The sequence below is a fragment of the Rhinopithecus roxellana genome, chromosome 7 (genome assembly GCF_007565055.1).
Source record: "Rhinopithecus roxellana isolate Shanxi Qingling chromosome 7, ASM756505v1, whole genome shotgun sequence".
Classification (NCBI taxonomy): Eukaryota; Metazoa; Chordata; class Mammalia; order Primates; family Cercopithecidae; genus Rhinopithecus; species Rhinopithecus roxellana.
The window spans coordinates 139,031,078-139,175,256 of record NC_044555.1 but is presented as its reverse complement, the minus strand read 5'-3'; positions in this window follow the sequence as shown (position 1 = coordinate 139,175,256).

Genomic DNA, 144,179 nt, shown 5'->3' with positions numbered 1-144,179 from the left:
TTTTACTATACCTACTGGTCTATGAAATGCAGATTCAGGTCATTTTAAAGATAAATTCAGGAATTTTGGTCCTTAAGGTACTGTAGAAGACTCAGCAAAAATAGCTTCTCAGTACTCACATTGGTATGTAATCTCATAAAATCAGTTCTAAAAATTGCTTGCTTGATGCCATCTGCAACTGGTTTAAGTGTGAAGAATGCAATTTTAAAACAAAAAATCCTCTTCATGTTTTTCTAGTGCAAATAGCTGCTTCTGTGTGTTAATGATTGATCACAATGCTTTTAATTCAGGAACTCTTTTCATGTTTCATGAATGTATGTATTCATACATTCACCTTGCATTTTGCAGTTATATCACGTTAGGATAAATAGATCTATATTTTTATGACAAATACAAATTTAGAATGTTTCAGGTTTTGATAAATGAATTAATGTTTATATGTGATCAAAATGGGACCACCAAAGCAACATCAAAATGGGACAAATAGCAAAATTCAGAAATTACTTTTATTAGATGAACAATTTTAGTCATCATGCTGCATAAAGAGGGATCATTTTTATTTTTTCCAACAATAAGCCAAAACTTTACTTATGATACAAATGGTACAAACTTCAAACCAAGCTGAAGTTACACCTTTGAAACACCAAGAAAGTCCTTTTCAGATGGTTACATTGTTAATTCTATAATAGCATTTACAATATCATTGCTATTGTTCAGGGTTCAGAAGGCCTTTGTTATCTAGACATACTTGCTTGTGACGTGACCAATTCCAGTGACAATCCTATATCAATTTATTTTTCTAGAATATAATTTTAAAAATTATTGACTCCAAATGCCAGCAAATCTCATTTTATATAATGTGTCTGATGAATAAGAAAAGTGGAGAAGGGGAAAATTCAGTTAATTATTATAAGTTAATTCATTCCTTAACTTCCACACCTGTTTCATCAAACAAGAGGGCTCATTTATTACTCATTGCATGTCTGTATCAAAACATCTCATGTACCCCACAAATACACACATCTACCATGTACTCACAACAATTAAAAATCAAAAATTTAAAATGATAAAAAAGTACATGACCTTCAAATCAAATAGACCAATATATTATTTGAATTGAAAATTATGTTATTCATGAAACACAAAGTACCCATTCATCCTGCACCTATGAATGCAAAGTGTTTTGAAATTTTAAAATTATCTGCCATATGAAAAATAGAGCTTTACGTTTTACTAAAGGACATGTTTTCTTCAGTAAAATTTATTTTTAAGAACTTTTTCTACTAAAATATGTACTACTTTGCCTCATCTTTGCTGCTTTTGAAGCTTGTTTATTCTTGATTACGGCAATTGTCTCCTGCATGACATTCTATTTGGTACTAGTTCCTTCTCTGATTTACCCCAGGATATATGTTATCAGAGAATCTTCCTAAAGAAAAGTCTTGGTTTATGCCTTTCCCCGTCCAAAGCCTTCAACTATTGCATAGTAGAGTTTAATTCTCCTTAGCCTGGTTAATAAGAATCACCCTATTAATTACCCATGCTACATTTCCTGTTTCTTTTCCTACTATTCTCTTTCGAACATATCTCACATTCCCAAGCAAACTGGATTATTAGCTATTTCTCAACTGGCAATTTATTATTTCTGAGCTTTTCTGGTTACCCTTCTTTCTACATAGGTTGTTTCCTATCTTAATTGGCATCAAGCTTCCCTGTCCTTCAATACTCAGCTGAAATATCACCCCTTTCACACAGTCTTCTCTTAATCTGAGGCCAGAGTTCATCACTTCCAGTTCACCTTGTGTACATCTCACTTATGTCATACTACTTTCTTACTTATTATTGCTTTATGTGAAGGTTTTGCAATTTCTATGAGATTGAAAACTCATTAAGGATAGCAACTATATTGTATGTATATAATTGTACTCCCCATAGTTTTATGCATATATGAGATTCATAATTTTTTGCTTGTTTGGTTGATTGAATGAATACAAGAAAGAAAATGCATGCATCTTATTGAGACATCAGCCCTCAGAAGACTCACAGCAGATGTTCCAGTATTTGTTCATTTGATAAATATTTATTAAATACCTACTACGTTCCAGACAGTGTATTGTGTTCATGGAGTTTGTCAAGGAACAAGACTGAAGTTCCTATGCTCAAGGAAAGAAATGATTATTACATATATATTCGAAAACTTGCTGCTTAACTCCCCAAGAGATTTTTCCAATGACTTCTGTTTGGAGGACCAGAGCTTTGTATCACAATCTCTCAGGCTTTTGAAGGGAGCCTAAGAACAAAGTTCTTGTCCTGTGACTTGTCATGAGCAGCTGCACATTGCCCTCATTCCTGTACTGGGTGTACCGTGCCAGTTTCTGGTTCTTGTGATTGCCTCTACTCATACTTGATCTCTCCTACCATGCTGACTCAGCATTTCACCCTGACCTGCCCCTAAATTCACTGACTCTACTTTCTCTTCACAGACTAGCTCTTGGCATATTGTCCAGGCACTCCCAGAAATTTACAGTCAGCTTCACTCCTCCTTTGTGTGCACTGACAATTTGCTGTGACTTTGCCCTGCTGTGGGTAGCTCACATAGGACAGATGTTGACTGATTGGTCATTGAATACAAAAATGTATAAACAAATGTGCCTTGTGCTAGTAGCAGATGGGCAGAAAATCAACCAAGTCTTCAATGAAGACCTAGTGAGTGATAACCTGCATGCTAGGCAGGCAATGTGTGGGGAAACAATGGAGTAGCTACATTCCCTCACATACAATTATAAAATTGGAAACGCTAATTGGGGCAAAGTGAAAAAACATACAAAGGAAATTGGTGAATGTATTGTGACTTCCTTCCCCATTTATATTATTTAAACACTCATGAGTATTTCTCTAAATTATAACAAGTACTACTTTTAAAATATATACTGCACACATATAATTTATTTTTCTAGAATACAATTTTAAAATTATTTGACTCCAAAACACAGCAAATTTCATTTTATATGATAGTCTGATAAATAAGTAAAGTAGAGAAGGGGAAAATTTAGTTAATTACCATAAGTTAATTCATATTACCTAAAGATGTTTTACTCTTCCTTTCCTGCTTTCTATTATTCCCTAGTTCTATAGTCTAAGCTAGATTTTCAGCTATCTGTAGCCAGAAGCCAAAAACTAATAGATAACAGTACATTTGAAGTTCCATTGTATCTATATTTAACATGTCTGAATTCAACTTTACGTTATCATTTTTATTTCATTAAAATGTTGAATGTACCCAGTAGTCATTCAGGAGCAGGTTGTTCAGTTTCCATGTAGTTGAGTGGTTTTGATTGAGTTTCTTAGTCCTGAGTTCTAGTTTGATTGCACTGTGGTCTGAGAGACAGTTTGTTATAATTTCTGTTCTTTTACATTTGCTGAGGAGTGCTTTACTTCCAATTATGTGGTCAATTTTGGAATAAGTGCGATGTGGTGCTGAGAAGAATGTATATTGTGTTGATTTGCGGTGGAGAGTTCTATAGATGTCTATTAGGTCCGCTTGGTGCAGAGATGAGTTCAATTCCTGGATATCCTTGTTAACTTTCTGTCTCGTTGATCTGTCTAATGTTGACAGTGGAGTGTTGAAGTCTCCCATTATTATTGTATGGGAGTCTAAGTCTCTTTGTAAGTCTCTAAGGACTTGCTTTATGAATCTGGGTGCTCCTGTATTGGGTGCATATATATTTAGGAGAGTTAGCTCTTCCTGTTGAATTGATTCCTTTACCATTATGTAATGGCCTTCTTTGTCTTTTTTGATCTTTGATGGTTTAAAGTCTGTTTTATCAGAGACAAGGATTGCGGAAACTGAACAACCTGCTCCTGAATGACTACTGGGTACATAACGAAATGAAAGCGGAAATAAAGATGTTCTTTGAAACCAATGAGAACAAAGATACAACATACCAGAATCTCTGGGACACATTTAAAGCAGTGTGTAGAGGGAAATTTATAGCACTAAATGCCCACAAGAGAAAGCAGGAAAGATCTAAAATTGACACTCTAACATCACAATTAAAAGAACTAGAGAGGCAAGAGCAAACACATTCAAAAGCTAGCAGAAGGCAAGAAATAACTAAGATCAGAGCCGAACTGAAGGAGATAGAGACAGAAAAAACCCTCCAAAAAATCAATGAATCCAGGAGTTTGTTTTTTGAAAAGATCAACAAAATTGACAGACCGCTAGCAAGGCTAATAAAGAAGAAAAGAGAGAGGAATCAAATAGATGCAATAAAAAATGATAAAGGGGATATCACCACTGACCCCACAGAAATACAAACTACCATCAGAGAATACTATAAACGCCTCTACGCAAATCAACTAGAAAATCTAGAAGAAATGGATAATGTCCTGGACACTTACACTCTCCTAAGGCTAAACCAGGAAGAAGTTGAATCCCTGAATAGACCAATAGCAGGCTCTGAAATTGAGGCAACAATTAATAGCCTACCCACCAAAAAAAGTCCAGGACCAGATGGATTCACAGCTGAATTCTACCAGAGGTACAAGGAGGAGCTGGTACCATTCCTTCTGAAACTATTCCAATCAATAGAAAAAGAGGGAATCCTCCCTAACTCATTTTATGAGACCAACATCATCCTGATACCAAAGCCTGGCAGAGACACAACAAAAAAAGAGAATTTTAGACCAATATCACTGATGAACATTGATGCAAAAATTCTCAATAAAATACTGGCAAACCGGATTCAGCAGCACATCAAAAAGCTTATCCACCATGATCAAGTGGGCTTCATCCCTGGGATACAAGGCTGGTTCAACATTCGCAAATCAATAAACGTAATCCAGCATATAAACAGAACCAAAGACAAGAACCACATGATTGTCTCAATAGATGCAGAAAAGGCTTTTGACAAAATTCAACAGCCCTTCATGCTAAAAACGCTCAAGAAATTCGGTATTGATGGAACGTACCTCAAAATAATAAGAGCTATTTATGACAAACCCACAGCTCTGGCACAAGACAGGGATGCCCTCTCTCACCACTCCTATTCAACATAGTTTTGGAATTCTGGCTAGGGCAATCAGGCAAGAGAAAGAAATCAAGGGTATCCAGTTAGGAAAAGAAGAAGTCAAATTGTCCCTGTTTGCAGATGACATGATTGTATATTTAGAAAACCCCATCGTCTCAGCCCAAAATCTCCTTAAGCTGATAAACAACTTCAGCAAAGTCTCAGGATACAAAATTAATGTGCAAAAATCACAAGCATTCTTATACACCAGTAACAGACAAGCAGAGAGCCAAATCAGGAATGAACTTCCATTCACAATTGCTTCAAAGAGAATAAAATACCTAGGAATCCAGCTTACAAGGGATGTAAAGGACCTCTTCAAGGAGAACTACAAACCACTGCTCAGTGAAATAAAAGAGGACACAAACAAATGGAAGAACATGCCATGCTCATGGATAGGAAGAATCAATATCGTGAAAATGGTCATACTGCCCAAGGTTATTTATAGATTCAATGCCATCCCCATCAAGCTACCAATGAGTTTCTTCACAGAATTGGAAAACACTGCTTTAAAGTTCATATGGAACCAAAAAAGAGCCCGCATTGCCAAGACAATCCTAAGTCAAAAGGACAAAGCTGGAGGCGTCACGCTACCTGACTTCAAACTATACTATAAGGCTACAGTAACCAAAACAGCATGGTACTGGTATCAAAACAGAGCTATAGACCAATGGAACAGAACAGAGTCCTCAGAAATAATACCGCACATCTCCAGCCATCTGATCTTTGACAAACCTGAGAGAAACAAGAAATGGGGAAAGGATTCCCTATTTAATAAATGGTGCTGGGAAAATTGGCTAGCCATAAGTAGAAAGCTGAAACTGGATCCTTTCCTTACCCCTTATTTGAAGATTAATTCAAGATGGATTAGAGATTTAAATGTTAGACCTAATACCATAAAAACCCTAGAAGAAAATCTAGGTAGTACCATTCAGGACATAGGCATGGGCAAGGACTTCATGTCTAAAACACCAAAAGCAATGGCAGCAAAAGCAAAAATTGACAAATGGGATCTAATTAAATTAAAGAGCTTTTGCACAGCAAAAGAAACTACCATCAGAGTGAACAGGCAACCTACAGAATGGGAGAAAATTTTTGCAACCTACTCATCTGACAAAGGGCTAATATCCAGAATCTACAAAGAACTCAAACAAATATACGAGAAAAAAACAAACAACCCCATCAAAAAGTGGGGAAAGGATATGAACAGACATTTCTCAAAAGAAGATATTCATACAGCCAACAGACACATGAAAAAATGCTCATCATCACTCGCCATCAGAGAAATGCAAATCAAAACCACAATGAGATACCATCTCACACCAGTTAGAATGGCAATCATTAAGAAGTCAGGAAACAACAGGTGTTGGAGAGGATGTGGAGAAATAGGAACACTTTTACACTGTTGGTGGGATTGTAAACTAGTTCAACCATTATGGAAAACAGTATGGCAATTCCTCAAGGATCTAGAACTAGATGTACCATATGACCCAGCCATCCCACTACTGGGTATATACCCAAAGGATTATAAACTATTCTACTACAAAGACACATGTACACGTATGTTTATTGCGGCACTATTCACAATAGCAAAGACTTGGAATCAACCCAAATGTCCATCTGTGACAGACTGGATTAAGAAAATGTGGCACATATACACCATGGAATACTATGCAGCCATAAAAAAGGATGAGTTTGCGTCCTTTGTAGGGACATGAATGCAGCTGGAAACCATCATTCTCAGCAAACTATCACAAGAACAGAAAACCAAACACCGCATGTTCTCACTCATATGTGGGAACTGAACAATGAGATCACTTGGACTCGGGAAGGGGAACATCACACACTGGGGCCTATCATGGGGAGGGGGGAGGGGGGAGGAGGGAGGGATTGCATTGGGAAGTTATACATGATATAAATGATGAATTGATGGGTGCTGACGAGTTGATGGGTGCAGCACACCAACATGGCATAAGTATACATATGTAACAAACCTGCACGTTATGCACATGTACCCTAGAACTTAAAGTATAATAAAAAAAAAAAAAAAAAGACTACGAAATAGCTATTACGAGAGGTTACACAAATATTTGTTTTATACTTAATAAAGAGTCACCTGAGACTTTAGGCTTCCTTGCCAGGGTGGAGACATGACTGAAGAATCTCTCTTCAACTCTGCAAGTAATTTTGCAATGCATATGTTTCCCACAATAACTCCTGTAGATTTCTGGTTATGTATAGTAAAGCTATAGGAATTAAAAAAAAAAAAAAACGTTGAATGTTTATTAAATGTTAAACTATATTTTATATAGGTATTCCTTATTGTGTATCATAATTACCAATCTTATAAATATATTTTCACATGTTATACCTGTTATTCTCTAGGGTTACATGCCAAAATCATATTAAATGCAATGTTTCTAAGGGTAATGTAAAAGAAATATAAAATAACTTCAAAAGTAATTTCGACTAAATGAAATCATTAACTTAGCAAATATCTTTAGAATTTTACCCTATGTAAAGATAGGGTAAATTCTATCTAAAGATATAATTTTGTCTATAGGATTAGAAAGCAGAGTAAGCCAAATCATGGCAGAGAAACCAAAGTGAAGAGGGTAGACATGCAGCCATTACATTATTTTTGCTTTTATGAAAACTTTATGTAAATCTAAAAGTGAAAGTGAATATTCATAGAGTTTCCACAGAAAATTACTTCATAAATAAGTTTCTGAAAATAAATAACTTGGTATTTAATCTGACTTGACTACATCCCCTTCAAAATCAGATGTTGAAACCTAATGGCCAAAGTGATGTTATTAAAGGTGGGACCTTTGTGGAGATAATTGGATTAAGAGTGCTCCTCAATGCATGGGATTAAGGCCGTTATAAAAGTATCTTCATGCAGAATTTAGCTAGTTTGCCTATCTGCCTTCTACTATGTGAGAAGGCAGTATTCCTCCCCTCTGGAGGATGCAACAACAAGACTTCACCTTGGAAGCAGATAGCAGCTTTTATCAGGCAGTGAACCTACCAGCATCTTGATCTTGTACTTGCCAGCCTCCAGAACTATAAAAGATAGATTTCTGTTCTTTATAAATTTTTAAGTCTCAGGTAATGTGTTATAGCATCACAAGCAAAACCAGTGCTTGCAGTAGTGTTGTTTAAATTCTGCAGGTAGTAAATGAAATGTTTTTCAGTATTTATAAAAGATCATAAATAAATGATAAGCAATCAAATACTATACAAAGTGGCAGATGTGCATTTTGTCTCTTATATTAACGTTAATGGTACTTTTCCCAACTATTTACATACAATATTATACTTTTTTGGGTTGGCTTAAAAACATAAATTTATTTATTGATGAATATGCATTTTATTTATTTTTTAACTTTTATTTAAGGTTCAGGGGTACATGTGCATGTTTGTTATATAGGAAAATTGCGTATTGTGGGAGTTTGGTATACAGATTATTTCATCAACCAGGTGATGAGAATAGTACCTGATAGGAAATTTTTCTATCCTCACCCACTTCCTACCCTTCACCCTCAAGTAGGCTCTGGTGTCTGTTGTCCCCTTCTTTGTATCCATATGTACTCAATGTTTAGTTCTCATTTATAAATGAGAAGATGCAGTATTTGGTTTTATGTTCCTGTATTAGTTCACTTAAGATAATGGCCTCTACCTTAATCCATATTTCTACAAAGGACATGATCTCATTACTTCATATGGCTGCATAGTATTTCATGGCATATATATACCACATTTTCCTTATCCAGTCTGCTGTTGATTGGCATTAGTTTGATTCCATGTGTTTGCTATTGCAAATAATGCTGCAATGAAAATATGCACGTGTCTTTATGGTTGAATGTTTTACATTCCTTTGGGTATATGCTCAATAATGGGATTGCTGGGTCAAATGCTAATTCTGTTTTTAGTTCTTTGGGAAATTGCCAAACTGCTTTCCACAATGACTGAACTAATTTACAATCCCACAAGCACTATACAAGTGTTATGTTTCCTCTGCAACCTCCCAGCATCTGTTATTTTTTGAACTTTGTAACAATAGCCATTCTGACCGGTGTTAGAGAGTGTCATTGTGGCTTTGATTTGCATTTCTCTAATAATTAGTGATGTTGAGCATTTTTTCTTATTCTTGTGGGCCACATGTATCTTTTGAAAAGTGTCTGTTGACGTCCTTTGCACACTTTTAATGAGTTTCTTTGTTTTTCACTAAAAATTTTAAAAATAGTTATAGATTCCAGATATTAGACCTTTGTCAGAAGCGTAGTTTGCAAATATTTTCGCCCATTGTGTATGTTGTCTATTTACTCTGTTGATAGTTTTCTGTCCCATGAAGAAGCTCTTTAGTTTAATTATATCCCATTTGTCAATTTTTTCTTGCAATTGCTTTTGACATCTTTGTCATGAAATATTTACTCAGTCCTAGGTCCAGATGATTTCTCCTAGGTTATATTCCATAGTTTTTATAGTTTTAGGTTTTTCCTTTAAGTCTTAATCCATACGGAGTTGATTTTTGTTTTGTGGTGTTAACAAAGTGGTCCAGTTTCAATCTTCTTCATACGGCTAGGCAGTTATCCCAGCACTATATTGAATAGGGAGTCTTTCCCCATTGCTTGTTTTTGTTGACTTAGATCAGATGGTTGTAGGTTTGCCACATTATTTATCGGCTGTGTATTCTGTTCCATTGGCTTACACATCTGTGTTTGTACCAGTACCATGGTGTTTTTGTTACTGTAGCCCTGTTGTGTCATTTGAAGTCGAGTAATGTGATGTCTCCAGCTTTGTTCTTTTTGATGGGAATTGCCTTGGCTATTTGGGCCATTTATTTGCTCCATATAAATTTAAAAATAGTTATTTCTAATTCTCTGAAGAACTTCATTGGTAGTTTCATAGGAATAGAATTTAATCTGTAAACTGCTTTGGGCAGTATGGCCATTTAACAATATTGATTCTTGCTATTTATGAGCAGGGAATGTTTTTCCATTTGTTTGTGTCATCTCTGAATTCTTTGAGCAGTGTATTGTAATTCTCCCTGTAGACATGTTTCACCTCTTTGATTAGCTGATTTCCTAGGTATGTTAATCATTTTTGTGGCTATCACGATCAGGCTTGTATTCTTGATTTGGCTCTTAGCTTGGATGTTATTGTTGTATAGGAATGCTAGAGATTTTTGTGCACTGATTTTGTATCCTGAAACTTTCATGAAGTTGTGTATCAAATCTAGGAGCTTTTCAACAGACAGTATGGGATTTCCTAGGTATCAAATTATATTGTCTGCAAACAGGGATAGTTTGACTTCCTCTCTTCCTTTTTGGATATATTCTACTTCTTTCTCTTGCCTTATTGCTCTGGCCAAGACTTCCATTACTATGTTGAATAAGAGTGGAAGGAGAGAGAGCATCCTTCTGTTGTTCCAGTTTTCAAAAGGAATGCTTCCAGCATTTGTCCAATCAGTATGATATTACCTGTGGATTAGTCATAGATGACTCATTATTTTGAAGGGTGTTTTTTTCAATGCCTAGTTTATTGAAAGCTTTTATCATACAGCAATGTTGAATTTTATCAAAAGCCTTTTCTGCATCTATTGAGATAACCATGTAGTTTTTGTTTTGAGTCCTGTTTATGCGACGAATCACATTTATTAATTTGCATATTTTGAACCATCCTTGCTGATATGGTTAGGCTTCGTGTACCCACCCAAATCTCATCTTGAATTGTAATCCACAGGTGTTGAGGGAGAGACCTGGTGGGAGGTGATTGGATCATTGGGACGGTTTCCCCCATGCTGTTCTCATGATATTGAGGGAGTTCTCACACGATCTGATGGTTTGATAAATGGCAGTTTCCCCTGGGCTTATCTCTCTCTCTGTCTGTCTTTCTCTCTCTCTCTCTCCCTCTCTCTCTCTCTCTCTGTCTCCCTCTCCTACTGCCATGTGAGACGTGCCTGCTTCCCCTTCTATCATGATAATAGATTCCTGAGGCCTCCCCAGCCATGTGGAACTGTAAGACAATTAAACCTTTTGTTCTTTATAAGTTACCCAGTCTCAGGTAGTATCTTTATAGCAGTATGAAAATGGACGAATACTCTTGCATACTAGCAATTTCAGTTATTTCTTTTCTTCTGCTAGCTTTGGGATAGGTTTGCTTTTTTTTTCTGTCTATTTCTTCTAGTTGTGATGTTAGATTTTTTTTATTTGAGATCTTTCTATCTTTTTGATGTGGGCATTTAGCACTATAAATTTCCATTTTAACATTGCCTTAGCTGTGTCACAGATTCTCATATATTGTATCTTTGTTCTCATTGCTTTCAAAGAATTTCTTTATTATTATTATTATTATTATTATTATTATTATTATTATTATACTTTAAGGTCTAGGGTATATGTGCACAACGTGCAGGTTTGTTACATAGGTATACATGTGCCATGTTGGTTTGCTGCACCCATCAACTGGTCATTTACGTTAGGTATTTCTCTTAACGCTATCCCTCCCCTAGCACCCCACCCCCCAACAGGCCCCAGTGTGTGATGTTACCCTCCCTGTGTCCATGTGTTCTCATTGTTCAACTCCTACTTATAAGTGAGAACATGCGGTGTTTGGTTTTCTGTCCTTGTGATATTTTGCTGAGAATGATGGTTTCCAACTTCATCCATGTCCCTGCAAATGACACGAACTCATCCTTTTTATGGCTGCATAGTACTCCATGGTGTATATGTGCCATATTTTCTTTATCCAGTCTATCATTGATGGACATTTGGGCTGGTTCCAAGTCTTTGCTATTGAGAACAGTGCCACAATAAACACACGTGTGCATGTGTCTTTATAGTAGCATGATTTATAATCCTTTGGGTATATATCCAGTAATGAGATTGCTGGGTCAAATGGTATTTCTGGTTCTAGATCCTTGAGGAATCGCCACACTGTCTTCCACAATGGTTGAACTAATTTACACTCCCACCAACAGTATAAAAGTGTTCCTATTTCTCCAAAACCTCTCCAGCATCTGTTTTTTCCTGACTTTTTAATGATCACCATTCTAACTGGCATGAGATGGTATCTCATTATGGTTTTGATTTGCATTTCTCTAATGACCAGTGATGATGAGCATTTTTTCATATTTCTGTTGGCTGCATAAATATCTTCTGTTGAGAAGTGACTGTTCATATCCTACTTTCAAATAATTTCTTGATTTCTGCTTTAATTTCATTGTTTACCCAGATGTCATTCAGAAGCAAATTGTTTAATTTTCATGTAATTATGTGGTTTTGAGCAATATTCTCAGTGTTGATTTGTAGTTTGATTGCACTGTGGTTGGACACCATGGTTGGTGCAATTTCATTCTTTTCTAATTTGCTGAGCATTGCTATATGTCTGATCATGTTGCTGATTTTAGAGCATGCATCACGTACAGATGAGAAGAATGTATTTTCTGTTGTTTTGTGGTGAAGTTTTCTGTACATATCTATTAGGTCCATTTGGTCAAATGTCTTGCTCAGGTCATTAATATCTTGGTTAATTTTCTGCCTCAATGATCTGTCTGATAAAGTCAGTGAGGTGTTGTTGCTATCCCTCACTATTATTGTGTGGTTGTCCAAGTCTCTTCATAGGTCTCTAAAGACTTGTATTATGCATCTGAATGTGACTGTGTTGGGTTCACACATATTTAGAATAGTTAGGTATTCTTGTTAAGCTGAGTCTTTCACCATTATATAATGACCTACTTTGTCTTCTTTATTTTTGTTGGTTTAAAGTCTGTTTTGTCTGAAATTAGAACAGCAACTCCTGCTTTTTTCTGCTTTCCATTTGCTTGGTAGATTTTTCTCTATTCTTTTACTTTGAACCTATGGCTGTCATTAAATATGAGAATATGAGATGGAGTTTTTTGAAGACAACATAGAGTTGGGTCTTACTTCTTTAATCCAACTTGCCACCCTGTGACTTTTACTTGGAACATTTAGCCCACTTACATTAATGGTTAGTATTGATATATGCCGATTTGTTCCTGTCATCATGTTGTTAGCTGGTTATTATGCAGACTTGTTTGTATGATTACTTTCTAGGGTCTCTGGTTTCTGTACTTAAGCATATTTTTGTAGTGGCCAATAATGGTCTTTCCTTTCCAGTTTTAGCACTTCCTTCATAATTTCTTGTAAGGCAAGTATGGTGGTAACAAATACCCTTAATATATGTATGTGTGTGTGTGTGTGTGTGTGTGTGTGTGTGTGTGTATGTGTGTGTGTATATATATATATATAGGTCTGAAAAGGATATTATTTCTCCTTCACTTAAAGCTTATTTTGGCTGGATATGAACTTCCTGGCTGGAAGCTGTTTTCTTTAATAATGTTGAATAGGCTGGGCGTGGTGGCTCACATTTGTAATCCCAGCACTTTGGGAGGCCTACTTAGGCGGATCACAAGGTCAGGAGATCAAAACCATCCTGGCTAACACGATGAAACCTCGTCTCTACTAAAAAAAAAAAAAAAATACAAAAAAGTAGACGGGTGTGGTGCAGGCACCTTTAGTCCCAGCTACTTGGGAGGCTGAGGCAGGAGAATGGCGTGAACCTGGGAGGCGGAGCTTGCAGTGAACAGAGATCATGCCACTGCACTCCAGCCTGGGCGACAGAGCGAGACTCCATTTCGAAAAAAAAAAATAAATAAATAAATAAAAAATGAATAGAGGTGCTCAGTTTATTTATTTATTTATTTATTTATTTATTTGCATTGCAGTGTTTCTGCTTAAAGGTCTGCTGTTGGCCTGATTAGGTTCCCTTTGTAGGTGACCTGCCACTTCTCTCTAGCTACTTTGAACATTTTATTTTTCTTTCATTTTGAACTTGGGTATTCTGACGACTATGTGACTTGGTCATTGTCTCCTTATGTAGTATTTTTCAGGAGTTCTCTCTGTTGCCTGAATTTGAATGTTGGCCTCTCTAGCGAGGTTGGGAAATTTTCATGGACTATATCCTGAAATGTGTTTTCCAAGTTGCTTTCTCTCTCTCCCTCTCTGTCAGAGACACCAATGAGTAGTTGACTTGGTCTCTTTACATAATCCCATATTTCTTGGAGGTTTTATTTATTCTTCTTTATTTTTTCCTTATTTTTGTCTGACTGAGTTATTTTGGAGAACTGTTCTTTGAGATCTGAGATTCTTTCCTCAGTTTGGTTGATTCTGCTGTTAATACTTGTAATTTTATTCTGAAATTCTTAAGGTGAGTTTTTCAGCTCTATCAGCTTAGTTTTATCCTTTCATAAAAATGACCATTTTGTCTTTAATCTCCTGTATCATTTAATCATATCTCTTAGAAACCTTGGATTGGGTTTTGACTTTCTCCTGAATGTCGATGATCTTCATTCCTATTCATATTCAAAAATCTATGTTTGCCATTTCAGCGATTTCAGCCTGGGTAAGAACCATTGTTGCGGAACTAGTGCCATTGTTTGGAGGTAAAAAGACACTCTGGCTTTTTGAGTTTCTGGAGGTCTTGAACTGGTTCTTTCTCATCTGTGTGGTCTAATACTCCTTCAGTCTTTGAAGTTGCTGTCCATTGGATTTTTGTTTTCTTTTCTTTTATCTTCTTTGATGTCCTTGGATGTTTGATTGTGGTATGAGATGGGTTTATTTGGCTGTCTTCATTTCTGGTAGACTTTTCGGGAGGGCAATGCCTGGGCTGAGTGCTGTAATTCTGGGAGGCTAGTATCAGGCTCCTGGCTTTGTCTTCTGGCCACTTGAGGTTGGGAACCTGCTGCATTGGTGGGGCTGAGGTCTTCCCGGATTACTGGCCACAACACTCTAAAGGGTTGTGCCAGCCAAAGCACTTCCACTGGTTGCAGCAGTGAGAACTGTGATCATTTGCACTCTAGCAGCAGCAGCAGTGCAGTGAATTGCATGCTCCTCAGTTTGTCAGGGTGCTGGTGATCTTAGGGTTGCTGGATTCTGTACCAGTGTTGGCAGTAATGGGAGAAACAGTGCTTGGGGAAAGGTGAAGAGAGGAATCGGGGCCTCTGAGGTCCATGTGTACCTTGTTACCTGTGGTAGTGTCAGCGCAGAGGAGGGGCACTGGCAGACATTGGGTGGGCAATCACTGTGTGTGCTTTAGTGCTAGCCCAGGTGGCTGTGCAGGGTGGGGGTCAGGGACAGTGGTGTCTGTGCATGTATTTTCACTGGCAATGGTGGCATGATGGCATGGCAGCAGGGGTTGTGGCAGTACTCATCTTGGCAACAATGCCTAGGAAGGGTGCACATAAACCCACATGCCAAGAGGGAAGGTGAGGCAAGGTTTGCCCATGCGTAAGCAAAGTGATGGGGGAGTGGTCGTGGGCAAGTATATGCTGGCAAAGTGGCACAGGGTGGGCTGTGTTGGGGGAAGGGTTCTGGTGAGCTGGTGCCTGTCAGTGGAGGCCACTCTGCTGGATGTCCCCAAAGGTCAGGTATGATCTGGTAGTGCAGAAACGATAATGTAGGTCCCCAGGAATCACCCTGGTTGGCTATACTAGGCTGAACGGTAAGCAGAAATGGCCAGGCTGGGGAACCAGGAGAGGCCAGTGGACTGAAGGGTGTTCATGTTGGACTGTCTCCATTACATGGGCAAGATTGCTCTGCCCTGTTTGGGTGCAACAGTTCCCCTAAAGGTAGAGTCTCCCAGGGGAGCAAGGGTAGCCTTGGGTGATGGACTTCCCTGGTGATGCTCCCTTGCAAATATTCTCACACCAAACACCCTGGGTTCCGCACATGCTGGAGTTTTGCCCCTGCCACCTCTCTAAGGGGCTCTCTTTGTCAGTTCAATAGTCCCAAGCAGTCATGGAGTCTCGTACTGGCAGGATCCCAGAGGCCTGTGGCAATAGCAGGTCACGCCTTGCCTGCTCAACTCACTGCTTCTCCAGGAGTCACTGGGGGTCAGGAATGATTGTCAGAGCATGATAGTCCTGTGCAGAGTTCCCAACTTCTTCTTCCTTCAGCCCATCATCTGTGTCCTTCTTCTGTTCACTATTAACTGCTTCCTTTCAGAGATCTGCTCAAAGTGCAGCAGTCTTCCCAGTTTCCCAGTATCTTGGTGGCAGATGTTCCTCCTAGCTGCCTCTAGTCAGCCATCTTGTCTCCATAGTTATTTAACTTCAAAAATATTCAAAATATTTTTATAAATGACATTTTGTGCTCTGAAAATATTCAGCTTTTTAAAAATTTTACTTTAAGTTCTGGGATACATGTGCAGAATGTGCAGGTTTGTTACATAGGTATACATGTGCTATGGTGGTTTGCTGCACCTATCAACCCATCATCTAGGTTTTAAGCCTCACAATGCATTAGGTATTTGTCCTAATGCTCTCTCTCCCCTTGCCCCCCATGCCCCAATGGGCTGTGGTGTGTTATGTTCCCCTCCCTGTGTCCACATGTTCTCATTGCTCAACTCCCACTTATGAGTGAGAACATGGTGTTTGCTTTTTTGTTTCTGTGTTAGTTTTCTGAAAATGATGCCTTCCAGCTTCATCCATATCCCTGCAAAGGACATTAAATCGTTCTTTTTCATGGCTGCAGAGTATTTCATGGTGTGTATGCGCCACATTTTCTTTATCCAGACTATCTTGGATGGACATTTGGATTGGTTCCAAGTCTTTGCTATTGTAAATAGTGTTGCAATGAACATATGTGTGCATGTGTCTTTATAGTAGAGTGATTTATAATCCTTTGGGTATATACCCAGTAATGGAATTGCTGGATCAAATGGTATTTCTGGTTCTAGATCCTTGATGAATCTCCACACTGTCTTCCACAATGGTTGAACTAATTTACACTCCCACTAATGGTGTAAAAGTGTTCCTATCTCTCCACATTCTCTCCAGCATCTGTTGTTTCCTGACTCTTTAATGATTTCCATTCTAAATGGTGTGAGGTGGTATCTCATTATGGTTTTGATTTGCATTTCTCTAATGACCAGTGCTGATGACCTTTTTTTTTTCATGTGTTTGTTGACCACATAAATTTCTTTGTTTGAGAAGTGTTTGTTCATATCCTTCACCTATTTTTGATGGTGTTGTTTGTTTTTTCTTGTAAATTTGTTTAAGTTCCTTGTGGATTCTGAATATTAGATCTGTGTCAGATGGGTAGCTTGCAAAAGTTGTCTCCCATTCTGTAGGTTTCTGGTTCACTCTGATGATTGCTTCTTTTGCTGTGCAGACGCTCTTTAGTTTGAATAGATACCATTTGACAATTTTGGCTTTTGTTGAAATTGCTTTTGGTGTTTTAGTCATGAAGTCTTTGCACATGGCTATGTACTGAATGGTGTTGCCTAGGTTTTCTTCTAGGGTTTTTGTGGTTTTGAGTTTTACATTTAAGTCTTTAATCCATCTTGAGTTAATTTCTGTATAAAGTATAATGAAGTGGTTCAGTTTCTGTTTTCTGCATATGGCAAGCCAGTTTTCCCAGCACCATAGGGAATCCTTTCTTATTGCTTGTTTTTGTCAGGTTTGTCAAATATCAGATGGTTGTAGATGTGTGGTGTTATTTCTGAATTCTCTGTTCTGTTCCATTGATCTATGTATCTGATTTGGTACCAGTACCATACTGTTTTGGTTACTGTAGCCTTTTATTGTAGTTTGAAGTCAGGTAGCATAATGCCTCCAGCTTTGTTCTTTTTGCTTAGGATTGTCTTGACTATATGGAATCTTTTTTTTCTTTTTTTTTTTTTTTTTTTTTTTTGCTTTCATATGAATTAAAGTAGTTTTTTTCTAATTCTGCAAAGAAAATCAATGGCAGCTTGATGGGGATAGCATTGAATCTATAAATTAATTTGGACAGTAGGGCCATTTTCACGATATTGATTATTCCTATTGATGATCATGGAATATTTTTTCCTTTTGTTTGTGTCATTTCTTATTACCTTGAGCAGTTGTTTGTAGTTCTCCTTGAAGAGGTGCTTCACATCCCTTGTAAGTTGTATTCTTAGGTATTTAATTCTCTTTGTAGCAATTGTCAATGGGAGTTCATTCTTGATTTGGCTCTCTGCTTCTCTATTGTTGGTGTATAGGAATGCTTGTAATTTTTGAACATTTATTTTGTATCCTGAGACTTTGCTGAAATTGCTTAATAGCTTAAAGAGTTTCTGGGCTGAGACAACAGGGTTTTCTAAATACACAATTATGTGGTCTGCAAATAGAGACAATTTGACTTCCTCTCTTCCTATTTTAATATGCTTTATTTCTTTCTCTTGCCTGATTGCCTTGGCCAATACTTCCTATACTATGTTGAATACGAGTGGTGAGAAAGGGCATCTTTGTCTTGTGCCACTTTTTAAAGGGAATGTTTCCAGCTTTTGCCCATTCATTATGATATTGGCTATGTGTTTGTCATAAATAGCTCTTACTATTTTGAGATATGTTCCATCAATACCTAGTTTATTGAGAGTTTTTAATATTAAAGGGTGTTGAATTTTATCGAAGGCCTTTTCTGCATATATTCAGATAATCATGTGGTTTTTGTCATTGGTTCTGTTTATGTAATGGATTACATGTATTGATTTGTGTATGTTGAACCAGCCTTGCATCCCAGGGATGAAGCTGCCTTGATTGTGATGGATAAGCTTTTTGATGTGCTACTGGACTTTGTTTGCCAGTCTTTTATTGAGGATTATCACATTGATTTTCACATCAATGTTCATCAGGGATATTGGCCTGAAATTTTATTTTTAGTTGTGTCTCTGTCAGGTTTTGATATCAGGATGATGGTAGCCTCATCAAATGAGTTAGGGAGGAATCTCTCTTTTTCTATCATTTATAATGAAGGAATGGCACCAGTTCCTTTTTTGTACCTCTGGTATAATTTGGCTGTGAATTTGTCTGATCCCAGGCTTTTTTTTTTTTTTTTTTTTTTTGGTTGGAGGGCTATTAGTTACTGCCTGAATTTGAGAGCTTGTTATTGGTCTATTCAGGGATTTTTATACGGATTTGATAGTGTAGCTAGTGGTTCTTCTATTTTGTTAATCTTTAAAAAAAAAAAAAAAAAAAAAAAAAAAAAAAAAAAAAAAAAAAAAAAAAGCTGCTGTATTCATTGATTATTTGAAGGGTTTTTCTTCTTGTCTCTATCTCCTTCAGTTTTACTCCGATCTTAGTTATTTCTTGTCTTATGCAAGCTTTTGAATTTGTTTGCTCTTGCTTTCCTAGTTATTTTAATTATGATGATAAAGTTTTAGATCTTTCCCACTTTCTGATGTGCACATTTAGTGCAATTAATTTCCCTCTTAACACAGCTTTAGCTACGTTCCAGAGATTCATTGTCTCTTTGTTCACATTGGTGTCAAATACCCTTTTTATTTCTGCCTTAATTTTGCTATTTACGCAGTAGTCATTCAGGAGCACGTTGTTCAATTTCCAAGTAGTTGTGCAGTTTTGAGTGAGTTTCTTAATCCTGATTTCTAACTTGATTGCACTGTGGTCTGATAGACTGTTTGTTATGATTTCCATTCTTTCGCATTTGCTGAGGATTTTTCTACTTCCAATTATGTGGTCGTTTTTAGAATAAGTGATATATGGCATTGAGAATAATGTATATTCTGTTGATTTGGTGTGGAGAGTTCTGTAGATTTCCATGAGGTCCACTTGGTAATGAGCTGAGTTTAACTCCTAAATATCCTTGTTAATTCTCTGTCTCGTTGATTTGTCTAATATTGACAGTGGGGTGTTAAAGTTTCCCACTATTATTGTGTGCGAGTCCAAGTCTCTCTGTAGATCTCTAAGAACTTGTTTTATAAATCTGGGTGCTCCCGTTTTGGGTGCATATATACTTAAGATAGTTAGTCCTTGTTGCATTGATCATTTTACCATTATGTAATGCCCTTATTTGTCTTTTTTAATCTTTGTTGTTTTAAAGTTTGTTTTATCAGAGACTACGATTGCAACCCCTGTTTTTTTTCCCTTTCTACTTGTTTGGTAAAAATTTTTCCATCCCTTTATTTTGAACCTATGTGTGTCTTTGCATGTGAGATGGGTCTCCTGAATACAGCACACTGACGAGTCTTGACTCTTTATCTGATTTGCCAGTCTGTGTCTTTTAATTGGGGCATTTAATCCATTTATTTCTAAGGTTAATATTGTTATGCGTGAATTGGATCGTCTTGTCATGATGCTACATTACTTGGTGTAGTTTCTTCATAGGGTAATTGGTCTTTATATTATGGTGTTTTTGCAGTGGCTAGTAATGGTTTTTCCTTTCCATATTTAGAGCTTGCTTCAGGAGCTCTTGTAAGGCAGGCCTGATGGTGACAAAATTCCTCAGCATTTGCTTGTCTAGACAGGATTATATTTCTTCTTTGCTCATGAAACTTATTTTGGCTGGATATGTAATTCTGGGTTGAAAATTCTTTTATTTAAGAATGTTTAATATTGGCCCCCATTCTCTTCTGGCTCGTAAGGTTTCTGCAGAGAGATCTGCTGTTAGTCTGATATGCTTCCCTTTGTAGGTAATATGACCTGTCTGTTTCGCTCACCTTAACATTTTTTCTTTCTTTTCAGCCTTGGAGAATCTGATGATTATGTATTTTGGGGTTGCTCTTCTCATCTTAGTGGTGTTCTCTGTATTTCCTGAATTTGAATGTTGGATTGTCTTGCTAGGTTGGGGAAATTTTCTTGGATAATACTGTGAAGTGTGTTTTCCAACTTGGTTCCTTTCTGCCTGTCACTTTCAGATACACCAATAAATCATAGGTTTGGTCTCTTCACATAGTCCCACATTTTCTGGAGGCTTTGTTCATTCCTTTTCATTCTTGTTTCTGTAAGTTTGTCTTCACACTTTATTTCAGTAAGTTGATCTTCATTCTCTCATGTCCTTTCTTCTACTTGATCAATTTGGCTATTGATAATTGTGTATGCATCACGAAGTTCTTGTTCTGTGTTTTTCAGCTCCACCAGGTCCTTTATGTTCCTTTATAAACTTGTTATTCAAGTTAGCAGTTTCCTATAACCTTTTATCACGGTTCTTAGCTTCCTTGCATTGGGTTAGAACATGTTCCTTTAGCTCAGAAGAGTTTGTTATTACCCACCTTCTGAAGCCTACTTTTGTCAATTCATCAAATTCATTCTGTCCAGTTTTGTGTCCTTGCTGGAGAAAAGTTGCAATCATCTGGAGGAAAAGAGGTATTCTGGTTTTTGAAATTTTCTGCGTTTTTGCTCGTTTCCCCCCCCCCCCCCATCTTTGTGGATTTATCTATTTTTGTTCTTTGAGGCTGATGACCTTTGGATGGGATTTTTGTGTGGGGGTCCTTTATGTTGATGTTGATCTTGTCACTTTATGTTTGTTAGCTTTTCTTCTAACAGTCAGGCGCCTCTTCTGCAGGTCTGCTGCAGTTTGCTGGAGTTCCAATACAGATGCTGTTCACCTGGGTATCACCAGTGGAGGCTGCAGAACAGCAAAAATTGCTGCCTGCTCCTTCCCCTGGAAGATTCGTCCCAGAGGCACACCAGCCTGATGCCAGTCAGACCTCTTCTGTATGAGATACCTGTTGACCCCTGTTGGGAGGTACCTCCCAGTCAGGAGGCATGGGGATCAGGAACCCACTTGAAGAGGCAGCTTGTCCTTTAGCAGAGCTGGTACACTGTGTTGGGAGAATCCTTCTTGTCAGAATCAGCTTCTCCCTTCAGAGCCAGCACGCAGGGATGATTTAATCTGCTGTAGCTGGGCTCACAGCCACCTTCTTCCTTGAGGTGCTCTGTCCCAAGGAAATGGGGGTTTTGTCTGTAAGCCCCTGCCTGGGGCTGTTACCTTTCCTTCAGAGATGCCCTGCCCAATGAAGAGGAATCTAGAGAAGCAGTCTAACCACAGCCACTTTGCTGTGCCCAGACCAGACCTCCCAGCCTCCTTAGCACTGTCAGGGGAAAACAGCCTACTAAAGCCTCAGTAATGGTACCCCTCCCCTAACCGAGCTTGATTATCCCAGGTCAACTTCAGACTGCTACACTGGCAGCAAGAATTTCAAGCCAGTGGTTCTTAAGTTGCTGGGCTCCTTGGGAGTGGGACCTGCTGGGCAAGATCACTTGACTCTCTGGCTTCAGCCCCCTTTCCAGAGGAATAAACAGTTCTGTCTTGCTGGGGTTCCAGGCACCACTGGGGTATGAAAAAAAATAAAAACAAAAAACAAACAAAAAAAACACCTCCTAGCTTGGTGTCTGCCCAAACAGCTGCCCAGTTTTGTACTTGAAACTGAGGGCCCTGGAGATGTAGGCACAAGAGGGAATCTCCTGATCTGCAGATTGCAAAAACTGTTGGAAAAATGTGGTAACCCAGCTGGGTAGCACAGTCCCGCACAGCTTTCCTTGGTTGGGGAAGTGTGGTCCCCCAGCTCCTTGCACTTGCTGGGTGACATGATGCCCCACCCTGCTTCTGCTCACTCTCTGTGACTTGGACCCACTGCCTAACCAGTCCCAATGAAACGAACTGGGTACATCAGTCAGAAATGTAGAAATCACCTGCCTTCTGCACTAGTCTCACTGGGAGCTGCAGACCAGAGCTGTTCCTATTTAGCCATCTTGGCCCCCATCATGATATGGAATGTTTAGCTTTAATAATACCAATCAAAACTGAATTTTATTTACTCATTTCACACAATTGTGTTTTATTAAGAGATAACTCATAGATTACCATGCCCTTCAGGAAAAAAAAAAAAAAAAAAAAAAAAACGAAAGGACCATGATTTACATTTTTAAAATATTAATTCATTTTATTCTAATTAATTCTGGAAAAAAAGATTACACTAAATACAGCCATAAGTGAGGTGAGAAGTATTTTCATCAATGATATTGCCATTAACTCTCAAAGGATTCAGGCTAGTTCATTTTCCTCTATCTCTAGACAATCCTTCCCCATTACGACCAGGACAACATCACATATGTCCTACAACAGCAACAGGAGTTATAGCTTAAGATTACTTTTGTGTTTTTCAGCACACAGTGTTCTCAGGTTTCCCAGTTTGTGCATTTTGTGAGGTTTCTTTATGATCTTTCATTTATTTGCATATTGACTATGAGTATTTTTAATTCAAGTCCAAACTTGTTCCTTGCGACAGACTAGGACTAGGAAAATTAATGAGGCTTACATGCATTTATGTATTTTTCACCTCTGCAAAGAAATAATTTTTGCTTTTAAATCTGGTATCACTCTATGAAGAATATCTATAAAAGATTCTGGATGAGAAATACAGAAAGAAAAAGACCTGAGTAAAATCTGAATATCAGCTAAATTGGTTTTCTGCCTTTTCACACCTCCATTTTGACCAATTCTTATTTCCAATTTCTTTCTGTGCTTCCCATTTTTCTCTGGACAACTCATACTTCGAGTTGAACTTCCCAGCCCAGACTTTTTAGCCTATTCTTCAGCTTCAAACAGAAGTTCCAATACATATTTAGCCTACTCCTTATATTCTATTTAGTATTAAGGTCCTGAAACTACGTCCCAGTGAAGTTAAAAGTTAGTTCATTGATACAAAGATTTGTGTTTCATGGATCAGTGAAATGAAACAACAATGAAATACCAAGAGGACCAAGATATGTTTGCTTACTTTTTAATATACAAAACTATGAAAAACATGCACACACACACACACACACACACAAGTATACTCAAACACATAAACCTATACCCCTATTATATAAGTAACAGCTAATATCTAACATGCCATTAACATGTGTAAAGCACTTCACATGCATTAACTCAGGTAATAATCATAGCAATCATATGAAAAAGATACCCTTATTAATCATACTATAGAGCTGAGAAAAGTTTTAGAAAGATTTAATCACTTGGACAAGTTGCAAAGTTAAAAGTAGGTATTGTGCAACCAAGGTAGCCTGAAACCAGGGCCTTGCTTTTTAATTATTATGACAAAATCTCTCTTCCAGGTTAAATGAAATATACTATCTTCCATATAGTTTGTTATTTCATAAAAGAATGATTCATTAACATCAAAATAGCAGAAATTATAATTTAAAATAATGGAGTATATTAAATAGACTATATCTAGCTTTATGAAAAATAACTAATTGATTTTGTCGCTGACAAATGAAATCTTTATTATTGACAAGCACTTACAAATTGCTGTGTTAGCTCATTTTTGTGACTTCTATTAAGAACCCCCTAGAAGCAGATTCTGGGTTGTTAGTACATGGGAATGAATCTAATGGTAGAATAGCAGATCAGCAGATTCCCTTAAAGTATACCTTAAATATGAAACTGCCTACTTAACTTGTGAATATTGTGGTGTGGAAATAATAGTCTTTAAATCAAGCAACTTTGTATAAATTCTGGTTCTACTACTACCAGACTACCTCCTCCTACTTCATATACTGTTTTAAGAATTGAGTTATATAATAAAAGTAAAGCACTTATCAAAGGGCTTTACACATAATAATGACCTATTTTAACCTTAACACTTAGATTCAAGTCAATTCATCTTTGCATACATCAGTTACCTGAAAGGTAAAAGGAGAAAAAGTCACTGCTTAAAGATTCTATTATTTTGAAACAAAAAACACAGGATTTTGCTGACAGATATCTCTCTCACAGTGAATATTATTTTAAAAAAGAAAGAAAATCACTGCTTTGAACAAGACAGTTTTCACTTAAGAAAATAAGTTTCTTAAGTTCCCAAAATAAGAGAGTTTGAACATGTATAATCAGATAACCTGGAACGTATAAATTGTAGCTTGAAAAGGACTTCAGAAAAGATTAAATCTTTTTCTCTTTACTGATGAGGAATCTGAGAACAACAGAAGTTAACTGACAACTAGTTAGTGACAGAGCTAGGACTTCCTGAATCTCTGTGACAATGTTTTTTCCCAGTATGCCAAATCTCTTAATTTACCTTACTAGTTATCTAAAATTTTGTCAGAAATTAAAGATAGTGAAAATTATTTAATCCATAGGATTTTAGACCCTTGGATGATTTTTAGTTATGTAAGATAGATAAAATTGGGTAAAGCAGTTTCTGTCCCTGAAGCTGTAATTGTACCTTTCCCAGTACTATGAGGATCATTACTGGATTTACATGGCCCTTATATTTTATCCCATAAAAATATGCTTGGTATATTTACTTAAATAGTTCACCTCTTGGTAGGTACTATAGTCAACTCAGAGTGCAATCACTCTGTAATATTGAAATTGGATTGGACTTTGTGGAGTTTAGCATCTTTTGAGTGTTTATTTGGAGCATTCTGAAGCAGCAATTAAAATAATTAAGGAGGGTGAAGAAATCTTTAGCATGCAACAAAGATTTCTGCAAAATGTTAATTTCTGTCAAATAAGTGAATCTAGGCACAGATGCCTCCTGACAGAGGCTGTGATTTCAAAATGCTTTGCATGCCAAATAACTTGTTTACCCCCTCAATGTTTGCCAAGTTTACTGTCAGTTTACAAATAATTTCCATTTTGCTGTTTATTCCACTGCCTTTTGATAGATACGTCTTCCAGACTTTTATCTTGCATGTAGACAAACTAATTAATATTTTCCCTTCAGGCAAATATTTTTTTCTTAGATCTAAATGTGGGTTAGATTTGTCTTCATTTCCATATGCTTTGTTCTGTCAATCATCTATGTTCTATGTTGCTAAAAATATACCTCAGTGGATGTAATTTTCCATATTGTACTACACACACACATGCACACAACTTATCTCTCAGTGTATACATGTAGACATATAACATAGATGTCATTGAAGAAAACACTTTTGTGATAATATGGAAATTTGAGAAATCGACTTTCAAAATAGGAAATGTTATAGTTAAAATCAGCTTGTGGGACATTTATAGCTTTATTATTCTTGGCCTTTTATGTATTAAAACTCAAGGTACCCCACTTCACTGAGGCTCCAAATCAAAATTCTATAATGTCTCTTAATACCTGTGTTTATTTATGAACATCCTTGAAAATGAAAACGGAATTATGTACAAACACAGGTAAGTCCTAAAGGTAGAGAACAGAGTTTATGCCACCTGAAAACATTTAGTCAAACACAAAATGGTGAAATTATGCTTTCTTTTTTATTTCCAACTTTTATTTTAAGTTTACAGGGTACATGCATAGGTTTATTATATGGGTAAATTAGTGTTGCAGGGGTTTTCTCTACAGATTATTTTGTCGCCCAGGTAGTGTGGATAGTAGACAATAGGCAGGATTTTTATTTATTTATTTATTTATTTATTTATTTTTGATATGGAGTCTCTCTGTCACCAGGCTGTTGTGCAGTGGTGCCATCTCGACTCACTGCAACCTCCAACTCCTGGGTTCAAGCGATTCTCCTGCTTCAGCCTCCCGAGCAGCTGGGATTACAAGCATGTGTCACCACGCCTGGCTAATTTATTGTATTTTAGTAGAGATGGGGTTTCACCATGTTAGCCAGGATGGTCTCGATCTTCTGACCTCATGATCCACTCGCCTTGGCCTCCTAAAGTGCTGGGTTTACAGGCATGAGCCACCGCACCCGGCCGACAATAGGCAGTTTTTTGATACTCGCTGTCCTCCCACCCTTCACCCTCAAGAAAGCTCTGCTGTCTATTGTTCCCTTCTTTGTGTCCACATGTACTCAATATGTAGCTCCCACTTATAAGTGGTAATATGTGATATTTGTTTTTCTGTTCCTGTGTGCTCATTTGCTTAGGATAATGGCCTCCAGCTCCATCCATGTTGCTGCAGAGGACACAATTTCATTTTTTTTGTGGCTGCATACTATTCCATGGTGTATATTTACCAAATTTTCTTTGTTAATTTAAAAAAAAATTTAATTGATACATAGTAGGTGTATATATTTATGGGGTATATGAGATACTTTGGTACAGGCATTAAATAAGCAATAATCACATCATGAAAATGGGTTATCCATCCCCTCTAGCATTTATCATTTGTGTTACAGATAATACAATTATGCTCTTTTAGTCATTTTAAAATTTACAATTAAGTTATTACTGACTATAATCACCCTGTTGTGCTATCAAATGGTATGTCTCATTCATTCTTTCTATTTATTTATGTACATTAACCATGCCTACCTCCCCTACAACTCCTCACTATCCTCAGCCTCTAGTTAACAATCCTTCTATTCTCAATCTTCATGAATTCAATTGTTTTGATTTTTAGCACTCACAAATAAGTGAGAACATAAGGAGTTTGTCTTTCTGTGACATGATGACCTCCAGTTCCATCCATGTTTTTGCAAACAACAGGATTTTATTGCTGCATAGTATTTCATTGTTTATATGTAACATCTTTTCTTTGTCTAGTACACCATTGATGAGCATCTAGGCTGATTTGATGTCTTTGCTATAATGAATAGTGCTGTGATGAACAGACTAATGCAAGTGTCTTTATGGCAGAGTAATTTATATTCCTTTGGGTATACACCCAGTAATGGAATTGCTCGGTCAAATGGCAGTTCTGTTTTAAGTTATAGTTGAACACATTTTCTATGAGTAAAAATCTACTATTTCTAAAACATTTGCTGCTTTATTTTACTTTTTTCTTTTAAATTTTATTTTACATTCAGGGAGTACATGTGCAGGATTGATACATTGGTAAATTGTGTGTCATGGGGGTTTGGTCACTCAGGTAATCAGCATATTACCTGATAGGTAGTTTTTCAATCCTCACCATCCACCCAGGGTTAACCCACAAGTAGGCTCCAGTGTCTATTGTTCCCTTCTTTCTGTCCATGTGTACTCAACGTTTAGCTCACACTTATATGTGACAGCATGTGATATTTGATTTTATGTTCCTGCATTAATGTGCTTAAGATAATGGTCCCCAGATTCATCAATGTTGTTGCAAAGAACATAATTTCATTCTTTATTATGGTGAGATAGTATTCCACGGTGAATATGTACCACATTTTCTTTATCCATTTCACTACTGATGGCCATCTAGGTTTATTCCATGACTTTGCTCTTGTGAATGGTGCTGCCATGAAGATAGGCATGCTTGTGTCTTCATGGTAGAACTATTTATATTTCTCTGGGTACACACCCAATAATTACATTGCTTAGTCCTTTTAAGTTCTGCATTTTAGGTTCTTTGAGAAATCTTCAGACTGCTTTCTACAGTGGCTGATCTAATTTACATTCCCACTAGCAGTGTATGACTGTTTTCTTTTCTCCACAACCTAGCCACATCTGTTGGTTTTTGACTCCTTAGTAATAGCCATTCTTACTGCTGTGAGATTATATCTCATTGTGGTTTTGTTTGCATTTTCCTATTACTGATATTGACATTTTTTTCAGACACTTCTTGGCTTCTTTTTAGAATGTTATCTTCATATTCTTCCCCCATTTATCAGTGAGCTTGTTTAGCTTTGCTTATTGATTTGTTTAAATTCCTTATAGAATATGGCTATTAGATCTTAGTCAAATGCATCATTTGCAAATATTTCTCCCAATATGTAGGTTGTCTGTTTATAGTCTGTCTGTTGATAGCTTCTTTTGCTGTGCAGATTCTCTTTAATTATATCTCACTTGTCAATGTTTGAGTTAGTTGCAATTGCTTTTGGCATCTTTGTCATGAAGTGTTTGCCAGAGCCAGTTACCAGAATGGTATTTCCTAAGTTTGCTTGTAGGGTTTTTACAGGTTTAGGTTTTACGTTTAAGTATTTGATCCATCTTGCATTTATTTTTGTATATGGTAAAAGGAGTGGGTCCAGTTTCAATCTTCTACATACAGGTAGCCAGTTATCCCAGTACAATTTATTAAATAGGGACTCTTTCCCCATGGCTTATTATTGTCAGCTTTCTTGAAGATCAGATGGTTTTAGGTGTGTGGCTTTATTTTTCAGTTCCCTAAACTCTTGCATTGGTCTGTATGTTTGGTTTTGTGCCAATACCACACTGTTTTGGTTGGTGTAGCCTTGTAGTATCATTTTAAGTCACATAGTGTGATGGCTCCAGCTTTATTCTTTTTGCTTGAGATTTATTTGGCTCTTTGGGCCCTTTATTGGCTTCATATGGATATTAAAATAGTTTTTTTTTTTTTTCTAATTTTGTGGAGAATCTCATAGTAGTTTGGCAGGAATAGCACTGAATCTCTAAATTGCTTTGGGCAGTGTGGCCATTTTAACAATATTAATTCTTCCCATTCATGAACATGAAATGTTTTTCCGTTTATGTGTGCCATCTCTGAATTTTTTGAGCAGTGTTTTAAAATTCTTGTTGTAGAGAGCTTTCGCTTCTTTAGTTAGGTATTTTATTGTTTTTGTGGCTATTGTGAGCAGGATTGCATTTTTGATTTGACTCTCAGCTTGGATGTTATTGGTGTATAGAAATGCCACTGATTTTTCAAAATTAATTTTGTATACTGAAACTATATTAAAACAGTTTATCCGATGTAAAAGCCTTTAGACAGAGATTATGGGGTTTTCTTCATGTCAAATTATATTGTCTATAAAGAGAGATATTTTGACTTCTTCTTTTTCTATTTGGGTGCCTTTTATTTCATTGTCTTGCCTGATTGCTCTGCTAGGATTTCCAGACTTGTGTTGAATAACAGTAGTGAGAGTGGGGTTCCTTGTTTTGTTCTGGTTATGAAGGGGAATGCTTCCAGCTTTTGCTCATTCTATATTATGTTTTCAGTGGGTTGTCATAGAAGGCTCTTAATATTTTAAGTCATGTTCCTTCAATGCTTAGTTTGATGAGGGTTTTTAACATTAAGGAATGTTGAATTTGATCACAAGTCTTTTCTGTATCTATTGACATGGTCATAGGATTTTGGGGTTTAGTTCTGTTTATATGGTGAATCTCATCTATTGATTTACGTATGTCCAATCAAACTTGCATCCCACAAACAATGCTTAATTGATCATAGTGGATTAACTTTTTGATGTGCGGATGGAATTCAGTTTGCTAGTATTGTGTTGAGAATATCTGCATTTATGTTTCTTAAGGATATTGGCCTAAAGATTTTTGTTTTTGTTTTTGTTGTGTCTCTGTCAGTGTTGGTATCACAGTGATGCTGGTCTCATAGAATGAGCAAGGAAGGAGTCCCTACTCCTCAGTCTTTCGGAACAGTTTCAGTAGAATTTGTTTCAACTCTTCTTTATAAATTTTGTTGAATTCAGCTGTGAATTCATTTGGTCAAGTCCTTATTCTGGTAGGTAGGATTTTTATTACTGATTCATTTTAAAAACTCATTATTGTTCAGTTCAGGATTTCAATTTCTTCCTGGTTCAAGCTTGGGAGACTTTATGTTTCTAGGAATTTATCATTTTTTTTTTATGTTTTCTAGTTTGTGTGCATAGAGGTATTCATAATAGTCTTTGAGTGACTTTTGTATTTTTGTGGGGTTGTTGGTAATGTCCCTTTTGTCATTTCTGATTGTCTTTATTTGAATTTCCTCTCTTTTATCTTTCATAGTCTAGCTAGTGGTCTACCAATCTTATTTATTCTTTTGAAGAACAAACTTTTGTGTAGTTGATCTTTTTTTTTTTTTTTTTTTTCTTTCTCATCCCTCATTTAGTTTTGTCTTGTTTTGGTAATTTATTTTCCTCTGCTAGCTTTGGAGCTGGATTGTTCCTGTTTTTCTAGCTCAACATAGGCTATTGGGTAGTTAATTTTCGATCTTACTGACTTTTTCATGTGTGCAATCACTATAAATGTGCCTCTTAATACTTTAGCTGTGTTACATACTTTCTGGTATGTTGTTTCTTTGTTTTCATTATTTTCAAATAATTTATTTATTTCTTCCTTAGTTTCATTGTTTCCCCAAAAGTCATTCAAAAGCAGATTATGTAATTTTATAATTTTGAGAAATCTTCTTAGTACTGATTTTTTGTTTTTGTTTTTGTTTTTTGAGACAGAGTTTCACTCTTGTCTCCCAGTGGGGAGCACAATGGCACAATCTCGACTCATTGCAACCTCCACATCCTGGGTTCAAGCTATTCTCCTGCCTCAGCCTCCTAAGCAGCTGGGATTAGAGGCATGTGCCACCACACCTGGCTAATTTTTTTTTTTTTTTTTTTTTTTTCAGTAGAGACAGGATTTCACCATGTTGCCCAGGCTGGTCTTGAACTTCTGATCTCAGGTGATCCACCCACCTCGGCCTCCCAAAATGCTGGGATTAGAGGCGTGAGCCACCATGCTCGAACTGATTTTTTTTTAAATTTTTTATTTTATTTTATTGAGATTCCAGTTGGTATTGTTTTGGTTTTCTTTTATATTTGTTCAGAATTGCTTTATTTCCAAGCATATGGTCAATTTCAGATTATGTGTCATGTGCAGAAGAAAAGAATGTATATTCTGTTCTTGTTGGGTAGAATGTTCTGTAGATGTCTTTTCCATCTATTTGATCAAGTGTCAGGTGTAGGTCCTGAATATGTTTTTTAGATTTTGTCTCCTTAGATCATGGAGGCAAAATGAGGGGTGATGTCTCTAGGGGTCAGACGGAAGTTGAAGTCTCCCACTATTATTGTGTAGCTATCCAATTTTCTTTGCAAGTCTCAAGGTTCTATAAACCTCAGTTGTCTAGTGCTGTTTGCATATATATTTAAAATAGTTAAATCTTATTGAATTGAATTCTCTATCATTATATAATGCTCTTCTTTCTCCTTTTTGATTGTTGTTGGTTTAAATGCTGTTTTGTCTGAAATAATATTAGCAAACCTGTTCTTTTTTGTTTTCTGTTTACTTAATAGATCTTTCTCTAGTTCTTTTTTTTTTTTTTTTTTTTTTTTTTTTAGATAAACCATATTTATTTATTTATTTATTTATTTTTTATTTTTTTTTTTATTATACTTTAAGTTCTAGGGTACATGTGCATAACGTGCAGGTTTGTTACATATGTATACTTATGCCATGTTGGTGTGCTGCACCCATCAACTCGTCAGCACCCATCAATTCATCATTTATATCATGTATAACTCCCCAATGCAATCCCTCCCTCCTCCCCGCTCCCCCCTCCCCATGATAGACCCCAGTGTGTGATGTTCCCCTTCCCGAGTCCAAGTGATCTCATTGTTCAGTTCCCACCTATGAGTGAGAACATGCGGTGTTTGGTTTTCTCTTCTTGTGATAGTTTGCTAAGAATGATGGTTTCCAGCTGCATCCATGTCCCTACAAAGGACGCAAACTCATCCTTTTTTATGGCTGCATAGTATTCCATGGTGTATATGTGCCACATTTTCTTAATCCAGTCTGTCACAGATCGACATTTGGGTTGATTCCAAGTCTTTGCTATTGTGAATAGTGCCGCAATAAACATACGTGTGCATGTGTCTTTGTAGTAGACTAATTTATAATCCTTTGGGTATATACCCAGTAGTGGGATGGCTGGGTCATATGGTACATCTAGTTCTAGATCCTTGAGGAATTGCCATACTGTTTTCCATAATGGTTGAACTAGTTTACAATCCCACCAACAGTGTAAAAGTGTTCCTATTTCTCCACATCCTCTCCAACACCTGTTGTTTCCTGACTTCTTAATGATTGCCATTCTAACTGGTGTGAGATGGTATCTCATTGTGGTTTTGATTTGCATTTCTCTGATGGCCAGTGATGATGAGCATTTTTTCATGTGTCTGTTGGCTGTATGAATATCTTCTTTTGAGAAATGTCTGTTCATATCCTTTCCCCACTTTTTGATGGGGTTGTTTGTTTTTTTCTCGTATATTTGTTTGAGTTCTTTGTAGATTCTGGATATTAGCCCTTTGTCAGATGAGTAGGTTGCAAAAATTTTCTCCCATTCTGTAGGTTGCCTGTTCACTCTGATGGTAGTTTCTTTTGCTGTGCAAAAGCTCTTTAGTTTAATTAGATCCCATTTGTCAATTTTGGCTTTTGCTGCCGTTGCTTTTGGTGTTTTAGACATGAAGTCCTTGCCCATGCCTATGTCCTGAATGGTACTACCTAGATTTTCTTCTAGGGTTTTTATGGTATTAGGTCTAACATTTAAGTCTCTAATCCATCTTGAATTAATCTTCGTATAAGGGGTAAGGAAAGGATCCAGTTTCAGCTTTCTACTTATGGCTAGCCAATTTTCCCAGCACCATTGATTAAATAGGGAATCCTTTCCCCATTTCTTGTTTCTCTCAGGTTTGTCAAAGATCAGATGGCTGTAGATGTGCGGTATTATTTCTGAGGACTCTGTTCTGTTCCATTGGTCTATAGCTCTGTTTTGGTACCAGTACCATGCTGTTTTGGTTACTGTAGCCTTGTAGTATAGTTTGAAGTCAGGTAGCGTGACGCCTCCAGCTTTGTCCTTTTGACTTAGGATTGTCTTGGCAATGCGGGCTCTTTTTTGGTTCCATATGAACTTTAAAGCAGTTTTTTCCAATTCTGTGAAGAAACTCATTGGTAGCTTGATGGGGATGGCATTGAATCTATAAATAACCTTGGGGAGTATGGCCATTTTCACGATATTGATTCTTCCTATCCATGAGCATGGTATGTTCTTCCATTTGTTTGTGTCCTCTTTTATTTCACTGAGCAGTGGTTTGTAGTTCTCCTTGAAGAGGTCCTTGACATCCCTTGTAAGCTGGATTCCTAGGTATTTTATTCTCTTTGAAGCAATTGTGAATGGAAGTTCATTCCTGATTTGGCTCTCTGCTTGTCTGTTGCTGGTGTATAAGAATGCTTGTGATTTTTGCACATTAATTTTGTATCCTGAGACTTTGCTGAAGTTGCTTATCAGCTTAAGGAGATTTTGGGGTGAGACGATGGGGTTTTCTAAATATACAATCATGTCATCTGCAATGGGTGTCCTGTCATGTGAGATGTGTCTTTTAAAGAAAGCATACAATTGGGTCTCGCTTCTTTATCAAACATACAACTTTGTGCCTTATAAAGAGGGCATTTAGCCTATTTACATTCAAGGTTAATACGAATATTTGCAAATTTGATTTTGTCATGTTTTTAGCTGGTTGTTATGTAGACTTGATTGTATAGTTGCTTTATGGTGTCAATGGTTTATGTACATATGTGAATTTCTGTATTGACCTGTAATGGGTTTTCCCTTAGCACTCCCTTAAGGACCTCCAGTAAGGCGTATCAGGTCGTAACAATTTCCATCAGCATTTGTTTCTGTTTTGCTTATGAATGATAGTTTGACTGAATGTAAAATTCTTGGTTGCAATTTATTTTTTTTTTTCTTAGAATGCTGACTATAGACTCCTGCTCTCTTCTGGCTTGCAGTTTCTGCTGAAAAGTCTGCTGTCAGCCTTATGGGGTTCCCTTTGTAGTTGACCTTCCACTTCCCTCCAGTTGCCTTTAATATTTTTTTCTCTCACATTGGCCTTGGCAAATCTAATTACTATGTGTCTTGGGGATAGTCATGTTGCATACTATCTTGCAAGGCTTCCCCAAATTTCCCAAATCTGAGTGCCATCCTGTCTAGCAAGGTTGGGGAAATTTTTGTGTACAAAATTATCAAATATATTCTCTGAGTTTCTTGCTCTCTTTCTTTCTCTTTCAGGGATAACAATAAGTCATATGTTTTGTCTCCTTACTTAATCCCATATTTCTCAGAGGTTTTCTTATCTTTTTATTTATTCTTTTCTCTTTATTTTTGTCTGACCGAGCTAATTTGAAGAATTGGGCTTGGAGCTCTGAAATTCTTTTCTCAGGTTGGTCTATTCTTCAATTAATACTTCTGATTGTACTATGAAATTCTGATAGTTTTTCAGCTCTATCAGATCAGTTCCATTTTTTCTTAAAATGGCTAGTCTTTCATCTCTTATATTGTTTTTATTGGATTCCTTAGATTCCTTGCATAGGATTTTAACTTTGTCCTCAGTCTTCATGATCGTCTTTGCCATTCAGATTCTGAAATCTACATTAGTCATTTAATCTATTTCAATCTGGTTCAGTACAATTGTTTGGAACTAGTGTAGAAATTTGCAGGTATAACGATGCTCAGGATTTTAGAGTTGTCACAGTTCTTGTGCTGTTTTTTGTTTTGTTTTGTTGTTGTTGTCTTGTTTTGTTTTCCCATCTCTGTGTGTTGTTGTTTCTTTACCTGCGGTGTAATTTGAGCATACTCAATTGACTTCTGTTTGTGACTGTTTTAAGAGAGCCAACGCTTTGGGGGAGGGTCTTTATTTGTGGCTGAATTGTTGTTCTTGGATTCACAGGGGTTTATATTAGCAAAGTTGTTTTTGCATGGAACTGCTCTGAGACTGTGGGTTCCTCTCTCACTTGAGTTCTGGTCACCAATCTTGGCTTGGCACTCCCAGGCTGTGCACCACAGACCTAGGGCAACCTCACACGTTTTGTTCCCTCCTCAGCTTTGGAGCAGTGGTGGTGGGACTCTTGACAGTGGTAATGTCAGAGGGTCTTTTCGCTTGTCTCTGGGGGCTCCACCCCTGAGAAATGCTGAGCTGCTGCCAATCAAAATGATTATACAGGGGCAGCCGTATTGTGGGACCAAGCCTTTCAACTCTGCCTAGTGAAGAATCGGGGTGGCAGTGGACTTATGAGAAAGACAGTCAGGTCTCTTCTCTGTAGGGTGTCTGTGGCATGGTGGAAGTACAAGTGATGCACTCAGGCTCTTTGTTGCCCTCCCAGCCTGGTGACAGTGGTAGAGGGGTTGCCAGTTGCTTCTGAGAATTCCTCCTTTGAGAGAAACAGAGACACTGCCAATGAGAATATTCGGCAAGGAGTGGAGATGCTGTGCTGCAGTCCCAAGATGGTCATCATGCCTGGTGAAAGGCAGGACATCAGGGGCACACAGAGAAGACAGACTGACCCCTTCTCCATATGGCAGCTGCAGTGGGCTGGCCATGCAAGCAAAGTGATCAAGGTCTTTGTTGCTCTACAACCCAAGAATAGCAAGGTCGTGGTAGTGGTGGAGGGATCAGTTCCCAGGGATGAAACTTCCAGGATCAGTTGCCTCTGAGAACTTTAGCCCAGAGTGATGCAGTGCTCCTGCCAGTGGGAATGTTCAACCAAGGGTAAGGCAGCTGCAGGGTGGTCCCAAGCTGGGCACACATGCAGCCTTGTTTCTTGTGTGGAAAACAGCCTGGCTACTTTTCCACATGGCAACTGTGGTGTGGTGAAGGTGGCCTACAATAATTATTGTTCTCTTCATTCCTTCCCTAGCCTGATGGCAGTAGGCTGGAGCAATGGCAATAGCTTAGGCCTGTCAGTTACCTCTGGGAGCTCTGTCTCAGAGAAATGTGGAGCTGCAACTGGTCCAAGTGCTCAGTTGTGGGTGGGGTGGCAATGCTGGGGTGCCAGGCCAGTGGGCTTTACTTGGTGCAGTGCAGCGGAGGCAAGACCTAGAATCTGTCTGCTCCTCAACACCATTGATATGGCCCCTCTTCTGGGGGCATGTGAGAGAGCTAGCATCCCTTGTTGGTGGGGCTATGGCAGCTGGTGCTGGGATGCTCAGGGATGCAAGATCTTTGGGTTTCCATGTGGACCTGAATGATATCTCTGCCCAGAATGCGCATTGCTCTCCATTTCAGTCTGGAGGCCCCAGGGGCAGGGGAAGGAGGATCTTATGCATCCAGGATTCAAAAGTCCATGGAAGAAAGTGTGTGGTTCCTAGGGGCTCTTGCTGAATCACCCTTTTTCATGGTGGGGATTCTTCCTTGAGTCTGTGCCAGTCCTGAGTGGGCAGCTGTCCTGCCTCACTCATCTCTGATCTCTGTGTGTCATGTTGCTTCCTTAATGAATCCCAACATGTCCTCCTGGATAATCCAGTTGAAGAGGTACTGTTTACCGACTGCATGTTTTCTCAGTGACAGCAGCACACACTAGTTGCTTCTAGTCAGCATCTTGACACTTCCCCAGAGTTATTACTTTAATGTGAAGAGCTTATGTATTTGTGTTTGTGCAAATGCCTGAAGTGGATTTTTATAAGTGATGTAAATATCTACATAAGAGTGTTGCACACAAAGCTATATATGAAGAACAAACATAATTATTCATATTTCTTAGATCTAGAAAAATAATGACATATCTGTCCCAGTAATATATTATGGGAGTACCTCTTCTTTTAACATGTTTTGCAAGCTTGTAAAATAAAAAAAGCCAACAAAGCATTGCTAATTTGGATTTTTGCTTAATTTAGAATATTATTTAGAGAGACCAGATTTTCAAAATAAATGTGGCCTCTACATAATATTCTAAATTAAGCAAAAATCCAGATTTATCTGCTTATGTAAAATATATGTAAATAGTAAATAAGAAACACCTAAAATTATTTCTTACAATCATTTTCCCCTTACCACCGACAGTTAAGTTTCAGGAAATAAAAATATGAGATCCTGAAAATTCAAATGTAGCAGCTGCACAAATTAATATAACTCTTCAGCAGGTGCCAAGAAATTTGCTCATTTATGCTACAAGGAGAAATACCAATAAGACATAAGCAGACAGCCTTCAGATAGACGACAGTGAAAAGAAATCACTAGGTAGTAATCTGCAGACAGCCATTCTCTTTTATCCTATCTTTGCATTTCCTCTTAGTTTCTGCACTAGTTATATCTAGATAAAAGGGGGAGAGACATCTCTAAGTGTAGTAATGTACATTCCTCGTGTAACTCAGAGTGGCAAAAGTTGTAGAGAGTATCAGGAAATGTCAGATTTTTGACATATTTTATCAGAATCTTGAAGTTTGAGAATCACTTCCTAGATTAAGAAGAGGCACTGATTTAAGATTACAGAATAACATACCTAGAAGACAGAAAAAAAAAAAAAAAAAAAAGAAAAAAACTTCTTAAATATTTCTTTTCTAGGGGATAGATTGCTTTAGCTCAGATTCAAACAAATAATCTTAACTCAGAATAAAAGAAAGGATTTCAGGTGAAGATACAAGAAATCAGTCAGCAAGCCTGATGACTAATAGGTACCCGGCCTAAAAAATAAGTTATCCTAAAAGAAATAAATTATTCTGTGTAATTTATGTTTGTCACATATTGATTATGTGAAGTGCTGAGGTGCTGCTTTTACAGACTCTCAGATATTCTGTACTTACTATCTCACAGTTATTTTCAACTGTTTTTCTCTTAGAACCAAATGACATAGTTCTCATAGCATAATTATTTCTATGGACCCACCCAGGATAACATGCAACTGCTAATAAGCTTTGTTAGACTCTTGCCTCTTTCATTGTTACTTGTAGAAAAAACCTGTATCGGCCGGGTGCGTTGTCTCACGCCTATAATCCCAGCACTTTGGGAGGCCGAGGCGGACGGATCAAAAGGTCAGGAGATCGAGACCGTCCTGGCTAACACAGTGAAACCCCGTCTCTACTAAAAATAGAAAAAAAAAAGAAAAAAGAAAAAAGAAAATAGACGGGCGTGGTGGCAGGCGCCTGTACCCAGCTACTCGGGAGACTGAGGCAAGAGAATGGCGTGAACCCGGGAGGAGGAGCTTGCAGTGAGCCGAGATTGCGCCACTGCACTCCAGCCTAGGCGACAGAGCGAGACTCCCAGACTCCGGGGAAAACAAACAAACAAACAAACAAACAAAAAACCTATATCATAATAAGAATAGCTAATGCTTATATAGCACTTACTCTGTGCCAGGACTGTTACAAGCACTTCACATTTATTAAGCATTTAATCCATACAGCACGTCTATGAAGTGGTACTTTTATTATCTCTTTATTACAGATAAGACAGTCAAAGCTCAGACAGAGTAGGTAAACTCCCCAAAGTCACATTTTTAGTAAGAATTAGAAACAGTATTCAGATCCTCGTTTCAACAAATTTTATTCTGCACTAAACAACCAGTCTAAATACTTTGGAATAAAAGAGTGGGAATATTACTATAAGCCTAAAGAGTTAAATATTATAAAAGGGAACTCTTTTATAAATATTGACAGTTTGTCAGTAACTGGTTACAATTTATTTGTGACAAACTACAAGTGTAACTATGCCTTCGTAGCGAAACATGTTGCTCCTTTGTAATACTTATCTGTAAAAAATCAATACTCTTCTTAATGATGGAATATCTTCTGTATGGCAGACACTATGCTATGCACTGGGGATACATTAGTGAACCAAACTTACCACGCTTTTTTAATACCTCTTGATGAATCTTGATATATACCTTATATGCTTCTTGATACTATTTTCTGTTTGCTTGACTGTCTCCTTTACTAGACTGTGATGTATTGAAGGGCACAGTAGTAGGACATTTATATTTTCATGTTTTTATCACTAGAATCTAGAAGTGATTGGTAATGGAAAAGATTTAAATGACTATCTTTTCAATATTGAATGAATTAATGAAATAAAATTAAGTCTTCAATTAAAGATCATAGTGGAATCCTGAACTTATACCTACATATACAAACATATAACCATTTTTTGAGCACCTATTAAATTCTTGTGCTAGATAGTAGACAAATTAAATGAAAATCTTCACATTTATAGGGAGAAATTTGAAATTAGGAAGAATATGGTTTAATTTATGGTTTGTTTCAGAAGATATAAATTAAACCATCATCCTTGGTGGAGGATAAAGCGACAAGTTAGAGGTGAAGTAAATCTGAATATTAATTTGACATAATATTTATGCATTTGCTTTTCTTTTTTCTTCATATAATTTTTTTACATTTATAATCCTTCATCCCACTCATCTTCAGGAAAGAGATATTAAAGGAGAAATGCAAACAGAACCGAAAAAATTTCCCCCCTTATTTTTTTGAGACGGAGTTTCACTCTTGTTGCTCAGGCTGGAGTGTAGTGGCACGATCTCAGCTCACTGCAACCTCCACTTCCCTGGTTCAAGTGATTCTCTTGCCTCAGCCTCCCAAGCAGCTGGGTTACAGGCATGTGCCATCAGGCCCGGTTAATTCTGTATTTTTAGTAGAGATGGGGTTTCACCATATTGGCCAGTCTGGTCTCGAACTCCTGACCTCAGGTCGTCCACCAGCCTTGGCCTCCCAAAGTGCTGGGGTTACAGGCATGAGCCACCACGCCCAGTCTCCATTGTTTTAAACAGAGAGTTTGAGAGAGTAAATTTTCAATTTCTAAGGATCTAAGATAGTGGTTTCCAACAGACAAAATACTACAGAGCTAATAACTTAAATTTTATTTCATAAATAGTGTATTTGGAAGAATATATAAGGAGCCATTCTATCTTATCGCTAAAAAACTTTTTGATCTAAAAGATAGAAAGAAGGGGGAAACTGACAAAGGAATTTGCTAGGTCTGGGTCAGATACTACCTCTTGCAGCGGGATTATAATACTGTCAGTCCCAGGGATTAAATACCACCATCGTGGACCAAAGTATAACTACTTGGAGACCATTAACACCATGATGACTGGAGAGATGGTAATGAATCAAGAACACCTGATGTTTGAAGAAGAATCTTGAAGAAGGAAGAAGAGTGATGCAATGGACAGATGCCAGGGGATTGTAATCAACTACAGCCATCAGTAAATCAGATACATGCCCTTTTCTTTTTAATGTGATGGCATGAGTATAATAAACATGCTAAATTAAGTTATCCCTGATATCAAGAAAAGTTTTTAATATCAAACACTAATTACAGATGTCTCAACAATCATCTTATATTTGAATAATCTTTATAATACTCAGAACATAGTAACATGCAATAATTTTTAAAACTTAACAAAAATTCAGCCTTTTTATGTATGGGTAAAATTAAACTGCACTCATTGTGTGCCCCGTTTACCTTTTATAACTAATTATCATGTTCCACAATAAGAACATCACATAAACAGAACTAAAAGCAAACCACATGATCATCTCAATGGAGACAGAAAATGCTTTTGATGAAATTCAACATTCTTTCATGTTAAAAACACTCAACAAACTAGAAATCAAAGATACCTTTAAATAATAAGAGTCACCTATGACAAACACACTGGCAGCATCATACTGAATGGACAAAAGCAGAAATCATTTCCGAGAGAACTGGAAAAAGACAAGAGTGCTCCCTCTTACCACTCCTATTCAATATAGTACGGGTAGTTTCTAGCCAGAGCAATCAGGCAAGAAAAAATTAAAAGGCATCCAACTATGAATAGAAGAAGGCAAACAATCTCTTTTCAGACAATATTATTAAACCCTAGAAAACTCCATAATCCGTGCCCAAAGACTCCTAGATCTGATAAACAATTTCCGCAAAGTTTCAGGATACAAAATAAATGTATAAAAATCAGTAGTATTTCTATATGAGTAAAGTCCAAGCTGAGAGCCAAATCAAGATTGCAATCCCCTTCCCAATAACCGTAAGAAGATTAAAATACCTAGGAATACAGGTAACCAGGAAGATAAAATAACTCTGCAATGAGAATTACAAAACACTGCTGAAATAAATCAAACATGACACAAACAAATGAAAAAACATTCCATGCTCATGAATAGAAAGAATCAATATTGTTAAAATGGCCATACTGCCCAAAGCAAGTTACAGATTCAATGCTGTTCCTATTAAACTACCAATGACATTCTGTACAGAATTATAAAGAAAAATATTGTAAAATTCATCTGGAATCAAAAAACAGCCCAAGTAGCCAAAGAAATCTGAAGCAAAAAGAACAAAGGTGAAGGTATCACACTACCTGACTTCTATAAACAATACCATAAGGCTACAGTAACTAAAGCAGCATGGTACTGATACAAAAACAGACACACAGACCAATGGAACAGGTTGGAGAACTCAGAAGTAGAGACATATGCCTAAAACCATCTGACTTTTAAGAAAGCTGATAATAATAAGCAATGGGGAAAGAGTTCCTGGTCAATAAATTGTGCTGGGATAACTGGCAAGCCATATGCAGAAGATTGAACCTGGATCCCTTCCATTTATCATCTTCAAAAATCAACTAAAGATGGATTAAAGATATAAATGTAAGGCCTAAAACTGTTAAAAAATCTGGAAGAAAACCTATGAAACAGCATTCTGGACATCGATCCTGAAAAGGACTTCATGATGAAGATGCCAAAAGCAATTGCAACTAAAAGAAAAATTGACAAGTGAAACTTAATTAAACTAAAGAGATTTTGCATAGGGGGAAAAAAAAAACACTATTAACAGAGTTAGCAGACAATTTACAGAAATGGAAGAAAATATTTGTAACCTGTGCATTTGACAAAGGTCTAACATCCAAACTGTATAAGAAACATAAATCAAAAAACCCAAACCAAACAACCCTATCAAAAGATAGCCAAGAGTCATGAACAGACATTTTTTAAAAGAAGGCATACACATGGCCCACAATCATATGAAAAAAATGCTCAATACTACTAATCCTTAGATAAATGCAAATGAAAACTACAATGAGATACCATCTCACACCAGTCAGAATGGCTAGAATGAATGGATATTACAAAAAAGTAAAACAAACAAACAACAACAAAAGATAAAAACAGATGATTGAGGTATTGTGGAGGAAAAGGAATGCTTTTACACTGTTGGTGGGAGTGTAAATTAATTCAACCACTGTGGAAGACAGTTTGGTGATTCCTCAAAGACCAGAGGCAGAAATACCATTTGACCCAGCAATCCCATTACTGAGTATATACCCAAAGAAATACATATCATTCCATTATAAAGATACATGCATGTAACTAAAGATTATAAAGATACATACAGTAACTAAAGCAGCATGGCACTGATACAAAAACAGACACACAGACCAATGGAACAGGTTGGAGAACTCAGAAGTAAAGACATACACCTAAAACCATCGGACCTTTAAGAAAGCTGACAATAGGCTAAAAACCCTAGAAGAAAATCTAGGTAGTACCATTCAGGACATAGGCATGGGCAAGGACTTCATGTCTAAAACACCAAAAGCAACGGCAGCAAAAGCCAAAATTGACAAATGGGATCTAATTAAACTAAAGAGCTTTTGCACAGCAAAAGAAACTACCATCAGAGTGAACAGGCAACCTACAGAATGGGAGAAAATTTTTGCAACCTACTCATCTGACAAAGGGCTAATATCCAGAATCTACAAAGAACTCAAACAAATATACGAGAAAAAAACAAACAACCCCATCAAAAAGTGGGGAAAGGATATGAACAGACATTTCTCAAAAGAAGATATTCATACAGCCAACAGACACATGAAAAAATGCTCATCATCACTGGCCATCAGAGAAATGCAAATCAAAACCACAATGAGATACCATCTCACACCAGTTAGAATGGCAATCATTAAGAAGTCAGGAAACAACAGGTGTTGGAGAGGATGTGGAGAAATAGGAACACTTTTACACTGTTGGTGGGATTGTAAACTAGTTCAACCATTATGGAAAACAGTATGGCAATTCCTCAAGGATCTAGAACTAGATGTACCATATGACCCAGCCATCCCACTACTGGGTATATACCCAAAGGATTATAAATTAGTCTACTACAAAGACACATGTACACGTATGTTTATTGCGGCACTATTCACAATAGCAAAGACTTGGAATCAACCCAAATGTCCATCTGTGACAGACTGGATTAAGAAAATGTGGCACATATACACCGTGGAATACTATGCAGCCATAAAAAAGGATGAGTTTGCGTCCTTTGTAGGGACATGGATGCAGCTGGAAACCATCATTCTTAGCAAACTATCACAAGAACAGAAAACCAAACACCGCATGTTCTCACTCATAGGTGGGAACTGAACAATGAGATCACTTGGACTCGGGAAGGGGAACATCACACACTGGGGTCTATCATGGGGAGGGGGGAGGGGGGGAGGAGGGAGGGATTGCATTGGGGAGTTATACATGATATAAATGATGAATTGATGGGTGCTGACGAGTTGATGGGTGCAGCACACCAACATGGCATAAGTATCCATATGTAACAAACCTGCACGTTATGCACATGTACCCTAGAACTTAAAGTATAATAAAAAAAAAAAAAAAAAAAAAAAAAAAAAAAAAAAAAAAAAAAAAGAAAGCTGACAATAATAAGCAATGGGGAAAGAGTTCCTATTCAATAAATTGTGCTGGGATAACTGGCAAGCCATATGCAGAAGATTGAACCTATCACAGCACTATTCACAATAACAAAGACATGGAATAAACCTAAATGCCCATCGATGGTTGACTGGATAAAAAAATGTGGCACATATATACACCATGGAATACTATCCAGCCAAAGAAAAGAATAAAATCATGTCCTTTGCAGCAACATGGATGCAGCCGAAGACCATCCTTAGTGAATTAACACAGGACCAAAAATCCAAATGCCGCATGTTTTCACTTATAAGTGTGAGGGAGACATTGAGTACACATGGACACAAAAAAAGGAACAATATACATTGGGGCCTACTTGAGGATGGAGGGAGGTAGGAGGGTAAGGATTAAAAATATATTGAATATTATATTGATTACCTGGATGACAAAATTTTCTGTACACCAAATCCCTGTGACTGGCAATTTATCTATGTATCAAACCTGCCCATATACCTCTTGAACCTACAATAAAATGTGGAAAGAAAAAAAAAGAATTTTATACATTTAATGTGTATCAAGTTAACTCTCCTAGGCATTTGACTTGGTTATATAGTAAAATATATGCAAGTGTGCATTTTCACAGTTTGTTGCTTATTTCAGCATGCAAAGTGATTTGCTTTTTGCTGACAATAACAACGAAGAGGAAGAATTATTGTTATTATCATTGTTATTAAGGATAAATTTTCTGACTGCTTAGTCAAATATTTTAAACAACTTGCGAGGTACATTCTCCAAACTGTCAGTTTGTTCTGAAAGCTGATTAAAGCTGCTATGTTTGGTTAAAAATATTTTTGACCAATATATTTGATCCACTGGCACTGTGTCAAATATCACTAAAAGTATATTTCAAATAAGTGAAAGGGTATTTTATGAAGACACATGAATAACCGTTACTCAGGCCACTAAAGAAAAAAAATTTGTGAGCTTATCATGGATCAGGAGAGTTACAGCTTATAAAGAAGGAAAACATTTTTCTTTTTTTCCAGGAGAATGAAATAGTTGACATGACTTGGAACCAATCATGTGCTGAGACAAGGGGTAGACTGAAAACTTACTTGACGACCCTCCTAGCATCATAATTTTACAATTGCCAAAGATTTTCAAACTGAGTTATATAATGCAATATAAAATATAAATGTTCACTTTGAAAGAATAGTGGGAATAATTCATTCTGAAGTGCAGATATGGACAAAGCTATAGTTTTAAACTAATTTACTTAAAATATGAATAATAATATATGCATCCCTGACTAAGGAAAATATAGAATGAGTAATCACACTGATTATAAATGCTACTGAATTTATGACAATGTTAAAAGCAGAAACTAGAAGAGGCAAGGGTTGAGACAAAGTATGACATGTTTCTATTTTTTTATATTTTAAACTTATTTTTATTGCATTATAACTTTTAAATGTTTCCTCTAATTAATTTTGATAAGGTTAAATTCATGAAGGTATATAAGTTGTATTTATGTGTATAGTGGCAATTTCTTCTCACAAGTTAAATAAAAAAGTAAACCATAGCATTTCCTCTAATAAATTTCAATGTCAATCTCATATTATTAAATATTAACATTGAGAAAATAGATTACACAATTTATCACTATAATGTTCTTTCATTTCATGCATGGTTACGTGAAATTACTGAAAATGTAATTATAGTGTGGGAATTGTCAATTGTTATTTAATATAGCAAATTTTAAAAGACTGATATTTTTCCTTCACAATGTCACTGCCAACTGCCTCTTTCTATGTATTTCTATTACTATTTTTGTTTCACAGGAGGATGACTAAAACAGCCTCCTAACTTATCTTCTTGCCTAGCCCCTTTTTTTTTTCTCCAACTACTCTATATTACTGTGACCATGACACTCCTCTGCCCAAGGAAATGGAGTGAATTCTGATTTGCTTTCATATCACATTAAAGTTTCTTAATATGTACACCAAGGTGCCCTCAACCAAGATGGAAACCCTTTTATCTAATTGCTTTTTATTTAATATCCTCAGCCAGAGCATTTTTGCCCTATCTCATTCCCTCTCATTGCTTCCTTTTGCAGAATAAATGCATAGCACTCTTGCTTCAAAATCCCTCAGCACCTCCATATGCATACATTCAATTTTTTATTTCATAACATTGTACATCCAGCCTCATCATTGAACTCCATATACTCACAGCTGCTCCAATGCCAATATTTTAAAATATAAAAGCCCATAATTGACCACAGTTTTCAGTCTTTCAACTTCATATATACCGTCACTCTCAATAAAGATGTTCTTCACTGTAATGGTAAGATTAAGTTCTTCTTGTATAAAAGTATGTGACCACTCTCACCTAGATCTCAAAATACCTCTATATTCACTATATCTCTTCAACTTTCCTGTCTCAGAAAATGAAGTGCCCAATGTTTGTGCCAGGCTCAGTCTCTCACTTTTTCATTTCCCATCCCTGTAAGTAATTAGTGTCATAGTGTTATAGATATCTGCATTTTGTTTTCCATTTGCACATTTTCTTAGCCTACAAAGCAGATCAGATATGTCTAAAATAACCAAGCAGGAAAATCATACTAAAGTAATCAACCATGTCTGAGTATGGATTCTCTTCAGGCTACAGCTCTTTCTCCTTATTTATTTTATATTTTACTTTACGGTTGTCAGAACACTTAACCTGAGATCTACACTCTTAACAAACTATTAAATGTACAAAACAGTGTGGTTGACCCTAGGTACACTGTTGTACAGCAGATCTCTAGAGCTTATTCATTTTGCTTGAGTAAAACTTAATGCCCTTGCTTACCGATTGGCAACTTCCCATTTTCTCCTTTCCTCAACTATTGAAAACTACCATTTGACTCTTTGATTCTATTAATTTAATTATTTTGGATATCATATAAAATTGGAATCATACAGTGCTTGTCTTTCTGTGACTGGCTGATTTCATTTAGCATAATGATCTCAATGTTCATCCATTGTTGTCACATATTGCAAAACTTCTTTTTTTTTAAGGCTGAATAGTATTCTGTTGTTCATGTGTGTGCCCAAGTGTGAGTACTCATATTATTGTACATTTGCACATTTTTAAAATTCATCTATGTTGGACAGTTAGGTTGTTTCCACACCTTGGCTATTGTAAATAGTGCTATAATAAACACAGGAGTAGTAACACCACTTCAAGATCCAGACTTCAATTCTTTTGGATAGATGTCAATTGAGATTGCTGATTACTTGGTAGGTCTTTTAACATTTTCTTTTTTCTTTTTCTTTTTCTTTTTCTTTTTCTTTCTTTCTTTTTTTTTTTTTCTTTTTTGAGGAACCTCTGGACAGTTTTCCTTAGTGGCTGTGTTTTATATTTCCACCAACAGTATACAAGGATTGCGATTTTCCCACTTCTCATAAACATTTTATTGCTTTTCAACTTTTATTTTAGTTAAGACAGTACATATGCAGGTTTGTTACATAGGTAAATCACATGTCGTGGGAGTTTGGTGAAAATTATTTGGTCACATAGGTCATGAGCATAGTATTTAATAGGTATTTTTTTGATCCTCACCACCCTTCCACTCTCCATTCTCAAGTAGGCCCTGGCAGCTACTGTTCCCTACTTTGTGTCCATGAGTACTCAATGTTTTCTTTACAGTTACAAGTAAGAACATGTTGTATCTGGTTTTCTGTTCCTGCATTAATCTGCTTAGGATAATGGCCTCCAGCTCCGTCCATGTTGCTGCAAAGGACATGATATCAAGTTTTTTATGGCTTCACAGTGTTCCATGGTGTATATGTGCCACGTTTTCTTTGTCTAGTCCACCACTGATGAGCATCTAAGTCGATTCCATGTCTTTGCTGTTGCAAATAGTGCTGTAATGAACATATGCGTGCGTGTGTCTTTATGAGAGAACAATTTGTATTACTTTGAGTATAAACCCAGTAATGGGATTTCTGAGTAGAATTGTAGTTATGCTTTAAGTTATTTGAGAAATCTCCAAACTAATTTCCATAGTGGCTGAACTAATTTATATTGCCCCAACAGTGTATAAGTGTTTCATTTTCTCTGCAAACTGACCAACATCTGTTATTTCTTCACTTTTTAGTAATAGTCATTCTGACTGATGTGAAATGGTATCTCATTGTGGTTTTGATTTGCATTTCTCTAATAATTAGTAGTATTGAGCATTCTAATACGGTTAACCAACATTTTGTATGTTTTGTTTTTTGATAACAACCATTCTGACTAATGTGAGATAATATCTCATCAAGGTTTCGATTTGCATTTCTCTGATGATTAGTGACAATGAATATCTTTCTATATACAAGGTGAACACTTCTATATTTTGTTTGAAGAAATGTTTTTTCAAATCTTTTGATCATTTTTAGTTATATGATTGGGTTTATTTTACTACTAAATTGTAGGAGTTCTTTACATATCTTAGACTTTAACCCCTTATCAGGTATATGGTTTGCAAATATGTTTTTCCATTCCATAGACTGCCTTTTAGCTCTGCTGATTATTCTCGTTTTTTTTTTTTTTTTTTTTTTTTTTGAGACAGAGTCTCGCTGTGTAGCCCAGGCTGGAGTGCAGTGGCCGGATCTCAGCTCACTGCAAGTTCCGTCTCCCGGGTTTACGCCATTCTCCTGTCTCAGCCTCCCGAGTAGCTGGGACTACAGGCGCCCGCCACCTCGCCCGGCTAGTTTTTTGTATTTTTTTTTTTAGTAGAGACGGGGTTTCACCGTGTTAGCCAGGATGGTCTCCATCTCCTGACCTTGTGATCCGCCCGTCTCGGCCTCCCAAAGTGCTGGAATTACAGGCTCGAGCCACCGCGCCCGGCCTATTCTCGTTTTTGTGCAGAAGCTTTTAAATTTAATGTAGTCCAACTTGTTTGTTGTTGTTTTTGCTGCTTATTTTTGAGGTCATATCTAACAAATCCTTAAACCAATGTCATAATTTTCTACTATTTCTTCTAGGATTTTTTTCAGTTTACAGTCTTATATTTAAGTATTTATTCTATTTTGAGTTGTTATCTGGGTAACGTGTAGATAAGTCCAGTTTTAATTTTTTTATATGTGGATACCTAGATTTTCCAATATAATTGTTGAGGAGACTATCTACACCTCCACTGTGTATTTTTCACATTCTTAACAAAAATTGGTTGACCATATACGCTTGAATTAATTTCTGGGCTCTTTATTTCTAATTCATTGGCCTATATGTCTTTCTTTATGCCAGTACAATACTGTTTTCATCACTGTATCTTGTTAATATATTTTGAATCAGGAAGTATAATTCTCTCAGCTTTGTTCTTTCTCAAGATTTATTTGACTATTTGTAGTCTTTTGTTGTTCCATATGAATCTTGGAATTGTTTTTATATTTCTGTAAAAAAATGCTATTGAGATTTCAATATCAATTGCATTGACTCTTTAGATCACTTTCAGTAGTATAGACATTTTAAATACATATTAAGCTTTTCAGTCAATGAACATGGGATATATTCCCATTTGTTTGTGTCTTGTTTAATTTCTCCTATCAATGTTTTGTAGTTTATCTTATGCAAGTTTTTCACCTGTTAGTTATGCTTATCCCTAGGCATTTTACTCTTTATTGTGCTATTGTAAATGGGATTGATTTCTCTAATTTCCTTTTCAGATAGTTTGATGTTAGCTATAGAATTAAAAGTATTTTTTGTCTGTTGATTTTGTATCCTGTAACTTTACTGGATTCTGTATTAATTGTAACAGTCTTTTTTAAGGGGACATGGATTTCTGATATATAAGATCATTTCATCTGCAAACAGGTAAGTTTTTACTTCTTCCTTTCTGATTTGTATTCCTTTTATTTTTATGCTTTTTCTTAGTTAATCAATCTGGCTTAGACTTCCAGTAAGTTATTGAACAGAATTGACCTTTTGAAGTTATTCAACATAGTATTGTAAGTTCTATCCAGATCAATTGTGCAAGGAAAAAAAATGAGTGGACAAATAATTCAGTGGGCATCCTTGTCTTGTTTCTGATACTAGAGGAAAAGCTTTCTGTTTTATATCATTGAGATAAAAGTTAGCTGTCGGTTTGCCATATATGACTTTTATTATGTTGAGATAATTTCCTTCTATTTCTAGTTTGTTGAGACTTTTTATTAGGAAAGATGTTGACTTTTGGTAAATATTGCTACATTTGTTGGGGTAATCATGATTTTTATCCTTCATTTTGTTAATGTGGTCTATCATCTTAATTGACTTTTTTTATGCTGGATCATTCTTGCATGCCAGGGATAAATCACATTTGATCATAGAGTATGATTCTTTTAATGGAATGTTGCATTCAGTTTGCTAATATTTTACTCAGAAGTTTTACTTCAATATTCATTAGGATATTGATGTATAGTTTTCTTACCTTGTGGTGTCTGGCTTTTGTATCAGGATAACGTTGGCCTCATAAAAAGAGTTTGGAAGTAATTAATACTGTACCATAAAATGAGTTTGAAAATATTTTCTCCTCTTTATTTATTTATTTTTTTTTTTTGGAGAATTTAGTGAATGATTGCCATTAATTCTCCTTTAAATGTTTCTTAAAAAGTACTAGGGAAGACATCTAGCCCTAGGTTTTTCTCTGTTTGGAAATTTTAATTCAATTTCTGATTCTATTACTGATTCTATTTCCATAAAAGTTATAGATTGGTTACACTTTATTTCTTCATGATTAACCATTGGTAGATTTTATGTTTCTAGTAATTTATTCATTTCTTATAGGTTATCAGGATTTTTGTTGGATAATTTTACATAGTAGTTCCTTATGATTTTTTTTTTTATTTCTATGACATCAGTTGTAATGTGTTTTCATTCATTTTTGGCTCTAATCATTTAATCTCTCTTCTTTTTCTTGTTTAAGAGTTTTTCAATTGTGTTTATCTTTTCAATGAAAACAACTCAATGCTTTTGATGTTTTCATTTTTTATTTTTTGTTTTCTTCATGTTTGCATTAACCTTTGTTATTGCATTCTCTCTAGTAAGTTTGTGCTTAGTTTGTTTTTCTTTCTCTAACTCCTTAAGGTATAAATTCAGGGTTTTTATTTGAAATATTTCCTCTTTTTAAATGTAGACACTTACCATTATGAACTCCCCTCTTAGAACTATATTTTTTCTTAATCCCATGTGTTTCGGCATGCTTTGTTTTCATTTTGTTTATCTTAAGATATTTTCTAATTTTCTTCTGAATTAATTTCTTTCACATAGCATAGTTCAAGAGTTTGTTAATTTCCAAATATTTGTAAATGTCCCAGTTTTCCTTCTTCTGTGGCTGTCTAGTTCCATTACACTGGGTTTAGAAAAAATTCTTGGTAAAATTTTAATCTTGTTGGCTATGTTAAGACTCGTTTTGTTAGTTAACATATGATCTATCCTAAAAAAAAGGCCATGTTTACTTGAGAAGAATGTGTATTCCACTGCTCTTGGATGGAATGTTCTGTAAATGTCTGTTATGTACATTTGGTTTGTACTGTTATTCGAATCCTCTGCTTCCCTTATTAATTTCTTGTTTGGATGTTCTGCCTATTATTGGAAATGGGTGTTGAAATCTTTTACTCTTACTGTATTGCTGGCTATTTTTTTCTTTCAGTCATGTGAATTACTGTTTTATATATTTAAGTGCTCTCATGTTGGGGTGCACATATTAATGTTTTTAATAATTGTTTATCTTCCTGGTGAATTGACAATTTTATCATTATGTAATGACCCTCTTTATATCTTGTAACAGTTTCTGACTTACAGTCTGTTTTCTATGATATAATTGTAGCTACCCATTGTCTCTTTTGTGTTACCATTTGCATGGAATATCTTTTTCCAGTCCTTCACTTTAAGCTTCTCAATGTCCTTAAAAGTGAGTTTCTAGTAGAAAACATATAGTTTGGTCTTTATATATGTGTGTGTCTGTGTGTGTATATATATAATAAAACCATTATAAATAAAATATATAAATCCATTTAGACACTCTGTAACTTTTGATTGGGAAGCTTAGTTCATTTACATTTAAAACAGTTACTAATAGGGAAGGATTTAGTATTGCCATTTTTTTAGAATTTTTGTTGTTTTATGGGTTTAAAACATTTTTGTATGGATATGCTTTGATTCCTTTCATTTTTGTGGGTGTAATTTATTTAGGTATGTTTTGCAGTTACTATGGGGCTTACATAAAATATGTTATAATTATAACAGTCTATTTTAAGCTGATAACAAAATTGCTTAACATATACAAAAATGACACAATATAACTTCTCTACCTCCCACAATTTGTGTTGTTGTCACAATTTACATTCATTTATAATGTGTAACTTTTAATATATATTTATTATAGTGGTTTTTAATACTTTTGTCTTTTAAGTTTTATAACAGAATTAAAAGTGATTTTGATTTACTCACCAGCATTACAGGGATACAATATTCTGCATTTGTATGTATGTGTGTGTGTGTGTGTGTGTGTGTGTGTCTGTGTGTGTGTGTGTGTGTGTGTATCTATCAATGAGCTTCATACTTTCTTATGGTATCATGTTGCTCTTTAATGTCTTTTGTTTCTATTAATACTTAAATTCCTTTAGTTTTTCTTGTAAGTCAGGTCTAGTGCTGTTGAATTCCCTGTGCTGCTGCATTTCTGGGAATGTATCTCTCCTTCAGTTTTGAAGCAGAGTTCTTCAAGGTACAGTATTCCTGTTTAGCAGGTATTTTTCCTTCAACACTGGATGAATCATCCACTCCTACTAACATTCAAAATTTATGGTAAAAGTTAGCTGATAATCTTATGGAGGCTACCTTGTATGTGATGAGTCACTTTTCTCTTGCTGCTTTTGAAATTCTGTCATTGTCTTTTGACATTTTCATTATAATGTGTCTTGTTATGGATTTCTTTGGGCTCACCCTGAAAGGGTTCTTTGGTATTCTTGAATATCGATGTCTATTTTCTTCCCCAAATTTGGGACGTTTTCAGACATTATTTCTTTGAAATAGTTTTCTGGGACATTTTCCATATTCTCCCTTTTAATTTACCATAATACATATATTGGTTTTCTTGATGGTGCCCCGCTAGTCCTTTTAGCTTTTTCACTTGTTTTAATTAGTTTTAAAAATTATTTTCCTTTTTTCATTTAATTATATTGAATGATCTGCTTTCAGGTTCACTGATTCTATATTTTGCTTGATCTAGTCTGCTGTTGAATTCTACTGAACTTTTCAGGTCAATTACTTCATTCAAATGTGAAGACCTGCTACCAATCAGCCCAGCCAGATACTTATGGCGAGTCTACCAACCTTTTTCCTCCACAAAGAAATGCAGGAAAACATGTGTGATGTCTATTGACTCTGTGATGAAGCAGGGGATTATGGCATCTCCCAGCCTAAGCTGCCATCTTTGTTCTCCCCCATGCAGCTAGACAGTACTAGAATGGTGAGAGCTAGAGAGGTGAAACATATGCAAGTATTTTGGGCATCCCTAGAGTAGTTGGAGTTCTGGACTTTTGGATCAACTCTTTAATTCCCTAGATGGAACCTGAGAGCTGGAATGTTTCATTCACATGCTCTGTGCTAAGCGTGGGAGAAGATCATTGTCATTTATTACCCCAAGGCTTTTTATTTTTACTTTCCCAGGAAACTAGGCTGTGCCACACACATCAGTATTTTAAGACTGGTAAGATGAAAGCCAGCCCTCTTGGGGTCCCCTTTAGAATAACTGGAGCACTGGAAGATAAAACAAGCTCTTCTCTTCGCTGGAGGAAGCTGAGAGGTAGAGGGTTTCTAGTCAAATATATGGTGCTGAGTTGGGCACAGGGTCTCCAGGAAGAAGGTGTCCCAAATCTCCCTAGTCACTTTGTAAGCCTCTTTTTGTGCACTCTCGGAGTCTTAATTAGTTTCAAATTTCATACAGGGAAACGTTTTCTGAAAATTGCTGCTGAATCATTTTTTTTTTTTTTTTGTGGGTGAAAGAGGGATGTCCAGGAATTTCTACTCTGCTGTCATGCTGACATCCCCTGTTTTCTCCGTATTTTTACCTTAAAGCTACATGAAAAAGTGGCTACATTCATTGTCTACTCCTCTAATTCACTTTCTGTTACTTTCTTTTAACTGGTTTTATATTTCTTGTGTATATCTTCCTTCATAATTCACTTTAAAAGATAATAGAAATAATAGTGATATTGATTATAATAGTTAAAATGTATGGAATACTTACTAGATTTCCAATGACAATATTACTATTATCACAATTAATTGGTAAGAAACATGAGGTGTCGATAAGTTAAATAATGTTGCCATTATATATAGCTTTTAACTCGTGGACCTACATTTTCATTAAGGTAGTCTGGACTTATGCTTGCTTGATTAAACGTTACCTACACACTTCTCAAGATTCTATCTTTTCTGTCCTTCTGATTTTATATTTGTTACCGGAGTTAATTTCTTTCAATCATGTTTCTTAAATTATATCCTCTATATATAATTGCATGATTGTTACATCTACCTTACCAGCATGACCCTGTCTTAAACTCAAATCCCAATATTTCAAATGTGAGTTACAGATCTCCTTATAGACTTTTTAACATACTCATCAAATTCAAGGCCTAAAACAGAACTCATTATATACTGCTAAGCTCCCAATAAAATATGTTCTTTTTTGGTGCTTCTTACTGCAGTTGATATTAAATGTAGTCATCCAGGATGAAAACACAGAAGTAGTTTCATCAACTCTTTCCTTAGTCACCTTCTGTATCCAAGCCTTGTCAGTTCAAATTTCACAACATTTTCCATTTTTGTTTTCCCCTATACATTTTGTCATTTTCCAAATTAATGAAGACATTATTTCTTGCCTAGACTATTATAATAACTTTTCTAAGTAATCTGTGTTTCATCAGGTATTTCTAAAGTATAATAAAAACTATAATATTATGTCTATTTCAGAATCTTTCAAAGTGAATATTGGAAGCAAGCTTTTCTCTACTTCTATTTTTTTTTCTATGCCAAAAGTTCCTGTACAAGTTAACATTTTCTTTGCCTTAGCACAAACTTCTAGTTTCTCAACTTGAAATTTTAATTTAAAAGATTGCTTTCTTCGACTTTCCTGTAACAGCAAAGTTGGTAATGACAAATTGCATTATCCATGGTAAAAGAAATATTAAGTTATATTTGTATAGTCTCTATGGAAAATGATGAATAATTATTTAGTACCAGGACAAATAATCAAATCAAAAGAGTCAATAAAGTAGAAAACAATGAACTATAGAAATCCATAAGAGAATAATTAATAAAAATATATAATTACTTTGTTGAATTTTGTGATGTTTGAGGTTGTAATGAGTTTAACCAATTTCAAAGTCGGAGAGAACAATCCCCAGAAGGTTGTTCTCACTTTTAACACCAGTTACAAGTTTAAGGGTTTTAAAATCTATGCTTGCATTTGATAGTAGGCTACAAGGACTCATAGAACTTACTGAAAGTTGTTTTATTCATGGTCCCAGTTTGTTACAAGAAAACGATATAGATTAAAATAAGCCAAAATAAAAGACACATAGGGAGAGTTCACGAAGAACTCAAGCACAAATCTTCTGATTGTCTCCTCCGCATGTAAACATGGATGGTGATAATTCCTCCTTGCCTTGCTTAATTGTATCACAGTATGCATGGAATATTGCCAAGCCAGGAAGCTGACTCTGTATTTCAGTATACAGAGTTTTTATTGGGGCTAGATAACATATTGTCTATATATGCTGACCTATAGTCTCCAGTCCTTCCCAATGGGCAAGTTAAGGCCTTTATTTTCTAGTCCTTCTAGAGGCATAACAGAGACTGCATGGCCAAAGCCTCCCTTATAAATCTTATTGATAAACTGCCTGATGGCCAAAGACTGTAAGCAAAGAAAGACATTTCTACCAGGCAAAACATTTTGAGAGTCTAGAGATCACCTCCTAGAAGCCAAGAAAAAAATACAAGCTTTCTCTTTGGGTAAGGCTATTTATTGCATATAACTATTTGTCAGGTTTTTTTAAACCTAATATACTTTACATTCATTTCTCATACTAAATAAATGTATAATTTCATGCCAAGCAAGACAAATGGAAAAAATATTTTTTTTTCTGTGGTGGAATCAAATGAATTTTAAAATAAAATGACAAAATATTTAAATAATCCTCATTAGTTAGGGTTACACTGGAGACTTTTTCACTGTCTTTTGAAAACTCAAATTTAACTGTAACAGCTCTTTTCTTTTTCCCTATATTTGACTGTCTGAATGCCAAGCCTACATCACCAAATATAACTTCTCTCTTCAACCACAAACTTAAATTTTCAAATAGCTGTTAAATATTATGTTTCTCATTAAGATTCTAAGTAAGATTTAGTTTGAAAAAGTATATAACAATAATGATACATAAATAATTAGTAAAGTGTTCAAAGCAAGGCATACTTGAAAGCCAGTAATGTATTTCAAATTGCTTATTTCAGAAAGATAAAGACAGTGCAAGAGTGAATTGCCAAGACCACACAGCTGAATGCTTTTCCTTATTTTTCATCAGTTCTCTAGTTCAGAATATTGAATTATCAATCCTTATATTCCTTATACATATATTTATTTACACTCATATTTATATTGACTCTAGCTTAGTCAGTCATTTAATGAAGTAATGTAGTGTAAGCATTTGTTATATTTTATGAACTCTCTTTTTCTACCCTTCAAGAACTTGCAAAATTGTGAGGCAGATCCCATAAGTAAACCAATATTTGCAAATCTAATGATTAAGAACCAAATAAAGTAAAAAAGATTATTGTGAAAGAGTAGTTCCCAAATGATTAAGTCATTCCTGGTGTTGTAAAAAAGGTATACTATGAAAATTAATATTTGAAAGCATACTTGAAGAAAAAAGTAGATGTGATCAAATACTTTTAGGAGTGGTAGGAAGGATGAGCTAAGGGAGGAGAAGAGGAAACTGATAATCTAAGCAGAGAAAATACTATATTAAAATTCACAGAGGCATGAGAGAACACAGCATGTTCCAGAAATGGCCTTAGATAACTGTGGATGTAAAAAATTGTAGCAGTGAGAGTATATTAAGAGATAAGGTTAAAAATGCACACAGTGCCAGTATGTATCTTACATGACATCCTGCATTTAGGGACATTAAAGTGGGCATTGTTGTTTTAGTTATGGATGAGGCTCTAAGGCAATAAGTGACAGAGAACTTACCTAAATTTTCAAGCAAGTAGCGCAGTGAGCTAAGCTCATTACAAAAAAGGTGGTCACAAATTGGGTTTTCAACCCTTCATTGATAGCCAACTCTTAAGTGTAAAAGTAATTTAAAGTGGAATATTGAGAAAGATAGAAATTAGAAGTAATGAGGTGTATCACTGCCTATGGAAAAGGGTTAAAGAAGCTATTTTTTTCTTACCACAAGACCAGTGAGAAGGATTTCAAGAGGACAGCTTAGAGAGCTCAATGTCAGTCTTCTGGAGCTTAAAGGGCACATTCAACTGGTGTATGACTCATGCAAGAGAAAGCAGAGAGCAAAAGACTTGACTAACATGATCCATGGCAGTTAGGGAATAACAGTTGGGATTTGAATTTATTATAAACAAATGCATGTGCAACGGTATAAATGTTGCTGTATCCCCAAAACTATTATCGTAAAAACCCCCAAGGTGATGATGTTAGGAGATAGGGCTTTTGAAAGGTGATTAGGGCATGAAGGTAGAGTCCTCACAGACAGGATTAGAGCCTTTTTTAAAAAGGCTGGCCAAACATTCCTCCTTTTATGTTCATTCATCTGACTATCCCATCAGAAGGCACCATCTATGAGGAACAGACCCTCCTCAGACCAAGTCTGTTGGTGATTTGATCTTAAATTTTCAGCCTCCAGAAGTGGGAGCAGTAAATTGCTACTGATTATAAATCACACAGTCTAAGGTGTTTTGTTATACAGCCCAAATTAGCTTTACAGAAATTGGTATCAAGAAATAAGGTGTTGCTATAACAAATACCTATAAACGTGGAAGTGACTTTGGAACCGAGTAATGAGTAGAAGCTGGAAGAATTTTGAGACACATTGCCGTAAAAAGAGCCTTAAGGGTGATTTTCATGAGGCCTCAGAAGAGAAGCATTGAAGAGAAAGTTTCAATTTTCTCAGAAATCATCTGGTGAAGAAAATGTCGGTAGTAATGTGAATGGCAAATTCTATTCTGATGAGGCCTCAGCAGAAATGTAAAATATGCTATTAAAAACTTGAGGAAAGTTGATCTTTTTTATACAGTGACAAAGAACTTAACTGAATTATTTGTGTCCTAGTGCTTTATGGAAATTAGAACTTCTGAGCATTGAAACAAAATATTTGATGAAAGAAATATCTAAGTAAAATGCTGAGGGCATATATATTGAGATACAATATTAAAGAGGTAGACAGTGCCAGTATGGATTTTACATGGCATGCTGTGGTTACAGGACATTAAAATGGGAATTGCTGTCTTAGTTAGGATAAGATCCTAAGACAGTAAGTGGTAAATAATTTATCTGTACTGCCTACAGTAAAATGCAGGAAGAGAGTAACAAATTAGAAATGGGATTTTTAATCAAAAGGGAAACAGAACTTAAAGATTTGCATAATTCTCAGACTGGTCATATTGTAAAGGAAACAAACAAACAAACAAAAAACAGAAGATGCTCAGGAGAGAACATCAAGGGTATGTACAAGTGACCATTTGCATATAATAAGAAGACTAGTATAAATGGCCAGAAGCAAAGTTCTAGTCACCAAAATAATGAAGCAATGGCCCTGAAAGCATTTCAGAGATCATTGGGGGCTGCCCATCACAGGTTGAGAATTCCAGGGGCCTGGAAACAAAACAATTACAAGTCTCTGCTTCCTGCATTCCAGTGCAGTGCTTCTTGGCTACCTGAGCTGTTGCTCAAGTGGGCACAAATGTGACTTGGGGCATCTGTCTGGAAGACACAGGCAGTATACAATTGTAGTGCCTAAGCAGTACTATCTCTGCGGGTGTACTGATTTCAGGACCTGTTAGTATATGGTTACCTCTGTGTAGATTTTAAGAGATGCCCCAGAGAACTTTGAAAACCAGGCAGAGAAATGTCACAAATATGAAGCTGAAAGAGATGAACTGGAAAAAACTAAAAGGCAGAAATGAAGTCCACAGGCTCACAGCCCGGGCAGCGCCCTGACAGCCCGGGCGGCGCCCTCAGCCTAGTTAAAGATCGACCCCGGACCTAACCGATTAGGATAATTAGGTTATCTATAGACTCCGGACATTGTAAGGACAAACATTGTGAAAGTCTCTGTCCTGCTCTAATTACCGGTGTCTGCCACATATCTTAGTCCTGGGCCCAGTACGAACACAATCCTCTATTTTGTCCCAACTTCCTGAGCCCAACACACCCCCCCCTCACACATCTCAGAAACACCACCTAGAGAGCCCCTGATAAGATCACAACCATTTGTAGTTTTACTAAAAGCGCAGGAACAAATGGAAAACTGTTAATTGTATTAACCAATTACCAGTTGTAATGCTGCAACCAAAAGAATTCCTTTGTACCTCTGTAACCTTGCATATCCTGTATGCATCGGGCTATAAAGAGCGGCCACATGCATCATTCGGGGCCCTCTTGTATGTTGTAAAACAGAGGGACCAAGTTCGAACTTGCATTAAAGATCCTTGCCGCTTGGCTTTGACTCTGGTCTCTGGTGGACTTCTTCGGGGAATAAAGGGTCTGGGCATAACAAAGCCACTGTTGAGATTGCAAACTTGGGTAATGCCTAGAAGAGAATGTGGGCAGGTTCACCACAGAGAGCCCCAACTAGGACAATGCTTAGTGGAGCTGTGGGAAAAAGGCAACTGCAGAGCATCCAGAGTACGGTGATGCCTAGTGGAGCTGTGGGGTTGGGGCCAACTCCATGGAACAAAACTGGTAGAGCCATAGGCATGTGACTCTCACTTGGAAGGACAACAAGCATGAGACTCTAATGTATAGGAGCTGCAGCATGAGCTGTGCCCAGTAAAACCATGGAGGTGAATCTCCCTGGAGCTTTAGGAATCAAACCTCTCTGCCTCTGTTTTCAGAGGATGAAACTTTGACTGGAGGAATATTGTTCTGTAGCCTTAAGATCTAATATTTGTGAAGAGTTACATTAATAAAATGGTGAAATAGGAGACCCCTAGCTTCAAATTTCCCATAGAAATCTAACAAGTATCTATACACAGGCAAGAATATTATCTAAAATACCCTAGAACTCAGAAGAGATGCTAAAATTTTCCACATGGACTATAGAACTGAGAACAGCTGTGATGAGACTTTACGAAAAACTGTTCTATTTGACCATGTTGTTTCTTCTTCAAATTGGCACAGAGAAACACACAGAAAATTCCTCTCTACACGTGGTTCATATAGTTTAAAAAAAAGTGAATTGAAAGCAGATATGCAGCTTGCTAGCCATTCTGGAACCTTAAGCAGGATGTTCATTCCTATCTTTTCCTGCAAGGAACAGTGAGAGTACCATGAGAGCTACACCACTTAGAGTCAGTTAGAAACAAAGAATAGGGATAGAGTTCACATTTACCAGTATGCAGATCATGGTGGCTGCTATGCATTCTGGCCAACAAAGATGCCACATCAGAGAAACTGGCCAACAGCAATTATAGCATGAGATACACTGACCACAGAGGTCCTGAGCTTAGAGCAATCTTAGCCCTGAGACAGCTGAAGTTACTGTGGGCTTAGAGATTACACCAGAAGAGCTGTCCAAAATATTTGTGCAAGCTTACTGTTGAAGGGCATTCCCCCAAAAAAGCCTTAATACAAACAGTGAAATAGTACTTACCTTTTCAATGTGCAGACATTGATTCATGACCACAAGAATCAAGAAAAATTGGAAGAATATGATGCCACTAAGCAGACAAAATACGGTGTCAGTGACTAATTCCAAAGAAATGAAGATGTATAAATTGTCTGATAAAGAATTCAAAACACCTGTCTTTAAAAAGCTTAGTAAAGTTCAATAAAATAAAAAAGCCAGAAACGTGTGAGAAATATATAAATTATTTACAAACACAATTCATAAAATATGCAAGGAAAAGGAGCAAGAGCAAAAATGATCAATCAAATTAAAAAGTACAAAAACTCAAAGAAAGATAGATTATTTTAAATTTGACCTTCAGAGGAGAAATTTTTTAAAAAACAAGAATGTATGAAAAAAGCTAATGAGATTTATAGAACTATATCAAAAGAGCAAATATATGAGTCATTGGTGTCTAAGAAGAAGCAGAGTAAGAAAAATAGGTAAAAAGCTTACTTAAAGAAATAATAGCAGAAAACTTTCCAAATATGGAGAAAGATATAAATATCCAGGTACAGGAAGGTCAAAGGTCACCAATAAGATTCAATACACATAATACAACCCAAAGACATAATTGAACTCTCAACAATAAAAAACAGAGAATTTTGAACGCATCAAGAGGAAAGAAACAAATCACATATAAGGAAGTTCTAGTATACCTAACAGCTGACTTCTCAGCAGAAACCTTACAGGCTAGGAAATAGTAGAGTGATATATTCAAACAACTGAATAGAAAAAGAAAGAAGGGGGCGGAGAAAGATGGCCGAATAGGAACAGCTCCAGTCTCCATCTCCCAGCGCAAGCGACACAGAAGACCGGTGATTTCTGCATTTTCAACTGAGGTACTGGGGTCATCTCACTAGGGAGTGCCGGACAATCGGTGCTGGTCAGCTGCTGCAGCCTGACCAGCGAGAGCTGAAGCAGGGCGAGGCATCGCCTCACCTGGAAGCGCAAGGGGGAAGGGGATCCGTTTTCCTAGCCAGGGGAACTGAGACACACAACACCTGGAAAATCGGGTAACTCCCACCCCAATACTGCGCTGTAAGCATACAGGCACACCAGAATATATCCCACACCTGGCCGGGAGGGTCCCACGCCCACGAAGCCTCCCTCACTGCTAACACAGCAGTCTGCCATGATCTATCCGCAAGGCAGCAGCGAGGCTGGGGGAGGGGCGCCCGCCATTGCTGAGGCTTAAGTAGGTAAATAAAGCCGCTGGGAAGCTCGAACTGGGTGGAGCTCACAGCAGCTCAAGGAAGCCTGCCTGTCTCTGTAGTCTCAACCTCTGGGGACAGTGCACAGCTGAAGACCAACAGGGGAAGTAGCAGGAGCCGGTGCAGACGCAAACGACTCTGTCTGACAGCTTTGGGGAGAGCCGTGGATCTCCCAACGCGGAGGTTGAGATCTGAGAACGGACAGACTGCCTGCTCAGGTGTGTCCCTGACCCCTGAGTAGCCTAGCTGGGAGAAATCCCCCACTAGGGGCAGTCTGACACCCCACACCTCACAGGGTGGAGTACACCCCTGAGAGGAAACTTCCAAAGGAAGAATCAGACAGGTACACTCGCTGTTCAGCAATATTCTATCTTCGGCAACCTCTGCTGCTGATACCCAGGCAAACAGGGTCTGGAGTGGACCTCAAGCAATCTCCAACAGACCAACAGACAGTCCTTCTGACTGTCAGAAGGAAAACTATCAAACAGGAAGGACACCTATACCAAAACCGCATCAGTACGTCACCACCATCAAAGACCAGAGACAGATAAAACCACAAAGATGGGGAAGAAGCAGGGCAGAAAAGCTGGAAATTCAAAAAATAAGAGCGCATCCCCCCCTGCAAAGGAGCGCAGCCCATCGCCAGCAACGGATCAAAGCTGGTCAGAGAATGACTTAGACGAGAGGAGAGAAGAAGTCTTCAGTCCATCAAACTTATCAGAGCTAAAGGAGGAATTACGTACCCAGCGCAAAGAAACTAAAAATCTTGAAAAAAGAGTGGAAGAATTGACAGCTAGACTAATTAATGCAGAGAAGATCATAAACGAAATGACAGAGATGAAAACCATGACACGAGAAATACGTGACAAATGCACAAGCTTCAGTAACCGACTCGATCAACTGGAAGAAAGAGTATCAGCGATTGAAGATCAAATGAATGAAATGAAGCGAGAAGAGAAACCAAAAGAAAAAAGAAGAAAAAGAAATGAGCAAAGCCTGCAAGAAGTATGGGATTACGTAAAAAGACCAAATCTACGCCTGATTGGGGTGCCTGAAAGTGAGGGGGAAAATGGAACCAAGTTGGAAAACACTCTTCAGGAAATCATCCAGGAGAACTTCCCCAACCTAGTAGGGCAGGCCAACATTCAAATTCAGGAAATACAGAGAACGCCACAAAGATACTCCTCAAGAAGAGCAACTCCAAGACACATAATTGCCAGATTCACCAAAGTTGAAATGAAGGAAAAAATCTTAAGGGCAGCCAGAGAGAAAGGTCGCGTTACCCACAAAGGGAAGCCCATCAGACTAACAGCAGATCTCTCGGCAGAAACTCTACAAGCCAGAAGAGAGTGGGGGCCAATATTCAACGTTCTTAAAGAAAAGAATTTTAAACCCAGAATTTCATATCCAGCCAAACTAAGTTTCATAAGTGAAGGAGAAATAAAATCCTTTACAGATAAGCAAATGCTTAGAGGTTTTGTCACCACCAGGCCTGCCTTACAAGAGACCCTGAAGGAAGCCCTAAACATGGAAAGGAACAACCGGTACCAGCCATCGCAAAAACATGCCAAAATGTAAAGACCATCGAGGCTAGGAAGAAACTGCATCAACTAACGAGCAAAATAACCAGTTAATATCATAATGGCAGGATCAAGTTCACACATAACAATATTAACCTTAAATGTTAATGGACTAAATGCTCCAATTAAAAGACACAGACTGGCAAACTGGATAAAGAGTCAAGACCCATCAGTCTGCTGTATTCAGGAGACCCATCTCACATGCAGAGACATACATAGGCTCAAAATAAAGGGATGGAGGAAGATCTACCAAGCAAATGGAGAACAAAAAAAAACAGGGGTTGCAATCCTTGTCTCTGATAAAACAGACTTTAAACCATCAAAGATCAAAAGAGACAAAGAAGGCCATTACATAATGGTAAAGGGATCAATTCAACAGGAAGAGCTAACTCTCCTAAATATATATGCACCCAATACAGGAGCACCCAGATTCATAAAGCAAGTCCTTAGGGACTTACAAAGAGACTTAGACTCCCATACAATAATAATGGGAGACTTCAACACTCCGCTGTCAACATTAAACAGATCAAGGAGACAGAAAGTTAACAAGGATATCCAGGAATTGAACTCATCTCTGCACCAAGCGGACCTAATAGACATCTATAGAACTCTCCACCCCAAATCAACAGAATATACATTCTTCTCAGCACCACATCGCACTTATTCCAAAATTGACCACATAATTGGAAGTAAAGCACTCCTCAGCAAATGTAAAAGAACAGAAATTATAACAAACTGTCTCTCAGACCACAGTGCAATCAACTAGAACTCAGGACTAAGAAACTCAATCAAAACCGCTCAACTACATGGAAACTGAACAACCTGCTCCTGAATGACTACTGGGTACATAACGAAATGAAAGCGGAAATAAAGATATTCTTTGAAACCAATGAGAACAAAGATACAACATACCAGAATCTCTGGGACACATTTAAAGCAGTGTGTAGAGGGAAATTTATAGCACTAAATGCCCACAAGAGAAAGCAGGAAAGATCTAAAATTGACACTCTAACATCCCAATTAAAAGAACTAGAGAGGCAAGAGCAAACACATTCAAAAGCTAACAGAAGGCAAGAAATAACTAAGATCAGAGCCGAACTGAAGGAGATAGAGACACAAAAAACCCTCCAAAAAATCAATGAATCCAGGAGTTGGTTTTTTGAAAAGATCAACAAAATTGACAGACCGCTAGCAAGGCTAATAAAGAAGAAAAGAGAGAGGAATCAAATAGATGCAATAAAAAATGATAAAGGGGATATCACCACTGACCCCACAGAAATACAAACTACCATCAGAGAATACTATAAACGCCTCTACGCAAATCAACTAGAAAATCTAGAAGAAATGGATCATTTCCTGGACACTTACACTCTCCCAAGGCTAAACCAGGAAGAAGTTGAATCCCTGAATAGACCAATAGCAGGCTCTGAAATTGAGGCAACAATTAATAGCCTACCCACCAAAAAAAGTCCAGGACCAGATGGATTCACAGCTGAATTCTACCAGAGGTACAAGGAGGAGCTGGTACCATTCCTTCTGAAACTATTCCAATCAATAGAAAAAGAGGGAATCCTCCCTAACTCATTTTATGAGGCCAACATCATCCTGATACCAAAGCCTGGCAGAGACACATCAAAAAAAGAGAATTTTAGACCAATATCCCTGATGAACATTGATGCAAAAATTCTCAATAAAATACTGGCAAACCGGATTCAGCAGCACATCAAAAAGCTTATCCACCATGATCAAGTGGACTTCATCCCTGGGATGCAAGGCTGGTTCAACATTCGCAAATCAATAAACGTAATCCAGCATATAAACAGAACCAAAAACAGGAACCACATGATTGTCTCAATAGATGCAGAAAAGGCTTTTGACAAAATTCAACAGCCCTTCATGCTAAAAACGCTCAATAAATTCGGTATTGATGGAACGTATCTCAAAATAATAAGAGCCATTTATGACAAACCCACAGCTAATATCATACTGAATGGGCAAAAACTGGAAAAATTCCCTTTGAAAACTGGCACAAGACAGGGATGCCCTCTCTCACCACTCCTATTCAACATAGTGTTGGAAGTTCTGGCTAGGGCAATCAGGCAAGAGAAAGAAATCAAGGGTATCCAGTTAGGAAAAGAAGAAGTCAAATTGTCCCTGTTTGCAGATGACATGATCGTATATTTAGAAAACCCCATCGTCTCAGCCCAAAATCTCCTTAAGCTGATAAGCAACTTCAGCAAAGTCTCAGGATACAAAATTAATGTGCAAAAATCACAAGCATTCTTTTACACCAGTAACAGACAAGCAGAGAGCCAAATCAGGAATGAACTTCCATTCACAATTGCTTCAAAGAGAATAAAATACCTAGGAATCCAGCTTACAAGGGATGTAAAGGACCTCTTCAAGGAGAACTACAAACCACTGCTCAGTGAAATCAAAGAGGACACAAACAAATGGAAGAACATACCATGCTCATGGATAGGAAGAATCAATATCGTGAAAATGGCCATACTGCCCAAGGTTATTTATAGATTCAATGCCATCCCCATCAAGCTGCCAATGAGTTTCTTCACAGAATTGGAAAAAACTGCTTTAAAGTTCATATGGAACCAAAGAAGAGCCCGCATTGCCAAGACAATCCTAAGTCAAAAGGACAAAGCTGGAGGCGTCACGCTACCTGACTTCAAACTATACTACAAGGCTACAGTAACCAAAACAGCATGGTACTGGTACCAAAACAGAGATATAGACCAATGGAACAGAACAGAGTCCTCAGAAATAATACCGCACATCTACAGCCATCTGATCTTTGACAAACCTGAGAGAAACAAGAAATGGGGAAAGGATTCCCTATTTAATCAATGGTGCTGGGAAAATTGGCTAGCCATAAGTAGAAAGCTGAAACTGGATCCTTTCCTTACCCCTTATACGAAGATTAATTCAAGATGGATTAGAGACTTAAATGTTAGACCTAATACCATAAAACCCTAGAAGACAATCTAGGTAGTACCATTCAGGACATAGGCATGGGCAAGGACTTCATGTCTAAAACACCAAAAGCAATGGCAGCAAAAGCAAAATTGACAAATGGGATCTAATTAAACTAAAGAGCTTTTGCACAGCAAAAGAAACTACCATCAGAGTGAACAGACAACCTACAGAATGGGAGAAAATTTTTGCAACCTACTCATCTGACAAAGGGCTAATATCCAGAATCTACAAAGAACTCAAACAAATATACGAGAAAAAAACAAACAACCCCATCAAAAAGTGGGGAAAGGATATGAACAGACATTTCTCAAAAGAAGATATTCATACAGCCAACAGACACATGAAAAAATGCTCATCGTCACTCGCCATCAGAGAAATGCAAATCAAAACCACAATGAGATACCATCTCACACCAGTTAGAATGGCAATCATTAAGAAGTCAGGAAACAACAGGTGTTGGAGAGGATGTGGAGAAATAGGAATACTTTTACACTGTTGGTGGGATTGTAAACTAGTTCAACCATTATGGAAAACAGTATGGCAATTCCTCAAGGATCTAGAACTAGATGTACCATATGACCCAGCCATCCCACTACTGGGTATATACCCAAAGGATTATAAATTATTCTACTACAAAGACACATGCACACGTATGTTTATTGCGGCACTATTCACAATAGCAAAGACTTGGAATCAACCCAAATGTCCATCTGTGACAGACTGGATTAAGAAAATGTGGCACATATACACCATGGAATACTATGCAGCCATAAAAAAGGATGAGTTTGCGTCCTTTGTAGGGACATGGATGCAGCTGGAAACCATCATTCTTAGCAAACTATCACAAGAACAGAAAACCAAACACCGCATGTTCTCACTCATAGGTGGGAACTGAACAATGAGATCACTTGGACTCGGGAAGGGGAACATCACGCACTGGGGCCTATCATGGGGAGGGGGGAGGGGGGAGGAGGGAAGGATTGCATTGGGGAGTTATACATGATATAAATGATGAATTGATGGGTGCTGACGAGTTGATGGGTGCAGCACACCAACATGGCATAAGTATACATATGTAACAAACCTGCACGTTATGCACATGTACCCTAGAACTTAAAGTATAATAAAAAAAAAAAAAAAGAAAAAGAAAGAAAAAGAAAACTTCAAATGACGATTACTGTACCCAGCAAAGTTGTCCTTCAGAAATGAAGATAAAAAACTTTCCCAGGCAAACAAAAGCTCAAAATTCACTACCAGCATACCTATCATGATAAACTTGCTAAAGGGAGTTATTTAAGCTGAAAGGAAATGATGATAATAAGTAATACAAAAACATCTGAATGTATAATGCTAACTTATAAAAGTAAGTACACAATCAAATTCAGAATATGCTAATACTGTAATAATGGTGTATAAATTAATCATATTTTCAGTGTGAATACTAAAAGTCAAAACTAGTAAAATAACTATGATAATCTGTTAACAGATATAAATTATAAAAAGTTATACATTGTGAGAGCAAAAATTAAAAATGTTTGAGGAAGTATGGGATTAAAGTGTGGAGTTGTTTTGGTGATCAAAGTTTTTATCAACTTAAACTTTGTTATAACTTTAAGATGTTTTTATAAGCCTCATGGTAACCACAAAGCAAAAACCTTTAATAGATATATTAAAAATGAAAAAAATGCTAGCAAGCGAAATATACTACTATAGAAAGTTACTTAACTAAAAGGAAGATGATAAGAAAGAAGACAGAAAGAAAGAGAAAGATAAAAAGAAATAAAAAAAGTAACAAAGAAGTAAAGAAACAAAGAAGGAATCTATAAAATAACTGGAAAACAATAAGAATGGCAGTAGTAAGTCTTTACCAATCAGTAATTACCTTGAAGGTAAGTGGATTAAATTCACCATTTAAAATACAGAGTGGCTGAATGGAAGAAAAAAGAAACTTTACGCTGTTTCACTTCACCTCTAATAATACACATAGACTGAAAGTGATGGGATGGGAAGAAACTTCCCATGAAAATGGAAATCAAAAGCGAGCAGGAGTAACTGTACTTATAAAATAGATTTTAAGTCAAAAACTTTAAAAAATAATAAAAATGTCATTATGTAATAATAAATGAGTCATTTCAGCAAGAAGATATAACAATTGTAAACATATACACCCCCAACATTAAATCTAAATATATAAAGGGAATATCAAAAGCTCTATAGAAAGACATAGACTGCAATACAATAATAGTAGGGGACTTTGACACCTCACTTTGGCACTTGACAGATAATTCAGACAGAAAAAGTAACAAAGAAACATTGAATTTAAACTTCACCCAAGGACAAATACACCGAACAGACATTTACAGAACACATCATCTAACAACACATTTGTATCAACTGCACATAGAACATTCTCTAGGATAGACTGCATATTTGATCTCAAAACAAGTCATAACTAATTTAAGAACACTGAAATTATGAGAGCACAATAGTATAAAGCTAGAAATTAATAACACAAGGAGTTTTGGAAATTTTACAAATACATAAAAATTAAGCAACCTGAACCTTAATGAAAAATGAGACAATGTAAAAATTAAAAGAAAAAAATTTAATTTCTTGAGACAAATGAAAATGGTAATACAACATACCAAAACCCATGGGATATAGGAAAGATAGATTTTAGAGGGAGCTTTATAGCAACAAACACCTCCATGAAAAAAGATGATCTTATATATACAATATAACCTTGCATTTCAGCAAACAAGAATAAACTAAACAGAAAATTAGAGAAAATTAAATAATAAAGATCAAAGAAAAAATAAATGAAATAGAGACAAAAACCACTACAAAGGCTCTACAAAACAAAGAGGTTCTTTTTTTTTTTTTTGGAAAGATAAAGTTGGCAAACCATTAACTAAACTAAATAAGAGAGAGACAAGGTTTAAATAAATAAAATCAGAGATAAAAAGTAGACATTACAAATGACACAATAGACACACAAAGGATTATAGACTCCATTATAAACAATTATAAGTCAACAGACTATATAACCTAAAAGAAATGGATAAATTTTTGGATGTATAAAACTTAATATGATTTAATTATAAATACATTAAAAATCTGATCTGATTAATATTGAGTAAGGTGATTGAGCTAGTAATGAAGCACCGTCCATCAAAGAAAACACTAGGATCTGATAAGTTCACTGCTGAATTCTACCAAACAGTTAAAGAAATAACACCAATTCTTCTCAAACTATCACAAAATCTCTAAGATGACAAAGTCTTTTCAAATCTGTTCTATGATGCCTACATTACTATGATATTAAAACCAGAGAAGAACACAACTAAAAAATGAAAACTACGGGTCAATATGTCTGATTAACAAAGGTGCAAAAATTTTCAACAAAAGACTAGCAAATCACATTCAATAACAATTTAAAACAATCATTTACTATAATTAAGTGGAATTAATCTCAGGGATGCAATGATGGCTCAATATGTGGAAATCAATAAATGTGATACACCACATTATCAGAATGAAGGACAAAGACGATATGATCATTTCCATAAGCAAAAGGAGCATTTGATAAAATTTACCTCCCATTCATGATAAAACCTGTCAACAAAATAAGCATTGAAAGAAAGTGTGTTAACACAATAAAGAAAACATATAACAAACCCATAGCTACCATCAAACTATGAATACAAATTTAAAGATTTTTCTCTAAGGTATGAATTAAGACATAGATGATCGCTCTTACTACTTCTATTTAACATAGTACTGGAAATCCTAGCCATACAAATTAGGCAAGAGAAAGATTTTTAAAAAAGGCATCCATATTGGAAAACAAGCAGTCATTTTGTCTCAATTTACAGATGACATGGTCATGTATACAGAAAACCCTAATGACATCACCAAAAAACTGTTAGAACTAATAAGTAACTTCATTAAAATTCATTTTACTTTGTTGAAAGTTACAAAACCAACAATAAATTTTAGTAGCATTTCCATATACTAACACTGAACTAACTAAAAAAGAAATCAAGAAAACAATCTCATTTACAATAACTACAAAAGATTACTTGTAATAAATTTAACCTGGGAGGTAAAAAAATTTTATGCTGAAAACTATAAAACATTGTTGAAATAGATTGATGACACAAACCTATGAAAATATAGCATGTATTAATGAATTTGAAAAATTCATATTGTTAGTGATTCAATACAATCCCCATGAAAATACCAATGGCATTATTCACAGAAATAAAAAAAAAAATACCGAATTTTGTTTAGAACAACAAATGACTTAGTCAAAGCAATTCTGAGCAAAGAAAAACAAAGCTGGAGAAATTATGCAACCTAATTTCAAAATATACTACAAAGCTACAGTAACCAAAACAGCATGGTACTGGCATTAAAACATAGAAATCAATGATCTAAAATAGAGAACTAATAAATAGTTTTACATATTTACAATCAATTGACTTTTCGCTAAGGTGCCAAGAATACATGATGGTGAAAGTACCATTCTCTTCAATAAATGCTACCAGGAAAATAGTATACCCACAGACAGAAGAATAACATAAGACCCCTATCTTTCACTATATAGAAAAATGTACTAAAAATAAAATAAAGCCTTAAATGTAACATCCAAATCTATGAAACTACTAGTAGCAAACTTGACAAAATCTTTGAGAGACATGATTTTTGTCTGAACAATGATTTTCTGGATATAAACTCAAATGCATGGATAATAAAAGAAAAAACAGACAAATCACATTGCATCAAACTAAAAAGCTTCTTTAGCAAAAAGAAAAATCCATGGTGTGAAGAGAAAAGTTACAGAATGGGAGAAAACATTTGCAAACCATACATCTAATAAGGGGTTAATATTCAAAATATGTAAGAAACTCAAACTACTGAGCAAGAAAACATATAACCCTCTTAATAAATTCACAAAAGAACTAAATAGACATTTCTCAAAATAAGATATACACATTGCCAAAAGGTATATGAAAAAATGGTCAATATCACTAATCATCAGGGAAATGCAAACCCAAACCTTAAGGACATATTACCTCTCAACAGTAGGAATGGCTATTATACAAAAGATAAAAGTGCACCCTTGCACACTGTTGGTTGGAATGTAAATTAGCAAAGCCATTATGGAAAAAGTATGGAGTTTTCTCAAAAAATTAAAAACGTAACTTCCATATGATTCAGAAAAGCCACTACTGGGTATATATTTGAAGAAATCAAAATCAAAATGTTGAAGAGATATATCCACTGCCATGTAGCACTATTTACAATAGCCAAGATAGGAAAACAACCTACATGTCCATCAACAGATGAATGGGAAAAGAAAATGTGGTATATCTACACAATGGAATTTTTTTTAGTCATATAAAAGGGGAAATTTCTGTCAATTGTAACAACATAGATGAATCTAGAAAACATCATGCTAAATGAAATAAGCCAGGCACAAAATAACAAATTTTTAATTATCTCACTTATATGTGACATCTAATAAAGTTGAACTCATAGAGGAAGAGAGTAGAACAATACCAGATACCGGGGTATTGTAATGGAGGGAAAGGGAAATTGATGATAAAATGTTTTAGATAGGAGAATGGAAAGTTGTTAAAATGGACAAAGTTTTATATCAATAGGAGGAAAAAAAATTGAGATGTATTGAATATATCACTGATATGGTTTGGCTGTGTCCTCAGCCAAATCTCATCTTGAATTGTAATTCCCATAATCCCCATGTGTCATAAGAGGGACCTGGTAGGAGGTAATTGAATCATGGGGGTGGGTTTTTCCATGCTGTTCTCATGATAGATAATAAGTTTCATAAGATCTGATGGTTTTATAAAGGGCAGCCTGCCACCATGTAAGACATGTCTTTGCTCCTCCTTTGTCTTCTGCCATGATTAGAAGGCCTCACCAGCCATGTGGAACTGTGAGTTCATTAAATCTCCTTTCCTTTATAAATTACCCAGACTTGGGTATTTCATACAGCAGTGTGAGAACAGACTAGTACAATCACCATAAAAAATATATAAGCATAGTGATTGATATGTTAATTAGTTTTATTTAATTATACCGCATTGTATGCATATATCAGAATATCATATTGTATTCCATAAATGTAAGTAACTATGATTTCTTAATAAAAAATAAAGTTTTTCCTGTTGGGTTTTAGATTTGATTGGGACCTGTTTTACTCTTTAATTTTTTTTCCTATTTGTCCCTTTTGCAAAGGCTTAAGCTGGGCAGTAAAGGAAGTTAAAACTTTTAAAGTAGTACTGACTGACCTCTATGACTAGAATGATAATCCATATTGACATCTGGCTTTGGGTTGGCATTATACAGTTTCTATCACATTAAGGAGATCAGAGGGCAAAAATGCATATATCCTCTTGGTCAGGACACTAATTCCCTTAGATTCTTTCCGTCAAGGTTTGATAGGGTTTTGTTCCTCTAGCAAATGTAATAATTTCTGTTGGGAAGATTTCTCCTTAGCTACATGTTACATAGATCTAGTTATTACTCGTTCTCCTCGCTTGGTTACATCTAGGAGTGGTTATAACAACTGTTGCTAGACCTGTGGGTTGCTATCCCTCGACAATTTTCCTCATGTTGTGCATCCTTTGTAAATAGTGCCCTTACCAAAGTTTCCTTAGTAACTTCGTTTTGTAGTGCCATACTTGCAAAAACCCTTACATATCCATGAAATCTAATTTTAAAAAATTACAACTTGGAAAAGGACTTGTTATTTATTGAACTGCAAATATTTTAGAACCTAATAACCAGAATTATTTTCCAAAATGTTGTGAGAAAAATCATGGGAAAATATATTTATACAGAAGATGCTTGAGTGGGCTTTGGAGAAATAAAAAATATTTTCTGCTGAGTCCTATGAATGCTTCTTATTGCCATGGTTACAGTATTTCTTTGGAAGCTTCTTGGATAAAAAGAACATGAGTTGTATTTCTTTTGACTTCTTCTTATAAGCCACTGATATTGAACAGAAAACTATATAGAAAAACATTTTGGAGATAACAAACACATTAATTAGAAGAACATATTGGGTTTAAATGAATTAGAAAAGAGGAAAGTTTAAAAGAAAATACACTATTTACTCAACAAAAAACTTAAGAATGAATAGAATACATTTTAAGGTGAAATGCAAAATATAAAGATAAAATTTTAAAAATAATATTAAATGAAGAAACAAATGTGAAAAAAAAGAAACTCAACGTAAATGAACATCAACACCAAAAGCTAAAAATACTAATTAAGAAAAAATAAATGGGAGAGCATATAAGCAAATAATATTACAATGAATAAAGAGCATAAATACACTCAAGATTATTTCAAATCATAACTAAATTATATTAATTAATAATTTATACCAAAAAATTTGACATATTAAATGAAAACTATTCTAGAAAATATAAACTACTACAATTGATTAAAGAACAAATTAAATAATTATTAAATGAATTGCTAAGCCAGGAATGGTGGCTTGTGCCTGTAATTTCAGGGCTTTGGGAGGCCGAGTTGAGAGGATTGCTTAAGCCCAGGAGTTCAAGGCTGTAGTAAGCCATGATTGCCCTCTGTACTCCAGCCTGGGTGACAAAGTGAGACCTTGTCAATAACAAAATTTAAAATAGGTAAGTTAATTTAAAAATTAACTAAAATAAAAAGAATTTAGTGAAATTATAAGCTATTACATTATTTACATGATTTATCTCTTGTCTCTTGATTAAGCAGATATTTCACATTTTAGAGACTTCTTTATTTAATTGTTCACCACATTTAAAGGTGAAATTACTTCGTAATGTTTTCATCTGATCTACCTTAAAATCCACAGCTTTCCAAAAAGGGACTTTCAGGTTGGATGAGTGAGGAGCTCTAGCAAAAAAAAAAAGAAAAGAAAAGAAAGAAAGAAAAAAAAAACAAGAAAACCTTTTTCAAAACTTCGGTAATTAACCAAAGCCTTGCTATACTTTGAGAATTACTAACTCAAGGAAAACTGCTAAATCTCAGTAAGAAGAGCAGGGTTGGCCATAACATTGTAAACTGATCTACTACTATCCTTTTTCTCAGGTTTCTTTAAGCTTTGTAAGGCAGCAGCCCCACAACCAAGTAGCTATGAGAAACGGTGGTCTTTCAGTCACTGGAAGGGAAACACTGGGTTTGAAACTCCCCAAAAAGCCATATCCAAAGCATTTCTCACTATATGACCTGTCTTAAAGCTCTCTGGAAGAATTATATTCACATGGTGTTGTTGTTTGATTTAATTTAGTCCTCACTCATGGGAAACACTCTATATCCAGAGGTTTTGTTCAAGAGAATTGGTGGCAATTATTTTTTATCACTGATGTGTGAGGCTATGGTATCAGTTCAGGTAAACAAGAAACTGGCCAACAAAGTAAAAGAAATACCTGAAAAAGTAGCTGTCCCATGGAAGGCTTTGAATTCCTGAGGTACTAAAAGGACATATTCCTGCTCAGAAAATATCAGACAGAACCCAATCTGTAACTTTTGGCTGAAATGATATCTTCAGAAACAGGAAGCAAAAACAATGGCAGAATGATAAATTACTGAAAGACAACATACATATGGACAACAGGTATATGAAAAATGGCTCAACATTACTAATCATGAGGGAAATGCAAATCAAAACCACAATGTGATAACATGTTCTCCCAATCAGAAGGTCTATTACTACAAATACAAGGAGCAGCAGATGTTGTTAAGAATGTGAATAAAAGGGAACTCTTATACACTGTTGGTGAAAAAGTAAATTAGTACAGCCACTGTGGAAAACAGTACAGAGATTTATCAAAAAGCTAAATATAGAACTACCCATCAATCCAGCAATTTCACTACTAGGCAATTATCCAAAAGAAAATAAATGAAGATATGAAAGGGATACATTAACTCTTATGTTTATTATAACACTATTGACAATAGCAAAGATATGGGATAAAACTAAGTGTTCATTAGCAAATGAATGGATGAAGAAAATTTGGTATACATACACAGTAGAATACCATTTGATTATAAAGAATAATTAAATCACTTGCTTTTTAGCAACATGGATGAAACTGCAGGTCATAATGTTAAGTGAAATAAGCCAGGCACTGAAAGACAGATATTGCATGTTCTTATACCTATGTGAAAGCTAAGAAGAACTGTTCTCATTGACTTAGAATGTAGAATGGTAGATATCTGTGATAGGCAGGATACATAAGTGGGAGTGTTGAAAAGAGGCTAGTCAATATGTACAAACATACAGTTAAATGGAAGGAATAAGTTCTAATCTTTGAAGGAAGAGTAAGTTGATTACAGGTAGCAACAATGTATTGTACTTATAAAATAGCTAGAAGACAGGACTTGAAATGTACCAATATAGATAAATGGTAAATATTTTGGTGATGGATACCTTAAATACTCTAATTTGAATATTACACATACCATGTATATGACAAAATTTCACATGCATGCTATAAATATGTACAAATATAAGTATCTCAAAATAAAAAAAAAAGACACATGAAAAACATTTAAACTGGACCCTTACCTCACATGACACACAACATTAACTCAAAATAAATCAAAGACCAAAATCTAAGAACTAAAGTTATAAAACTCTTAGAATAAAATTTAGGGTATATCTTTGTGACCTTGGATATGGCAATGCAATGGATTCTTCAATAAGACACCAATAGTACAAGTAACAAAAGAAAAATAAATTGGACTTCATGAAAATTAATACTTGCTGTGTTTTAAAGGGTACTAGGATACTATTGATACAGGATGGGAGCAGGGAAATGCTGGGTAGAACAGGGCGAGGTCCCTGACAATGGCTCCACCCTCAGGCCTGTGCCCACGGACCTAAGTGAGGACAAGCTTTCTTGTTTTCACAAACAAAAAGTTGTCTTTGGGCTCACCACACGCCCCATCCTGTGCCCATATAAGCCAGAGACCTTAAGTGGATGCACACACACCAGCACCTGGACGTGGAGAGGAACACACCAACAGATGCAGGCAGGCCATCAACGGCCGAATAACGTGGACGCCAAGGAGAATTCCGCTGAGAGCACTGGGAGGAGAGCCCAGCCACAGTAGGAGCCCAACCCCAGGGGAAGACCACCTTCCCACTCCATGCCCCTTCTGGCTTCCAGTCCATCTGCTGAGAGCTACTTCTACCACTCAACAAATCTTTATACTTATTCTCCAAACCCACATGTGATCCAATTTTTCCAGTGCACTAAGGCAAGAACCCCTGGATACAGAAAACCCTCTATGCTTGTGATAAGGCAAAGGGGTCTCATTGAGCTGATTAACACAAGTCACCTGCAGATGGCTAAGTTGAAAGAGCACACTATAACACATGCCTATTGGAGCATCGGGAGCTGTAAATACTCAACCTTAGACACTGCTGTGGGGTCGGAGTCCGACGACCTGCCCATCTGCATGCTCCTCCTAGGAGTTGGAGCAGCAGGGAACCAAATAAGTGAGCCACACCCCCATCACATGCCCTGTGAGGGGGATAAGGGAAAATTTCTCCCATTTCACTATTACAAAAGAAAGTGAAAATACAACCCACAGAATGGGAGAAACACAGTCATGCTTCACTTAACAATTGGAGTTTGTTCTGAAAAAGAATTGTTAATTGATTTCATTGCTGCACAAAGTTCATAGAGCGTACTTGTACAAACCTAGATAGTATAGTCTACTAAACACTTAGGCTATTCAGTATAGCCCATTGCTCTTATACTACAAACTTATATAACATGTTACTGTACTGAATACTGCAGAAAACTGTAATAAAATGATTGGTATGTGTGTATCTAACATATCTAAACATAGAAAAGGTATATTAAAAATATGGCATAAATGATAAAAATTGATGAACCTGTAGGGCACATGCTATGAATGGAGGTCGCAGGACTGTAAGTTGCTTTGGGCAAGTCAATGTGTTTCTGGTAAGTGAATGTGAAGATCTAGGACATTACTGTACACTACTGTAGACTTCCCGAACACTGTATACTTAGGTTACACTAAATTTATATATCAATATTTTCTTTCTTCAATAATTTTAAGTTTAGCTTACTATAACGTTTTTTACTTTATAAATTTTTTGAACTTTTTGTCTCTTTTGTAATAACACTTAGAACACATTGTACAGCTGTACAAAAATATTTTATTTCTTTATATGTTTATTTTATAAGCTTTTTTCTATATTTATTTTTTTCTTACTTTTTAAACATTTTTTTCAAAAACTAAGACACAAGCCCACAATAGCCTAAGGCTACATAGGGTCAGGATTATCAATATTATTGTCTTCCACCTCTACATCTGATTCCACTGGAAGGGCTTCTAAGGCAATAACAGTATTGAAGAGTCCTCTGCTATGATAAGAATACCTTCTTCTGGAATACTTCCTTAATGAACTGCTTAAAGCTTTTCACAGTTAACTTTTTTATGAGTAGAAGGAGTACACTCTAAATTAGTGATAACTATAGTGTACTAAATACATAAACCAATAACACAGTATTTTTAAGCATGATCAAGTATTGCATATTTAATGTAACCATATATACTATACTTTCATACAACTAGCAGCACATTAGGATTGTTTACACCTGCATCACCAGAAATATTTGAGTAACGTGTTGTGCTACAATGTTATGATGGTTTCAGTGTCACTAGGCAATAGGAAATTTTTTAGCTCCGTTATAATATTGTGAGATAACAATCATATATGTTATTTGTTGTTGACCAAACCATTATTATGCAGAATAAAACATTACTTACAAATTTGATGGAGACTTGTATCTAGAATATCTCAGCAATTGTTTTTAAGAACTCAATTTTATTAAAAAGGCAAAGATCCTGAACAGACATTTCTTTAAAGATATACAAATGGCGAATAAGCACGTGAAAAGGTGGTTCAACATCATCAGTTATCAGGGACATCCAAATCAAAACCTTCTTAGTAATACTACCTTTCTTTATAGCCTTCGTTTTCCAACAAAGAGACTGCAGGTTAGAAGCTGAGGAAAATAAATACTGTGATTTCAGTCTTTTTCCTCCTTCTAATCTTGTACTGGGGTTTCCCATTGATGAAAGCCCATTTTAAGCCAGAAGGCAAGGGATTCCACAGATACAGTCCATCTAGGTAGGCTTTGTATAGGAGAAAACAAGTTGGATAAATGAAGAGGGTGAATTTAGAGGGGTAAATGCAAGCTATCCAGCAAGGTAGTTATGTGATACTTGGTTGCTTATAACCTAAGAAGTTAAATATTTGCATTTCACCAGTAAAATATTCTACTAGCATTACTGTACTTTTGGTTGCATTTTCATTAGAATCCTACATATTTATTAATAGTTGCAGGCCCAAAATAATTAGAGTATTACTTCCAAAAGGCACAGATGAAATTCTTGGCAATCTTCACATGTATAGAGTTAGTAAAACTACACATAAAATTTCTAATCAAATCTTAAAATTGTCATAGATACTATTGTCTATCTTTACGTGTAGGGTTTTTCCACATTTTCCCAATATATCTTTGTTTTCTCTAATTCCTTTTTTTCCAAACAAATTTTTTCTTCTTGTTCTAAAATATCCCAGACTCTTAGCTTCTGTTAAAAAATGAAAATTATTATAATAACCTTTTTATTCTATTCGGCCTCATCCAAGCTTTCCTGCCTCTTCAAAAATTTCAGACATGAATGCTGTTATTTCCTTAATGTCTCAGTCTTTCTCATTTCTGCCTGAACATAATATCAATACTTTCATTCCTCTGGCACTCTAGATCTTCCTCATACTCTCTGGTGACATCCACTACCAAAATGTATATGAAATCCCTAACTGCATCACAGCCTTTGATTTCTACAAATTGATTTTTAGACAAAAAAGCATATAAGTAATACATGGTGGGGCAGAATAAATATAATATCAATCAGTGCACATGTTTATTATGCTTTCAGAAAAAATATCCAGTTGATAATAACAAATAGATTAAAATATGGTTTGTACATTTTAGAGGAGGGATCTTATGCAAACCTTTAGTGGCCTCTGATTGGAATTAATTTCCAAATGAGATGAACTCATCCTTTCTTACGGCTGCAAAATATTCCATGGCGTATATGCGTCACATTTTCTTTATCCAGTCTATCATTGATGGGCAATTGGGTTGGTTCCAATCTTTGCTATTGTGAACAGTGCTGCAATAAACGCATGTGTGCATGTGTCTTTAGAGGAAAATGATTTACAATCTTTTGGGTATATAACTAATAATGGGATTGCTGTGTCAAATGGTATTTCTGGTTCTAGATTCTTGAGGATTCACCACACTGTCTTCCACAATGATTGAATTTATACTCCCACCAACAGTGTAAAATCATTCTTATTTGTCCACATCTCCAGCATCTGTTTTTTCCTCACTTTTTAATGATCGCCTTTCTAACTGGAGTGAGATGGTGTGTTATTATGTTTTTGATTTGCATTTCCCTAATTACCTGTAATAATGAGCTTTTTAAAAAATGTTTGTTGGCTGAATAAATGTTTTCTTTTGAGAAGTGTCTGTTCATATCCTTTGCCCACTTTTTTATGTGTGTGTGTGTGTGTGTGTGTGTGTGTGTGTTTTCTTGTAAATTTGCTTAAATTCCTTGTAGGTTCTGGATATTAGACCTTTGTCAGATGGATAGGTTGCAAAAATTTGCTCCCATTCTGTAGGTTGCCTGTTCAACTATGATGATAGTTTGTTTTGCTGTGCAGAAGCTCTTTAGTTTAATTCAATGCCATTTGTTAATTTTGGCTTTTGATCCCATTGCTTTTGGTGTTTTAGTAATGAAGTATTTGCCCATGCCTATGTCCTGAATGGTATTGCCTAGGTACTCTTCTAGGGTTTTTATGGTTTTAGGTCTTACACTTAAGTCTTTAATCCATCTTGAGTTAATCATTGTATAATGTATAAGCAAGGTGTCCAGTTTCAGTTTTCAGCATAAGGCTAGCCAGTTTTCCCAATACCATTTATTAAATAGGGAATAATTTTCCCATTGCTTGTTTTGGTCAAGTTTGTCAAAGACCAGATGGTTGTAGATGTGTGGTGTTATTTCTGAGGCCTCTGTTCCATTCCATTCATCTATATATCAGTTTTGATACCAGTACCATGCTCTTTTCGTTATTGTAGCCTTGTAGTATAGTTTGAAGTAAGGTAGCATGATGCCTCCAGTTTTGTTCTTTTTGCTTGGAATTGTCTTGGCTACATGGGCTCTTTTTCTGGCTCCATATGAAATTTAAAGTAGTTTTTTCTAATTCTGTGAAGAAAGTCAATGGTAACTCGATGGTGATAGCATTGAATCTACAAATTACTTTGGGCAGGATGGCCATTTTCACAAAATTGATTCTTCCTATCCATGAGCATGAAATATTTTTCCATTTGTCTGTGTCCTCTCATATTTCCTTGAACAGTGGTTTGTAGTTCTTCTTGAAAAGGTCCTTCACATCCCTTCTAAGTTGTATTCCTAGATATTTCATTCTCTTTGTAGCAATTGTAAATGGGAGCTCACTTATGATTTGGCTCTCTGTTTGACTATTATTGGTGTATAGGAATGCTTGTGACTTTTACACATTGATTTCATACCCTGAGACTTTGCTGAAGTTGCTTATCAGGTTAAGGAGATTTTGGGCTGAGACAATGGGGTTTTCTAAATATACAATCATATCATTTTCAAACAGAGACAATTTGATTTCCTCTCTTTTTATTTGAATACTCTTTATTTATTTGTCTTGCCTTATTTCCCTGGCCAGAACTTCCAATACTGTGTTGAATACGATTGGTGAGAGAGGACATCCTTGTCTTGTGCTGATTTGCAAAGGGAATTCTCCCAGCTTTTGCCCATTCAGTATGATATTGTCTGTAGGTTTGTCACAAGTAGCTCATATTATTTTGAGATATGTTCCATCAATACCTAGTTTATTGAGAGTTTTTAGCATGAAGCATTGTTGAATTTTCTCAAATGCCTTTTCTTCATCTATTGAGATAATCATTTGGTTTTTGTCATTGGTTTTGTTTATGTGATACATTACATTTATTGATTTGCATATGTTGAACCAGCCTTGCATCTCAGGGGTGAAACCGACTTGATCATGGTGGATAAGCTTTTTGATATGCTGCTGGATTTGCTTTGCCAGTATTTTATTGAGGATATTTGCACCAATCTCCATCAGGATGGCCTGAAATTCAGTTGACCTGAAATTCTTTTGTTGTTGTTGTTGTTTCTGTTGTGTCTCTGGCAGGTTTTGGTATCAGGATGATGCTAGGCTCATAAAATGAGTTAGGGAGGAGTGCCTCTTTTTCTATTGCTTGGAATAGTTTCAGAAGGAATGGCACCAGCTCCTCTTTGTATCTCTGGGAGAATTCGGCTGTCAATCTGTCTGGTCCTGGGCTTTATATGGTTGGTAATGACTGCCTTGATTTCAGAACTTGTTATTTTTCTATTCAGGAATTTGACTTCTTTCTGGTGTACAGTTGGGAGTGTGTATGTGTACAGGAATTTATCCATTTCTTCTAGATTTTCTAGTTTATTTGCCTAGAAGTGTTTATAGTACTCTCTGATGGTATTTTTTATATCTGTGGGATAAGTGGTGATCTCCCCTTTTTCATTTTTATTGTGTCTATTTCGTTCTTCTCTCTTTTCTTCTTTATTAGTCTGGCTAGCGGTCTATCTACTTTGTTAATCTTTTCAAAAAACCAGCTCCTGGATTCATTGATTTTCTGAAGGGATTTTTGTGTCTCTATCTCCTTCAATTCTGCTCTGATCTTAGTTGTTTCTTGTCTTCTGCTAGCTTTTGAGTTTGTTTGCTTTTGCTTCTGTAGTTCTTTTAATTGTGATGTTAGGATGTTGATTTTAGATCTTTCCCGCTTTCTCCTAAGGGCATTTAGCGCAATTAATTTCCCTCTAAACACTGCTTTATCTGTGTCCCAGAGATTCTGGTACATTGTGCTTTTGTTATAATTGGTTTCAAATAACATTTTTATTTCTGCCTTGATTTAATTATTTACCCAGTAGTCATTCAGGAGCAGGTTGTTCAGTTTCCATGTAGTTGTGTGGTTTTGAGTGAGCTTCTTAATCCTGAGTTCTAATTTGATTGCACTGTGGTCTGGGAGACTGTTTGGTAGAATTTCTGTTCTTTTTTATTTGCCGAGGAGTGTTTTACTTCCAATTATGTTGTCAATTTTAGAATAAGTGCCATGTGTTGTTGAGAAGAATGTATATTCTGTTGATTTGGTCTGGAGAGTTCTGTAGACATCTATTAGGTCTGCTTGGTAAAAAGCTAAGTTCAAGTCCTGGATATCCTTGTTAATTTTCTGTCTCATTGATCTGTTTAATGTTGACAGTGGTGTGTTAAAGTCTCCCACTATTATTGTTCAGGAGTCTAAGTCTCTTTGTAGGTCTCCAAAACTTGCTTTATGAATCTGGGTGCTCCTGTGTTGGGTGCATGTACATTTAGGATAGTTAGCCCTTCTTGTTGTATTGACAGTTTTACCATTATGTAATGCCCTTGTTTGTCTTTTTTTTGATCTTTGTTGGTTTAAAGTCTGTTTTGTCAGAGACTAGGATCGCAAGCCCTGCTTTTTTTTTTTTTTTTCACTTTCCATTTACCTGGTAAATATTCCTCCATTCCTTTATTTTGAGTCAATGTGTGTCTTTGCATATGAGATGGGTCTCCTGAATACAGCACACTGATGGGTCTTAACTCTTTTTCCAATTTGCCAGTCTGCGTCTTTTACCTGGGGCATTTAGCCTGTTTACATTTAAGGTTAATATTGTTATGTGTGAATTTAATCCTGTCATTATTATGCTAGCTGGTTATTTTGCCCATTAGTTAATACAGTGTCTTCACAGTGTCGATAGTCTTTATAAATTGGTATATTTTTGCAGTGGCTGGTACCTGTTGTTCCTTTCCATGTGTAGTGCTTACTTCAGGAGCTCTTGTAAAGTAGGCCTGGTGGTGACAAAATCTCTCAGCATTTGCTTGTCTGTAAAGGATTTTATTTCTCCTTCACTTATGAAGCTTAATTTGGTTAGATATGAAATTCTGAACTGAAAATTCTTTTCTTTAAGGGGGTTGAATATTGGTCCCCACTTTCTTCTGGTTTGTAGGGCTTCTGCAGAGAGATCTACTGTTAGTCTGATGGGCTTCCCTTTGTGGGTAACCCGACCTTTCTCTCTTGCTCCTCTTAACATTTTTTCCTTCATTTCAACCTTGGTGAATCTGACAATTATGTGTCTGGGGATTGCTCTTCTGGAGGAATAACTTTGTGGAGTTCTCTGTATTTCTTGAATTTTAATGTTAGCCTGTCTTGCTAGGTTGAGGAAGTTCTCCCAGCTAATATTTTGAAGAGTGTTTTCCAACTTGGTTTCATTCGCTGCATCACTTTCAGATACACCAATCAAATGTAGATTTGGTCTTTTCACATAATCCCATATTTCTTGGAGGCTTTGTTAGTTTCTTGTCATTCTTTTTCGTCTAATCATGTCTTCACAATTTATTTTATTATGTTGATCTTCAGTCTCTGATAACCTTTCTTCTGCTTGATCAATTCTGCTATTGATACTTGCATATGCTTCATGAAGTTCTCATGCTGTGTTTTTCAGCTCCATCGGGTCCTTTATGTTCTTCTCTAAACTGGGTGTTCTAGTTAGTAATTCCTCTAACCTTTTGTCAAGGTTCTTAGCTTCCTTGCTTTGGGTTAGAACATGCTCCTTGCCGGGCGCGGTGGCTCAAGCCTGTAATCCCAGCACTTTGGGAGGCCGAGACGGGCGGATCACGAGGTCAGGAGATCGAGACCATCCTGGCTAACACCGTGAAACCCCGTCTCTACTAAAAATACAAAAACTAGCCGGGCGAGGTGGCGGGCGCCTGTAATCCCAGCTACTCGGGAGGCTGAGGCAGGAGAATGGCGTAAACCCGGGAGGCGGAGCTTGCAGTGAGCTGAGATCTGGCCACTGCACTCCAGTCCGGGCGACAGAGTGAGATTCCGCCTCAAAAAAAAAAAAAAAAAAAAAAGAACATGCTCCTTTAGCACAGTGGAGTTTTTTTTATTATGCGTCTTCTGAAGCCTACTTCTGTCAATTTGTCAAACTCATTTTCCATCCAGTTTTGTTCCTTTGTGGGCAAGGAGTTGTGATGCTTGGGGAGGTGAAGAAGCGTTCTGGTTTTTTGAATTTGCAGACTTTTTGCATTGGTTTTTCCTCATGTTTGTGGATTTATCTACCTTTGGCCTTTGATGCTGGTGACCTTCTTGTTGATGTTGATGCTGTTCCTTTCTGTTTGTTAGTTTTCCTTCTAACAGGCCCCTCTGCTGCAGATCTGCTGGAGTTTGATGGAGGCCCACTGCAGTCCCTGTTTGCCTGGATATCACCAGCGTAGGCTGCAGAACAGCAAAGATTGCTTCCTATTTCTTCCTCTGGAAGCTTCATTCCAGAGGAACATCCACCAGATGCCAGCCAGAGCTCTCCTGTATGAGGTGTCTGTTGACTCCTGCTGGGATGTGTCTCCCAGTCAGGAGGCATGGGGGTCAGGGAACCACTTGAGGAGTCAGTCTGTCCCTTAGCAGAGCTCAAGTGCTGTGCTGGGAGATCTACTGCTCTCTTCAGAGCTGGCTACAGGAACATTTAAGTCTGCTGAAGCTTCTCCCACAGCCACCCCTTCCCCCAGGTGCTCTGTCCCAGGGAGATGGGAGTTTTATCTATAAGTCCCTGACTGAGGCTGCTGCCTTTCTTTCAGAGATGCCTTGCCCAACAAGGAAGAATCTAGAGAGGCAGTCTGGCTAGGGGAGGGTTTCCCTTGTGCTTCCTGCATGAGGTGACACCTCACCCTGCTTTGGCTCATCCTCAGTGGGCTGCATCCACTGTCTAACCAGTCCCAATGAGATGAGCCAAGTACCTCAGTTGGAAATGCAGAAATCACCTGCCTTCTACATTGATGTTGCTGGGAGCTGCAGACCAGAACTGTTCCTATTCAGCCATCTTGCCAGCCACCCCTCAAACACTATTTTTAAACAAATATTACATATTACAAATTAAATGATCTTTCTTAGAAGTTGTACTAGCTGGTATTGAACTCATCAATTTCCAAAGTGTTTTAATTGACAGATTATTGGAGTTTTCTTTTTTTTTTTTAATTGGTGAGTCAGATCTTTAATTCATGTGCTTCCTCTGAAACACCATGTTAATACTGGTAATTCAAAATAAGCATCTTATTTTATCTTCTTTTAAATAGAGACTTTTGTTTGCCAGACAAAATATTGTTAAATTTGCCCAGCCATTTGTCCCACAATAAAAATATGAGTAATGTCTGCTATTGACCTCTTTATGCTAAATCATTATCTGTGGAGTCAGTGGCATAGAATCTGTTGGAGGCAAATACCCTTAGCTAACACCTTGAGATAATTAATTATGTTTACAGTGCAATCCTGTAATAATTGTTTACAACAACATGTATGCAAAAGTCGGTGTCCTGGTACAAAATAACTCATTCAACCTTCAGACTCCCACATTTCATTGTTCAATTTAATTGCTCCCTCTGCTACTCACACCCAGAAAATCTTCACCGCATAGAATTATAATAATCTTATAGATCTAGTATCTACAAGTAAAGGCCTCCTTTCCTTGCCAAAGGCAATACTATCCCTTACTGCATACAAAGGTCAAATGATTCCAATTATGAGTGGGCAAGATCCAATATTAACATTCAACATAATCTCACAACAGTTTCTGATTTTATTTTATTTTCAGTTTTATTTTGTTTTCAGTGATATATAATAATTGTACCCATTTATTAGCTACAGTACTTTCAGTAATTCCATTCAACATAGTACTAGAAGTGCTAGCCAGAGCAATTAGGCAAGAGAAACAAAAAAGTCATCCAAATTGGAATGAGGGAAGTCAACCTGTCCTGTTTGCAAATGACACAACTTCAATCTTATGCATATAAAACTTTCTAAATCCCATCAAAAACTGGTAGAATTCATAGGAAAATTTAGTGAATTTGCAAGGTAGAAATGTAACATACAATAATCAGTGGGTTTCTGATTTTCTAATGACACAAAGTGGTTTTAAATTTTTTTTAGGTACCACAAACTCTTTTAGACGGCTATTATGATGGTAGAAAAAAAAAAATACCAAATGCCTAGAACTGATTATTAAAAGGCGATAGTAACGTATTTATGAATAATACTCTGCTTTGATTTATTTTGTATCCCTTTAGAAGAGGATTCAAATGACAAGTGAATTCTCTAAAGGCATCTATGTCCTCTACAAAAATAAAATTCTACATTTTGTTTCCTCTATCATTTTGAACATCATTCCTGCTTTTTATCAGACACTTGTTTCTCTTTCTGATTTATTGGTTAATTGTCCTGGTGTAAGATTTAGACATTTCAAAGGCATTTGTAGATTCAGAAAGGAAAAAAGAGCCTCTTATCAATTAATTGTATTATACAAACCACGATTGATTTTCTGTTTTGGACATAGCCACTGTAATTTAGATTATTCATTTGTTCTTTTAAATCTATTTTTAAAGTAGTGTGTTGGTCAGTATGAAGAGACATCAATATATTTGCTGTTTTAATTAAATGTGCTGGAACACTTCTGAAAGTTAGTTTGAGAATAAACAAATTTACTTGCTACTTGAATGCACATTGTAAACTTTTGAGATTTTGATAGATGCTTTAGTTATTTTCCCATGAGATAAAGTAAAGTAGTTTCTTTTTTTCTTTTTTTTTTTTTTTGAGACGGAGTCTCGCTCTGTCACCCAGGCTGGAGTGCAGTGGCCGGATCTCAGCTCACTGCAAGCTCCGCCTCCTGGGTTTATGCCATTCTCCTGTCTCAGCCTCCCGGGTAGCTGGGACTACAGGCGCCGCCACGTCGCCCGGCTAGTTTTTTGTAGTTTTTAGTAGAGACGGGGTTTCACCGTGTTAGCCAGGATGGTCTCGATCTCCTGACCTCGTGATCCTCCCGTCTCGGCCTCCCAAAGTGCTGGGATTACAGGCTTGAGCCACTGCGCCTGGCCAAGTAAAGTAGTTTCTAACTATAATTGGCCTGGGATTAGACACTTAAAATAAACTTCAGAGAGAGAGCATGTGCGTGAGAGACACTATAAAACAGGTTATAAAACTTATTATATTTAACAGTTTGTATTCTGTTTACTATAGTGCTGGAGTCACATTGTGAGCTATTACAGAATATTGTACATTAGAACTTGCAAAGTAAGATCATGACAATTTATATAAAATATGAATACAGACCTGTATAAGGAGAATTTTATAAAATGTAAAACACTGAGATTATTTCTGTGCCAAAAGATATAAAAAAATTTTTTTAATGTTTTGCAAAGATGCAATAAGAAAAATGAATTGAAAACACTCCTGAAATTCGAGTGGTATTGGGCATTAATAAAATGGAGCCATTTTATTTTACCAATAGCATGAACTGCCTTTTCTCATGTAACATCTTTTTCCCTTTCTACTAATTTATCTGAGAATCTGTGAGATAATTGAGACAATATGCTTTTTGTAGAAAAAGAAAAGTACTACCATATCATTTGAACTTTTAAATTATTCATTGGCAGAATTAACTTTGTCAAAATATATTTTCACATCTTATTTTTGAAACTTCTCCTCTTTCATAATATGCCTGAAATTTTTAATTCCTTCAATTTGGAGCACATAGTATGTTTTCAATGAATAAAACTGATTGATATTTGTTGTTTTGAAAAAATTTTAAAGCAAGAAAAGCAGCTTTTGAGTCAAGAATTCTGTCATAATTCATCAGTAAGTGAATTTTAAGAGAAAATACGACATCCATAATCATAAATTTGGCTTTTTATAAAGGTCAATGTAACCCTTCTTCCTTCAGAATGTTTTCATATAAATGGAAAAGTAACCTTTCCTTCAGCGGATGAAAGAACATTTTGTATCAGCAAACCTAAGTAAAAAGATCTCACAGTTTTACTATTGCTCTACACAAAGAAAAAACGAACATGGAATCTTAGTCATGTAAATATTAAGCAAGGTATTTAAATAGTACAGAAGATGAATAATCCAAAACTAAACAAAGAAGCACAGAATGTGTAAATAGGAAGACATGTAAGGTATAATAGAGAAAGTTGGAATATATTCACTTTTTAAATCATGTCCTAAGAATATCCTCCATGGAGAACAAGCTAAACCTTGAAGCAGGTGTCCTCAACATTTTTTAAAGAGCCACATTTTCCTGCAGCATCTTTTATATTTTTAATGATGAAACATGGGGAAATGGGTACCAGTAGTGTAGTTGGTGTTGAGTTTGCTATGCTTTTTCCTGCCTTCTCTGTTGTTCATACCAGTTGTAACCCTGGAGGAACATATAAAGAGAATTCTTGAACAAGCCTTATTTGTTATGGTCCGTAGAATAAAATTTCAGGTGATAATAGAGAATCAGACGCATGAAATGTGAGAGCTGAAAGGAATATGATAGATTGAGTCCAATGTAGAACAAATTTTCAGATGAGGAAACTAAACCTCAGAGATGCTAAAGAAATTGACCAAAGTAAAAAAACAGAGCCAACCAAGCTATAAGTTCACTTTCCCAAAAAATATGAATATCAATGGTGGTTTCTCCTTGGGCTTGAAAGATATGTGGAGGACATCAGTAAGATGATGGAATAGAACTTCACCTGCTTGTATCTCCCCCACAACAAAAATTCTGCACCCATCCATGGACAAAAGTCTCTTTGTCAGAGACTTGAGATCTAGGTAGGAGGTTGTAAAACCCTGATGGAACTCAACATCTAAGAGGGTTGTTTTGAGAGTGCACCCCTACACCCATTTGGCAGATTTGCTTACTATGTTCCCAAGTTTACACCAAGAAACATCTTCATTCACTTAAGGTCTTGGATACATTCCTGTTTAGCCTTGAGCCTGCTACAAAGATATCTGCCAAAGGGTCCAAAAAGAATCAGATACAATAGAGCCTCAGCAGACAACCTTGCCTGCCTGCACAAGTGGGTCTTCGCAGTGCACCGAGAAGTGACTCCTAACTTGGCTCCACCCCATCTCAGCTGTGGTTCTGGCTTAGTACTTCTCACTCAAGGACCCAGAAGGACACTTGCCCATTTGTGCCACTGGGAGAGGCATACTGGCCTCCCTCCCTCAGCAGATCCTGAAGGGGACCAATCTTAGTTCCAGCACCGCTCTTCTGTAGCTATGGAGTTATTCTGACTTTGCAGAAAACTGTTGAGAGACTTGCCCATCAGAGTCACTGAAACACACCTGCTGACTTCCATGATTTGCAGTGTACTTTGAAGGGGTCCTATCTTGGCTGGAGCCCTTCTTCCTGTTTCTGGGAGGTATCGTGAAGGCACAGAGATCTTCTAGTATGCTCTTCCATCTGAACCCCCAGGACAGGCTTGCAGTCACCATTCTACCACAGTTCCTAAAGGGGCCTTGTCTCGGGCCCAGCCCTTCTCTGCTTAGGCCAGAATAAATCCCACCCATGCAGAATACTGATTTCTCCCTTTGTAGTATGCTTTTTTAGGATAATTTCTAGAGACTACATATGGTTGAGAAATTTTTAAAATTGTTTTCAACAGTTATTGTTTTTCTAAAAGAGAATATGCCAACCTCTTTCTTCTGGGATTATATAACTTTCTTCAAAAATATTTCTTGCTACAATTTAAAGGACAACTATATATTTATGTTTATTTATGTTGAAATGGTTTACATGTCCTATCCCAGAATAAGGTAAAATGTGTAAGAGGATGAGATAAATACAAAGTAAACATTATTTTAGAACAAATTTTAAGTTAATTGTATTTGTTCATGGTTTAAAAAATCCTTAATTTAAGATCTTGTTCTAAATATGGCTGACTAGAGGTGACTGGCACTCACCTCCTCCTTGAAGAAGGACCAACACAGCAAATAGATAATCACACATCAAATAGAACACCTAACAGACAAGACTGAAAGTCAGCAGGGAAGTGAGAGGGAGCCTCTGAGGTATGGAAAAAGAGGAAAATGAAGCAGCCATCCCAGCTAGAATTTGCTTAAAGCCAGGAGAAACTGCTTAGTTCAGCTAAAAGGAAAGTGAGAACTCCCCAGCTATTGACATTTCTACATTCCCACATCCCCACAGCTGACTCCTGTAATTCTAGCCATGAAAGAAACCCCTGAAACTAATGGGCCCTGAGACTAATATAGAGAGCTACCTGGAGTCTTTTGGCATTGTTTCTGAGAGGGAGTTTACACTGGCTCCCACATACCCCACAAGATGGTGTCATTTTGAGAGCCCAGCCCCTTCTAGAACTAGATGCTGCCCTGGGGCCCAAAAGCTGTTGTGTCCCCACAATGCTAAAGCCCCATTTACATCCCCTCATGCCACCTGGAAAGCTGCAAGTTTCAATATTGGTTGAACGCAGCAGTATGACCAGGTCGCCAGAGCTCTAGCCCATGCAGTGTTCTACTTCACAGGGAATGGGTGATGTGACACACTGGAAAGCTGCCCTCAAAGCAAAGGGAGTCAAAGCATGAACTTCCCAGAGGCTTAGAGCCACCTGACATGGATGCTGTCACTGATAACAACACTGTCTTTTCCAGCAGGAAGGACACTGCACACCTGCACACATCTTCAGGGAACCTGGGAAGCAAACCACCTAGGTGCTGTCCTGTGGCCTGAATACAAGTCTACCCACAAATGGTCACTCTTGCCAGTGCTTAAACATGCTTTCTGAAGGGTTAATGATTTACCTGCCTTACACAATTACAGCGGGTGCCCACATGCCCAATTGGATGGGGCAAAGTGCAGGCCCACCTTGCCGGCAGCTTCCACCAGTAGCACCTGTGAGCACCACTCAGTGGCCTGGGGATTGATCTAACCTGTCTTCCACTGCAGGTGATCATGGTTGCCATCAGCAATATTGAGGAAAGGCTTAGATCCCACCCACCATGCTTGCCACTGATACCCCAGAATAATATCCAGAGACTATGGAATTAACTCAACCTGGCCACTGTCACTCACACACACACTACTGGGGAGTCTGAAAAGAGGTCCATCCTATCCACAACTGCTGGAGCTCATGTATGTTGTGCAGGAATCTGGTGATTGATATGCCCAGCCCACCACTGATGGCTTCCATGCACCCATTTTAGGGTCTTAAAGATGTGTCCACCTCACTGTCACCACCACCTGCATATGTCACCTGGGGCCTGGGCCAGCCAATACCACTGCCAGCACCTATGCATGATGCTTGGGGGTATGACGGTTTGTTAGCTATTGCTACTGCAATCACCAGTGCCATGTATCCCACCCCGTGGCCCAAGAACTTGCTCATCTTCCCAGCCCATGGCTGGCTCTCAAGCAAGTTCCCTGGAAGTCCAAATATTCACCCACTTAGACCTGTACCATCAGTGATTCTGTATACTTTCCAGGGGTCCAATGATTGACGTAATCAACCACCACTACCATCACTGGGGCCTGAGGACAGGCCAACCTGGCAATCCCCATTCCCAGAAAAGCCTCACCACAGTCCCCACTAACAATTGCATCCTCAGCCACTGAGGAACTTCTGGACACTACTGACATTGATCAAATAAAACAAATCATACAGACACTACACTACTGTACCTTACGGCATCAAAGCCACAGCACTCTACCCAACCAACACTATAGTACATCTATACAGAAAAAATATTTTCCTTTAAAAGGCAATCCATAAACTTAGAAGAAGCAAATATTATACCAGATGTGCGGATATCAATTTAATGACACAAGAAATATGAGAATGCAAGGAAACATAACATCTCCAAAGAAACATAATAATTATCCAGCAACAGAGTTCACTGGAAAGAAAAATCTACCAAATGCCTGAAAATAATTCAAAAAGATACTGTTAAAGGAACTCAGTAAAATATAAAGACAGATGAACAATACAAAAAAAAATCAGGAAAACAGTTTATAGTCTGAATAAGAAATTTAACAAAGATATATATATGTGTAAAAAAGTATAAATCAGAAATCCTGAAGCTAAATAATTCAGTGAATAAAATTAAAAAAAAAAAACCAAGATATTCAAGCAGATAAAGAATATTTCTAAACACTAAGGCAGGTCTTTCGAAGTAATGCAGGAGAATAAATGGGCAAAGACATAGAAAATTTATTTAGCATAATAATAGCTGAAAATTTCCCAAGTCATGCAAGGCATATAGGCATCCAAATACAAAACATTAATAGATCCCCAGATTGTTTCAACTCCCCAAAATCTTATCCAGTCAAACTGTCAAAAGTCAAAATAAAGAGAATTATAAAAGCAGCAAAATAAAAGCATCAAGTTACATATAAGAAAATTCTATAGACTAGCAGTAAACCTTGCAGTAGAAACCTTACAGACAAAAGAATAGGATAATATATTCAAAATACTGAGAAAAAAAAAAAAAAAAAAAAAAAAAAAAAAAACCTCCTAAGGAAGAATACTTAACCCATTAAAGGCACCCTTCAAAAATGAAGGAAAAATAAAGTATTTCCCAGACAAGAAAAGCTGAGAAAATTTATCATCACTAGTCTGGCTCTACAAGAAATGCTTAAAGGAGTCTTATATTTGAAAGTGAGAGGATGATATCTACAGTCATGTAAATGCATAAGAGTTTAAAAGTTGTAGAGCAAACACACAAATGAAAAGAGAAAGTAACCAAAAGTTACCAGTATAGAAAATCATCAAACCACAATGACAAACAATAAGAGAGAAAAAAACTAGCAAATGATATAAAGAAGAACTAGAAGGCAGCAACAAAGTGTTCAGAATAAGTTTTCACTTATCAATAATAAACTTCAACTTAAACAGATTAAACTCACCACTTAAATGATATAGACTGGATGAATGGTTGTAAAAAAAAAAAAGTCTCAATTATATAATACCTACAAAAATCTCACTTCACCTGTAAAAACACATACAGACTAAAAGTCAAGGGACAGAGAAAAGAATTTCATAGAAGTGGAAATCAAAAGTAAGCAGGAATAGTCATACTTACACAAAATAGACTTGAAGTAAAACCTTTAAAAAAAAAAAGAGAGAGAGAGAGAGACAAAGAAGGTAATACGATAATGATAAAGGGATAAACTCAGCAATAGGAGATAAAAATTCTGAATATGTCTGCACCTAACAACAGAACACCCAGACATACACCACAAATACTATTATAACTAAAGAGGGAGATATAATCTATTGCAATAATAGTTGGCTACTTCAGCACACACCCCACCCCATTCTCAGCATTGAACAGGTCATTTAGACAGAAAATCAATAAAGAAACATTAGGTTTGAACAGGACTTTAAAATAAGTGGAAATAACATACATTCTTTGCATCTGCACTTGGGACATTCTTCAGGTTACACTATATTCTAGGCTACAAAAAATATCAATAACTTTTTAAAAAATTGACACCATATTAAGTATCTTCTCAGAACACACTAGAATAAAAGTAGAAATTATGAACAAGGGAATGTTGCATAGAAATACATGGAAATTAAGCAACATTCTTCTGAACAAGAAGCCATTGAGAAATTAAGAAGAAACTAAAAAAAAAAAAAATTGAAACAAATAAAAATATAAATGCAATACACAAAAATTTGTGAGATGTAGAAAAAGCATCCTTGTGGGGAGGTTTATAATGATAAATGCCTAGGTCTAAATATGTAGGAAAATTTCAGGAATCTAATAATGCACTTCAAGAAAATAGAAAAGCAAGTCAACCAAATGCCAAAATAAAATAAAACAAAGAATAACAACAATACAAAAGATCCAAAAAATAAGTGAAATAAAAAGTTAGTTTTTTAAAATGATTAGCATAATTTATAAATCACAAGCTAGATAACCAAAAAAAGACATAAAAGTAAACAGGAACAACAACAACAAAAACAAAAGTACAAACAATGCAACAGAAATGCATAGCATAATCATAAATAATTATGAAAAACTATATACTAAACAATTTTAAAACCTAAAGAAAATGGATACATTTCTGAACACAAACAGGAAGAAATAGAAAACCCGAACAGACCAATAACAAGTAATGATATTCAACCAGTAATAAAAAGTCTACCAACAATCTAACTCAGGAATAAAAGACTTCACTGCTGAATTTTACAGAATGTATACAGCAAAATTAGTACCAATTATTCTCAAAGTATTTTAAAAAATTTAAGAAGAAGGAGTAATTCTTAACACAGTCTAAAGGCCAGCTTTGTCCTGATACCAAAACCAGACAAGAAAAGAAAAACAAAAAAGCAGACCAATGTCCCTAATGAACATAGATGCAAAAATTTTCAATGATGTACTAGGAAATAAAATCCAACAACACACATGATATGGTTTGACTTTGTGTCCCCAACCAAATATCATGTCAAATTGAAATTCCCAATGTTAGCAGAGGGGTATGGTGAAAGGTGATCGGATCATGGAGGCAGACTTCCCTTTTACTGTTCTAGTGATGGTGAGTGAGTTCTTACAAGATCTGGTTGTTTAAAAGTGTGTGGAACCTCCCATCTCTCTCTTCCACCTGCTTCAGCCATGTAAGATGTGCCAGCTCCCACTTTGCTATCCACTTTGATTGTAAGTTTTCTGAGGCCTCCCCTGTTATATTTTCTATACAGTGTGCAGAATTGTCCATCAATTAAATCTCTTTCTTTATAAATTACTCAATCTCAATTAGTTGTTTATAGCAATGTGAGAATAAACTAATACAGAAAATTGGTATCTAAGAGTGGGCTATTGCTATAAAGAAATCTAAACATTTAGAACCAACTTTGGAACTCGGTAATGGACAAAGGTTGGAAGAGTGTGGAGGGCACAGAAGAAGACATGAAGATGAGGGAAAGCTTGGAACTTCCTGGACACTTGTTAAATTGTTGTGACCAAAATGTTAGTAGTGATATGGACAATGAAGTCCAGGCCGAGGAGGTCTCAGATTGAGATGAGAAACATATTGGGAACTGGAGTAAAGGTCACTTTTGCTATGCTTTAGCAAAAAGACTGGGAGAATTGTGCCCCAGCTCTAGGGATCTGTGGAACTTTGAACTTGAGAGTGATGATTTAGAGTATCTGGAAGAAAAAAAATTCCAAGCAGTAAAGCATTCAAGAGCTGGCCAGCTGCTTCTAACAGCATATGGTCATATGTGTGAGCAATGAGATTATATAAAACTGAAACTTACATTTAAAAGGAAAAAAAAAGAACATGAACGTTTAGATAATTTGTGGCCCAAACACGTGGTAGAAAATAAAAACCCATTTTCTGAGAAGGAATTCAAGCTGGGTGCAGAAATTTGCATAAGAGGAGTGGAATGTTAATAGCTAAGACAATAGGGAAAATGTCCCAAAGGCATTTCAGATCTTTGTGGCAGCCCCTCCCATCACAGGCCTGAAGGCCTAGGAGGGAAGAATGATCTCATGGGCCAGTCCCAAGGCCCCACTTCTCTGTGCAGCCTTGGGACATGGGATCCTGCATCATGGTCACTGTAGGTCCAGCCATGACTGAAAGGGTCCCAGATGTCAGGCCACTGTTCCACAGGGGGCAAGCTTTAAGCCTTGGTGACTTCCATGTGGTTTTAAGCCTGAGGGTATGCAGAAAGCGAGAGTTGAGGCTTGGGAGCCTTCATCTAAATGTCAGAGGATACATGGAAATGCCTAGATGTTCAGGCAGAATTCTGCCACAGGAGTGAAGACCTCATGGAGAACACCTACTGGGGCAATGCAGAGGGGAAATGTAAGTTTGGAGCCCCTACACAGACTCCCCACTTGGGCACTGCCTAGGAGATTTGTGAGAAGAGGACCATCATCCTCCAAATCCCAGAATGGTATCAACTGACCACTTGCACCATGTGCCTAGAAAAGTCACAGGCACCCAACACCAGCCCATGAAAGAAGTCATGGGGGCTCTACCCTGCAGAGTCACAGATGTGGAGATATCCAAGGCCTTAGGAACCCATGCTTGCATCGATGTGGTCTGGATGTGAGACATGGAGTCAAAGAAGATGATTTTGGAGCTTTAATATTGAATGACTGCTCTGTTGGATTTCAAAATTGCACAGGGGCTGTAGTCCCTTTCTTTTGGCCATTTTCTTCCTTTTGGAATGGGAACATTGACCTGTGCCCTAATTGTATCATGATATTACAGGCTTATAGGCATAGGGGACTTACCTTGTCTCAGATGAGATTTTGGATTGTGTACTTTTGAGATAATGCTGAAATTAGTTGAGACTTGGGGGACTGTTAAGATGGGTTGATTGTATTTTGCAATGTGAAAATGACATGAGATTTGGGAGGGGCCAGGGGTGGAACAATATGGTTTGAATTTGTGTTCTTGCCCAAATCTTAAGTTATAATCCCCAATATTGAAGGAGAAGCCTGGTGGAAGGTAATTGAATCATAGAGGTGGACTTTCCACTTTCTGTTCTTGTGATAGTGAGTTTTCATGATATCTGGTTGTTTAAAAGTGTGTGGCACCTTTGCCCCTTTCCTCCTGCTCCAACTGTGTAAGGTATGCCAGCTTCCCCATTTTCCTTCCTCCATGATTGTAAGTTTCCTGAGGCCTCCCCAGCCATGCTTCCTGTACAGTCTTGGTAAATGTAAATCAATTAAACCTCTTTTTCTTATAAATTACCAGGTCTCTGGTAGTTCTTTATAGCAATGCAAGAACAGACTAATGCAACACCAAAAATATAATACATCATAATGAAGTGGGATTTATCCCAGGGATTCCAGGATAATTCATCCAACAAGTGGCTAAATAGAATACACAGGAACTCAAACAACTCAATAGTCAAGAATATATAACCCCATTAAAAGTGGGCAAATGATCTGAATAGATATTTTTCAAAAGAAGACGCACAGTCAACAGGTTTATGGAAAAAAATGCTAAATATTGCTAACCTTCAGGGAAAAACAAATCAATACCACAATGAAGTATTATCTCACTCCAGTTAGAATGTTTACTCTTAAAAATCAGAAGATGGCCGGGCGCGGTGGCTCAAGCCTGTAATCCCAGCACTTTGGGAGGCCGAGACGGGTGGATCACGAGGTCAGGAGATCGAGACCATCCTGGTCTACACGGTGAAACCCCGTCTCTACTAAAAAAATACAAAAAACTAGCCGGGCGAGACGGCGGGCGCCTGTAGTCCCAGCTACTCGGGAGGCTGAGGCAGGAGAATGGCGTAAACCCGGGAGGTGGAGCTTGCAGTGAGCCGAGATCCGGCCACTGCACTCCAGCCTGGGCGACAGAGCGAGACTCCGTCTCAAAAAAAAAAAAAAAAAAAAAAAAAAAAAAAAAAAAAAAATCAGGAGATAACACATGCTGACAATGAGAAGTAGAAAAAATGAATGACTCTTCTACATTTTTGGTGAGAATGCAAACTAGTACAGCCATTATGGAAAACAGTATGATATCTTCTAAAAAAAAAAAAAAAAACTAAACTAAAAATAGAAGTGCCATTAAATCTAGTAACCCCTTTACTGTGTATTTATCGAATGAAAGGCAAATCAGTAGTTTAAAGATATACCAGCACCCTTATGTTTATTGCAGCACTATTCACAATAGACAAGATATGGAATCAATCTAAGTGTCCCTTAAGCAATGTATACATAAAATTGTGGTATATATAAACAATAAAATACTATTCTTCAATAAAAATAAACGAAACTAGCAACAGAAATGTAATGAAAATTCACTATGTTAATTGAAATAAACAAGGCATGGAAGACAAATATTGCATATTCTCACTCATATGTGAGAGCTAAACAAATTAACCCCATGGAGATAGAGAGTACAATGATGATTACTAGAAGTTAGAAAAGGCATCAAGGGAGAGAAAGAGTATTTGTTTAATGGATACAAACACACTCCAAAGGAATAATTTCTAGTATTTAATAGCACAGTAAAGTTAACAATATTCTATTACACTTTAAAATAGCTAATATAGAATGTTTGAAATGTTCCCAGCATAAAGAAATAATAGATGATTGATTGTAATATATATCCTAAGTATACTGATTTAATTGTTAGACATTGTATGCATGTATCTAATTATCCCAAGTGTTCCATAGATATGTACAAATACATATCAATAAAAAATACAAATTTGCTTTTATCTGGACTTTTGTTTATTTCCTCAATGACATATCACTTCTTCTGTTTTACAATTAATGATAGAAATATTAGAAGACACTTCTAAAATGCATTATGTGTAGTGAGAAACTTTGTGGAATGTTGGAATATCACGTTACTTTAAAATTTGCTGGAAAAATGTGAAGTGTTAATGTCATGATTTAAAGTCTTATTTTGAAAATATCTTGTTAATTAGTATGGCTAAATACTATGATTATATGATATTGTAATACAAAATACAATCTAGGAGTAATTCCTCGTTAATGACAGCAGATTTAAACCCCTGTGTCAAATAGCCTTTCTAATAATTCCTATTATGGAAGCAATTTCTTCCAAGATCTGATTAAGAGTCTTTATATTTTGCCTCTTAATATGGTTTGATGACAAAGTCTTCATAGTAATAGTATTGCCAATTTTCCTGCTTCTTCACTGTTAATGTGTCTTTACAATATTTATACTATTTCTAATTATTTGTAGGATTCTAATTCTTTGTAATAATTTCTTTCTAATTTCTTTGTAGGAATCTTTTTAATCTATCCATACATTTTGTAAGAGTTTGCTTACCTGAAACTACATAAAATAACACGTAAATCTACAGGAAAGTGGGCATGAGTAACCAGCAATATATCATAATCTTCTGAAAAGAAAAATGAAATTGAGTTGATGCTACTGAAAGCTCATTTATATTTGGAAACTCCTACCCTTCCAACAGCATACTTAAGTGAGGTAAGTAATATTTGTTTTTGTCTCTGACAAAGGTCTTAATAAAGTTCAGTGAGGTAAAAATTTATATTAACTATTTTCATATCATTTTATATAAAATAAATGTAAACAGAAATGTTCTTATTTTTTGCATGCACATATGATAATCTGGAGCATTTTTGGGCATTTCTTGACTCACTTTACAATATATATCTTGGTTTTCCAGTATTCGGTGCACATGTATTTACAAATAATATATCCTTTTATTGAATTGACATCTTTATTATTAATCAGCTTATTTATCTATTCTTGCAGTTTTTGTCTTGAAATCTATTTTGTCTAAGTATAGCTAGTCCTTCTCTTTTTTGGTCTTCATTGGCATGAAATATCACCTTCCATCTTTTTATTTGTAGTCCATGTATGTCTTTAAAGGTGAAAAGTGTTTCTTTTAGGCAACAAATCATTGAATCTCATTTTTGTGTTCATTCATCCACTTTACGTATTTTGACTTGAGAATTTAGTGCATTTACATTCAATATTATTATTGATAAGTAAGTACTTATTCCAGCAATTTTGTTATTTTCTGGTTGTTTTGTGGTCTTCTTTCTTTCCTTCCTTCCTGTCTTTGCATTAGTGAAGGCAAATTTATCTGATGGTATAATTTTTTTTTTTTTTTTGCTTCTTAGTTTTTACATATTCAATATATAATGAGGCTTACAAATTACACCTTATAATTGATTATCTTAAGCTGGTAACAACTTAATACTGCTTGGATAATTAAACAAATTAACAACCAAAAACTAATAAAAAGTCTGTATTATATGTTTGCCCCCCAGCTTTTTTACTTTTTGTTGTTTCTATTTACATATTGTTGTACTATGTCTTGAAACGTTGTTGTAGTTACTATTTTTGATTGATTCATCATTTAGTCTTTTTACTTAAGAGTAGTTTACACATTACAGTTACAGTGTTATAATATTCTGTGATTTTGTGTGTGCTTACTATTACCAGTGAATTTTGGACCTTCAGGTAATGTATTGCTGTTCATTACTCTACTTTTCTTTCTGATTGAAGTACTGCCTTTAGCATTTCTTGTAGGATTGGTCTGGTGTTATTTAAATTCCTCAGATTTTATTTGTCTGGTAATGTCTTTATTTGTACTTCATGGTATATTTTCATTGGATTTACTAATTTAGGTTGTAAGAAAAATGGCTGTGCTTCAGCCAGCAGTGGGCCGAGGCAGACATTCAGTACAGCATGACACTAGGTTGGAAGTACAGGAACACAACCCCATGCATTATGTACTCACATTTATGTAGCCATTTTGATGTAACCCGTTTGTGTGAGCTCATACCCAGTTTTGAGCTGCTGCTGTCTGTAAAAAATATCACTGCACTTTTGACTCCATATAAGAGGGAGAGAAGAATAAAGCCATGTGCCACCTGTTTATAGTCCCTTGAATGTTCTTTCAGCTATCTGCCACCCATCCACCAACTCCCCTTGGACCCCAGCTTGGGTTGGAACCTGACAATTGGCATACATGCCAGGATCCCAAGGTGAGTGAGATCTTGGCCCTCAATGACCTCAGTTCAGCCATGTGGTCCCAGCATGGGTTGTGGCACACAGTGGCAGCCTTGCTGCTAGGATGGGCCCCTGTGGAAACATGGGCAGCAGAGGATGGGTCCCCCGTGAGCATGGAGAAGATGCTGAAGCACCTGGAAGCGCAGAGCACCAAGTAGGAGAGTGTCTTTGCCAGCAGAGTTGGATGGGCATTTTTGACTGTGCTACGGGAAGTGCATGCTCAGTCCCTGGGGGATGCAGCACAGTAAGGGACCTCCGAGTGCAAGCAGAGTGCCTGGAGGCCCAGATACATAGCTTAGAATGAGAACTAGGTTATGCCATTAGTGCAGGCCTGGGCTGACCATCCCAGTCAAAGACCTTTACTTGGACTGATACCGAGAAGTAAGAATGCCTATTGCGAGCTCACCCGCTGGTCTGTCAGAAAATAGAGCATGAACAGCCCTTGGGGTTCCAGGGACAGACTCAGGAAGCCCCTACTGTGACGGAGCACATGTCATACAATGCTTATACCCCAAATGAGTTGTGGAAATTAGGTAAACACTATTGGTGGTGCTTGGGGGAACCCCTACCCACCTGGATGCTTCACTTTTGGGATGAGGAAGCTGATGAAATTGTATGCTCCACCTCAGAAATAGAAAAGTTGACCTCATTATGAACCCTTCCCTGCATCTGCAGGTGGTTAGCACAGGGGCAAGGCAACCAAACCCTAATGGAATGGCTGATGGCAGCCACACAAACGGTATAGAACAATGCTGGAGAAATACCAGAAACTGTGAGTAAATGGCAGACATATACAGATTTGGTGCGAGTAATTCAGGAGATCAGTAAATGGCAGGCTATGTCTGATCTGAATACCTGAGGGCCAGATGATGAACGTTTTACCTCTCACATGAGGGAACTTATGTTGGGCAATGAGGCCCCGAGTGCCTTCAGCTCCCTGGCCACTGTTCTCACTCATATGTGGGGCACCATATACATGTGGTGACTACTGCCATAATGGCCTTCAGGGAAGCAGAAAGCTGTCAGCAGGACTGAGGAGTCCATACCATGAAAAAGAAAAAGGCACCCCTTCGGCAGGGCCACCACCTCATGGGACCACCCCAATAGGTGACTCACATGCAGATGTGGATTGATTTGATTTTAACTGAGGTTGACTGAGAGAAAATTGATAGGCAACCCGATTAAGTGTTGTTAACTTTGTGGAGGCAATTGTCCCTGGAGCAGCAATTATGGAAAATGCCCAACAGGGGCAGGATGCTGCTGCTCGACCCAGTCCTGCTCGGAGGCTCTAGCTCAAGGACCACTCGCAGACACACAGAGGTATGAGCATTTTATGTTTGATTAGGGAACTGGCTGAGGTGCCCAGCTTGAGGAGACCCAGATGACTGGAGGTTATGTGTAGAATTGGCAATCCACGGGTCCCCCACCAATGTACAGCAGGTGCTGGCACTGGTAGACACTGGCATAGATTGTTGCCTCCTCTATGGTAACCCAGATAAGTTTCTGGGCAAGGCTGCATACATAGATGGCTATGGAGGCCAGACAGTGAACGTGAAACCTGTATCCTTGCACCTTGGTATCGGCCTCTTGGCTCCCTAAGTGTATAAACAGTGTATACACTGTTTATGTCTCTCCCATACCGGAATAGATTCTGGGGGTGGATATTTTACATGACTTGACTTTGAAATCCACAACTGGAGAATTCAATCTCCAAGTATGTGTGGTTGAGCTGGTACTGTGTGGACATATGCATCACAAGCCTCAGGTCCTGCCACAGTTCCAGTGGATTACTTCCATCCATCAATACCACTTGCCAGGTCAGTGTATGGAGATAATTGAGACTATTAAAAAGTTAGAGGAGGTGCAGATAGTGCACAGCACCCAAAACACCTACAATTTTCTGGTATGTTCAGTCAGAAAGCCTGATGGAACTTGGCAAATGATGGTGGATTATCAAAAACCAAATAAAGTAACACTCCCTATACATGCAGTTGTGCTGTCTATCATGGCTTTGACGGACTGCTTGCTGAAGTAATTGGGACAGTACCACTATGTAGTGGACTTTGCCAATGCATTATTCTCAACTGACATTGCTCCAGAGAGCCAGGAGCAGTCTACCCTCACATGGGAAGGGTGACAATAAACTTTCACAGTGCTGCCACAGGGCTACATGCATAGCCCCACCATATGTCATGGTCTTGCTGCCACAGATTTAGCTGTATGGAAATGGCCAAAGGAGGTCCACCTATTCCATTATATTGATGACATTATGTTAACCTCTAATTCTCTTGCAGATTTAGAAGCAACGGCACCCCTCTTGCAACAACATTTGGCAACATGTGTTGGGCCGTCACCGAATCCAAGGTCCAAAGGCCTGGATTATCTGCCAAATTCTTGGGATTTAACTGGTTAGGTAAGATTGAGGCAGGAAAATAATGTCTGGAAACAGGGAACATGAGGACAATTCACGCTTCAGCTCTGACAGGAAATATCTTCTCCTTAGGGCTAACAATCTAAATAACTTTGTAACTTTATTGATCCTCTCCATTCATGTAGGGTGTACCCCAAGTAACCAATGGAATCCTCTAAGTATTCAAAATCCCAAAAATTATGTAACAGGGTCTTTGATCCCCTATACTCAGGCCCACTCCCACACTGTGGAGTGTACTTTCATTTTCAATAAAACCCTTCATTCCTTCCTTGCTTTGTTTGCTTGTGCATTTTGTTCAATTCTTTGTTCAAGATGCCAAGAACCTGGACACCCTACACTGTCAACATATTTTGGTGAGCTAGCCAGGAGAAAGAGGTAAGCCCAAAGTTTAAGATTCATTTTTTCTCCCTTTCCTTTCTCCTTTCTGCTCCATACAGGCGCTCTCTCGCTCCTCTCTCTCTCTCTCTCTCTCTCTCTCTTTCTCGCTCTCTTTCCTTTTCCAACTTGAGACCCTTGGTGGGCAGTGCCTAAACATGGAAGCAACTGCAGGTTTCTGGCCTTGGCCAGTGAAACTAAAGGGTTTCTGTGTGGAGAAGCCTGACTGCCACCACCCCATTCACTTAAGGGACCAGGGTCTTTTTCAAGTTTTGTTTTGTTTTTTGTTCTTTTTTTTTCTTTCTTTCTTTTTCAGTCTTTCAGTGGCTGTTTCCTAGTAGTTCACTGGAAATTAAGGGCAATTGACTGGGGCCACTACGCGGTATTGCCTGAAGACCTAGGAACGAATGGAAATAATCCTCTGCCCTGAAGGAGGAAGGATTTAAAAAAATATTTTTTACTTTTGGTCCCTAATTCTTACATGCAGTGCATCTCGGAGCAAACTCACACCTGTTTCAGGCAACTGAAACCTTATTTTTATACACTAAAGTCTTCCCTTATTGTACTCAACTGGCTAAGGAATGAAAAGGCTCACCCAGCATTCAGTTCTCATTACATTTCATGGCTATTTATTCTTATAAATCTCATAGTATGCTTTGGAGGGAAAACCTGCCTGTGATGCACCCACCTAAGCCAGAGACGTCTGGAACTCTAAGATTAGACCCCACAGGAGGACACCCCATGAATTCTGTGGACCTCAAACTCTCCAAACTCTCCCCTTGGCCGAGGTTCTGACGTCTAGTATTAAACCCTCTTTAGAACCTTTTATGACAGTTGCAATGCTGCTTGGCTCCAAAGTTGTTTAGAATCTGAAGTTTGCTCTCTAAGCAGACAGTTGGATGGTGTTGCATGTATCCAGGCTTTTGTGTTGCTGTTCTAAGTAGGTGGCCTGGTTAACGTGTAACATTCTCTTTTGTCAATATTTGGCCCCAGTGCTGCTTGAGGAGGTTTAGCCTTTAAAATACAACTTCCACGGAGACTGCTTTACCTGAAAATTTTAGTTCATAGCCTTCCTTTGATTATCTATTGGGCAACGTAAAACAGGCAAGCTTGTATTGGATCTCATGGCTAAAGTTCCAAGCTATTGGGTCTTCGTTTATGTGTGTGTATACATGTCTAAATATGTTTATTCGTATGTATACTTATTGTTATATGTTGTATCTAGTAAATTGACTTATAAGTAAAAGTACTCACAAGTGAAGTAAGAAGACTAAACAATTTTCAAGTTCACATGAGTTAAAGTATAACTTTACTATACAAGCTAGCTTTAAAATTTTGGTGGAATAAAAATAGAAATGCCTTCAGAATTGTCAGCATACATTTTTTTCTGTACTTTATGTTTGTCTTTCCTAGATATTTTAAAATGTCAGCGTTAATTCGAGCTGGGAGCTGCTTAAGGTGAACCTGCCTCCCATTCTATTCAAAGTCTCACTGAAATAAGTGCATAAGTGATTGCTTCCTTTGGAAAGGTGTACCAGAAACTCAAAAGAATGCAGCCATTTGTCTACCACCTGTGATTGAAAAACCCCCAAGACCCTCCCTACCTTGAGTTTGCCTCCCTTTCCTGAACAAACCAGTGTTAGTTTTACATATGTTGATTGATGTCTCATGTCTCCTTTGTTAAAAGTAAAAATTAAGTACAGTGAATGGGATAAAAGTTTTAGGTAAACCTTTTGTGTAAATTAAAATCTTAAAGTTATTTTTAACACTCATTTGATATCAGGGACACTTCCAATTAAGAAAGGGTTATAATATGGAGAAAAGTGTTTCTAAAATTGTGGAATTTTTCTTCTCTATAAATGCTCATCTTTAATAGTTAAGAATTTCTTGCTTTTTAGGGTTTCACTAAAGTTTTAAGTTGGTAAGGATAAAATTTTTAGTTAAAATGTAATTCTGCATCCAAAATACACCAAAAGGGTTATGTTTTTAGTAAATAAAAACAATTGTATAATTCAGAAGTTATCTAAAAGTTAGTTCAAAATACACATTTACAAAGGTTATTTATGAAGCAATTTAGTAAGGAACCATTAAGTAGGGGAAAAATGAGGAAAAGCTTTAAATAATAAAATATTCTTTAAAGCCTGATAGAGAATTGGAGATATTTGGCTAATTACTGTTTTCATAGTTAAAGCTCTTAGTCTTGATTAAAATAACAAATATTGTAAAAATACATAAGCAGTTTGGAAATTCTTTTTTTAGTATAGCTAAGCATGAAGCTCGATTTAGTGTAAAGCCAAGTTTCACATATATGCTTGCATTGCTTCACACTGTTTTTACTGTTTTGCATGGATAGTGCTGAAGCAGTTATTGGTCCTGTGCCTAATGTGAATTTCTTAATTGCACAGGATGTATACTAATATTAGTGAACTTAAGGATATTAAATTGTGTAGCAGAAATAAATTATTCATTATGTGAGTTTTTGGGGGGCCCTAGGTAACACTGTAAGCTCTAGGGTAAATTGAGTAAGAAAATTTAGGGTTGGTTTCCTGCATATTTGTTTTTCCCTCTGGTTTTCATTTGCTTGCTATTTATTCTCCTGTGGCTTTGCTTGCGTGTGCATATATATAAAACCATAATTTTTTTAGTTCCTAGTGGAAGGCTTTTCTTTAATTTTGTGTTCCCATGCATTTCCAGCAAGTCATCATTCGTTCAATTTATCTTGAATTCCTGAGCTGCCTTTGTTGGGCCTGCAGGAATTAATGGAGCACACCAGCTTTTTATCCTTAAACTAAGCTTTTGGATTTTAGATTTCCTGTTACTTTAACTATGTTGAGTATACTCTTTCAAACATAATTTGAGTCATATTTCTCTCTCTCTGCCTAATTTCTCCAAAATTTGTAAAGTAAATGTGAATATTCTCAATTTGCAGCAATGTGTTTGTTTGTATACAGTCAAGCAGATTCACCAGGGCCACTCAGGGAGAGAGAACCAAGAAACCTGGAATGCCTTCTCCTCTGTGAAGTTTTAAATTAATTGATTTAATAATAAAAAGAGCTTAAATCAAATATTTTGTCAGAAAAGTGAAAAATGTAATGCCTTTTATTTAGTTCATGTGACTTAAGTAATCTCTGGATAATGAAGATGGTTTTAAAAATTATTGGTAAAATGCAGGTGTCATTAAAATGTAAATAGGTGAACCAAACTATGTAGGTCAGATGCAAGGTTTACTGAATGTTTTAAGGTAACAAACTGCTTTTTGGGTTTTAAAAACTATTTGACTTGCAGGCTACACAATTGGTACCGCCTGGGGACATATGGAACTAACCACACCCTTAACTAAGAAGGCAAACTTTGGCTGCAGTTAGCACACAATTAAACCAATTTACCAAATTTTATCTTAAAGCTAAAAATTGCTAGGAGTTACCTTTCATGTGCATCTGTGTGAAGAGGCCACCAAACAGGCTTTGTGTGAGCAATAAAGCTTTTTAATCACCTGGGTGCAGGCAGGCTGAGTCCGAAAAGAGAGTCAGCAAAGGGAGATAGGTGTGGGGCCATTTGATAAGATTTGGGTAGGTAGTGGAAAATTACAGTCAAAGGAGGTTGTTCTATGGCTGGCAGGGGTGGGGGCCATAAGGTGCTCAGTGGGGGAGCTTTTTGAGCCAAGATGAGCCAGGAGAAGGAATTTCACAAGGTAATGTCATCAGTTAAGGCAGGGACCAGCCAATTTCACTTCTTTTGTGGTGGAATATCATCAGTTAAGACAGGGGCCGGACATTTTCACTTCTTTCTGTGATTCTTCACTTGCTTTGGGCCATCTGGATGTCTATATGTACAGGTCACAGAGGACACAATGGCTTAGCTTGACATTCCTACCTTCTTATATTAATAAGAAAAATAGCATTAAATAGTATTGAAGTGTTGGGGTAGCAAAAATTTTTTGGGGGGGTGGCATGGAGAGATAATGGGTGATGTTTCCCAGTGCTGCTTCAAGTGAGATTAGGGGTGGCATGGGAACCTAGAGTGGGAGAGGTCAAGTTGAAGGAGGATCTTGTGGTAAAGGATGATATTGAGGGGTTGTTAGAAGGAGCATGTGTCATATAGAATGATTGCTGATGGCCTGGATACAGTTTTGGATGAATTGAGAGACAAAACAGAAGATACAAGGTCTGAATAAAAGGGGAAAAATAGGTATTAAAGGACTAAGAATTGGGAGAACCCAGGACATCCAATTAGGGAGTGCCCAAGGGGTTCAGTGTAATTATTTCCTTGGTTGGTGAGTTTTGGGGCTCTATCTTTGAGTTTTTCTATGTTTTCACACCCCAGGCCAGATTGATTTAGGTAAAAACAACACTCTTCATTTAAAAATATAGAGTCCTCCCCTTTTCAGCAGTGAGTAAGTCAAGGCCTCGGCAGTTTTGGAGGACACCTGCAGCTAAAGAGTCAACTTGGGCCTGGAGGACTAACAAAGTTTGTGATATGTCTGTGATGCCAACCAAGAAGTCAAAAGAGAGACTACAGAAGGTCATGACAGAGGTTGAAATGCCCGTTATTCCAGTACCGAGAGCAATAGTGGAGGCAGAAAGTCCTAAACCGACAAGCAAGGGAATTAGTGGAATAACTCTTTTTTGTCATGTTGGTGTCAAGAGGGGAACAAGGAGCTCTTCAGTCCCATTTGCAAACTGAATTTTTGGAGTAAGGAAAACTAGTATTAATGTGCCTGTCCAATTAGTAGGTAGACACATGTAGGTAGAGGATCCACAGAGGAAGAAGAGACCTTGTGTGAGGCAAAACTGGAAATGCAAAGTAAAAAGATGAGAAGGAGTACTGAAAGAGGTGTCTTGTACCCAGACTCCTGGAGATCCAGCTAGGGTGGCAGCCATCCGGTTGTAATGGGGTAACTACGTAGAGGGGGAGGTTCAATTTTTATGGTGTATAAGAAAATGTTGAGTGAATACAAGCAACCTTTCACTGTTATTTATGGGGCTGGGTATACATAAACAAGAAGAGGGCCTGGAAAAAGAGTCTGACAAGCAAGGGGAAGGTAGCCAGGGATGGAGTGAAATACAGGGTAAGTGCCTTCCTAAGCAATAATTAGTACTAATGTTTTTAAGTTTGCCATTATTGATAGAGGGCGTATCTCTAATGTGGAGCTGGAAGGCTACAATTGTTTCAGCGATGTGTGTAATTGGGCTTTGGAGATGAAGCATGAAGGAACATTGAGAAGGTGAAAGATTACCCAGGGGAATTCTAGTGGGTCTTTGCCGAGAAATACATAAAGGAGCGGCCACAGGAACAGTAGTTGTGTTGTGAGGGGTCCAAATATGCTGATAGTAGGGTTGATATAAGGAGAAAGGTTTTTAAGTAAGTGCAGAGGAGGGTGGCAGCTTGCTGATGTGAAATGTCTGGGGAGGTCTTGCTGGACCTTTCTAGAATGTAAAGAAGTTATTCAGGAGGGTAAAGGTGAGGGCTGTTAAAGGAAGTTCAGAGGTGTAGGGAGACAGGAGATGTTGCCCAGTCTGTATGTAAGGCAGGGACAGCTGTGTAGGTACAGGAAGAAAGGGAAATACAAAGCCAGCAATTGTTTGCTGAGGAGGGATTAGAAACGGCTAGGAGAGAGTGAGTAAGGTTGATAATGTGTGGAGAGAGCTGGGGAGAGGTAGAGGGTGGCATAAGAATGGGAATGAGAATAAGAGTGAGTATAAAAATAAATAATAGAACTTCATCAGGATGAAAGTATTGGAGGGTGCCCTGCCAGCAAAGATCATCTATCCACTCTAAGAGGGAGTTAAGAGTGGCGGTTTGGGGACAGCACGAGGAGATATCAACTGTGATGGCTTGGAGAAACAGTGTAAACCAGCGGTGTAAACAAGAGCAGGGCATTTATGAGTATTTGAGAATGACGAATAGGAGTATGACTAGAAAGAAGATAGTAGGGATGATAGTAGGGGAAGGTCACCAAGGATGGAGTGAAACACGGGGTAAGTGTCTTCCTAAGCAATAATTAGTACTAATGTTTTTAGGTTTGCCATTATTGATAGAGGGTTTATTTGTAATATGGAGCTGGAAGGCTCCAGTTGTTTCAGTGATGTGTCTAATTGGGCTTTGGAGATGAAGCGTGAAGGAACATCGAGAAGGTGAAAGGTTACCCAGGGGAACTCTAGTGGGTCTAGCAGTGGGGGTGACTGCATAAAGCCCTGTTGCAAAAAGTAGGGTAAGGACAAACAGACCTAATAGAATGAAGGGATGTATTAGGCTCATAAGGGTTATTGCTGTTCTTCAGAAATGTGAGTGAGTTTAAGGGAAGTAGAGGAGAGTACCTGTGACTTCCAGGAGGAAAAGGAGAGATTAGGCTAGCTGTCTGACAAACACAGCCTTATACTGGAACAGTGAACCCAGTGGGGAGGAGCCTGCAGGTGGACGGCAGTTGGGGTACTATAGATGACTAAGTAGGGTACAGTCCATCGAGGTTGTACAGTTTGAGGGGTCAGATTCTTAACAAGAACTGATAGTCCAGCTAGGGTGTCTTCATATGGCTGGGAATCTGGAGTAGGCAAGAGAAGATTAGCAGCCTGGCGAATTTCCTGTCTAGCCTGCTGGAGGACTGGAAGATAGTCACCTAGAGGGTTGGTGTCTGAGACAAGGTCGGGGCCAAACATAAAAGTTCAAATGGACTGTACCTTGTAGCATCTTGAGGACAGGCTCTAATTCTGAGAAGGGCAAGAGGTAAAAGTACTGCCCAGTCCTTTTTAAGTTGGAGACTGAGCTTGCTGAGGTGTCTTTAAAAGACCATTAGTTCATTCTACATTTCCTGAAGATTGAGGACGGTAAGGGGTGTGAAGATTCCACTGAATACCAACAGCCTGAGAAACTGTTTGGGTGATTTGATTAGTAAAGGTTGGTCTGTTATTGGACTGTGTAGAGGTGGGAAGGCCAAACTGAGGAATTATATCTGACAGAAGGGAATAAATGACTGTGGTGGCCTTCTCAGACCCCCTGGGAAAGGCCTCTACCCATCCAGTGAAAGTGTCTACACAGAGCAAGAGGTATTTTAGTTTCCTGACTCGGGACTTGTGAGTAAAGTCAATTTGCCAGTCCTGGGCAGGGGAAAATCCCCCAGCTTGATGTGTAGGGAAGGGAGGGGACCTGAACAATCCCTGAGGAGTAGTAGAATAACAGATGGAACAATGAGAAGTGATTTCATTAAGGATAGATTTCCATGATGGAAAGGAAATGAGAGGTTCTAAGAGATGGGCCAGGGACTTGTAACCTACATGGAAGAGGTTATGAAATGACGACAGAATAGAATGGGCCTGTGAGGTTGGAAGGAGATAGAGTTGCCTAGAGCAATGGGATCTGATGCCTTTTGATGACCCTTGCAGTGAATGACTCCAGCTTCCTTTGGAAGTAAAGTGGCTTTGAGAAGAGTTTTTACTAAAGAGGCATTAATGATGGAGAACCCTTGTGTGGGGAAATGGGTTGCATGTCAGGTGGATCAGAGAGATACAGTCATGGGGGTCAGGTGTGGTATCTGGAATAATGTGGGAGGCTGGATTGAAGTCTGGGCCAGGAACAATGGTAATTTTGGTAGACTCAACAAAGAGTGAGTATAGCTGAAGGAACTGGAGAGCAGAAAGGGTATGCATCAGGTGTGAGGAAGGAAATAGATTTTGGAAGTTATGAGAGCTGTAGAGAGTGAGTTGAGCCTAGTTTGTGATTTTGAGGGCCTCTAAAAGTATTAGGGCAGTGGCAACTGCTGCACAGAGACATGATGGCCAGCCTAAAACAGTAAGGTCAAGTTGTTTGGACAAAAAGGCTACAGGACATGGTCCCAGTCCTTGTGTCAGAATTCTGACTGCACAGGCCTGCAATTCAGCTATGTGTAATGAAAAGGGTTGGGATTAGTGAGGGAGAGCTAGTGTGGGAGCAGTCTCTAAAGCTATTTTCAAAGAATGGAAAGAGGAGTGGGGAAAGGATTTAGGATCTATGAGGTCAGCTCAGTTTCCTTTTGTGAGTGTATATAATGGTTTTGTCAGGATGGCAAAACCAGGTATCCAAAGGAGAAAGTATCCAACCATGCCTAGGAAGGAAAGGAGTTGCTGTTTTGTGGAAGGGGTTGGGGTTTGAGAGATCAGTCAGACAAAATCAGCAGGGAAATCACGTGTGTTTTCATGAAGAATTATGTTGAGGTAGGTAACAGATGGAGAAGAAATTTGAGCTCTGGAGAGGGATACCCAATTTTCTTTTGAGAATAAATCTTGAAGGAGCAGGAGAGTGTCTTATTGAGAAGATTTAAAGGAGAGACTACAAAGTAGAAGGTCATCAATATATTGAATAAAGTGAGAAGCAGAATGGTAGAAAGAAAGTAAATCATGAAAAAGAGTTTGGCTGAAGTAATGACGGCTATCCCTGAAGCCTTGCAGCAGTACAGCCCGGGTAAGCTGCTGGGACTGATGGGTGTCAGGGTCAGTCCAGATAAAAGCAAAGAGAGGCTGGGATGAGAGGTGCAGGGGAATAGCGAAAAAAGCATCTTTAAGATTAAGAATGGAATAGTGAGTTGTGGAGGAAGGTATTGAGGACAAAAGAGTGTATGGGTTGGGCACTACAGGGTGGATAGGCAAAACAACTTGGTTGATAAGGCACAGATCCTGAAATAACCTGTAAGACTTGTCTGGTTTTTGGACAGGTAAAATGGGGGAATTGTAAGGAGAGTTTATAGGTTTTAGAAGCTCATGCTATAGCAGGCGAGTGATAACAGGCTTCAATCCCCTTTAAGCCTATTGTAGGATGGGATACCGACATTGAGAGGGGTAAGGATGATTAAGTTTTAATGAGATAGTAATGGGCAGGTTATTGGTTGCCAGGGAGGGAGTAGAGGTGTCCCATACTTGTGGGTTAAGGTGGGGGGATATGAGAGGTAGATGCAAAGAAGGCTTTGGGTTGGGAAGAAGAGCGGCAATGAGATGTGGCTGTAGTCCAGGAATAGTCAGGGAAGCAAACAATTTGGTTAAAATGTCCTGGCCTAATAAGGGAATTGGGCAGGTGGGGATAACTTAAAAAGTGTGCATAAAATAATGTTGTCCAAGTTGGCACCAGAGTAAGGGAGTGTTAAGGGGTTTTGAAGCTTGGCCATCAACACCCACAATAGTTATGCAGGCAAGGAAAACAGGCCCTTGAAAAGAAGGTAATGTGGAAAGAGTCTTACCATCTGGAGCAAGATGGCCAAATAGGAACAGCTCCAGTCTCCAACTCCCAGCGCGAGTGACACAGAAGACCGGTGACTTCTGCATTTTCAACTGAGGTACTGGGGTCATCTCACTAGGGAGAGGCGGACAATTGGTGCTGGTCAGCTGCTGCAGCCCGACCAGCCAGAGCTGAAGCAGGGCGAGGCATCGCCTCACCTTGGAAGCGCAAGGGGGAAGGGAATCCCTTTTCCTAGCCAGGGGAACTGAGACAAGCAACACCTGGAAAATCGGGTGACTCCCACCCCAATACTGCGCTTTAAGCAAACGGGCACACCAGGAGAATATATCCCACACCTGCCGGGAGGGTCCGACGCCCACAGAGCCTCCCTCATTACTAACACAGCAGTCTGCAATCTAACCACAAGGCAGCAGCGAGGCTGGGGGAGGGGCACCTGCCGTTGCTGAGGCTTAAGTAGGTAAACAAAGCCGCTGGGAAGCTTGAACTGGGTGGAGCTCACAGTAGCTCAAGGAAACCTGCCTGTCTCTGTAGACTCCACCTCGGGGGACAGGGCACAGTTAACAACAATAACAATAAAAGCAGCAGGAACCTCTGCAGACGCAAAGGACTCTATCTGACAGCTTTGAAGAGAGCAGTGGGTCGCCCAAGGTTGAGATCTGAGAAGGGACAGACTGCCTGCTCAAGTGGGTCCCTGACCCCTGAGTAGCCTAACTGGGAGACATCCGCCACTAGGGGTAGTCTGACACCCCACACCTCACAGGGTGGAGTACACACCTGAGAGGAAGCTTCCAAAGTAAGAATCAGACAGGTACACTCGCTGTTCAGCAATATTCTATCTTCTGCAACCTCTGCTGCTGATACCCAGGCAAACAGGGTCTGGAGTGGACCTCAAGCAATCTCCAACAGACCTACAGCTGAGGGTCCTGACTGTCAGAAGGAAAACTATCAAACAGGAAGGACAGCTATACCAAAACTCCATCAGTACATCACCATCATCAAAGACCAGAGACAGATAAAACCACAAAGATGGGGAAAAAGCAGGGCAGAAAAGCTGGAAATTCAAAAAATAAGAACGCATCTCCCCCTACAAAGGAGCGCTGCCCATCGCCAGCAACAGATCAAAGCTGGTCAGAGAATGACTTTCACGAGATGAGAGAAGAAGGCTTCAGTCCATCAAACTTCTCAGAGCTAAAGGAGAAATTACGTACCCAGCAAAAAGAAACAAAAAAATCTTGAAAAAAGAGTGGAAGAATTGACAGCTAGACTAATTAACACAGAGAAGGTCATAAAAGAAATGACAGAGATGAAAACCATGACACGAGAAATACAAGACAAATGCACAAGCTTCAGTAAGCAACTGGATCAACTGAAAGAAAGAGTATCAGCGATTGAGGATCAAATGAATGAAATGAAATGAGAAGAGAAACCAAAAGAAAAAAAAGAAAAAGAAATGAACAAAGCCTGCAAGAAGTATGGGATTATGTAAAAAGACCAAATCCACGTCTGATTGAGGTGAATGAAAGTGAGGGGGAAAATGGAACCAAGTTGGAAAACACTCTTCAGGATATCATCCAGGAGACCTTCCCCAACCTAGTAGGGCAGGCCAACATTCAATTTCAGGAAATACAGAGAACGCCACAAAGATACTCCTCCAGAAGAGCAACTCCAAGACACATAATTGCCAGATTCACCAAAGTTGAAATGAAGGAAAAAATCTTAAGGGCAGCCAGAGAGAAAGGTCGGGTTACCCACAAAGGGAAGCCCATCAGACTAACAGCAGATCTCTCCGCAGAAACTCGACAAGCCAGAAGAGAGTGGGGGCCAATACTCAACATTCTTAAAGAAAAGAATTTTCAACCCAGAATTTCATATCCAGCCAAACTAAGTTTCATCAGTGAAGGAGAAATAAAATCCTTTACAGATAAGCAAATGCTTAGAGATTTTGTAACTACTAGGCCGGCGTTACAGGAGACCCTGAAGGAAGCACTAAACATGGAAAGGAACAACCGGTACCAGCCATTGCAAAAACATGCCAAAATGTAAAGACCATCGAGGCTAGGAAGAAACTGCATCAACTAACGAGCAAAATAACCAGTTAATATCATAATGGCAGGATCAAGTTCACACATAACAATATTAACCTTAAATGTAAATGGACTAAATGCTCCAATTAAAAGACACAGACTGGCAAACTGGATAAAGGGTCAAGACCCATCAGTCTGCTGTATTCAGGAGACCCATCTCACATGCAGAGACATACATAGGCTCAAAATAAAGGGATGGAGGAAGATCTACCAAGCAAATGGAGAACAAAAAAAAGCAGGGGTTGCAATCCTTGTCTCTGATAAAACAGACTTTAAACCATCAAAGATCAAAAGAGACAAAGAAGGCCATTACATAATGGTAAAGGGATCAATTCAACAGGAAGAGCTAACTCTCCTAAATATATATGCACCCAATAAAGGAGCACCCAGATTCATAAAGCAAGTCCTTAGAGACTTACAAAGAGATTTAGACTCCCATTCAATAATAATAGGAGACTTCAACACTCCACTGTCAACATTAGACAGATCAACGAGACAGAAAGTTAACAATGATATCCAGGAATTGAACTCATTGCTGCTCCAAGCGGACCTAATAGACATCTATAGAACTCTCCACCCCAAATCAACAGAATATACATTCTTCTCAGCACCACATCGCACTTATTCCAAAACTGACCACATAATTGGAAGTAAAGCACTCCTCAGCAAATGTACAAGAACAGAAATTATAACAAACTGTCTCTCAGACCACAGTGCAATGAAACTAGAACTCAGGACTAAGAAACTCAATCAAAACCGCTCAACTACATGGAAACTGAACAACCTGCTCCTGAATGACTACTGGGTACGTAACAAAATGAAGGCAGAAGTAAAGATGTTATGTGAAACCAATGAGAACCAAGATACAACATACCAGAATCTCTGGGACACATTTAAAGCAGTGTGTAGAGGGAAATTTATAGCAGTAAATGCCCACAAGAGAAAGCAGGAAAGATCTAAAATTGACACTCTAACATCACAATTAAAAGAACTAGAGAGGCAAGAGCAAACACATTCAAAAGCTAGCAGAAGGCAAGAAATAACTAAGATCAGAGCAGAACTGAAGGAGATAGAGACACAAAAAACCCTCCAAAAAATCAATGAATCCAGGAGTTGGTTTTTTGAAAAGATCAACAAAATTGACAGACCGCTAGCAAGACTAATAAAGAAGAAAAGAGAGAGGAATCAAATAGACGCAATAAAAAATGATAAAGGGGATATCACCACCAGCCCCACAGAAATAAAAACTACCATCAGAGAATACTATAAACACCTCTACGCCAATCAACTGGAAAATCTAGAAGAAATGGATAATTTCCTGGACACTTACACTCTTCCAAGATTAAACCAGGAAGAAGTTGAATCTCTGAATAGACCAATAGCAGGCTCTGAAATTGAGGCAATAACTAATAGCCTACCAACCAAAAAAAGTCCAGGACCAGATGGATTCACAGCTGAATTCTACCAGAGGTACAAGGAGGAGCTGGTAGCATTCCTTCTGAAACTATTCCAATCAATAGAAAAAGAGGTAATCCTCCCTAACTCATTTTATGAGGCCAACATCATCCTGATACGAAAGCCTGGCAGAGACACAACAAAACAGATAATTTTAGACCAATATCCCTGATGAACATCGATGCAAATATCCTCAATAAAATACTGGCAAACTGGATTCAGCAGCACATCAGAAAGCTTATCCATCATGATCAAGTGGGCTTCGTCCCTGGGATGCAAGGCTGGTTCAACATTCGCAAATCAATAAACATAATCCAGCATATAAACAGAACCAAAGACAAGAACCACATGATTATCTCAATAGATGCAGAAAAGACTTTTGACAAAATTCAACAGCCCTTCATGCTAAAAAACGCTCAATAAATTCGGTATTGATGGAACGTACCTCAAAATAATAAGAGCTATTTATGACAAACCCACAGCTAATATCATTCTGAATGGGCAAAAACTGGAAAAATTCCCTTTGAAAACTGCCACAAGACAGGGATGCCCTCTCTCACCACTCCTATTCAACATAGTCTTGGAAGTTCTGGCTAGGGCAATCAGGCAAGAGAAAGAAATCAAGGGTATTCAGTTAGGAAAAGAAGAAGTCAAATTGTCCCTGTTTGCAGATGACATGATTGTATATTTAGAAAACCCCATTGTCTCAGTCCAAAATCTCCTTAAGCTGATAAGCAACTTCAGCAAAGTCTCAGGATACAAAATGAATGTGCAAAAATCACAAGCATTCTTATACACCAGTAACAGACAAGCAGAGAGCCAAATCAGGAATGAACTTCCATTCACAATTGCTTCAAAGAGAATAAAATACCTAGGAATCCAACTTCCAAGGGATGTCAAGGACCTCTTCAAGGAGAACTACAAACCACTGCTCAGTGAAATCAAAGAGGACACAAACAAATGGAAGAACATACCATGCTCATGGATAGGAAGAATGAATATCGTGAAAATGGCCATACTGCCCAAGGTTATTTATAGATTCAATGCCATCCCCATCAAGCTGCCAATGAGTTTCTTCACAGAATTGGAAAAAAAACTGCTTTAAAGTTCATATGGAACCAAAAAGAGCCCGTAGTTCCAAGACAATCCTAAGTCAAAAGGACAAAGCTGGAGGCGTCACACTACCTGACTTCAAACTATACTACAAGGCCACAGTAACCAAAACAGCATGTTACTGGTACCAAAACAGAGCTATAGACCAATGGAACAGAACAGGGTCCTCAGAAATAATACCACACATCTACAGCTGCAGGGGCCATTGAAAATAATATGCTAAGAATAGATAGGGCTCGAGGACAGTACCTCTAGCTAGTTGCACTTTCAATGAACTCCAGTAGTCAAGGACAGTATCTCTAGTTGAACTTTTAATGAACTCTAGTAGGCACCAAGAAAGCAGACAAAATAAGAAAGAACTTAGAGACAAGGAACTAAGCAGAAGGTTATATCTGGGTGCAGAAATTTTGTTTTGCATTGTGTTATTTTTTCTGATGTGGAATTTATGGAGTATAAATAAAGTGAGGCAGAGGCTCTAGGTGCGGCCGCCATGTTCTCTGTTTGTCTTTGTCTCTTGTGTCTGTTCATTCTCCACCACCCCCGGCACGGTCCCCAATAAATGGCGCAGCAAGCAGGGTGCACAGGGTGAGTAGTGGGGAACAAGAAGGGGAACCCCCTAGGAGCGGGTAAAACCCGGGAAATGTTAAGGGGAACCTTCTTAAGCTTTCATTATGGGGAATTCCAGTTCCTTGGCCTCAGAATATTTAAGATTATTACAAGGGCTTTTACTTTCGATTGGGGTTGATGCAAAAGAGAGAACTTTGCGGAAATTGTTTGCTCATGTGGAACAACATTGCTCTTGGTTTCAATATCAAACTGAAGTACAATTAAATAAGCGAGAGTTGCAACAGGTTGTTAAGACCCTTCGTCAAGCGCATCGACGCGGCGATGTAATGTCAGCACTTTTTGGGCCCTTTGTGCCTCTATTACTCAGGCTTTGGAGCTCTTAGAGACAGACTCTGAAAGGGGGAAGGCAGGGATGAGGAGTCTTTGAAGTCTCCGATAGCCATTTCCCCTCCTTTAGATAATTCTGTAACTGAAGGAGAAGGTCCTTTGTGTGATAATGTGTCTCATGAAAAGGAATCAGAAATTCAAAAGGAGCTGCAGCCGGTTGTTCAATTGTTACAACAAATTTTACAATTGCAGTTATCTCCCCCTCAACCTTCTCCTCCACCCACTCCTGTTTTTATTTTTCCCGTGGTTCATCTACCCCCATCAGTACCTAAGGCAGAGGAGGAGGATAGTTTTCCACCACCACCACTGCAGGTGGAAATGCTGCCTCATTGAGGCATGGTTTTTGCTGTTCCCACTTCTACTGCTAAAGCTGTAATTAAGGTATTGGATTCTCAAGAGGATGAGGATCCTCTACAATTTTTCTCCATTATTAGGCAACCTTTTGGTCCTAATGACCAATTTCCTCAAGGGAGTATAAATGTGCAGTATAATGTTCTTCAATTTAAATTTCTTAAAGAAATGAAGGCAGCTGGTGCTAATTACGGCCCTCAATCTCCTTTTGTCACGGGGCTTCTAGATTCTTTCTCCTCTGAGAATTTGTTTTTGCTTCTTGATTGGGAGACTTTGCGAAGGCTGTTTTGGATCGCTCTCAGTGGCTTCAGCTACGCAGTTGGTAGCTGGAAGATGCCAAAGAGCAGGCCCACCGCAATGCCGCTAGAAATCCTCCAGGACCTATAGAGGAGCAATTAATAGGCACTGGTCAGTTTGCTACTGTAGCGGCTCAATCTGGACTTGAGGACGTGGCATTATCACAAGTTAAAGCACTTTTTTAAAGGCTTGGTGTAAAGTAGAACCATCAGGAAAAACTGCCTTGTCTTTTGTTAAGATTTTGCAGGGCACAAACGAACCTTATCCTGACTTTGTGGCTCGGCTCCAAGATGCTGTAATAAAGACTGTGGGTAGTGGGGCTGCAGGCCAAATCCTGGTAACCACACTAGCTTTTGAGAATGCTAATCAGGAATGTCAGAGGTTGTTGCGTCCTCTAAAGGCTGCTGGAAACTTACAAATAGAAGATTTTATTAGAGCCTGTGCAGGAGTGGGAAGGGCTGCCTACAACGCTCCGTTGTTTGCTGGAGCTTTATCTAAGGCATTCATGGGGAAAAAGGGAGTTTGCTTCCAATGTGGAAAGACCGGTCATTTTAAAAAGGAGTGCCGTAAGTTATCTAATAGGAGTGACTCCTCCAAAGTAGAATTTAAAAAGCTTCCTACGGAGCCCTGTCGTCGTTGCAGCAAAGGGCGACACTGGACTAATGAATGTCACTCTAAAGTGGACAAAAACGGCAATTCTCTCACCTCCGGATCAGGAAACTTGCAGAGGGGCCCTTCAGCTTGGGGCCCTAACAACAATACAAGCCCTCTTCATTTGCAATTTCCAGTCAGCTCAGGTGTCCAGCATTAGCAGGCCAGTCAGACAATGTTAACCCCCAATTTTCATTAGCTCAGCTTTTCTCTGCTACTTCCGGTAGCACCGCTGCTGATGTGGCGATTTTACAGGCTGTTGAACTCACACCAGAAATGGGAGTTGTTAAATTGGCTACAGGTGTTTTTGGGCCATTACCTCCACATACTGTTGGATTGCTTATAGGATGCAGTAGTAGCATTTTACAGGGTTTACAAGTTCATTTGGGTGTTATAGATTCTGATTATAAAGGGGAAATTCAAATTATGGCTCAGGCTCATAAACCTATATCCCTGAAAGAGGGGCAGTGAATTGCACAACTCCTTGTACTACCCTATTTTCAGTTTCCTTCACAGAGGCAAGAAAGAACCGGAGGTTTTGGAAGCATGGGTAAACATATTTTTTGGGAAACTTTAGTAACTCAACAAAAACCCGTGTTTCCCCTCGAAGTAGAGGGACAAATTTTTCAGGGCTTGGTCGACACTGGAGCTGACGTTTCCATTATTGCCTCTGATCAATGGCCTTTGCAGTGGCCTAAACAGCCTGTTGCTGTTTCTCTTACAGGATTAGGTTCCGCCTCTGAGGTGTATCAAAGTTCTCAATCCTTAAATTGCCAAGGGCCGGATGGTCAAGTGGCCCAAGTTCAGTTTTATATTGTTCCTATTGCCCTAAATTTATGGGGGCGAGATTATTGCAACAATTTGGAGCTTTTGTTTCTATTCCTCATGTCTCTAATTCTGCCAAGAATATGATGTTCCGCATGGGCTACAATCCCCTTGAAAAATCTTTAAACATGTAGCCACTGTTCAGCAGCCTCAAGCCCTTCCCTTGACATGGAAAACTAATATTCCTGTATGGGTTGAACAGTGGCCTTTAACACGTGAGAAGCTTGAGGCCTTGGAAAACTTAGTTCAGGAACAATTATCCCTAGGTCATATAGAACCTAGTACTTCTCCATGGAATTCCCCTGTCTTTGTGATTAAGAAAAAAAACGGTAAATGGAGACTATTGACAGATCTTCATGTTATTAATACATGTATTCAACCCATGGGATCCTTACAACCTGGCCTTCCTAACCCTTCTATGATTCCTCAAGATTGGTTACTTATGGTTATTGATTTAAAAGATTGTTTTTTTTTTTTTTTCTATTGCTTTGGATCAAAAGGATTGTGAGCGTTTTGCCTTCTCTGTCCCTGTTTTTAATAATTCTCAGCCACTTTCTTGATATCAGTGGAAGGTTTTACCTCAAGGTATGTTAAACAGCCCTACCTTGTGTCAAGAATTTGTCCATCGAGCTCTGAATCCTGTTCGAAAATGTCATCCTTCTGTTCTTTTATATCATTATATGGATGACATTCTTCTTGCCGCACCCACCAAAAAAGAGCAGCAAGATGCTTTTACATCCTTACAAATGCAGCTCTCGTTAAACTCACTTAATATTGCCCCAGAAAAAATTCAAATAGATTTTCCTATTCAATATTTAGGTTATACCTTGGGAGCGTGAAATATTCGACCCCAAAAGATTCAAATTCGACGCGATCATTTAAAAACATTAAATGACTTTCAAAAGCTTTTAGGAGATATTAATTGGATGCGTCCTGTTTTAGGAATACCAACGTATCAGTTACAACATCTTTTTTCTATTCTAGAAGGAGACAGTCACTTGGACAGCTCATGTCATTTAACTCCTTTGGCTTTACAGGAACTCCAGCTTGTAGAAGAACAACGTCAAAAGGCCCATCTACATTATATCCTTCCCGACGTTCCCCTTTCCTTTTGTTTATTTCATACTTTACATTATCCTACAGGTATGATTCATCAAACAAATCGGCCGTTAGAATGGATTTTTTTATCCAACAAAACATCTAAACGCTTGACTACTTATATCGATCGTTTAGCTGAATTGATCATCAAAGGACAGCATCGCTGTCGACAACTCTGGGGAGGAGATCCTTCCTTCATTATCTCTCAATTCACTCAGAGTCAGATTACTTATCTTCTTGCCACTTCTGATTCTTGGCAAGTTGCTTGTGCCTCATTTGTCGGACAATTTTCTACCCAATATCCTAAGTCTCCGATCTTTTCATTTTTTAGAGAGCATTCTGTGTTGCCTTTCTCACCAATATCTTTATTTCCTGTTCAAGGCCCTACCTTTTTTACTGATGCTAGTAGCAATGGTAAAGCTGGATACTGGAGTGTTCATCAATCTTGAGTTACAGTTTATCCTTATCCCTCAGTGCAACAGGGAGAACTGTTTGCTATTCTCATGGTCTTACTTGATTTCCCTTCCGCCAGTTGTAACATTGTTAGTGATTCTCAATACGCCGTGTATGTTACTTCTTATATTTCTCAAGCCACTCTACCTCTTTGTGCTACTTCTTCTCTTCAAAAACTCTTTTCTTTGTTATCTTCTACTTTGAGCCAACGTCGAGCTCCTTTATTCATCACTCATCTTCGTTCTCATTCTCAACTTCCTGGACCGTTAGTTCATGGTAATGCTCAGATTGATTCGCTTTTAATTGGCCACATACAGGCTGCAGAACAAGAACATGCTCTACATCACACTAATAGTTCTGGCCTTCAACGACAATTTCATTTAACTTGTAAACAAGCTTGTTCTCTTATTCGAGCTTGTCCTTCTTGTGCTCCTTTGAGCATTCCATCTTTCCATCCTGGGGTTAATCTGCGAGGTACTCAAGTTAATCAGATTTGGCAAATGGACGTCACACATGTCCCTTCTTTTGGACGATTAAAGTCTGTTCATCATACCATTGATACTTTCTCTCATTTTCAATGGGCAACTCCTTTGCCATCTGAAAAAGCTGATTCTGTTGTTACTCATCTCTTAGCTTGTTTTGCCATCATGGGCATTCCTCTAATACTTAAAACTGATAATGCCCCTGCCTATGTTTCTCATAAGTTACAAGTTTTCTTACAGCAATACAATATTCAACATCTCAACGGTATCCCGGGCAACAGTCAAGGCCAAGCCATCATTGAGCGTGCAAATTTAACCTTAAAAACTCAACTGCTAAAACAAAAAGGGGGAAATGAGTCCCCCAGAAATCAGATTTTAAAGGTTTTGTTTACCTTAAATTTTTTGAATCAATGGAGACAATTGCAGGACTCCGCTACCGTAACTCATCTTTCCTCACCTCCCTCGGTGATAGTCCCCGCCGACAATTTAAAGGTTTGGTATCCTAATGAAGAAGGTAAGTATGCTCAGGGGCAAGTTCTAAAACAGGGACGGGGCTATGCTCTTGTCCTTACAGGGAGCGGACCTGAGTGGTTTCCTACAAGGCGATTGAAACCCTGTTTAAAAGAAAACTGGATTCAGCATGCATCTCTTCCTTTGTTGGATGTGTCTCAGTGGGGGACTTAGTTCCCTTAGTGAGGCTTTGTATGAATATTGGACTTATATTCCCTCTCCACCCCTGTATCAGGGAGTCACCTGGGGGGAGGCGGAAGTTAAGGTTTTCACCAATGACACTACTTGGATGCCGTGCCCCTATATGGACAAGGACAACATAGAATGGGAAACGGGAATAATAAACAGCACATACCAATTTGGAGTGGAAGGACTTCCGATTTACATGGGAAATAGTCCTCATTGTCTCCGGAAATCGCATGAAGCTTGGGCTGTTCGTTATAATCATAGCCATGTGGCTGCCAATACTGTTATTATTGTAACTAGAAGTTTTCATTATAATCATACTGTATATATTAATGAGACTATTCCTAGTTCCTTACCTTTTTGTCCTATTCCAGAGGTTTCCCCTAATATTGAGGTACTGGAGTGGCAGCATTGTCAGGGAACTAAGCCCCGGATTTTATTAGAATATAATGGGCTGCAAGTAATTGATTGGAGTGTGCACGGTGATTTTCAAACAAAATTTAGTCACATACCTTTGAAATGGCACTGGGTAAATAAAAGTATTGCTGCTGACGGTAATGAAACTTTGGCATGGTGTGAAGGAGGCTTGTCGCCACCTATGCCTCATCTTAGATACTCTTTACAAGTACAAAGTCATCTTTGGAAGTTATTAGCTGCAGGTGATGCCATTAGTACTTTTGTGGGGAATATGTCCCTTAATCTTTCTAACCCGAATAACCCTTTTCATATTCAATTACATCGGAATATCTCCCGAAATATTATTGCTTGTGTCTGAAAGCCTTACCTATTGTTAGCGGGGAATTTAACATGGGATAATGTTATGGGAATTGTTAATTGTACAGATACGTGTACATTTTTGTCTTACCTCAATCATTCCTGGTGGCACAACTTTACTGGGGATATTTATATCCTCAGGGCTCGTAAGGAAATTTGGCTACCTGTCAACCTTATGCGACCGTGGGGGGCATCACCTCTTGAAACTTATATTTGGACTTCCCTCCAGTGGACCCGTCGTGCCCTTGGACTTATAGTCGCCTTGGTAATGGGCCTTGTCGCCATCGCCTCCACTGCAGCCATGGCAGGACTCGCTCTACATCAAACCATACAAAATGCTGAATTTGCGCAGCAATGGCATGAGCAATCTCATCGGTTATGGCTTCAACAACGGAACATTGACTCTCAACTCGCTGAAAGACTGCACAACGTGGAGCAAGCCTTAATGTGGCTTGGAGATCAGCTCACTGTCCTCAGTACTTGAATAACATTGCAATGTCATTGGAACTCCACTCAATTTTGCGTAACACCTGTGCCTTTTAATGTTTCTCAGAATTGGACTGAAATCCAAAGATTATTAATAGGCCATAAAAATATTAGTTTGGACATCCAAGAACTCATTCAAAACATTTTTGAAGCATTTCGACAACAATTCCATGTATTGTCTGGGGCCGCTACCTTGCAGGAGCTGGGTCAAAGTTTTGCTGCCCTTAACCCATGGACCCAGATGAAAACATGGATTTCTAGCATTTCTGGAAGTATCTTGCTTTGGGTGCTTGGATTGGGTTTACTTTCCATGGTGATCCGATGCTCCCTCCGTCGCATCCAAAAACAAAGGAAAACACAGGAATAAGTATGGGCTACCTTTCTAGGATTGAGGCAAAACAAAAAGGGGGAAATGCAGGGGTCATTGAATATAATATGCTAAGAATAGATAAGGCTCAAGGACAGTATCTCTAGCTAGTTGCACTTTCAATGAACTCCAGTAGTCAAGGACAGTATCTCTAGTTGAACTTTTAATGAACTCTAGTAGGCGCCAAGAAGGCAGACAAAATAAGAAAGAACTTAGAGACAAGGAACTAAGCAGAAGGTTATATCTGGGTGCAGAAAGTTTGTTTTGCATTGTGTTATTTTTGCTGACGTGGAACTTATGGAGTATAAATAAAGTGAGGCAGAGGCTCTAGGTGCGGCCGCCATGTTCTCTGTTTGTCTTTGTCTCTTGTGTCTGTTCATTCTCCACCACCCCCCGCATGGTCCCCAATATACAGCCATCTGATCTTTGACAAACTTGAGAGAAACAAGAAATGGGGAAAAGATTCCCTATTTAATAAATGGTGCTGGGAAAATTTGCTAGCCATAAGTAGAAAGCTGAAACTGGATCCTTTCCTTACTCCTTATACGAAGATTAATTCAAGATGGATTAGAGACTTAAATGTTAGACCTAATACCATAAAAACCCTAGAATAAAACCCAGGTAATACCATTCAGGACATGGGCATGGGCAAGGACTTCATGTCTAAAACACAAAAAGCAATGGCAGCAAAAGCCAAAATTGACAAATGGGATCTAATTAAACTAAGGAGCTTCTGCACAGCAAAAGAAACTACCATCAGAGTGAACAAGCAACCTACAGAATGGGAGAAAATTTTTGCAATCTACTCATCTGACAAAGGGCTGATATCCAGAATCTACAAAGAACTCAAATATACAAGAAAAAAACAAACAACCCCATCAAAAAGTGGGCAAAGGATATGAACAGACATTTCTCAAAAGAAGACATTCATACAGCCAACAGACACATGAAAAAATGCTCATCATCACTTGCCATCAGAGAAATGCAAATCAAAACCACAATGAGATACCATCTCACACCAGTTAAAATGGCAATCATTAAAAAATCAGGAAACAACAGGTGTTGGAGAGGATGTGGAGAAATAGGAACACTTTTACACTGTTGGTGGGATTGTAAACTAGTTCAACCATTATGGAAAACAGTATGGCGATTCCTCAAGGATCTAGAACTAGATGTACCATATGACCCAGCCATCCCAATACTGGGTATATACCCAAAGGATTATAAATCATGCTGCTATAAAGACACATGCACACGTATGTTTATTGTGGCACTATTCACAATAGCAAAGACTTGGAATCAACCCAAATGTCCATCTGTGACAGACTGGATTAAGAAAATGTGGCACATATACACCATGGAATACTATGCAGCCATTAAAAAGGATGAGTTTGCATCCTTTGTAGGGACATGGATGCAGCTGGAAACCATCATTCTTAGCAAACTATCACAAGAACAGAAAACCAAACACCGCATGTTCTCACTCATAGGTGGGAACTGAACAATGAGATCACTTGGACTCGGGAAGGGGAACATCACACACTGGGGCCTATCATGGGGAGGGGGGAGGGGGGAGGGATTGCATTGGGGAGTTATACATTATATAAATGATGAATTGATGGGTGCTGACGAGTTGATGGGCGCAGCACACCAATATGCACAAGTATACATATGTAACAAACCTGCACGTTATGCACATGTACCCTAGAACTTAAAGTAGAATTAAAAAAAAAAAAAAAAAAAAAAGAAAAAGAAAAGAAAGTAATATGGAGTGGGTAGTCCCCATATTGATTAAACAGGGGATGGACTTACTCTCAACTATGACAGTTACCCAAAGCTTGTTGTCCATGATGGTTCAGGGGGCTTCTGAGGCAATTGGGCAGCATCAGTCTTCAGCCCCTAAGCTGAGCAGATCTGGGAAACAGTCAGTTAGAGAACCTTGGGCCAGAGCTTCAGGGGCTCTAGTAGTGACTGCTGGGTGTGCTGGACAGTCTGATTTCCACTGGGTCCCTGCATAGATGGGACATAGCTCGGGAGGAATCCCGGGCTGCGGGTATTCCTTGGCCCAGTGGCCAGATTTCTGGCACTTGAAGCAAAATCCTGATGGAGGAAATCCTGTAGGAATGCTTAACTGCTGAAGCTTAGGCACGTGTGGCTTAAGCATTTTGAAGTTCTTGTGTGCTGGAGGTGTGGCTGGGTTTGTTCTCACAGCAGAGGCAAATAATTGTAACTCAAAAATGCACTGCTGTCTGGCAGCCTCGTCTCTATTACTGTACACCTTGAAGACAAGGCTGGTTAATTCCTATTGTGGGGTTTGAGGGCCAGATTCTAATTTTTGAAGCTTTTTTCTAATGTCAGGAGCTGACTGGGTGATAAAATGCATATTTTGAATGAGACAGCCTTCTGACCCTTCAGGATCTAGGGCTGTAAAGCATCTCAGGGTTGCTGCCAAACCAGCCATGACTTGGACTGAGTTTTCATCTTTACCATGGGTAGTTTCTTTAAGTTTGTCATAATTAACAACTTTGTAAGCTGTCTTTTAAAGCCCTTCAACTAGGCAGGAAATCATGTGATCTTGCCTAGCTATACCTGGGGTATCTGCCTGATAGTTCCACTGGGGATCCTCTCTGGGAACTGCTCTAATACCTTCCTGGAGGTCCGGCTCATGGAGCTGGCAATTGTCAGCATGAGATTGAGCCAGAGAAAAAACTCTTGCCCGTTCATCTGGGGAGAGAGTAGAAGTTAGGATGATATTTAAGTCACTCCAGGTTAGACTGTAGGACAGAGTTAGATATTGGAATTCATGTATATGTTTAGTGGAGTCTGATAAGAAAGAGCCTAAACACTGACTGATCTGAGAAAGGTCTGATAGAGAAAAAGGCACATGTACCCTGACTATGCCTTCAACTTCAGCCACCTCTCTAAGAGGAAATTGTTGGGCAGGTGAGGAAGAGCTCGTCATGGAACCAAACTGTAAGCCAGACTAGGTGTGAGGAGGGGAGGTGATAGAAGGATTATAGGGTGGAAGAACAGAGGCTAAGGAAGAATTGGGACCTGGCTCGGCCTGGCAAGGAGCATCCTGGAGGAGGGGAGAAGTCTGATGGGTCTGTAGAAAAGGAAGATTGGGAAGACTCAGCGACACTTGGGGTTGGGACTGAGGGGACAGATGGGAGGGAAAGAAGGAGGATTTGGGAGGAATCGCATTGGGAACAGAGACTAGAGAGGGAACAAAGTGTGAAAAATGCCTGGATGTAAAGCACTTCAGACCATTTGCCCATTTTTTGACAAAAATTGTCTAGGTCTTGTAGGATGGAGAAATCAAAAGTGCCATTTTCTGGCCATTTAGAGCCATTATCAAGTTTCTATTTGGGCCTAGTGGTATTGCAGAAGAAAATAAAGTGTTTAGGTTTTAAGTCAGGTGTGAGTTGAAGAGGTTTTAAGTTTTTGAGAACACAGCCTAAGGGAGAAGACGGAGGAATGGAGGGTGGAAAGTTGCCCATAGTGAAGGAGGTAAGCCCAGAGAAAAGAGAAGGTAGAGACACGGAGAATAAGGGTTGGAGGTGTTTGTCCCCCAGGAAAGTGGAGAAAGGGTGGGTAGAGACACAGAGAGAAGGGGTGGAGGTGTTTGCCCCCCAAGAAAGTGGAGAAGGGGTGGGTAGAGACATGGAGAGAAGGGGTGGGGGGTGCTTGCCCCTAAAATAGTGGTGCTTGCCACTAAGGGTGAAGGATCAAGGCCAGCGTCCCCGCAGTAATGACACCTCTGAAATGTTGGTGAATAATCAAGCAGGCATCCCCGCAGTTTTTAGACACCAAGGGAAGACTGTCTTCCCAAGTCTGTGACTGGGGCCAGAGTTTTGGGTTCATAGATAAAACACATCTCCTCTGTCTCTACCAGAAAAGGAAAGGAACTGAAATTAAGAGAAGGGGGAGACTGAAGGATGATGCCAAGATCGAAAGAAGAGGTTGAGGGATAGTGAGAGAGGTTGGAGAAGAGAGTAAAAAGAGACTGCTTACCCGATTTAAAATTGGTGAGATGTTCCTTGAACTGGTTGGTCTGACCACCCGAGCTTGTAGGTGGATCTTTCTCATGGAACAAAGAGCAGAAGGACAGGGGATCGATCTCCCGAGGGAAGTCCCCTGATCCGAGTCACAGCACCAAATTTCACATGCGTCCATGTGAAGAGAACACCAAACAGGCTTTGTGTAAGCAATAAAGTTTTTTAATCACCTGGGTGCAGGTGGGCTGAGTCCGAAAAGAGAGTCAGCGAAGGGAGAGAGTGGTGGGGCCGTTTTATAAGATTTGGGTAGGTAAAGGAAAATTACAGCCAAAGGAGGTTTTTCTTTGACTGGCAGGGGTGGAGGTCACAAGGTGTTCAGTGGGGGATCTTTGAAGAAATTTCACAAGGTAATGTCATCAGTTAAGGCAGGGGCCGGCCATTTTCACTTCTTTTGTGGAGGAATGTCATCAGTTAAGGCAGGAACTGGCCATTTTCACTTCTTTTGTGATTTTTCACTTGCTTCTTGCTTCGGGCCATCTGGACTTATACGTGCAGGTTGCAGGGGATATGGTGGCTTAGCTAGCGCTCAGACGCCTGACATTACCATTATAACATGTAATTAAATCTACTGAAAATAGATTTATATGCAACGTGTGTAAAAACAGTAAAACGTGTTTTCTAATAAAAGGTTATAAGAAGGAATGGAAATTTAATTTTTTGCCTAGGGTTAAAGAATTCTTTTAAATTAGAAAGGAAAAAGCTGAAGGTTCAAAGAAGTGGTGGAAAAATTGTGAAAATTAATCCTGCAGAAGAGGTTCTCTGTGTGAACATGGCAATTAAACTCAAAAGTGTTATAAAAGGTTTTAACTTCTTTGAAATTTCTCAGGCATTATTTTGGCAAAATAAATAATTAATGGTAATTTGAAAATCCAAAATCAAACTCCTGTTTAAAAATTGTCTTTCCTAATGGCTGGCTTTTTGGATGGATCAGAGAGCCTCTGAAAACATACAGAAAGGAGGTAAACAGGATTATTTAACATGTTTAGGTACATGGGAATGCCAAAATGACATTCAATATTTTTAGGTTACATTTTTGTGAATAATATTAATACTAGTAATATTAATGTTCCAAAATGGTACGGGATTTCCAAAATTCTAATGTCTAAGTATATGCTATCAATTATGTTTATGGCCATTATATTATGCTATTGTAAACCATAGAAATAAGCAAATTTTGTTTTTGGTGCTATGCACCTATTTTGAAAAAACAACTGGTATGCAAGAAGATATAAGTCTAATTTTAATTAATCATGAATGGACTCATGGAGAACCAGGATGTTCACCTTGTCCTTCCTGAGTCCTTAAAGTTTTTATTATTGAAAGTTCTGCATTTCATGACTCATCATGGAAAAGATAGAATGATCTAAATTAAATATACTGGTATGGTAACTTACAAATAGTTTAAAATAGTTTATAACCAATGCTTAATCCCATATTCCTGAGAAAACAATTAAAGCTTCAGGTACCTTTGGTCACCTGATGGGTTACTTATACATTTTATGAAGGGATTTCATTCAATTCTTATTTTCTGTGCATGTTATCTGGTTGTATAAAAGCTTTCCTATGCAAGAGGGCTGATGTTATAACAGTGAATTATTATGTGCAGAGTGTGTTTTCACCAGGTAAAGGAAGTTTTAATGCTTTAAATCTTCTGGAAACATCAGAGAAAGACTGCCTTTGTCATCCACACTACAACCAAACTTCAAAAACCTTGGGGTTTGGGTTCATGGTCTCACAAATGAGAAGTGTTCCTCCACACTTTTGGAACTGTGCAATCATTGGAAGCCTTGAGATAAGGTTAACCAGGGAACCTTCTCTCAAGAAGAAAATGGCATCTTTGATGTGAGTAGCTTTTCCTAAGTTCACAGATTAACACTTTTTCCATCAAAAAACTCTTATCTTTGAATTTTTTTCTTGTTTATACCTCCACAAAAAATAGAAGTGGAAAACTGGTCTGTTATGTGCACTTAGGGATTATACTTTTAATTGTAAACTGGTTTGCAGCCAGCCTTACACCTGGATAAATTCATACTTTGATAAATAAAAAATGAAGGCCCAATGTAGGTAACAAAAACTTTAATGGTACACGTGTTGCCTCATAATCAGTCAAAAACAAAGCATTGGTTCACTCCTCTTAACTCAGATCATGGGTTAAATAAAACACTGCCAGAAGACTTTCACTTTTTTAAAAGCGCATCATTCATAGGTCCTTTTTCCATGGTTTAAAGTAAAGAAGCATTGTTAAAAAACGTATCCCTCATGATGGGTTCTATAGCAAATTATACTGTAAAGGCTACAGTTACACAATAGACTTTAAATTCTCTTGTAAAAGTTAGACTAAATAATAGAATTTGATATACAGAAAAGTACCTGTGCAGCTGCTGGCACTTGTAGTCTATGGAAAAATACATCAAATTAAAATTATAGGAATTCAGTGGTAGGTGATTAACAAAGAGACCACTTAGTTAAGTGAGCAAACTCTTTATCAAGCTCATTCTTTAATCTATTTAATTTTAGAAGGTTTGGTTTATGAGGACCTTGGGTAAAAAGCAAACTCCAAACTCTTGGTATTATCCTCCCAATAGTCAGAATAGTAGTCTCCCTGGTGTGCTGTATTCGCTCGAATGTTTTAAATGCTTTCCTGCAGCTATCTCTAGAATGTCATATGGCCTCTCTTCAACTGCAATAACAGGAGCTAAAAGAAATATACAGCCATGAGGACACCATAACCTATAAATAATGTGCTGAGACTGAAAACTCAAAATGACAGTAATTTAGAGGGTCATTAAGGCTCTGAGTTTTGGTCACAATCTCATCTAAGTGAGAACCTGAACAAAACAGGGAAATCTTTTGAACAAATTTCTGGGAAGTGATTGTTTTGGACTAAGGTCATACACTAGGCTTCAACAAGCCAAACCAAAGCAAAATGTAGTCGCTCATACTAAGACTTTAAGAAAACACACAGATTCTAGAACAGACCAGGCTTTGTTTTTTCTCCTACATAACTCTAAAACATTTCTAACAGCATTGGTATGAACGCCCTGAAGTTCCTATTAAATATTTTAACCAAATCCATTTCCTGTCACCTAGAGACTATCAAGCTTCAGATAATCATGCAACAATGGTTCCAGCCAGTTCCAGGTGAAAACACCCTCCCACTCCCAGCCATCAAGAAGCTACCCTGGGCGGGGCGCGATGGCTCAAGCCTGTAATCCCAGCACTTTGGGAGGCCGAGACGGGTGAATCATGAGGTCAGGAGATCGAGACCAGCCTGGCTAACACAATGAAACCCCGTCTCTACTAAAAATACAAAAACTAGCCGAGCGAAGTGGCGGGCGCCTGTAGTCCCAGCTACTCGGGAGGCTGAGGCAGGAGAATGGCGTAAACCCGGGAGGCGGAGCTTGCAGTGAGCTGAGATCCGGCCACTGCACTCCAGCCCCGGCGACAGAGTGAGACTCTGCCTCAAAAAAAAAAAAAAAAAAAAAAAAAAAAAAAAAAAAAAAAAAAGAAAGAAAGAAGCTACCCTGCCTCCACCAGACAGAATAAGGCAAAAGTTCCGTGATCCTCAATAGATAGGGACCCAACCCAGCGTGAAGCAGTTACTGAAAAAAAGACCACCGGTCCCTCTGCCTCCCATAAATATTTATAGGGATCACATCTCTCAGGGGGGAGATGAGACAGAAAAATGGGGTCTGGAGGCAGGGAACATAAGACCAATTCACACTTCAGCTATAATAGGAAATTTCCTCTCCGTAAGGCATATGACATAATTTTGTAAGTTTACTTCATCCTCTCCATTTACATAGGGTGTACCCCAAGTATCCAGTGAAATCCTCTAGGGGATATTTAAACTACTAAAAATTCTGTAACAGGGCCTTTGAGCCCCTATACTCAGGCCCACTCCCACACTGTGGAGTATACTTTCCTTTATCAATAAAACCCTTCATTCCTTCCTTGCTTTGTTTGTGCATTTTATCCAATTCTTTGTTCAAGATGTCAAGAACCTGGGCATACTCCACCGTTAACAAGACCAAGGCCATACCAGAGGCCATCGTTCATAAAATTGGGGCATATCAGCCCATAGTGATGAGGCAACTACACACTTCGGTGAGCATCTTGGGATATTGGTAGGCATTCATGTCCTATTTGGCTCAGATGATAAAACCATTGTATCGATTGACAAAATAGGGAACTACTTGGCATTGGGATAAGGCTGATATGGCTTTTCTGGCAGCTAAGTGGGCCATACAGCAAGAGTAGACCCTATGACCTGGCATGCTCATTTGAACCCAATGTGCATGTGACCACAGATGGTTTTGGCTGGGTCCTATGGCAGTGAGCGGAGCACTTTAGAACACCAGTAGGCTTTTGGTCCCAACTTTAGAAGGGAGCTGAGCTCGGGTATTCATTAATAGAGAAGCAATTAGCAGCTGCATATGCTACCCTTCAGGGTTGTGAGAGTGTGACAGGATGGGCTACAGTAATCGTGAGGATGACTTACCCAATAGCGGAATGGGTACGTTCATGGGTAACAACCCCCTGGACTGAGATGGCAGAGACAGCCATCTTAGCAAAGTGGGGCACCTACTTAGAACAGTGGAGTACCCTGAGTACGAACTGCTTAGCAGCAGAATTACAAGAGTTCTTGGGAACTGTACTCCTGATGCAAGACAAGGTCATGGGTCAGCCTGAGCCACCCTTAAACCATGAACCATCACCATTTAAATAACGTTGTCCCCCATTCCTGATGGAGCACGGTATATAAATGGGTCCAGTTGGGGTGTTACTGCCACCTGGACCACTGTCATGCTCCAGCCTAGTACTGATATCATATGGTTTAATACTGGGTGTGGACAAAGTAGTCAATGGGTTGAACTCAGGGCAGTGTGGATGGGGATCAACAAGGAGGAGACACTTATGGTAATCTGCACTGATAACAGGGCAATTTATCGAGGCCTGACCTTGTGGTTAACTACCTAGAAGTTGCAGAATTGGTTAGTTGTTGTATTTGGAGCCAGGCCATGGGGTAAGACCTATGGAAAATGGGCCACCAAAAAGATGTAACTATTTATTATGTTTCAGGCCATGTGCCCTTGGCTGCCCCTGCCAATGATGAGGCAGATGCCTTGGCCAAATTTCAGTAGTTGGAGTCAGCACCTACACAAGATGTAACCTTATGTCTGCACCAAAAATTGGCCATGCAGTGGGGCAAACTAATGTAACAGATCAATAAGTACTGTAGTCTATTCTTGCCCATGCAAGATACCTGAGAGACCTTCCAAAAGTGCCCAGCATGCACACAGGCAAACCCCAGAGAGAGACAGCTGCCCAGTGTTACACGATAAGTGATGGTAGGGTGGATGCCCTTGACTGGATGGCAAATAGACCACATTGGGCCTCTACCGATGTCACAGGGGCATACACATGTGCTGACAGCTGTAAACACGACCACAAATCTGTTGTTTGCCTACACTTGCAGGATGACCGACCAATAACATACCATTTGGGCCCTGCCACACTTGTGTGCCCTATACGGTTGTCCCTGACCATTGAAAGTGATAGGGAAACACATTTTACTGGACAGTACGTTCAACAGTGGGCACAATGGATGGACAAAAAGTGTAGGTTCCATGTTCCATATAACCTACAAGATGCTGGTATGATTGAGCAATGTAATGGACTCCTGAAAAACGGGTAATGCGTGCATGTTACTTCCCTGTCTTTGCAGGGCTGGAGTTCAAAGTTGGCCCTGCTGCTCCAAACCTTGAGTGAACAGCCACAGAGAGGCAGCCAGGCATTTGTGGAGACACTGCTACACAGGTTCGCCACCCCCATCCAGTCAGATACACACCAAGGATGACCTCCTCTGACCAGGTATGGGGATGAATGGTAATCTGTTGTTACCTGCTCCAATGCCACTAAAGGCAGGAGAACAAAAAACCTGATTTTAGCCATGGACCTCCAATCCTCCCACTGCCAATAGTTAGCTATCATAGCCTCCTGGGGGGGAGGGACTATAGTATGATTTACATGTCACTCCCTGGGCATTTAGTATATGCCCTCTGCAATTGATCATTTGTAGCGAAGTGCCCAGGGAAGAAATCCTCCTCTGGGGGACATATGTATTGTCTGTGTGGCCTCATATGAGCTTCCTCATGACTTTGGCATGGATATAAGATCTAAAGGAACCATAGGGAGCTGAGAAGGTTTGGTACAATTGCCTAAGGCAGGGTTGGTCTGTATTTTGTCTGAGAGGCATGATTTACCCTGTTAATACCTGTGGCTGCTTTGTCATTTCAACCATAGGTTGACATGCTCCAACAGCAATGTGGAATAGGCACATATCTACTCTGAAGTGACCAATGTTTTCAACTGTTGGATCTGCACTGCCCTTCCAGCAGCACCTGTGGATGGCTTGCCCTGGCACATACATCCAGTTTCTGTGGAAAACTGAACATGTTTAGAGACTACTAGGAGTCCCATGACCAACGTTTGGAATGCGATACAGCCAGCTTTGGATAGGGAGTGCTGCAAAATCCATTGCATGCCCACCCCCTGGCTCACCTATAGCATCTATAATAGGTGGGGCTGGTTAGTGGGAGAACACATGTTGCCCACACCACAGGTACCATAATGTATAGAGTAACATTGGGATAATGTCACAGTGGGGTGGTTGTCCACTATAGCCTGCACAAATATAACATATGTCACCACACCAAAGATGGGGTGGTGGAAACACAGGATGGACATATTTCACAGTGTACTGGTCTGGCCACTGTACCTGGGGGTGGCCTTATGTGTCTACCACTGTTATTCCCACATTGCCTAGATGCCCACATAACTGGGAGGTGCTATGTTCCCAGATTTTGTGAGTGCAATGAGCCCCCTGGTGGCTCTACCCCTTAGCATTAACCATCCCTGCAGAAGGTGTCGAACTGTAGAAATGCAAGTTATAGCCCTTGTGGAGCACACCACTCAATCTTTAAATTACACCCGAATTGCCCTCCTTCTGTTGACCGATGAGGTTGATCAAACCAGGAAGGTGGTACTGCAGAACTGGATGGCTCTGGACATACTAACTGCTGCCCAAGGTGGCACCTGTGCTCTTTTGGGAATGCAATATTGTATCTTCATCCCTAACAATCAACAAAACATAACAGCAGATTTACAAGGAGTTTCTGAGAAAATGAAGGCAGTTGAGAGCCTTATTGACAATGCCTTATAGTAGTGGTGGGCATCTCTGGGCTCTGGCCTACTCTGGACCCTAATAATTATGGGCAGCATAGCAAGAATATTAGTAGTGAGTTGTTGCTCCCTGTGTTTCTGCTGTGGCCTCTGCATGACTCCCCACTAGGAGAACTCACTTGGCCTAGGTGGTAAAGTGTAAGGAAAATGGCTGTGTTTCAGTCAAGAGTAGACAGAGGCAGACATCCAGCATAGCATGACACAGCCAGTTTGGAGCACAGGTGCACATCCCTGTGCACTATGTAATCACATTTGTGTAGACATTTTGATGTAACCTGTTTGTGTGAGCTCATATCTGGTGTTGAGCCACTGTTATCTGTGAAAAATCTAACTGCACTGTTGACTGTGTAGGAGAGGGAGAAAAGAAAAAAGCCATGTCCCACTTACCTATCATCCCTCGAGTGTTCTTTCAGCTACCCACCACCCATTCACCAACTCCCCTCGGACTGCAGCTCATGTTGGAACCTGACATAGGGTAAAATATTTTTCTTTCAACACTTTAAATATGTCTTGCTACTCTCTTATGGCCTTTAAGGTTTCCACTGAAAAGTCTGCTGCCAGGCATAATGGAGTTTCATTGTATGCTACATGTTTCTTTTCTCTTGCTGCTTTTAGGATTTGCCCTTTATCTTTGACCTTTGGAAGTTTGATTATGAAATGTCTTGAGGTAGTCTTCTTTAGGTTAAATCTGCTTCTTGTTGGATAACCTTCTTAATACTTTAATATTGATATCTGTCTCTAGTTTTGGGAAGTTCTCTGTTATTCTCTGTTATTATACCATTGAATAAATTTTCTCCCCTCATCTCTTTCTGTGTCTCCTTTAAAGGCCTGTAACTCTTAGATTTGTGCCTTTGAGGCTACTTTCTAGATCTTCTAAGTATACTTTTTTTAAATTCTTTTTTTCCTCCTCTGTGTATTTTCCAATTAGTCTTGAAGATGATTAGCCTGTCTTCAAACTCACTATTTTTTTCTTCGGCTTGATCAATTCTGCTAAGAGACTTTAATGCATTTTTCAGTATGTCAATTTATCTTTCAACTTCAGAACTTCTGCTTGATTCTTAATATATTAATATCTTTGTTAAGTTTATCTATAGAATTCTGAATTCTTTCTCTGCATTATTTTGAAATTTCTTTGAGTTCCCCCTAAACAGCTATTTTGAATTCTCCATCTGAAAGGTCATGTATCTCTGTCACTTCAGGATTGGGCCTTGGTCTCTTATTTTGTTCATTTGGTTTTCCTAGATAGTCTTGATGCTTGATGTTTGTGTTCATGCATTGAAGAGCTATGTATTTATTGTAGTCTTCATAGTCTTGACTTCTTTGTGTCCATTCTTCTTGGACAGGATTTTTAAGTATTCCAGAGGATATGGGTATTGTGATTTCAGCCATGTATGCATTAGGGGGCATCTCAATACCAGTAATGCTATGGTTCTTGTAAATTTGTACAGGTACTGCCTTGGTGGTTTTGAATAACATCTGGAAGAATTCTCTGGATTACAGGAAGACTCTTGTTCTCTTTCCTTACTTTCTTCAAGCAACCAGAGCCTCTTTCTGTGTGCTTTGCTACCTGTGGCTGGTGGTGGAATAAAATAAGCACCTCCATCAGTCCTCACTAGTACTGTGACTGTATTGGGTCAGACCTGAAGCTAGCACAGCACTGGTTCTCACTCAAAGCCCACCTAAACCACTACCTGGTTACCACTTATGTTCACTCAAGGCCCTAGGGCTCTACAATTAGCAGATGGTGAAGCCAGTCAGGCTTCTGCCTTTCCTTTCAGAATGATGAATCTCCCCAGGCCCAGGACAGGTCTGGAGATGCTGTCCTGGAGATAGGGACTGGAGTCAAAAATCTTAGAAATCTACCTAGTGTTCTGTTTCACTGTGGCTGGGTTAGCTCTCAAACCACATGATACAGTCTTTCCCACTATTCTGTTCTTTTTCCACAGGCAAAGGAGCCTCAACCCATGCCCACCACGTGCATAGACACACAAGACATATTTACAGGCTGTTACTGATGTTCATTTAAGGCCCAAGGGATCTTCAGTTAGCTTATAGTGAATGCTGCCCAGTTTTGGACTCATCTTTCAGGACAGTGGGTTCCCCTCCAGCCCAGAGTTGGTCAAGAAATGCTGTCTAGGAGTCCAGGCCTGAGATCATGTACCCCAAGAACCTGCTTGATACTGTACTCCACTCTGACTGAGTCTGGTACCTGATTTTTGGTTCTTATAAAGGGAATTTTTTGTGTGGATTTTTGTTGAATTTGGTGTTCCTTCAGAGTGGATGATCAATGGGGCCTTCTATTCTGCCATCTTGCTTCACCCCTCTATGTCAAGATTCATCCATACATATTTATAATACCTATGACAACCACTAAAAAATTATACAAAATGATATTCTAAAAACTTTCTTAATTGTTTAGAAAAAGAAATCTTAAAAACATGATTAAGTAATATAGGAAGGCAAGAAAGGAGACATAGAAATAAGAAAACAGAAGGAACAAACACAATGCTAATAATGAAATGGCCAAATTAAGATCTAACATATCAATAATTACTTTAAATATAACAGTCTAAATGTTCTAATGGTCTATATATGATCCAATGGTCTAAACATTCTAAACATATTAATTAAAGACAGATATTGGCAGAATGGATTTTAAAAATGACCCAGTTATATGTGATCCACAAGAAACTCACTTCAACCCTAATTATTGCAGGATCTGGCCAGCAGCCCGCAATGCAACAGGGCTCTCTCTTTGTTCCCAGGCAGATTGGCAGGTCGAGAAATAATAGACACACACAAGATAGTGAAAGCGGGGTCCAGGGGGGTACACTGCCTTCTGGTACCATGGTGCCAACCATGCACTGGATATGCCAACATTTATTATTAAGTTTAGTGAGGGTGGGGGTAGGTTAGTGAGGGATTTAGGGTCATTTGATTATGAGGTAAGATGGTCACATGGGGATGAAGTAATTATTTAACATAACATCTGTATGCAGAAGTACAGTATACAGAGATAAGAATTTACAATATAGTGTGTGCAACAGTAATTTCTAATAGAGCCTTAAAACAGGAACACAGTCTTTCCATAACCTATGATTAGCAAGATATTACTCAGCAGTAACAGTTACAGCAAACACTGGTTACGAGCAATTCATAGAAACAGGACGTGAAAGTAGACAACCAGTTAGACCAGAACTTCTCAGAAGGGAGTATGCCTTAACCTTAAAGAGGCCTAGAAGAGCCTCACCAAGATGAGGGCATTTATCGTCCTATCTTATCCATATGGACAGGCGCCCCCCATGCGTCTGTTTATAGACTCTCCACGAGGGTCGTATTCCATTCCCAGAGCTATGAATATCTACTTTTCTGGGATAGGAATTTTGGTGATGTGAAACCTCCCTGGCTGCACATCCATTCATAGGCTCTCTGCAGGGGGAAGCACATCATGCGCTGTTGGCTCATTCTGGCAGTCCAACCTGGCATTGTCTTTACACAATCCTGCACGCAATTTTATATTTGCAATAATCAGGAGTATTTCATCTTTTATTCCACAGCAATAGTTTCAGGGGGTCTCCCTACACCTAATGGCATACAAAATTTTGAAAAATAATAGAGAAATGTTAACATTAATACTATCATTAATAAAATTGGCAGGATTGGCTATATTAATGTCACAAGAAGTACACTTTAAAGCAAATAAATTTACTAAGGACAAAGATGGGCATTACATGATCATAATATCAATCCACCAAGAAGATAAAACTATCCTAAAAGAACATGCATAAAGAAAAGAACTTCAGAAAAATCTTTTTTTTAAATGTGATAAATCTGAAAAAATAATTACCCAAGGTAGGACTGCCAAAATCAGCTAATGGCAATTGATAGATCTACTATACAGATCTTCTACATCCTTGTCAACAAGGATATAGAAGAGATAAATACAATCAACCACCATGACTTAATAAATATAGGGTATTACACCTAATAATTATAGAATACACATTATTTTCTAGTACCCATGAAAAAAAATTTCTAAGATAGACCGTATCCTGGGTCATAAAACAAACTCAAAATATTTAAAGGAATTGAAATCAAACAGAGTCTGTTCTCTGACTGTAATGAAATCTGAATACACATCAGTAAAAAAAAGAAAAGAATAAAGGCCATATGTAAAACAAACTTACGGCTAACATCATACTCAGTAGGGAAGAGTTGAAAGGTTTATTGCTAAGATCCAGAACGGGAGAGAGATTCCCATTCTCACTACTTCTATATAATATAGTACTGTTGGTCTTAGCCAGAAAAATTAAGTATGAGAAAGAAATAAAAAGTTTCCAAATTAGGAAGTCAGAAGATAAATTGTCCTTGTTTGAAGACAACGTGGTGTTATGTATTAAAAAAAAAAAATCCTGAAGTCTTAACCAAAAGCGGTTAGAACTAATAATTTCAAAAACTTTGCAAGACAGAAAACCAACATACAAAAAGACAACAGAAAAATCTACAAATACTCAGAATTAAACAATACATTTCTTAATAATCCACAGACCAAAAATGTCTCAAAGGAAATTAAGAAAATATGTAAAACTGAATAAAAATAATAATAGCATATTTCAAAAATTTGTATCATGCAGATAAAACAATACAGAGAGGAAAATTTGTATCATGAAATGCTTACATCAGAAATTAATGAATGTCTCTAATAATTAAAGTTTCTTCCACAAGAAATTAGCAAATTAGCAACAAAATAAATGTTATTAAATTTTATCAAACATTCAAAGAAGAATTAGTTTTACAGTGTTATAAATTTATTTCATACAATAGAGAAGAGCCAGTTTCCAACTCATTTTATGAGGCCAGTATCACTCTGATACCAGAACCAGAGACAGTATTAAAAAAACTATAAATCATTTTTGTTCATTAATGTAGATGCAAAAAGACTGGAAAAAAAATAGCAAATAGAATACAATATATGAAAATAATTATATGCCACAGACAAGTGAGATTTATTTCAAGTGTGCAAGTTTGAATCAAGATTTAAAAATCAAATCAATGTAATCTACCTTGTCCACAATCTAAAGAAGAAAAAATCATATAATCATGTGAATTGAAATATTAAAAGTATTTGACAGAATCCAATGCCCTTTTACAATAAAAACACTCAACAAAATAAGAATAGAAGGTTACTTCCTAAACATGATAAAGGCCATGTATGCAAAACCTACAACTAACATATTTACTGATGAAAGACTTAATATTTTACCCCTAAAATTTGGTACAAACAATTGGCTACCCATAGCCAAATAGCCAAAATAAATAAATAAGCTGTGACCTGAGCTTCAAACCTTAAATAAAATTTAACTCAAAATGTATAATAGATTTAAAAGTAAAATGTAAAATTATATCTTAGTAGAGGACAGAGCAGAAAAACTTTAGGATCTTGGGCTAGGGAAAAAGTTCTTAAACACAAACACACAATTCATAACAGGAAAAATTAATACAATGGACCCCATGAAAATTCATAATTTTTTCTCCACGGAAGACTTTTGTAAGAGGATGAAAATACAAGATTTGAACTGTGAAAAAGTAGTTGAAATACACACATTCAACAAACAAATATAGTCTAGGATACTTACAAAACTCCTGGCCAAGCATTGTGGCTCACACTTGTAATCCCAACACTTTGGGAGGCCAAGGTGGAAAGATCTCTTCAGCCCAGGAGTTCAAGAAAAGCCTGGACAAAATTGCAAAGCTCCATCTCTAAAAAAAGTATAAATGTTAGCCAGGCATGGTAGCACATGCCTATAATCACAGCTACTCGGGAGGCTGAGGTGGATGGAACACCAGAACCCAGGAGTTTGAGGCTGAAGTGAGCCATAATCGTGTCACTATACTGCAGCCTGAGCAACAGAGTGAGACCCTGTCTCAAAATAAAAAAAATAAAAAAAAATAAAAAAAATAAAAAAATAAAAAAAAAAGAATTCTCAAAAGTTAATAGTAAAATCAAAACAAAATAAATGAAAATGAGCAAAAGTTATAAACAGACAGACATTAAATAGAAGAGAATTAACCAATGGGAAGTAAACTCAAGAAAAGATATTTAACTTCATTAGCTATCAGAATTATAAAATAATAATAATATTGACAATACAAAATGCCAACAAAACTGCAGAGAAATTATATGACAGGAAATTGTTGGTGGGAACACAAATTGGTACAACCACCTTGGAAAAGAGTTTCGTGTTTTTTTTTTTTTTTTTTTTTTTTTTTTTTGGTGATGAAGTTTCACTCTTGTTGCCCAGGCTGGAGTGCAATGGCACGATCTTGGCTCACTGCAACCTCTGTCTCCAGAGTTCAAGCGATTCTCCTGCCTCAGCCTCCTGAGTAGCTGGGATTACAGGCATGCGCCACCACGCCCAGCCAATTTTGTATTTTTACTAGGGACAGGGTTTCTCTATGTTGGTCAGGCTGGTCTCGAACTCTTGACCTCAGGTGATTGTCTGTCTTGGTCTCCCAAAGTCCTGGGATTACAGACACGAGCCACCGTGCCTGGCTTGTTGTTGTTTTTAACTTATCATGCATTTGCCATTTATTCCAGCAATTGCAACTTGGCATTTATCCCAGAGAAGTGAAAATTTATATTCACTCAAAAAATCTTATCATTCCACTGAACTTCAGCATGGGTGATAGACTGAAATTCCATCTCAAGAAAAAATTATATATATTTATACACACACACACATATATAATAACAATATATATGAAAGAAAGAAAGAAAGAGAAAATCTTTACATACATGTTCATACCAGATTCATTCAATAAAGCAAAAATTAGAAACAACCCAGATGTCCTAAAGCAAACGAACGGATAAAGAAACTTTGATACATCCATACCATTGAATATTGCTTAATTAGCAATAAGAATAAAGTATTGATACAGGCAACAGCTTGGTAAATCTCCAGGAAATTATGCTGGGGGAAAAAGTCAAATCCCAAAGGCTATATACTTTATGATTTGATTTATATAACTTTCTTTAAAAGGCACAATTATAGAACTAGAGAACAGATTATTGGTTTCCAGGGATTAGGGATGAGGACTGGGGAGGGAATTGTGTGCCATTATAAAATAACAACATAGGGATATTGTGGTGACAGATTTTTCTGGATTGTGATTGTGGTGTTGGCCACACAAATCTATGTATGTGAAAAGTTGCATAAGAGACACACATATAAGTGCATGTAAAACTGCCTAAATCTGACTAAGGCCATTGGATTGTATCAGTGTCCATAATCCGGTTGGGACATTATGCTATAGTTATACAGTTACCAACATGGGCAACTGGGTGATGAGTATATAGAATTTATTTTTGTATTATTTAACAGCATACAAATCTTGATTATCTCAAAATAAAGTAAAAATTGTGCTAACAAATTAGAGATCAAATTATGAAAATTAAGTTTAAAATGGTCAAAGCATAGGGATGGTTTAAACAAAAACTCAGGTAAGTAGCTAATAAACATACCAAAATATGTTCAAATTCAGTCATAATTTTTAAAATCAAAAGATAGTGTGATTCTAGTTTTAATAGTGTTGTTGAAAAATTTTAAGATTTTATTGATTGTAAAAGTATAAACCAGTGCAAACTTTCTTAATG